Genomic DNA, 127,933 nt, shown 5'->3' with positions numbered 1-127,933 from the left:
ATATTCTTTGAAATAGGTGGTTTCATATTTACCCAAGTGAAGCTCAGAGACTATTCAACTAAAACTGGTATGAGCCTTAGTGGCACAGTGGTTAGAATCAGTACTGCAAGCTGCTTCTGCTGACTGTAGTTCACCAGTTCAAAGGTTGACTCAGCCTTCCACCCTTCCAAGTGGGTAAAATGAGGACCCAGATTGTTGGGGCCAGCAATAGGCTGACTCTGTAAGGTGCTTAGAGAGGGCTGTAAAACACTGTAAAGTCTAAGTGCTATTGCTATTGCTAACTCATGCTGACCTACATTTTTCATGGATGGTGAGTCCCAGGGGTGAAATGCTGCCAATTTGCTCATGCCTGAGGATCATCAGAGAGCAATCATGAAGGTAGCATGAGGCTCCACCCACCTGCCCGGATGCTGCAATTTGGGTTATTTTACCCTCTGCGCATGCACAAAGCATTCTGGGCAGGTGGACGGAGCTAATGTTCCCTTTGTGACCGGCTCTCCAATGACTCACAGACATGAGTGTACCAGGAGCATTTCACATTTCACCCCAGTGGGTCATAACATATTTTTGGTATTCATGGTTCCTTTTTCTTATTTCCCCTGCTTAGTCTCTGCCTCAGTCTAAATGTGTGGAAAGTTGTCATCCTGGATTTGTCAGGAAGGCTCGAGAAGGAGAGCCAGTTTGTTGCTATGACTGTGTTCCTTGTCCAGAAGGGACAATCTCCACTCAGGAAGGTGGGTAACACCAAAGAAAAGGACAGACTTTGTAGAACTGAATTAATCCAGAGCATTTTCATAAAAATCCATAGTTGGAACTTCTGAATTGTTGTTTATCTTTCAAAATGCATAATTTCTTATCTAAAGTGAAGAATAGCAAAAAGACCTTGAAGAGATAGCAGGGTTTGCTAGATAGGGCAAGCTTTACTAATGCCAAAGAAAGTATCCCTGCTGCTTATTAGTCTGGAAATTTCCCATCACTTTTAATTTTCTGGAAATTGAATCAAATTGAATAGAAACTTTATCATTACTTTAAATATATGCTAATCAGCGTTCATTAAAATGAAATTTTGTTGCATTCATCTCTCAAAGGATAACCATGATGCATATACCCACATACCCACATATATTTGACACAGAGAAACAACACAATCTAGTTTGGATATATGCATATACATGGGTGAGGGGAAAAAAAGAATCCTGCAAATTTACAAGACAGGTAGAATACGGAATAAAACTGTTTACAGAATCTAGTAGTCCTGCTATAGTTACTTGGAAACCTTCTCCCAGAGGGGAGCAACAGAAACAGACTATGAAGTGGGTATGTGGGGTCTCTAACAATGGTTCAAGCTCTAAACACAAAATGCTTATAAACAGCATCCTGAATAATGGGAAGCAGGTTTCCTGTAATCTTCTCAGTTGTCCTCACCACTCTCTACAGGATCTTTCTATCTGAGACACTGCTGCCACAATGATGAAGTTTTTTTTAAACGCTCTCAACTGTGCCTCTGTGAAAAGTGGCCAGGACATAAGGAGAAAGATGTGCTTTCCTCATCTGATTCAGGAAATGCAAACACTGCTTTCCACATTTCATTAAAGATAACGTATGAAAAGTTCAAGTCAAATTGTTAGTTATCTGTATCCCTAGATACTTAATACACCTCTTGGGGGTATTATTCTAGAACATTTTATAGGGGCTTCCTCTTAGGATCATTGTGTTCTGAGTCCACAATGAGGCAGTATGGACAGTTAGGAGTGTACCTCATTACACCCATACAACCACAGTTGTCAATAGGCATTCCAGTTTAATTATAGGTCTTGTTTTACAGGCCAGTCAACTAGATTTCACAAGAGGAACATGCTCTCCATGGAGTAAATTAAAAAGTGCTATCTGGCAGGACCTAGGAAGTTAGCCTAGAAAGATTAACTGATTCATTATTTACTTCTAAAAGGATAGGTTACTATGAGGATTCTGTACATAACACAGGAAATTATGCACATCCTAGGACTTCCAGCAGTTTCATAGATTATTATAAATACAGTTATTTGTTTTAGAAAATATTCTTCTTATTTATTTTCTGGGGAAATGTGAAGAAATACATTACCAAAAATGCTCATCTAAAAATCCTTATCATTAAAATAACCACACAACTCAATCATACCGTGCAATAACCATATAAGGGGATACATCAGTTGCCCCATGCCTGGCGACATAGGTGGGTTTTCAGCAACTTACAAAAGGTGAGGAGGGTGGGGGTGGTTCTAATCTTTGGGGGGAGTTGATTCCAGAGGGCTGGGGCCACCACAGAGAAGGCTCTTCCCCTGGGTCCCGCCAGATGACGTTGTTTAGTTGACGGGACCTGGAGAAGGCCAACTCTGTGGGACCTAATCGGCCGTTGGGATGTTAAAGAAACATTACTTTTTGGTTTTTTCAGATACAGAAAAGTGCACCAAGTGTCCAGATGATAAACATCCAAATGAGGTCCGAGTTAAATGTATTCCCAAAATTATAACCTTCCTTTCATATGAAGAACATCTGGGCATCATCCTAATATCTTTTGCTCTACTCTTGTTTCTAACAACAGGCCTTGTTTTAGTCATATTCATTAAATATCTAGAAACTCCCATTGTCAAAGCCAACAACCGGGACCTCTCTTACATTCTCCTGATCTCCCTCCTGCTTTGCTTCCTGTCTCCTTTTCTCTTCATTGGTCAACCAAGGAAAACCACCTGCCTTCTCCGACAAACAGTTTTCAGCATCGTCTTCTCAGTTGCCATTTCTTCTCTCTTGGCCAAAACGATTATGGTGGTTTTGGCTTTCCTGGCTACAAAACCAGGAAACCGAGTAAAGAGATGGTTGAGGAAGAGCTTGGCCAACTCCATCATCCTTTCCTGTTCTGCTGTACAAATTATCATCTGTTCCATCTGGCTTGGAATTTCTTCCCCCTTCCCTGACACTGACCTCCATTCTCAACCTGAAATAATCAATATACAATGCAACGAAGGGTTTGTTGTCATGTTCTACCTCACCCTAAGCTACCTGGGCTTCCTGGCTGCCATCTGCTTCATGGTGGCTTTCCTGGCCAGGAATCTTCCTGGGGCCTTCAATGAAGCTAAGCTGATCACCTTCAGCATGCTGGTCTTCTGTAGTGTCTGGGTGAGTTTTGTGCCCACCTACCTGAGCACAAAAGGGAAATTCATGGTGGCTGTTGAGGTTTTCTCCATCTTGTCTTCCAATGCTGGTCTGCTGGTCTGCATATTCCTCCCTAAGTGCTACATTATCATTCTGAGGCCAGACCTGAATACAAAAGAACATCTTACAACCCAAAGAAATATAAAACTGTGAAACTGAGGAATTTCTACTCTCAATATATCACAACACGTGAAGACAAAGAAAATGTCCAAAGTATTCTCATACATGAGCTGGCCCAATAATTTTGTTGAAATAGTTAAATGTCGGCTGGAAGAGAGTTCAGTGGAATGAACTACTGCTGAACTCTTTGGAGTAGTTCAATTACTATATCTGTCCTAACCTTTTAGCCTATCTGAGATGCCACACTCCAAATATTCGAAATATCACACAACAGTGCAACATGAATCTTGTTGATATGCCATAAATATTTATTTTGAAAAGAGGATCTTTCAGGGTCTGATAATTTTAATTTTATCAAAGTTGATTTGCAAATTTGGTTTTCTGCGCTATTGATCTCAAAATCTCAGCTTGGTTTATTATTTATTAACTTTATTTGCTGCCCATCCCGCAGTTCACTGTGACTCTGAGCTGCTGAACTTCATCACCATAAGGGGAGTAGAAAGACATCTCCCATCCAAATTAAGAGGATGATAATCTGATTCATCCAACTGGTAAACTAAATCATTATATACAGTATAAGTTAAATAAGAGGGGAGCTAAAATGCAATTTCATAAGATTTCTTCAAAAGAATTCCTAAACTATTTTAGGAATTTAGGAATTCTTTTGTAGAATTCCCAAATTTTAGAATGGAATGATTATCCCATGGATCTAGTATGAGGGAAGATGTGGAGATGCATCAATACCCAGTCCTTCTTCTAATGGTTGGCACTCCAGTCCCATGGTGATGACACAGTGGTTAAAATGCAGTATTGAAGGATAGCTCTGCAGACTGCTAGCAGTTCGATCCTTTAAAAAAAATATTTACGATGTTTTCTTTAATACCCATAAGTTTGATCCTGATTCAGGCTTACGGTTGACTCAGCCTTCCATAATACAAAGTTGAAAAATAATAGTATAATAAGCAGCAGGGCAAAATTAGAGAAGTAAAGAAATAAACTGCCTGTCATAATAGTCAGTAGAACAGAGTTATTTCACTCAGGGAAGGGATAAGAAGGAGGAAGAGGAAGTAGGAAGAGACGAGGAAGAGAGTTGGTGGAGAGGAGAGAGAAGGAAGGGGGAGAGAAGCTTTAAGAAATTAAAAGGGAGAAGAGGTAAGAAGGTGGAGAGTGAAGAGATAATGAAAGGACAGACTGGCAGTCAATAATAGTAAGACCATGAAGCCAAAGCAATTAATGTTTGTTTAGTTGTATTATTATGTATTGTGTTGTAAATATGAGATATATGGAGGAAAAATATTTTTAAAATATAATAAAAAAATAAAATGAGGACCCAGATTGTTGGGGACAATATGCTGACTTTGTAAACTGCTTAGAGAGGGTTGTAAAGCACTATGAAGCTATATATAGTATGTCTTAGTACTATTGCTGCCATGTTTATATCATTTGTTTGTGTACCCTATGAAAAAGACTCGCCTAATAATTGCTTCATTCTTTGTCTGAATTATTTGGTGGTCTGTATGTTTGGGTGGACAAAGAAACCCTTTTGCAAAGGTGAAAGTGTCTCAGATTTAAAGATCAATTTTTTATTTCAAATCCTGATTTCAAAGACATTGAAACTCTGGAGAAAATGCAGAAGAGAACAACCAGGATGTTAAGCGGACTGGAAACTGAAACATACAAAGAGCAGTTACAGGAACTAAGCATAGCCAGTCTGGCAAACAGAAGGGCAGGGGTGATATGATAACAGTGTCCCAATACTTGAGGGGCTACCACAAGTTTTCCAAAGCACCAGTAGTCCAGACAAGGAATAATGGACCGAAGCTGACCAAAGAGAGTTTCAACCTGGAAATAAGGAGGAACTTTCCAATGGTGAGAGTGATCAACCAGTGGAACAGCTTGCCTACAGAGATTGTGAGAGCTCCAACACTTGAGACTTTCAAAGGGAGATCTGGACAGCGATCTGTCTAAAATGGTGTAGGGACTCCTGATTGAGTGTGGGGGTTGGACTAGATGATCTACAGGGTCCCTTCCAACTTTAATAATAATAATAATAATCTGACTGTATTAGTTCCAGCTGTACGGATTCAGCTCCAGTGATCTAAAAGCCGATGTCTTAGAAGAACTTGAACGATTAAAGATAAATAAGGCAATGGGTCCAGATGGCATCCACCCCAGAGTTCTTAAAGAACTCAGATCTGTCATTGCTACCCCCCTGACTGATTTGTTTAACCAATCCTTGTTAACAGGAGAAGTTCCTGAGGATTGGAGAATGGCCAGTGTTGTGCCTATCCACAAGAAGGGCAGTAGAGAAGAAGCTGGTAACTACAGGCCAGTTAGCTTGACATCAGTGGTAGTTAAAATGATGGAGACTCTACTCAAAAAGAGGATAAATCAGCACCTAAAAAACAATAACTTATTGGACCCAAATCAGCATGGCTTTCCTGAAGGCAAATCATGTCAGACTAATCTCATTGATTTCTTTGACTATGTCACAAAGGTGTTGGATGAAGGTGGTGCCGTGGATATTGCCTACCTGGACTTCAGCAAAGCCTTTGATACGGTTCCACAAAAAGAGCTGATAGATAAATTAGTGAAGAGTGGACTTAATCCCTGGATAGTTCAGTGGATTTGCAGCTGGCTGAAGCTTAGACATCAGAGAGTTATTGTTAATGGTAAGTATTCTGAGCAGAGACAGGTTACAAGTGGTGTGCCACAAGGGTCTGTTCTGGGTCCTATTCTTTTTAATATGTTTGTGAGTGACATAGGGGAAGGTCTGGTAGGGAAGGTTTGCCTATTTGCCGATGACTCTAAAGTGTGCAATAGGGTTGATATTCCTGGAGGGGTCTGTAATATGGTAAATGATTTAGCTTTACTAGATAAATGGTCAAAGCAATGGAAACTGCAGTTTAATGTTTCCAAATGTAAAATAATGCACTTGGAGAAAAGGAATCCTCAATCTGAGTATTGCATTGGCAGTTCTGTGTTAGCAAAAACTTCAGAAGATAAGGATTTAGGGGTAGTGATTTCTGACAGTCTCAAAATGGGTGAGCAGTGTGGTCCCGCAGTAGGAAAAGCAAGTAGGATGCTTGGCTGCATAGCTAGAGGTATAACAAGCATGAAGAGGGAGATTGTGATCCCCTTATATAGAGCGCTGGTGAGACCACATTTGGACTACTATGTTCAGTTCTGGAGACCTCACCTACAAAAAGATATTGACAAAATTGAACGGGTCCAAAGATGGGCTACAAGAATGGTGGAAGGTCTTAAGTATAAAACGTATCAGGAAAGACTTAATGAACTCAATCTGTATAGTCTGGAGGACAGAAGGAAAAGGGGGGATATGATCGAAACATTTAAATATGTTAAAGGGTTAAATAGGGTTCAGGAGGGAAGTGTTTTTAATAGGAAAGTGAACACAAGAACAAGGGGACACAATCTGAAGTTAGTTGGGGGAGAGATCAAAGGCAACATGAGAAAATATTATTTTACTGAAAGAGTAGTAGATCCTTGGAACAAACTTCAAGCAGACGTGGTTGGTAAATCCACAGTAACCGAATTTAAACATGCCTGGGATAAACATATATCCATTGTAAGATAAAATACAGGAAATAGTATAAGGGCAGACTAGATGGACCATGAGGTCTTTTTCTGCCATCAGTCTTCTATGTTTCTATGTTTCTATGTTTCAATAATACTGACCTTCTGACAAAACCAGGAATAATGTGCAGAAAAGGCTGGGGAAGAGTTTGATCAAAAGGGATAAAGGGATTAGAAGAATCATAGGTTGCCCATTTCTTTCTCTGTATCATAAAGGGGAAAATGGCACTAAAATAATTAAAGGAAATTTTATGAAACGTCAACTCAAGACTGGGATCCCAATGAGCTGTAGTCATCCAGACCTTATTTAGAATGGAATCCTGAAACAGTTTTTGGGAACAGCGGTTTACTCTTCCAAGCTTTTGGACTCATGCTGCACCCATCTTCATGGAATTTCTCTCTCTGACATACTCTGGATTAAGAGTAGTTCCCTGTGGATGGGCCCCATCATGAGATAATTTTAAAAAAATAAACTGTCGATTCCCAAGATTGTCCCAGATTGGATCCTGCAACATTATCCTGGGGCATGAATAATTTGCCTTCATTCATGAACTTCCTGAAAATTGTAAAGTACTACTCCTCTGCTTATGGAACCATGAAATGAGTTCAGGATCCCCAGAGAAGTTGCTTCACACTGTAATTATCACCATCCTGGGCTCTGAGACATTTTCTGCTACTTCTCCAGTGATTACCTTTGAAGTAAACATCAGACTGAAGCAAAAGGGAGGGGAAGAAGAAGATAAATGTCTTCATCAGAAGAAGATAAATGTCTTCATCAGAAGAAGATAAATGTCTTCATCAGAAGAAGATAAATGTCTCCACTCACATTGTGTGGCAAAACCTTTGGGACTCTTGAATGTATCTTTCTCTCCTTTCCAGGTGAATTTAAACTTTTCTATGCCTGAATCAGGACATCTACAGTCCTTTCAATTTCACGAGAGGGCTTTGAATTCTCCTAACTCTTTTTGCTCTTGTTTAGAAATGGAAAGATGATTGATTCAGCCCTATGAATTATGAACATCCTTCTTCTGCTTCTGATGCTATTGGTATTCCAGCCGGTCTCTGGGAAGCTTAGAATGAAGTGCCCACTGATTTTGGAGCACCCAGATGCAAAAAAGCCATGGAGCTTTTACAGGAGAGGAGACTACCTTATTAGTATGGTAATCACTGCAACGAAAATATCACACGCACCGTTGACTTTCAACGTAGCTCCTGATAGTCAGATTCACTTGTAAGTCATTCAATGCGATGGAGTTGCATTCTTTACATTTGCAGTTCTTGTTTCCCTTACACCTATATTGCAGGACCCATCAAATTTATTGAATCCTTTCAATGCCCATATTTTCTCTATCTCTAACACTCAAATGCAAAGATATGACAAAAGCAACTATTATCCATACTGGTATTATTTTCCCCTCCCTATCTAATCCTAAATTCATCTCTTCATTACTGACTTTTTTTTAAAGTAGGGATTTAAATGATATAATTGACTCTGCCCATTACTATTCAATGCCTGATTGTTATAGGAATAGAGAGTGATGGGGGGTTTCTTTCTAGGTAATTTTTCTGATGGTTCCACTTTAATGAATTATTTTGCAACCTGGCTACTTGCCTGCTGATAAAAATTGGTACAAATATCCAGTGGATGACTACCTCAATCCCATCTTCTCAACACTTACAAATATTAAATGGTGATGGATGGATGTGATTTGCCTCTTTCCGGAGGTCAATATTGGCTTAAGACTTGATAAGATTATGCAGAAAGAGCAGATTAAATAGAAAAAAAAGTAATTTCTTACTGCTGTTCTTGACATACTGTATATAGTAATATGAACATTCTTTTACACCAGTTCACCTTTTGATATGTCAAGAATCGTACACTTTATTTTCAATATTCAAGTGGTCAACAAAAATATCTGGCTCCTGCACAACGTGACACTTGGCTACAACATCCATGACAACTATTCAAACACACGTGGCACTTCAGATGCCTTGCTGGACATGCTCTCTACTGGAGAAGCCAATATACCCAACTACAGCTGTGGAAGGAAGGACAACATTCTGGCTCTTCTTGATACAGCTGATAGGGATGTTTCCATCCAGATGTCAACATTAGCAGGCACCTACAAAGTCCCACAGGTTTGTGTCTATGTTTCTCTATCTGGTAAAGTGAGGGGTATGGTAGAGGGTGAGTGATAGATTCAAGAGCTGCTTTTCACTATGGCCATTATAGGTATCATGGGGTGTATGGTATGTTCAGTGAAGGGTAGTACCTCCGGTGTATGGGCATGTCATGTCCTTTTACAGGAGCTCATTTCAGGGCAGGTTTTAGGGTAGCTCATTTACCTTTGATCCCCACCTGTCACTCAGCTCTCACCTGTGGCTCCTAGTAGCTGTAGCATGTGCAGTGGCCACATCCCAGGCAGCAGCTTTGACAGGCTGGCCAAACCCGGTTGAGAGTAGCCATTGGGTCATTGGCCTTCGGTGAGATAGGGACTTGTCTATCCCAAGCACGTGAAGACAGATTCTGGTGGACTGAGTGGATGAAATATACTGCAGTGATGTGGTATACCAAGAGCACGGCAAGACATGAAAGACACCCTGGTCAACCGCTATGCCCAGCCCATCTCCAATTGTCTTGACTCGTTATTATTATTATTTATTAGATTTGTATGCCGCCCCTCTCTGGAGACTCAGAGCGGTTTACAACAACAATACATAGTACAAATTTAATGGTTAAAAAAGAACAGTATAAAATCCTTATAATAAAAAACAATCATGCATCCCAAACAAAACATACATAAAATGGAACGGCCCGGGGGAATCAATTTCCCCATGCCTGATGGCAGAGGTGGGTTTTGAGGAGTTTGCGAAAGGCAAGGAGGGTGGGGCAGTCCTGATCTCCGGAGGGAGTTGGTTCCAGAGGGTCGGGGCTGCCACAGAGAAGGCTCTTCCCCTGGGCCCTGCCAAAGGACATTGTTTCGTCAACAGGACCCGGAGAAGGCCAACTCTGTGGGACCTAATCGGTCGCTGGGATTCGTGCGGCAGAAAGCGGTCCCGGAGATCCTTGTCCTGCTATTGATGGAATCTGGGAAGAGAGAGTGAGGCTGACTATGTGCACCTCTCCCTCACTTTTACCCAATTCAGGCGCAATCTTGACATCCCTAGATGTCAAGATCCTCTTCGAATACGATGGATGAACATCATCAACATAGGTGTCATAGCTGAAGATTGAGATTCACATTGGGGGTTCGGGAGGGAGGATGAAAACAAAAATATCCTCTCACGACACCAGCATTATTGCTTTGTGTTTCTCTACATGAATATGTGAGTGTGCCGGCAGAGGGTGACCAATACAGTATGTCTAACTATATTGCTCTGAGTCCTAGGAGAGGGGCAGCATACAAATCTAATAAATTATTATTATTATTATTATTATTATTATTACTATTATTATTATTAATGGGATTCAAGAGTTGCCAAATGACCATTTAAGGAGTCCTCAGAGAGGGGTGACATATACATCCAATTAATTAATTAATTAAATATAAGCATCCAAATTGGGAAGAAAGCAAGGATCAAAGCAGACAAACCCATTCATGACACCATGTCCATTGTTTTGGGGACTTTTGCAGCATACAGTAAACAGAAATACTATGAAGAAGCCTTTGTTGGAACAAAACAGTTCAGTTGACTTATGTGCATGTAGGTCTGATTATAGAAAATTGTAGGGTAATGGTGGTATGATTTGCATTTTTCTTTTTACTGCAATGGTTTCTTCTATTGAATGCAGAATTTAGCCTACCTGGCAGTAGAGAGACAGGAGGGATGGGGGTATCTTTCTCTGGGGTGACAGAGGGCCAGAATATCCCGGTCCTGCTGGGGAGAGGTAGATATGGCGGGAGTCACGGGGCTAGCCGTTCTGGAGGAAAAAGAGATCGCTGCTTAATAGCGATCCCTTGTTCCGGTTCCATGAGCTCAAACCGGAGCCCTGGTGACGAGTGTAATCCGGGCCCTGGGCTCAAGCTGCTGCTACTCAATGCCAGATCGGTCGTGAATAAAGCTCTCCTCATCCGGGATCTGATCCTGGATGAGGAGGCCGATCTGGCATGTGTTACTGAAACCTGGCTGGGCCCAGAGGGAGGGGTGCCTCTCTCGGAAATATGTCCAGCTGGGTTTCAGATATGGCACCAGCCTCGACCCCAGGGAAGGGGGGGAGGAGTGCCTATTGTAGCCAGGGAGAGCCTCCATCTGCGTAGACTCGTTGCTCCTGAGATCGCGGGTTGTGAGTCACTCCTTGTGAAGTTGGACTTAGGGGTTCAGGTGGGCTTGTTACTCACGTACCTGCCTCCCAGCTGCGTGTCAACAGCCCTGCCTGTGCTGCTCGAAGAGGTGGCCGGGCTGGCGGTGGAGTTCCCCGGACTTATTGTCCTGGGGGACTTCAATCTGCCGTCGCTCGGCGGTTCCTCAGGATTAGCACAGGCGTTCATGGCCACCATGACAGCCATGGACCTGACTCAAGTAGTTCAGGGTCCGACTCACGAGGGTGGACACACACACGACTTGGTATTCCTCTCGGAGCAATTGAATAGTGGTCTGAGACTAAGGGGCTTAGAAGCATTGCCTTTGTCATGGTCAGACCATTTTCTACTGCGGCTCAACTTCCTGGCTCCAATCCTCCCCCGCAGGGAGGCGGAACCGATTAGGAGGTTCCGCCCCAGACGCCTGATGGACCCTGAGGGCTTTCAGAAGGCGCTTGTTGTTTTACCAGATTCGCTCGTCCACAGCTCGGCAGAGTCTCTTGCTGAGGCCTGGAACAAGGCTGCAGTGGAGGCTCTTGACCGAATTGCGCCACTGCGACCTCTCTGTGGCACTAGACCCCATAGAGCTCCATGGTTCAACGAGGAGCTCCGGGAGTTGAAACGCCAGAAGAGACGTCTAGAGAAGCGATGGAGGAAGAGTAAGTCCGAATCCGACCGAACACTTGTAAGAGCTTTTATTAAGACTTACAAAGTGGCGCTCAAGGTGGCAAGATGCGCTTATCATGCCGCCTTGATTGCATCAGCGGAATCCCGCCCGGCTGCCCTGTTTAGGGTAACCCGCTCACTTCTAAATCAGGGGGGAGTTGGGGAACCCTTGCAGGGCAGTGCTGAGGAATTTAACTCGTTTTTCGCTGATAAAGTCGCTCGGATCCGAGCTGAACTCGACTCCAATTGCATAGCAGTATCGGCTGACAATGAGTCAGTCGAGGTGACTGGGGCTAAACGTCTTTGTCCATCTGTCTGGGAGGAGTTTGACTTGGTGACACCTGATGAAGTGGACAAGGCCATTGGAGCTGTGAGTTCTGCCACCTGCTTACTGGATCCGTGTCCCTCTTGGTTGGTTTCGGCCAGCAGGGAGGTGACACGGAGCTGGGCCCAGGAGATTACCAACGCTTCCTTGGGGAGGGGAGTTTTTCCATCACTCTATAAAGAAGCGCTTGTGCGCCCCCTCCTCAAGAAGCCCTCCCTGGACCCAGCCGTACTTAACAACTATCGTCCAGTCTCCAACCTTCCCTTTATGGGGAAGGTTGTCGAGAAGGTGGTGGCACTCCAGCTCCAGCGGTCCTTGGAGGAGCCGATTATCTAGGTCCCCAGCAGTCGGGTTTCAGGCCCGGCTACAGCACAGAAACTGCTTTGGTCGCGTTGATGGATGATCTCTGGCGGGCCTGGGACAGGGGCTTGTCCTCTGTCCTGGTGCTTCTTGACCTCTCAGCGGCTTTCGATACCATCGACCATGGTATCCTTCTGCGCCGACTGGAGGGGTTGGGAGTGGGAGGCACTGTTCTCCAGTGGTTCTCCTCCTACCTCTCCGGTCGGTCGCAGTCGGTGTTAGTGGGGGGTCAGAGGTCGACCTCTAGGTTTCTCCCTTGTGGGGTACCTCAGGGGTCGGTCCTCTCCCCCCTGCTATTTAATATCTACATGAAACCGCTGGGTGAGATCATCCAAGGGCATGGGGTGAGGTATCATCAATATGCGGATGATACCCAGTTGTACATCTCCACCCCATGTCCAGTCAGCGAAGCAGTGGAAGTGATGTGCCGGTGCCTGGAGGCTGTTGGGGCCTGGATGGGTGTCAACAAACTCAAACTCAATCCAGACAAGACGGAGTGGCTGTGGGTGTTGCCTCCCAAGGACAATTCCATCTGTCCGTCCATTACCGTGGGGGGGGAACTACTGACCCCCTCAGAGAGGGTGCGCAACTTGGGCGTCCTCCTCGACCCACAGCTGACATTGGAACATCATCTTTCGGCTGTGGCGAGGAGGGCGTTTGCCCAGGTTCGCCTGGTGCACCAGTTGCGGCCCTATTTGGACAGGGAGTCATTGCTCACAGTCACTCATGCCCTTATCACCTCGAGGTTCGATTACTGCAACGCTCTCAACATGGGGCTACCTTTGAAAAGTGTTCAGAAACTTCAGATCGTGCAGAACGCAGCCGCGAGAGCCATCGTGGGGCTTCCTAGATTCGCCCACGTTTCTACAACACTCCGTGGCTTGCATTGGCTGCCGATCAGTTTCCGGTCACAATTCAAAGTGTTGGTCATGACCTTTAAAGCCCTACATGGCATTGGACCAGAATACCTCCGGAACCGCCTACTACCGCACAAATCCCAGCGGCCGATAAGGTCCCACAGAGTTGGCCTTCTCCGGGTCCCGTCGACTAAACAATGTCGTCTGGCGGGCCCCAGGGGAAGAGCCTTCTCTGTGGCGGCCCCGGCCCTCTGGAATCAACTCCCCCCGAAGATTAGAACTGCTCCCACCCTCCTTGTCTTCCGTAAACTACTTAAGACCCATCTATACCGCCAGGCATGGGGGATTTGAGACACCTTTTCCCCAAGCTTATTATAATTTATGTTTGGTATGTATGTGCTGTTTGGTTTTTAATTGATAGGGTTTTTTAGTTTTTTCTTAATATTAGATTTGTGCCTGTACAATATTGTTTTATCGCTTGTTGTGAGCCGCCCCGAGTCTTCGGAGAGGGGCGACATACAAATCTAATAAATTATTATTATAATTATTATTATTATTCCATTTTTATGTACAGTCATATTAATATTCTGTATTTAATATTTTAAACAATGGCTAATCAACATGTTTATCAAAACAAAATTGGATTTTGTTATATGTTTATCAAAACAAAATTGCATTTATTAAGACCTAATATGTTGGGCTTTATCTGAAACACCCCTCCCCCAAGATATCATAGCATTTTTATTGCTTTTTTCAGATCAGTGATAGAATTGCTTCAGAGACTCTGAGCGATAAAAATCAATTTCCTTTTTTCCATCGGATGGTCCCTAAAGAAGGTTTCCACTATCCAGGAATTATCCAAGTGCTCCTCCATTTCAGATGGACCTTGATTGGCCTCTTTGGTTCAGACACAGAAAATGGAGAAAATTTCATGAGGACTTTTACTCTTTTGCTTGTCAGGAACGGAATTTGTGTGGTTATATCACAACGATTCTCAACAATTATACCTACAGCACTGTTCAGGGATGCCCTCTCCAAGTGGAGACAAGTCAATGTCTTTGTTCACTTTATAGAATATGATTCTCCTTTGGAAAGAAGTCTTCCTTTCCATTTAACATTTATGTCTTTGCCAGGACTCATTGAAGGGAAAATATGGATCACCACAACTCTGGGAATATATTCAATGAAAAAGCACAGACTATTCAAATACACCCATAGTATTTGGAGTTTTGCTTTTCAGGTGAAAAAAAAGCCCAAACATGATGCCTTTCAAACTTACTTCTTTGTACATCGACAGTTTGAAGGTCAGTCTTTTCAGTGTTCTTTATCAAAACATGACTTTTCTATCAAAAGCCGGAGAAGATGCACCCAGAAAGTGCAGCTGGAATCCCAAAAGGGAAGGAATACAATCCAGATCCGAAATTATCAATATATTTACAGTGTCTTTATGACTCTGGCACATGTCTTGAAGGCTGTATATAGCTCCAGATTGAAAAGGAGAAGGAAGGAAGGCAAAAAGAGTTTGGGGGCTCCAAGACTGCATCCATGGCAGGTATGGAGTCCTGACAAAGTTCCATCAAACTTAGTGACTTTTTAGAAGATATCCAAAGGAGAATGAGTACAATCTCAATTATTTGAAATCAAAATTGCAAAACGTTTCGCTAATCTAATTTCTCATGGCATCATGTCCCAAAGAGTGAGCACCATGTCACATGCATAAAAAACTGCTAATTTTAAACAAGGATGTATGCGTTTTAAAAATAATTCTGGTATTTATGGATTTGTGAAGAGTACCATAGCAGTTTATGAAAGAAATCGTGAGATCATGCAGCCTAATATCCAATCTCTGCAGAAATCATAATTAAGAATTTTCTCATTGATGGCTGCTCAGTCTTTCCATTAAAACAATCAGTAAAGGAGACAACGAACTTTTCTGGGTCAGCTCTAAAATTGCTCCTCCTTTTAGGATGTTTTTCCTGTTATCCAGCCAGAATCTCCTTTTATTGTGAATGAATTCATTTTACTATATCCCACACTTTGGAACAAGGGTGAAAAGTTTTAAAGTTTCAGTGTTACATTTTTCAGTTATTGGAAGAGCTCTGTATCTTCCAATTTAAAACACTCTATTATCTGGAAAAGGTTCTCCCAGACTCTTGATTTTCAGCTTTCATTGAGAAACCTACCCCTTATTTAAGTAGGCTCCTAATAGCAAAAAATAATTTGTTAATATTTTGCTGAAATCAAATTATATAATGAGAGCATGATAGCATGGTGGTGCAGTGTTTAGAATATAGTATTGGAGGCTAACTCGGCTAACTGCCAGGAGTTTGATCCTGAAAAGGTTGACTCAGCCTTCCGTCCTTCAAGGTCACTAAAATGAGAAGACCAATTGTTTGGAGGAAATATGTTGACTCTGTGAAGTTGTATATAAGTTTATTTATTTATTGTTAGAGTTGAAAGGGACCATGCAGCTCATCAAGTCCAACCCCCTGCCTGAGCAGGAATCCTAAAGCACAATAGCAAAGTGGCAGTCCAATCTCCTCTTGAAAGTGTCCAGAGTTGTGGAGTTCACAATCTCCGCAGGCAGGTTGTTCCAAGGGTTGATCGCTCTGGCTGTCAGGAAGTTCTTCCTTACTTCTAGGTTGAATCTCTCCTTGGTCAGCTTCCAGCCGTTGTTCCTCATTCGGCCCTCTGGTGCGCTGGAGAATAGAGTGGCCCCCTCCTCTCTTTGGCAACCCCTCATATACCTGTATACAGCTATCATGTCCCCTCTGGCCCTCCTTTTCTCTAGGCTATCCATGCCCAGTTCCCACAATCTCTCTTCGTAAGTCTTGGTTTCAAGTCCCCTAATCATTTTGGTTGCTCTTTTCTGCAACTTCTCCAGAGTTTCAATGTCTCTTTTGAAGTGTGGCGACGAGAACTGGATGCAGTACTCCAGATGTGGTCTGACCAGGGCATAGTAGAGTGGTATTAATACTTCCCTGATCTTGGAGTGCTCTCGCTATTGCTATAATCTACTAAGAAAGTGTAATGGTTTTTTGGGGTAGGGTGGAAAGATATGCTACTTATGAACAATCAATTAAGAAGTGAGTGGATCCCACTTCTTCATATCAGGTGAAAGACACTCAGAAACGTTCTTCCCTAAGTTTTCGATATGAAAAAAGGGTCGGTAGGAGATTTATATTTACAGTTTTGCAAAATTCTCTTAGTAGAGTTCTGGTAAAGTAGAATTAACTCATCTAGTCATATTTCCTGTCTGGTCTTCCTCCTGTGAGAGGGCAAGCTTGGTATCTAGACTGTTCATGTTATTTTATTTATTTATTTATTTATTTATTTATTTATTTTATTTCATCAAGCACATATTAGATTACAGATGTAAGTATAAGCTTGATTATGAATACAAGAAACAGATACGAATAAGGGAATATTAGAACAGGGATGGTAGGCACACTGGTGCGCTTATGCAATTATATAATTAATAATTAATAAAAAATTTAATAATTAAAATAATTTTATAATTATTAATATAATTATAATTATTAATTTATTATTATATATAAATTATCAATATATGGTTGAAGAATTTTGGTTCACTTTTAGAGTGAGTGGTATACCTGCTCTTCTATTTAAGCATATTTGCTAGTTAGAAAACCATAGAAAAAAAATTCTAATGTCAAAAGATCATGTGGGATAAGAAGCTAAGTTTTTAGTTTTTAAAATTCCCAGATCTTTTCCATTCTAGTTCCATCCCTTTCTGGAGAATAATGAGTTTCTCAATATCACCCAGAGGAAACTCTACTTGGAGCCAAATGGAGATATAACAGCAGATCTAGACATTAAGAGCTTGTTGGTTTTCTTCAACAAGGATACCATCAAAGAGCAACTGGGGAGTTTTAAAAGACAAAGACTTATTATCAACCAAGATGCTCTGTCACGGGTAAAGTTGCTCAATAAGGTGGGTGAAATACTACTTTTTCTCAGTTATCCAAAGCCTTAGGAATCATCACCAAAGTGAATGTGAAAGTGAAACTTTAGACTGTTTTAACACATTATTTACTGTTGACAATGTAGAAAAAGCAATCCGTGACCTCAAACCTTCCCTATCTGCTGGACTAGACGGTCTCTGTGCATACTTCCTAAGGAAACTTCCTTCTGCTCTTGCTGAACCCCTAAGCATTATGTTTCAAAAATCCTTCAGGACCAGCACGCTCCCCAAGCTATGGTCAAAAGCAATAGTCATCCCCATTTTCTAAAAAGGAGACTCTTCACTAGTGGACAACTACAGACCAAAGATATTTCACCAGAAGAGCCCTTCACTCCTCCACTCAAAACAGAATATCAAATAGACTAACAATCCTGGGCCTAGAAAGCCTAGAACTACGGCGCCTAAAACACGATTTGAGTATTGCCCACAAAATCATATGCTGCAATGTCCTACTGGTCAATTACTACTTCAGCTTCAACCGCAACAACACAAGAGCACGCAACAGATTCAAACTTAATATGAACCGCTTCAAACTTGACTGTAAAAATATGATTTCAACAATCAAGTTATCGAAGTGTGGAACTCATTACCGGACTCAATTGTGTCAACCCCTAACCCCCAACATTTCTCCCTTAGACTCTCCACGATTGACCTCTCCAGGTTCCTAAGAGGCCAGTAAGGGGCGTACATAAGTGCACTGGTGTGCTTTTCGTCCCCTGTCCAATTGTCTTTCCTTTCTTTCACCTATCTTATATATGCTCTTCCTTTCATATATCCTCTCCTCTAAGTTCACTTTCACCCTCTTTTATATTATCACATGTCTATTTTTCTTCCTATGTATTTGTGTATTGGACAAATGAATAAATAAAAATAAATAAAAATTTGCTCATGCCTGAGGATCACCAGAGGGCCGATCATGAAGGTAGCATGATGCTCCACCCACCTGCCCGGATGCTGCAATTTGGGTTATTTTACCCTCTGCGCATGCACAAAGCATTCTGGGCAGGTGGGCAGAGCCTAATGCTCCCTTTGTGACCGGGTCTCCAATGACTCACAGGCATGAGTGTACCAGGAGCATTTCACATTTCACCCCAGTGGGTCATAACATATTTTTGGTATTCATGGTTCCTTTTTTTTCCCCCTGCTTAGTCTCTGCCTCAGTCCAAATGTGTGGAAAGTTGTCATCCTGGATTTGTCAGGAAAGCTCGAGAAGGAGAGCCAGTTTGTTGCTATGACTGTATTCCTTGTCCAGAAGGCACAATCTCCATTCAGGAAGGTGGGTAACACCAAAGAAAAGGACAGACTTTGTAGAAGTGAATTAATCCAGAGCATTTTCATAAAAATCAATATTTGGAACTTCTGAATTGTTGTTTATCTTTCAAAATGCATAATTTCTTATCTAAAGTGACAAATAGCAAAAAGACCTTGAAGAGATAGCAGGATTTGCTAGATAGGGCAAGCTTTACTAATGCCAAAGAAAGTATCCCTGCTGTTTATTAGTCTGGAAATTTCCCGTCACTTTTAATTTTCTGGAATTTGAATCAAATCGAATAGAAACTTTATCATTACTTTAAATATATGCTAATCAGCATTCATTAAAATGAAATTTTGTTGCATTCATCTCTCAAAAGATAACCATTATGCATATACCCACATACCCACATATATTTGACACAGAGAAACAACACAATCTAGTTTGGATATATGCATATTACATGGGTGAGGAAAAAAAAGAATCCTGCAAATTTACAAGACAGGTAGAATATGGAATAAAACTGTTTACAGAATCTAGTAGTCCTGCTATAGTTGATTGGAAACCTTCTCCCAGAGGGGAGCAACAGAAACAGACTATGAAGTGGGTATGTGGGGTCTCTAACAATGGTTCAAGCTCTAAACACAAAATGCTTATAAACAGCATCCTGAATAATGGGAAGCAGGTTTCCTATCATCTTCTCAGTTGTCCTCACCACTCTCTGTAGGGTCTTTCTATCTGAGACACTGCTGCCGCACTGATGAAGTTTTTTAAAAACGCTCTCAACTGTACCTCTGTGAAAAGTGGCCAGGACAGAAGGAGAAAGATGTACTTTCCTCATCTGACTCAGGAAATGCAAACACTGCTTTCCACATTTCATTAAAGATAACGTATGAAAAGTTCAAGTCAAATTGTTAGTTATCTGTATCCCGAGATACTTATAGGGGCTTCTTCTTAGGATCATTGTATTCTGAGTCCACAATGAGGCAGTCTGGACAGTTAGGAGTGCACCTCATTACACCCATACAACCAGAGTTGCCAATAGGCATTCCAGATTATTTGTAGGTCTTGTTTTACAGGCCAGTCAACTAGATTTCACAAGAGGAGCATACTCTCCATGGAGTAAATTAAAAAGTGATATCTGGCAGGACCTAGGAAGTTAGCCTAGAAAGATTAACTGATTCGTTATTTACTATGAGGATTCTGTACATAACACAGGAAATTATTCACATCCTAGGACTTTCTGCAGTTTCATAGATTATTATAAATACAGTTATTCGTTTTAGAAAATATTATACTTCTTATTTATTTTCTGGGGAAATGTGAAGAAATATATTACCAAAAATGCTCAAGGTAGCAGTTGTCCCAAGAAGGTATATCTTGAAAGGTAAAATGGTAGAATAATTAATAATTAATAATTAATAATTAATAATTAATAATTAATAATTAATAATTAATAATTAATAATTAATAATTAATAATTAATAATTAATAATTAATAATTAATAATTAATAATTAATAATTAATAATTAATAATTAATAATTAATAATTAATAATTAATAATTAATAATTAATAATTAATAATTAATAATTAATAATTAATAATTAATAATTAATAATTAATAATTAATAATTAATAATTAATAATTAATAATTAATAATTAATAATTAATAATTAATAATTATAATTATAATAATATATTAGATTTGTATCCCGCCCATCTTCGAAGACTCGGAGCGGCTCACAACAATAGTGAACAATGTAAACAAATCCAATATTTAAAAACTATCTAAAAATCCTTATCATTAAAATAACCACACCTCAATCATATCGTACAATAACCATATAAGGGGATACATCAGTTGCCCCAGGCCTGGTGACATAGGTGGGTTTTCAGCAACTTATGGAAGGCAAGGAGAGTGGGGGTGGTTCTAATCTCTGGGGGGAGTTGATTCCAGAGGGCCGAGGCCACCACAGAGAAGGCTCTTCCCCTGGGTCCCGCCAGATGACATTGTTTAGTTGACGGGACCCGGAGAAGGCCAACTCTGTGGGACCTAATCGACCACTGGGATGTTAAAGAAACATTACTTTTTGGTTTTTTCAGATACAGAAAAATGCACCAAGTGTCCAGATGATAAACATCCAAATGAGGTCCGAGTTCAATGTATTTCCAAAATTATAACCTTCCTGTCATATGAAGAACATCTGAGCATCATCCTAATCTCTTTTGCTCTACTCTTGTTTCTAACAACAGGCCTTGTTTTAGTCATATTCATTAAATATCTAGAAACTCCCATTGTCAAAGCCAACAACCGGGACCTCTCTTACATTCTCCTGATCTCCCTCCTGCTTTGCTTCCTGTCTCCTTTTCTCTTCATTGGTCAACCAAGGAAAACCACCTGCCTTCTCCGACAAACAGTTTTCAGCATCGTCTTCTCAGTTGCCATTTCTTCTCTCTTGGCCAAAACGATTATGGTGGTTTTGGCTTTCCTGGCTACAAAACCAGGAAACCGAGTAAAGAGATGGTTGAGGAAGAGCTTGGCCAACTCCATCATCCTTTCCTGTTCTTCTGTACAAATTATCATCTGTTCCATCTGGCTTGGAGTTTCTCCCCCCTTCCCTGACACTGACCTCCATTCTCAACCTGAAATAATCAATATACAATGCAACGAAGGGTTTGTTATCATGTTCTACCTCACCCTCAGCTACCTGGGCTTCCTGGCTGCCATCTGCTTCATGGTGGCTTTCCTGGCCAGGAATCTTCCTGGGGCCTTCAATGAAGCTAAGCTGATCACCTTCAGCATGCTGGTCTTCTGTAGTGTCTGGGTGAGTTTTGTGCCCACCTACCTGAGCACAAAAGGGAAATTCATGGTGGCTGTTGAGGGTTTCTCCATCTTGTCTTCCAATGCTGGTCTGCTGGTCTGCATATTCCTCCCTAAGTGCTACATTATCATTCTGAGGCCAGACCTGAATACAAAAGAACATCTTACAACCCAAAGAAATATAAAACTGTGAAACTGAGGAATTTCTACTCTCAATATATCACAACACGTAAGGACAAAGAAAACGTCCAAAGTATTCTTATACATGAGCTGGCCCAATAATTTTGTTGAAATAGTTAAATGTCGGCTGGAAGAGAGTTCAGTGGAATTGAACTACTGCTGAACTCTTCGGAGTTGTTGAATTACTATATCTGTCCTAACCTTTTAGCCTATCTGAGATGCCACACTGCAAATATTCGAAACGTGAATCTTGTTGATATGCCATAAATATTTAGTTTGAAAAGAGGAACTTTCAGGGTCTGATAATTTTAATTTTATCATAGTTGATTTGCAAATTTGGTTCTCTGCACTATTGATCTCAAAATCTCAGCTTGGTTTATTATTTATTAAATTTATTTGCTGCCCATCCCTCGGTTCACTGTGACTCTGAGCTGCTGAACTTCACCACCATAAGGGGAGTAGAAAGACATCTCCTATCCAAATTAAGAGGATGATAATCTGATTCATCCAACTGGTAAACTAAATCATTATATACTGTATGAGGGGAGCTAAAATACAATTTCATAAGATTTCTACAAAAGAATTCCTAAACTCTTTTAGGAATTTAGGAATTCTTTTGTAGAATTCCCAAATTTTAGAATGGAATGATTATCCCATGGATCTAGTATGAGGGAAGATAGGGAGATGCATAAATACCCAGTCCTTCTTCTAATGGTTAACACTCCAGTCCCATGGTGATGACACAATGGTTAGAGAGCAGTATTGCAGGATAGCTCTGCCGACTGCTAGCAGTTCGATCCTTTTTTAAAAAAAATATTTATAAAATATTTTTTTAATACCCATAAGCTTGATCCTGATTCAGGCTTAAGGTTGACTCAGCCTTCCATAATACAAAGTTGAAAAATAATAGTATAATAAGCAGCAGGGCAAAATTAGAGAAGTAAAGAAATAAACTGCCTGTCATAATAGTCAGTAGAACAGAGTTATTTCACTCAGGGAAGGGATAAGAAGGAGGAAGAGGAAGTAGGAAGAGAAGAGGAAGAGAGTTGGTGGAGAGGAGAGAGAAGGAAGGGGGAGAGAAGGTTTAAGAAATTAGAAGGGAGAAGAGGTAAGAAGGTGGAGAGTGAAGAGATAATGAAAGGACAGGCTAGCAGTCAATAATAGTAAGACCATGAAGCCAAAGCAATTAATGTTTGTTTAGATGTTTTATTATGTATTGTCTTGTAAATATGAGATATATGGAGGGAAAATATTTTTAAAATAAAATAAATAAAATAAAATGAGGACCCAGATTGTTGGGGGCAATATGCTGACTTTGTAAACTGCTTAGAGAGGGCTGTAAAGCACTATGAAGCTATATACAGTATGTCTTAGTACTATTGCTGCCATGTATATATCATTTGTTTGTATACCCTATGAAAAAGACTCCCCTAATAATCGCTTTATTGTTTGCCTGAATTATTTGGTGGTCTGTATGTTTGGGTGGACAAAGAAACCCTTTTGCAAAGGTGAAAGTGTCTCAGATTTAAAGATCAAATTTTTTATTTCAAATCCTGATTTCAAAGACTGAACCTCTGGAGAAAACGCAGAAGAGAACAACCAGGATGTTAAGCGGGGGGGGGGGGCTTTGCCCAGGTTCGCCTGGTGCGCCAGTTGGGGCCCTATTTGGACTGGGAGTCATTACTCACAGTCGCTCATGCCCTCATCACCTCGAGGCTCGACTACTGTAATGCTCTCTACATGGGGCTACCTTTGAAAAGTGTTCGGAAACTTCAGATCGTGCAGAATGCAGCTGCGAGAGCAATTATGGGCTTCTCTAAGTATGCCCATATTACTCCAACACTCCGCAGTCTGCATTGGCAAAGGTGAAAGTGTCTCAGATTTAAAGATCAAATTTTTATTTCAAATCCTGATTTCAAAGTCATTGAAACTCTGGAGAAAATGCAGAAAAGAACAACCAGGATGATAAGCGGACTGGAAACTGAAACATACAAAGAGCAGTTACAGGAACTAATCATAGCCAGTCTGGCAAAGAGAAGGGCAGGGGTGATATGATAACAGTGTCCCAATACTTGAGGGGCTACCACAAAGTGTAGGGGATCAGAATGTTTTCCAAAGCACCAGTAGTCCAGACAAGGAATAATGGATCGAAGCTGACCAAAGAGTGTTTCAACCTGGAAATAAGGAGGAACTTTCCAATGGTGAGAGTGATCAACCAATGGAACAGCTTTATTTGTTTGTTTGTTTGTTTGTTTATATATTTTTTATTTATTTTTTATTTATTTATGTATTTATTTATTATTTTTTATTATTCATTTTTTATTTTTTATTTTTTATTTATTTATTTATTATTCATTTATTTTTTATTTATTTATTTATTTATATTTTTATGCCACCCTTCTCCTTAGACTCAGGGCGGCTTACAACCTGTTAGCAATAGCACTTTTTAACAGAGCCAGCCTATTGCCCCCACAATCCGGGTCCTCATTTTACCCACCTCGGAAGGATGGAAGGCTGAGTCAACCTTGAGCCGGTGATGAGATTTGAACCGCTGACCTGTCTGCAGAGATTGTGAGAGCTCCAACAATTGAGACTTTCAAAGGGAGATTGGACGTTGATCTGTCTAAAATGGTATAGGGACTCCTGATTGAGTGGGGGGGGGGTTGGACTAGATGATCTACAGCAGAGGTCCCCAACCTTTTTTGCACCAGGGACCGGCTTTAAGCTAGACCAGTTTTCCATGGCCCGGTGGGGGGGGGGGAGCTAGCTGTCAGCGGCGCCGTAAAAGGGGCGATCAAGAGAGGAATGGGTGAATGAATGGACGGAGGGTGGAAAGGAAGGAAGGAAAGAGGGAAGGGACAGGAACAGAAGAAGGGTGCAAAGGAAGCAAGGAAAGGTGTGAAAGGGGAGAGTAAGAGAGGAAGGAGTGAAAGAAGGGAATGAGGGAGGAAAGAAGGGAGGAAGGAAAAGGAAAGCAAGAAATGGAGGGAGGAAAGGAAGGAAGGAAAGAAAGAAAGAAGGGGGGAAGGGACAGGAACAGAGGAAGGAAGCAAGGAAACTTATGAAAGGGGAGAGTAAGGGAAGAAGGTAGGAAGGAGAAAGAAAAGAAGAAATAGAGGAAGGGAAGGTAAAAGAGAGAAAGAAAAAGAGCAAGAAAGAAAGCAAGAAAGAGAAAGAAAGAAAGAAAGAAAGAAAGGCAACTTCAAAGAAAGGCTCACTGAGCATCTCTCACTCTCTCTCTCTCTTTCTATCCCTCTTTCTTTCTTTCTCTTCCTTTCTCTCTCTCCTCTTCCTTTATCTCCTCTCTCTCTCCCTCTCTCTTTCTCTCCCCCCTCTCTCCCCTTTCCCTCTCTCTTTCTCTCTCTCCCTCTCTTGCTATCTCTCCCCCCTCTCCCTCTCTCTTTCTCCCTCTCCCTCTCTTTCTCTCTCTCTCCCCCTCTTGCTCTCTCTTCTTCTCACTTTCTCTCTCTTGTTTTCTTTCTGTCTCTTTTGCTTTCTCTCTCTCTCACTCTTTCTTGTTTTCTTTCTCACGCTCTTTCTCTCTCTTTTTCTCTCTCTTGCTATCTCTTTCTCCCCCCCTTTCTCTCACTCTCTCTTTCTCACTTTCTCTCTATCTTGCTGTCTGTTGCTCTCACTCACTCTCGTTCTCCGTTCTTCTCAGCGGTGGCGCGCGCACGCCCTGCCCGCCTCACCTTTGCGAGAGCACTTTCGCCCCGGGCTCTCAGCAAGGGGGTTTGCAGGAGAGGTGGGGCCAGCGAAGGTGATATTCAATGTCGGGGGCGCACAGGCGGTTGCACGCGCTCCCTATCTCCCTGCTAGCCCACTCGGAATATTCAAAATAAGAAAAGCCTTCGCCGGCAAAGGTTTTTCTTATTTTGAATACTCCGAGTGGGCTAGCAGGGAGATAGGGAGCGCGTGCAACCGCCCGTGCGCCCCCGACATTGAAGACCTCCGCTGAGAAAAGCCTTTGCCGGCATTTCCTCTCGGCGTCAAGGAGGCGCAGCGGCGGGCGGAGAGAGGGAAGGGGGGGCAGCGGCGTCCCTCCTGGCCTTGGCGGGCCGCCCGACCCTCCCCACCTCATGAAAACGCGGCGGGCAGCGGGGGGAGAGTGAGGAGCCGGTTCCGGCGGGCGCGGGGCTTGGCTGGCTGGCGGGGGGAGCGCCGCTGGTGGTGCGGAAAGGCCGAGGGGGCCCTGGCGCCGCAGACCGGCTGAAAACCCCCAACGGCCCGGTGCCGGTCCGCGGACCGGCGGTTGGGGACCTCTGATCTACAGGGTCCCTTCCAACTTTAATAATAATCTGACTGTACTGTATTAGCTGTGCACCAAATGTCTGTTGCCTGAATTTGGAGAGATCAACTTTCAACTTACTTTTTTTATTTTAGCCCCATTATCTTCCCCTCTTGATTGATGTCTCTATTCAAGTCCAATTTCAAGTTTCAGCCTTACACCTATACAATGCACAATTTCCTGAGAGAACATGAGTTTTATTTTCAGGTATCAGGTAAACAATGTACTCAGGAATCTCTATCATAGAAGGGTGGCATAGAAATTGAATCAAAAATAAATAAGTAAGTAAGTAAACAAACAAACAAATAAACAAACAAATCATTTGAAATTGGTCCAAGGCTTAGAAGGGGGGTCAGGGTTGTCAGCCAGTCCGAGCATTTAAGGTTCAGAATGAAAGTCACCCACAGGGATTACACCAGAGCTGAATATTGTTTACAACAAAGACAAGAGAGGGAATCTAGTCTAGCCTGATGCTCCTTGGGATGTTGATGCAACCAACTGCCACTCATTAGAATGTTTAAGCTGTTGCTGGGGAACTAACCTAACAGAACTTGCCTGCTGAACTCCATTCTACTGGGCAGTGACAATTCAACAACTTCAAGAGCCAAACTAAACTATAAAGGGCACAAAGACAACCTTCTCAGATCCCCTTCTAATATTACAAGTTATGGAGTTGATGGGTACTGAGGGTGACAACGAGATCAGAGAATGACTAACCCACATGCTGGGGAAAGCCAGCAACCCAGAATTATCTGGACAACCAATCAACCATCTAATTATTCTGTGAATGTCTTATTCTGGTACCTGGAGGTTATTGGGAGGGCGGCGGAGGCTTTAGCTAAACCCTGGCAAGATTGAGTGGCTTTTTCAACTTTTTCAAAGTTTTTTTGAGTAATTCACTTTGGCTGCTGTATTTCTTAGAGATTGGAGGGAATGAAAACCCATTCAACAAAAGTCATGAGACTAAATTACTGAGAGAGCAGAAGTGGTTTTTACTTCTAAAATGGAAACAGAGCTTCAGAGGGGTGTGTTTGCTTTCCAGGAAAACCAATATAAGTGATGCCAAGAAAACAGAGCAGGGGTGGGCTGCTGCCCAGAGGGGTGGGGGAATGCAGTGGGGTAGCGAAAATGGAGCTTCACCCCAGAGCACCCAATTTGCACTGAAAGATGTTGAAAGAAAATACAGGATATTCTGCATAAGCCAGGCCCACAGAGTGGTAGTAATATATAGAGTGCTGGTGAGACCACATTTGGAATACTGTTTTCAGTTCTGGAGACCTCACCTACAAAAAGATATTGACAAAATTGAACAGGTCCAAAGATGGGCTACAAGAATGGTGGAAGGTCTTAAGCATAAAACGTATCAGGAAAGACTTTAATGAACTCAATCTGTATAGTCTGGAGGACAGAAGGAAAAGGGGGAACATGATCGAAACATTTAAATATGTTAAAGGGTTAAATAAGGTTCAGGAGGGAAGTGTTTTTAATAGGAATGTGAACACAAAAACAAGGGGGCACAATCTGAGGTTAGTTGGGAAAGATCAAAAGCAACATGAGAAAATATTATTTTACTGAAAGAGTAGTAGATCCTTGGAACAAACTTCAAACAGACATGGTTGGTAAATCCACAGTAACTGAATTTAAACATGCCTGGGATAAACATATATCCATTGTAAGATAAAATACAGGAAATAGTATAAGGGCAGACTAGATGGACCATGTGGTCTTTTTCTGCCGTCAGTCTTTTATGTTTCTATGATTCTATGGTAGCTGTTCACTGGAACAGGGGGATAAAGACTAAGAGCGAATCTGACCAATCACAGATCTCTTATCATATTCCGGCCCATCCATGTCAGGAAGAGAGCTAACCGCTTCCTATATTTCCTCCCGTATTGTACTGCACAGTTATTATCTAGTGGTATTGTTGTTACATATTTTAGGTTATATGTCAGTGATGGAAGAGGAAGAGGAAGGAAGTGAGCAAATAAAAAGAAAGAAAGAAAAATAAGGGGGGGGAGAAAGGCAGGAAGAGGCGCTGAATGTGTTACTCAATGGCTGCGGGAGGCTGAGGGGGCAAAGTGCAAAAAGTTGTGAGACCGCTTGTTTCAAAAAATCGGGATTTTTTAATAATGCCCCAGGACGCGGGACAAATTGCAAAAAATCTTGACTGACCCGCCCAAAGCGGGATGCCTGGTCACTTTAACTGAGCCTGGTTACTTCACCAATGGCTGCATTCACATTTGTAACTTTTAACTATGGTTTGTTTTCTGAAGTCGAATCTGTTGCCTGATGGGTTAGTAAATTATGGGAAATTCATGAATTTAGATGAACAATAGTTTGTAAGTCAAACAACCAGGGTTATTTTTCTTTCTGCAAGGATGCCATTCACACAATAGACTTTTCTAGATCAGGGAAAATAGCCAAACTGAGACAAGAAGCAGGTCAAAGTCCAGACTTCTGAGAGACTATGAAAAAAACCAGAAATGTCAACAGTCACCGTTCCTCCTCTCCACTGGAGAAAAAACTACATATTGGCAAGAGCAAACATCTATCCAAAAAGGGGAATTCCTCCCATCTAGTACCCAGACCCCGAGAGTAGAAGCCATATAGCATTCTCTGGAGAACATCTGCCACAATGGTAGACAGAAGAAGTCAATTCCCTGAGTATTGAAGTACCTTCCCCCAGCATCAGTTTCTGAACATGTCTTGACAGGAAGGATGAGGAGGGTGTTTCCAGGGTTGTATATGCAACATTTCACAAAAATCCTTTCCTCCAGTTCCCCCTCTGTGCATGGAGCCTTGGAAGAAGATAAATTATCATTCACAGTTATTATCACAATCCCAGACTTTGACACATACACTGCTACTTTTCCGGTGACTGCCTTTGATATGATGTGAGACTGAAGGAACATGGAATAGATCTTCCATCAGAAAAAGATATACCGTATATACTCGAGTATAAGTCGCTCCGACTATAAGTCGAGGCGCCTACTTTTGCCACAAAAACTGGGAAAATTTATAAACCCCTGTATAAGTCGAGGGTGGAAATTGCAGCGGCTACTGGTAACTTATAAAAATGAAAACCAATAAAATTACATCAATTGAGGCATCAGTAGATTAAATATTTTAGAATATTTATTTCAAAGAAAGCCAGTAAACTAGCTCTGTAAGTTTAAAAGAGGGTAAACAGGTATATATCCCCCAAGGCAGGTATAGGCAAAAAAAATGCAAGTACCTAGGTACTTACCTCAATCCCCTGCTCCTGCTGGTTTGGGTTAGGGTTAGGATACTTGACCTCTCCTTGCCTCAAAGAGATACAATTTACCTCTATATTTACTATTACTGAACATCCAAAATATACTTAATTCTATGTATATATGCCATATGTGTAAATAAATATTACACACAGGCACACAAAAATATACAGTACATTATCTACTATATAAACTGTATGTGTATATACAGAGAGAGAAAGAGAGAGAGCTCTTGTAAAATTATATATGGTACATTCAACCTCACTTACTGTAATAGGAAAACAAACCCAGACTCCACTTTCTGCCACACAGTTAACCATAACTAGAACATTACACATGTCTTCAGATGTACAGGTACTTCCCTAGCTTGCACATCACTGTTAGAGCTAGGAAATGTCATGGATTGAGTAAAATGTGGTGATTTTCACTTAACAATGCTTTTGCTTAACAACAAATTTTGAGCTCAATTGTGGTCATAGGTCTCTGTCTGTCTGTCTGTCTGTCTGTCTGTCTGTCTGTCTGTCTGTCTGTCTGTCTGTCTGTCTTCCTTTCCTGTCTGTCTGTGCCCCCCTCATGTCCCCTCCCCGGGTAAATTACAGAGTCAATACTGTATTGTTTTTTTATTTAAGGTTACAAAGCAAATGAAGAATCATTTTGAGTATTCTTTAAAATTTCTTCAGTGAGATCCATAGCTAATCTGGCAAAAAAAATTTCACCTGGCAAAACTTTTTATTGTTGACATTAGGCACAGCCAGACAGATGTCTTAAAAGGCAAACAAACTGTCAAAAAAGTATGCTTTTTAAAAATATAATATTTTGGTTGTTGAATTTAATTCTGCCTTGGCGCGTGGCAGCCCCCGCAGATGGGTGGCTGGCGAGGACCACGCATTCCCATCTTTGTGTTCGCTGGGGTTAAAGGAAAGTTTAGGGAACCCCGCCCCTTGGAGAAATGCCTCGTTGGTGACATTCTGAGCGTTTTTACCTCCCCACTCCGAAAACCCCACTTCTCGGCAGCTTGCCGAGGCTGAGAAGAGAGTGATTTTAAAAGGCACTCTCAGCTTGGGGTTTTCTCCCCACTGAAATGTTTCTCTGGCCACTGACAAATTGCTCGCCCGCCGCCCTCAACACCCGCTTTGTCCTCGACCCGGCAGAAGAAAACCGCGTCCTTTCCTGTTGCTCTCTTCCCGAGAGGTGGGGTGAGGGGGTGTTGAGAAGACAGAAGCAAGAATCCACCCCCCCCCACACACACACACACCTCATCGGCTTTTTTCCCCTCTAGCGCGGCATTGGAGTGTTTGGCTGGCTCCTTTTCTTGCGGGGAGAGGGGGAAAAAGCTGGGGGGGTGGATTCTTGCTTCTATCTTCTCGCCGCCCCCCCCCCGCACACCTCACCGGCTTAGGAATGTCGTTGCCTCCCACAGCCACTTCAACACGCGCTGCGGATGTGCCTGCCTTTCCTACAGCGAAGACAGGCGGCACCTTCCCGAAGGGCTCAGCTAAGCGGGTGGGGGAAAGGCTGGCCATTTGCCGCCTCTCTCCGCTGTAGGAGAGGCAGGCGCAAGCAAAGCAATGTTCCAAAGCGGTCTCCGGGAAGCAACCGAGGGAAAGGCAGTCGTCTGCCTTTCCTTCAGCTCAAAAGAGGAGGCAAATGCCCTGCCTTCCCCCAGCCGGTTAACCGAGCGCTTCAAGTTAACCGGCTGGGGGAAGGCGGGGCTTTTGCCTCCTCTTTCGGGCTGAAGGAAAGGCAGACGATTGCTTTTCCCTCGGTCGCTTCCCGGAGACCGCTTTGGGACATCGCTTTGGGAGAGGGGGCAACTGCTCCCGGTTTAAGAAGCAAGAATCCACCCCCCCCAGCCAAATGACTTTTTTCTTGTTTAGCGCGGCGTTCGAGTGGTTGGCAGGTTCCTTTGCTTGCACCCAAGAGCCAACCACTCGAACGCCGCGCTAAACAAGAAAAAAGCCGTTTGGCTAGGGGGTGGATTCTTGCTTCTTAACCAGGAGCAGTTGCCCCCTCTCCCAAAGCTATGTCCCAAAGCGGTCTCCGGGAAGCGACCGAGGAAAAGGCAATCGTCTGCCTTTGCTTCAGCTCCAAAGAAGCTCTGGGAGAGGGGGCAACTGCCCGGTTAAGAAGCAAGAATCCCCCCCCTAGCCAAACGGCTTTTTTCTTGTTTAACGCGGCGGTCGAGTGGTTGGCAGGTTCCTTTGCTTGCACGCAAGAGCCAACCACTCGAACAGATTGTTTCTGTTTGGAAAAGGAAAGCCCCTGGATATTCAATTTTCTGAGAGTGCTTTGAAATAATCTAAGTCTTCTTTGGAAACAGGCTATTGAATCAGCTCCATGAATTATGGAACTCCTGCTTCTGTTTTTGATGCTATGGGTGTCCCAGACAGTCTCTGGGAAACTTGGAAAGAAGTGCCCACTGAATTCGGTGCACCTGGGTAGGGAAAGACCATGGAGCTACTACAGGCTGGGAGACCATCTCATCGGTAAAGTCACCAGTGCAGTAACAGTACACCAGAAAATATATTTTTTCAACCCGCTTCCTTATAGTCAACCTCATTAGTAAGTTATTCAGTTTGATCAAATTGTATTCCTTCCATCTGCAGTTGTAAGACTCTCATTCTTTTCTCCTTCTTCTGGTTAGTCCTATATTTCAGGAACTGATTAATTTTGTTAATTTATCAGATTTCCACAGGTTTCTTCTTTTATCTTATTTAGTGGAAGAGACACAAATTGCAAAGGTGGAACAGTAAAAAAATGCCTGAAAAAAGTCCACATTATTTTCCTCTCCAAGTCCAATCTTGAATTTATGACTTGAATAATGCCTTTTGTTTAAAGTAGTGATTGTTGTAGTTTCTTTCTTTATTTAATTTATTTGTCAAGTACATATTGGTAGTATACAAAGAAATAACACTGTTTATATATGTGGTATTGGTACTAATAAGAGGAAAAGTTAGAACAGGGACAGTAGTCACGCTGGTGCACTTATGCATGCCCCTTACTGATCTCTTAGGAATTGGGGAGGTCAACACTGGATAGTCTAAGAGTAAAATTTTTGTGCATTTGGTGATGAAACAACAGAGTCTGGTAATGAGTTCCATGAATTAACAACTTGGTTGCTGAAGTCATATTTTCTACAGTTGAGTTTGGAGTGGTTTACTTTGAGTTTGTATCTGTTATGTGCTTGTGTATTGTTGAAGTTTGAAGCTAAAGTAGTTGACAGGAAGGACATAGTAGCAGGTGATTTTATGGGCTATGCTTATGTCATGTTTAAGGTGACGAAGCTCTAAGCTTTCTAAGCCTAGGATTTAAAATCTGGTTGCGTGTGGCATTCTGTTGCAAGTAGAGGTGTGGAGGACTCTTCTTGTAAAGTATCTCTGGATGCTTTCTAATGTATTTATATCCAAAATGCAGTTTGGGTTCCATACACATGAGCTGTATTCAAGGATTGGTCTGGCAAAATTTTTCTTCGCTTTGGTTAGTAGAGTGATATGACCAAAGAAAAAGCTACATAGGATTAGGTTAACTACTCTTGAAGCCTTTTTTGCAATCTTGTTGCAGTGGGCTTTGGCATTTGGGTCATTTGATATGAGTATTTAAAGATCTTTTACAGAGTGAGGGTTGTCTGTAATGTCTTGTTTATCCAGTTTTTATTTGATGTTTGGATTCCTTTTGCTAATATAAGGACAGAGCATTTTTTGGTTGAGATTTGGAGTTGCCAGATGTTTGACCATTCTGATACAAAGTCAAGGTCTTTTTGGAGGGTAGCTGTGTTGTTGGTGGTATTGAAGAGATTTATATCATTGGCGAAGAGAACGCAGTTGCTTGTAATGTGGTCACAAAGGTTTATAGAGTATGAAGAGTGTTGGTCCTAGTACGCTGCCTTGGGGTATGCTGCTGCTAACAGGAACAGGATTAGATATGGCGCTCCCTATTTTGACAATTTGTTGTCTGTTTGATAGGAAAGCAGTTATCCAGTTATGTAGGTATCCTGAGACTCCATAGGATTTCAGTTTTATTAGTTTATCATGAATCACTTAGTCAAAGGCGTTACAGAAGTCTATGTAAATTATGTCTATTGATTTGCCCTGATCAAAATATGTTGTCTATATGCTTTTGCAGTGAATGAGTTGCAGGTTACAAGATAATTTTTTTCTTAAATCAAATTGTTTGTCAGAGAGTAGATTGTAAGTTTCTAGATGAGTGGTAATAGATTGGTATATGATTGATTCCATGAATTTGCATGTGACACGGCATAGAGAAATTGGTCTGTAGTTTATAACTAGATGGGGATGTCCTTTTTTGAAGATGGGGATGACCGTAACTTGTGACCATAGTTTTGGTAGTGAACTAGTCCTGAATGATTTTTCAAAGATTATGCTTAGAGGTTCAGTTATGGCTTTGGAGAGCTTTTTTAGGAAGTATGCACATAGACCATCAGGCCTGATTGATAGGAAAGGTTTTAGGTCATGTAGTGCTTTTGTAACATTGTCCTCATTGAAGTCTATTTGTGTTAAGTTGTTGTGAGTGTTTGCAGTGCGATTAGGGAATTTTGGGGTTGAGCCATTGCTGTTTACAAAGACTGAGCCAAATAATGTGTTGAAGAGGTTAGCTTTGATTGATTTGTCATAGCATTCTTTGTTGTTGTGCCCTTTTAGTGGTGGGACAGTTTTTGAGTCCTTGAGTTTGTTATTTACAAAGTTGTACAAGGTGCGGTTGGATCTGGTGCTGTGATAGTTGAAGCATTTTGTCTTTATTTGGTGGCATATTATTTGCTACATATTTGTAGCAGTTTTTGAAGTTGGCTACATAGTCTGTTTTGTTTTTCTGCCAGAGGGATTTTATTTTGGTTTGTAATTTCTTTATTAATATGGGTAGTTTGATTTTTTTGGTTATGGTAGTTATTAGTGGTATGTGTAGACTAATAGTTCTTTGGACTTCAAGTAAGAATGTGTTGTAGAAGTCATTGGTAGTGTTACAGCTAGAGAATAGAGCTGTCCAATCAATATTTGAGAGATTTGGCATCTATGAGTTCATAGTTCGCTTTTTAAAAAAGTTAACCATGATCAGCTCATTTCCATATTTTTATAACTGATATTCAATACCTATTCCTTACAGGAATAGAGGATGACTGTATCATGATCAGCTCATTTCCATATTTTTATAACTGATATTCAATACCTATTCCTTACAGGAATAGAGGATGACTGTATCATGATCAGCTCATTTCCATATTTTTATAACCGTGATCAGCTCATTTCCATATTTTTATAATTGATATTCAATACCTGTTCCTTATAGGAATAGAGGATGACTGTAGAACAGTTTTTCTGAGTCACTTGTGAAATATCCTCTTTCTTTTATGATGGCTGTACTTTTAAAAAATTAATTATTTTGCAGACTGAGTACTGTACTGATGAGAATTACTGCTAGTATAAATAATAGATTATTTGTAATTCATTTTTGGAATAGAATAGAATAGAATAGAATACAATAGAATAGAATTTTATTGGCCAAGTGTGATTGGACACACAAGGAATTTGTCTAGGTGCATATGCTCTCAGCGTACATAAAATAAAATATACATTTTTCAAGAGTCATGTGGTACGACACTTAATGATTGTCATAGGGGTCAAATAAGCAATGAAGCAATATTCTGAGACATGGTTTAAGGATTCTAATAAATGGGAAATATCCATACCAGGATATACACTGTATAGTAAGGATAGAATAGAGAGAAGGGGAGGTGGAGTAGCCATTTATATTAAAGAAAGTCTAAAAACAACACTAATTCAAAATACATGTCAAGATCTAGAGACTCTCTAGATTTGCATGCAAAATAAAGAAGGTTCTGTCATTAGAATTGGGGTGATCTATAGGCCTCCAGGGCAATCCGAGGAATATGACAACAAGATGGTGGATGAAATTACCCAAATGGCAGTAAAGGGAGATATTGTGGTTATGGGTGATTTCAACATGCCTGATGTTGACTGGAATATCCCCAGTGCCCTTACATGCAAAAGTAAGAATATAGTAGAGGCCTTTACAGGAGCAGCTCTGGCACAGCTGGTTAAGACACCAACTAGAGGGGAGAATATTATAGATTTAGTTTTTACGAATGGGAATTGGGTTTCAGATGTCAAGGTGGGAGAAAATTTAGGTTGCAGTGACCATCTATGTTTGTGGTTTGATGTAAAAACTCATTGTGAGCAATCCTATAATGCAACCAAAGTATTGGATTTCAGAAAAACAAATTTTAATGCAATGGGGGAATATTTAGATAATGAATTAAAGGGGAGGGATAAAATGGCAGGAGCGAGCACCCAGTGGACTGTATTAAAAAAGGCCATCTTAAAAGCCACTGGATTGTATGTAAGACAAATAACTAAAGGTAAAAGGAAGAAGAAACCGCTATGGTTTAGCAATGATGTGAGGGCTACAGTCAATGAAAAAAAGGCTGCCTATAGGAGGTATAAAGAGTCTGGAAGTACAGCTGATAGAGAGGTGTATAAAATGAGACAGAAGGAGGCGAAACAGATAATATATGCTGCTAAAGCCTCAAAAGAGGAAGAAATTGCCAAATCTGTAAAGAAGGGGGATAAAACCTTCTTCAAATATATTAGTGATAAGAAGAAGAAAAACTGCGGCATCACGAAGCTTAGTACCGGGAATAATACATGCATTAATGGGAATAAGGAGATCGCTGACCATTTCAATAGCTACTTCTGTTCAGTTTTCTCAAAAGACACCTTACAAAATAATACTATAGAGGGATATAGCATTGCTTCCAGCTGTACGGATTCAGCTCCAGTGATCTTAGAAGCCGATGTATTAGAAGAACTTGAACGATTAAAGATAAATAAGGCAATGGGTCCAGATGGCATCCACTCCAGAGTTCTTAAAGAACTCAGATCTGTCATTACTACCCCCTTGACTGATTTGTTTAACCAATCCTTGTTAACAGGAGATGTTCCTGAGGATTGGAGAATGGCCAGTGTTGTGCCTATTCACAAGAAGGGCAGTAGAGAAGAAGCTGGTAACTACAGGCCAGTTAGCTTGACATCAGTTGTAGTTAAAATGATGGAGACTCTACTCAAAAAGAGGATAAATCAGCACCTAAAAAACAATAACTTATTGGACCCAAATCAGCATGGCTTTACTGAAGGCAAATCACGTCAGACTAATCTCATTGATTTCTTTGACTATGTCACAAAGGTGTTAGATGAAGGTGGTGCTGTGGATATTGCCTACCTGGACTTCAGCAAAGCCTTTGATACGGTTCCACAAAAAGAGCTGATAGATAAATTAGTGAAGAGTGGACTTAATCCCTGGATAGTTCAGTGGATTTGCAGCTGGCTGAAGCTTAGACATCAAAGAGTTATTGTTAATGGCGAGTATTCTGAGCAGAGTCAGGTTACAAGCAGTGTGCCACAAGGGTCTGTTCTGGGTCCTATTCTTTTTAATATGTTTGTGAGTGACATAGGGGAAGGTTTGGTAGGGAAGGTTTGCCTATTTGCCGATGACTCTAAAGTGTGCAATAGGGTTGATATTTCTGGAGGCGTCTGTAATATGGTAAATGATTTAGCTTTACTAGATAAATGGTCAAAGCAATGGAAACTGCAGTTTAATGTTTCCAAATGTAAAATAATGCACTTGGGGAAAAGGAATCCTCAATCTGAGTATTGTATTGGAAGTTCTGTGTTAGCAAATACTTCAAAAGAAAAGGATTTAGGGGTAGTGATTTCTGACAGTCTCAAAATGGGTGAACAGTGCAGTCAGGCAGTAGGGAAAGCAAGTAGGATGCTTGGCTGCATAGCTAGAGGTATAACAAGCAGGAAGAGGGAGATTATGATCCCGCTATATAGAATGCTGGTGAGACCACATTTGGAATACTGTTTTCAGTTCTGGAGACCTCACCTACAAAAAGATATTGACAAAATTGAACGGGTCCAAAGACGGGCTACAAGAATGGTGGAAGGTCTTAAGCATAAAACGTATCAGGAAAGGCTTAATGAACTCAATCTGTATAGTCTGGAGGACAGAAGAAAAAGGGGGGACATGATCGAAACATTTAAATATATTAAAGGGTTAAATAAGGTCCAGGAGGGAAGTGTTTTTAATAGGAAAGTGAACACAAGAACAAGGGGAAACAATCTGAAGTTAGTTGGGGGAAAGATCAAAAGCAACATGAGAAAATATTATTTTACTGAAAGAGTAGTAGATCCTTGGAACAAACTTCCAGCAGACGTGGTAGATAAATCCACAGTAACTGAATTTAAACATGCCTGGGATAAACATATATCCATCCTAAGATAAAATACAGAAAATAGTATAAGGGCAGACTAGATGGACCATGAGGTCTTTTTCTGCCGTCAGACTTCTATGTTTCTATGTTTCTATATTAATAAAAATCTTTGCTTACCATTTTCTCAACATTTACAAATATTAAATGTTGATGGACGGCTATGATCTGTATTGGCTTCAGACTCAAGAGCCATGTGTTCATAAAGAGGATGAAATTGGAAAATAAAAAATATATTTTATTAGTACTGTTGATGATGCTTGTATTAACTACAGCATTTTTTGTTACACTAGCGTATCTTATACTTCCAAAGGAATAGAACGCTTTATTTACACCATTCAAGAGATCAACAAAAATATTCAGTTCCACAGAAATCTCACACTAGGCTACAATATCCATGACAACTATTTGAACACACGTGGCACTTCAGAAGCCTTGCTGGACATGCTCTCTACTGGGAAAGCCAATGTTCCCAACTACAGCTATGGAAGAAAGGATAACATTTTGGCTCTTCTTGATGCAGCTCACAGAGAGATTTCCACCCAAATGTCAACATTAGTAGGGACCTACAAAATCCCACAGGTTTGTTTGCGTGTGTTTCTTTATATAGTAAAGTGAGTGGGGTGTTAGTTGGTGCAGGATAGTTCCATCCAAATCTTCTTTATGGAATTCAAGAGCTGCTTTTATTTTATTTTATTTTATTTTATTTATTTTGTCCAATACATAATACACATTGAAGAGAATAGATATATAGTAATATAAATGAAGAAAAGGAAAGAAGAAAAGATATAAAAGTATAGGAGATCATATATGAAAGGAAGAAAAGATAAATGAGATAAGGAGAGACAATTGGACAGGGGACGGAAGGCACACTGGTGCACTTATGCATGGCCCTTTTCACTATGTCCTACTTGTGAAGGGGAGGAGAGGCTCTGTGTACAATCAAGCAGAGTTGGAAAGCTCACATTTTGTACACAATCGCAGAAAGGTGATGATAGCAATAGCAAAAGTGTTAGTACAGGAGTACATGTGTGTTAGGGTTTGCCATTGTAAACTTGTACTGTCACTTTAAATGTTACAGTTACTACTGTAAAACCAAACTTGTACTTAAAGAGTTAATGTGCACTCAAAGAGTTAACATGTACTTGAAGAGCTAATATGCAAGGCTGTTTTGTCACTTCCTCATTGAAGCTATAAAAGCTCATTATTTTGCTTGGTCATTTCATTTACTTTTTTACTTTTGCCTGAGACGGGGGAGTTGTGTCCAAGCTCCATGCTTGTATAGAAACATAGAAACATAGAAGACTGACGGCAGAAAAAGACCTCATGGTCCATCTAGTCTGCCCTTATACTATTTTCTGTATTTTATCTTAGGATGGATATGTTTAGCCCAGGCATGTTTAAATTCAGTTACTGTGGATTTACCAACCACGTCTGCTGGAAGTTTGTTCCAAGGATCTACTTTCAGTAAAATAATATTTTCTCATGTTGCCTTTGATCTTTCCCCCAACTAACTTCAGATTGTGTCCCCTTGTTCTTGTGTTCACTTTCCTATTAAAAACACTTCCCTCCTGAACCCTATTTAACCCTTTAACATATTTAAATGTTTCGATCATGTCCCCCCTTTTCCTTCTGTCTTCCAGACTATGCAGATTGAGTTCATTAAGTCTTTCCTGATACGTTTTATACTTAAGACCTTCCACCATTCTTGTAGCCCGTCTTTGGACCCGTTCAATTTTGTCAATATCTTTTTGTAGGTGAGGTCTCCAGAACTGAACACAGTACTCCAAATGTGGTCTCACCAGCGCTCTATATAAGGGGATCACAATCTCCCTCTTCCTGCTTGTTATACCTCTAGCTATGCAGCCAAGCATCCTACTTGCTTTTCCTACCTCCCGACCACACTGCTCACCCATTTTGAGACTGTCAGAAATCACTACCCCTAAATCCTTCTCTTCTGAAGTTTTTGCTAACACAGAACTGCCAATGCAATACTCAGATTGAGGATTCCTTTTCCCCAAGTGCATTATTTTACATTTGGAAACATTAAACTGCAGTTTCCATTGCTTTGACCATTTATCTAGTAAAGCTAAATCATTTACCATATTACAGACCCCTCCAGGAATATCAACCCTATTGCACACTTTAGAGTCATCGGCAAATAGGCAAACCTTCCCTACCAGACCTTCCCCTATGTCACTCACAAACATATTAAAAAGAATAGGACCCAGAACAGACCCTTGTGGCACACCGCTTGTATCCTGTCTCTGCTCAGTATAAGCTTTGTGCTTTTATCTATATTGTATTTTAGCTTCGTGCTGTTATCTATATTGTGTTTTGCTTTGTGCTCTAATCTTGTAGTTGCTCAGTGCGTATTATTCTGTATATGCTTCATATTCTGGATTGTTTATATTTTGTTTATATGTAAATAATACTTATTTAACTAAGTCTGTGCCTTGGCTTTATCACACATCCACGCTTTGTTAAAATTCTCTGCTCGGTATTGTTGAAGGTTTCATAGCATAGCTAACCGAGACAAGCCAACAAAAAGCACTTAGACTTATATACTGCTTTACAGTGCTTTACGGCCCTCTCTAAGAGGTAATGCTGAACTAATGCCTTATTTGTGAAGAGAAGATTCACAACCATCAAAGAAAGGGAGCGAGTTACTTGACATTATATTCATGAATTTTCTGGAGAAATGTTTAAACTAAACAATGAGAATAGAGAGTTTATTGATACTAAACACTTTTGTCCCCAGCAATCTAAAACTTATGGGATAATCAATGCTTGGAACGTAGATATTAGTGTGGGTAAGAATATCAACTTTGCTGCCAAGGAAAATGAAGCTTTTGCGTGCTAAACCATGTGCACCAATAAAACGGATGGTAAGGAAGCAGGAGGATTCAAACACAAAACAGGTTATGGAGAAGTTAAATGCAAAGTCAATTAAAAAGGACTCCAATCAGTAGGGGGTTCCTACCGGAATGGATGAGGATGCCGCACTGGTAGTAAAACTGGAGCTGTGCATGCAGCTTCGGGTCTCTGGCCTGCGTGCATGCACGTCCTAGTGAGATTTTGCTTCTGTGCATGCGTACATGTGCAATTTCAGTGATTTTTTTTTCTGTGCATGCGTGGATGCAAAAAAGTCACCAAAATCTCCCTCTCGTGCACATCCCCTCATAAGATATTGCTTCCTGCACATGCGCAGAAGCAAAATCTTACTGTGACACAGGCACACATGTACCAGAGACCTAAAGCTGCATGTGCAGCGCACTGATAGCGACAGTAGTGACAGCCCCTGCTTAACTCCAATGTGTATACCAGCGCTCCCCAAACTACGACCCGCAGGCCACATGCGGCCCACTGAGGCCATTTATCCGGCCCGCCAGTGAGTGACAAGAGCACAGGGAAAAGAGAGAGAAAGAAAGAAAAGGGAAAGAGAGGGAGGGAAGGAGAAGTGGAGAGGAATGAAGGAGGGAAGGAAGGAAAGAAGGAAGGAAGGAAAAATGGAGGGAACAAGGAAGAAAGGAAGGAAGGAAGAATGAAATGAATGGAGGGACAGAGGAAGGAAGGACTGGTTTTGCAGAAGAGACGGAGTAACGACTCGGACACAAGAGCTGGATTTAAACTTGGGTCATTTTATTATAATAAATTTGCATAATTTATTAATTAAATTAGCATGAATTAGCATAAATTTGCATAAATCAACTTACTCAACTATGACCCGGAAACAGTGGACCTGCAGGGTCAAACAAACACTTCCGGGGCGGAAATGACGTAAAAGGTCAACATTCCTGGGCAACTATGGGCGTAATCGATGCTGGTCCAGGTGAGGGACCTCTCCCTCACCTGAGACCCTGCCATACACTCGCATGAGGGGGGTCCCGCCGGCTCACCCCTACCCTGGGACTTCAATAGCGGGACCCAAAGACAGGTTCTCCCCAAGTGCGCAGGTAGCACCCACCATGGGCTTGGAGAGAACCTGTCAATCATCCCCAAAGATGCCCAAGGGAGAACGCGCAGTTGCTGAAACCACCCAGATTTCCGCCCCTAACCTGCCTACCCAATGACCAGAGGTAAGCCAATTAACCTAATTAAATGCAAAACACCCCCTAACCGCACATCCATCTCCCCAGTGTGGAATGGGCGAAAAAACAGCCTGGCCTAATGGGCGAGGCTGCAAAAAATTCCCATTCGGCCCCCGCAGGCGACCCCTAGGCACACTGCAAAATAGGGAAGGGCGGGTGGGTGTCTGCTCAGGCACCAGGTCCGGGCGAAAAGGCTGTCTTCCCGGCCTGCTGCCCCTTAAATAGGGCCAGCAGGCCCCGCCCGGACCCGACGTCATGCCCAGCCACGTGGGCAGGGCATTCTCGGCCGAAATCTCGCCTCGCGAGATTTCGGCCGAAAACAAGATGGCGGCCGCCATCGGAAGGGTCCGAGTCTGTCCGGCCCTTCAGCAACATCGCCGTGGGGCCGGTAAGTCAGCCGGCGTTATTGCAGAAGAGACGGAGTAACGACTCGGACACAAGAGCTGGATTTAAACTTGGGTCATTTTATTATAATAAATTTGCATAATTTATTAATTAAATTAGCATGAATTAGCATAAATTTGCATAAATCAACTTACTCAACTATGACCCGGAAACAGTGGACCTGCAGGGTCAAACAAACACTTCCGGGGCGGAAATGACGTAAAAGGTCAACATTCCTGGGCAACTATGGGCGTAATCGATGCTGGTCCAGGTGAGGGACCTCTCCCTCACCTGAGACCCTGCCATACACTCGCATGAGGGGGGTCCCGCCGGCTCACCCCTACCCTGGGACTTCAATAGCGGGACCCAAAGACAGGTTCCCCCCAAGTGCGCAGGTAGCACCCACCATGGGCTTGGAGAGAACCTGTCAATCATCCCCAAAGATGCCCAAGGGAGAACGCGCAGTTGCTGAAACCACCCAGATTTCCGCCCCTAACCTGCCACGGAGCGGGGGTCAGATCTCTATCTTGGCCCCCCGACTCCCCCCTCTATCTGCGCCAGCTCACGCAGAGACCGCTGCAGGTCCTGTAAGAAAATGGCGTTCCCCTGTTCTGACAGGTGAACGCCATCGGCCCGGTAAAGCCACGGCCGGTCTACAGTGATGAGGGGATGGGCCACTACAACCCCACCTAATTCTTTGACAGTTTTTCCCACGGCCTTATTCACCCTGCGTCTAACCCGGTGGATGGCCCTAAGGGAAATGGCGTCCCTCCAAACGATCCTTGGAAGGATCTCTGACCACACCACTTGCGTGGTGGGCCATACCGTGCGAAGCCGCCGCAGGTCTTCGCGCGCCTGGACGATCAACGGTAGACCGCCAAGCAGGCATAGGTCATTGCCACCGAGGTGCAAGACCAGCCATCTGGGTGCGGCTATGGGCTGCCGACCACCCAGTCCCATCTGGGCGCGACCCTGGGTAGCCGCCCGCCCAGCAGCGCCGGGTACCGCCCTGAGATGCTGAGTACCCAGCAACGTCGGTAGGAGGCCCTCCCACCGCATACCCCTCCGGCCCATCCAAACAACATTGACCCACCGTCCCAACGACAGCTGGGTCCCGATGGCGCTTCTGGCTGCGGAGCGGCCGGCCCAGAAGACCATGCTGTGGCCACACAGCAGCGCCGTCGGTTTCTGCCTGGACTGGGAACCTGGAAGAGGACACACACAGAGAGGTTACCTAGCCTAAACCCTGCCCAGAATCCTCAGCGGGCCTAACATAACCCAAATATGCCGCTGACCGCCAGCGGCCGATCTCCTGAATCCGTTGGGCCGGGAAACCAGAAAGTGCCGCGCTAGTGGCGGCGCCGATACGGAACGAATGCGTTCCATAACCAGCAGGATCCATGCCTACCTGAGACATTGCCTTAGACACTATTGCCCAGAATTGATACCGGGTCAGGGGGGAGCCATCCTGGTGTAGAAAAAGGTACCCACGCCCTGACCCACGCAAAACACAAAATTGCTGCAACGCAGCCACCGGGCAAACAGACTTATCGGTGGCTGCGCTGAGTTCAAGTCTAACCCCTCTGTGTAACTGATCTGTCTTGGAGTGTCTCACCAAAAGAGAGACACCCCCCTGTCTAAAGGTCAGATCAGCGAGCTGGAAAGCGCGGAGCGACACGTCAGACTGCGAGGAGGCCAGTGCCTCGCTGACCCTAAGGGCCCCAAAAAACATAACACAAGTTGCTGCCCTGAACAGCCGAGCCTCGTAAAGAGAGGCACACAGACTGCCAAATGTCTGATTAATCAGAGACAGCTGCTGAACCGTCAGGGCCCGATGAGTGTCAGAAGGGAACCCCTGTCGCTCCCTCACCCAACCTTCCAGCATCCTCCGGATGCGAAAATCACCCGAAAAATCACCAAACCCCCCCGCCTTGGACAGAAAGGCGAGGCCGGCTAACCTAGCCCTGATAGTCCTCACTGAAAGGCCACGCCCCTTCAGCAGGACACAGAATTCAGCTAGGTGCTCAACCGGGGCAGGCCAGCAATGGGGGTAACCCCTACCCTGCCTGAAATCCCCAAACTCCTTACCTGCACGCTGATAAGCCCGCAGGGTGCTAGGAGCTACCGATAAGGCGATCGCCCTGGAGGCCTCGTCTCTCCAGCTCTCGAGAGCCCGCCCAGGCTCCACAGGTGGGCCGGAAACACCTCTGGCGACTCTCGGGCCCACGGGGCCAGGGTCCGAAACCTGGACAACTGACCACGGGACAAGGCGTCAGCCACCCCGTTGTCTAAACCAGGGACGTGCCTAGCCAAAAACAAGGCGTTCAAAGACAAGGACCTGTGCACAAAATGGCGGACAAGCCGCATCACCCTGTCACTCTTAGAGGACAGGGCGTTCACAACATGGACAACCGCTAGATTGTCACACCAAAAATGCACAGTCTTATCCCTGAACTGCTCTCCCCAGAGCTCTAAGGCCACTATCAAGGGGAAAAGCTCCAAAAAAGTTAAGTCCTTAACCAATGAACAGGCACTCCATTCCGGAGGCCATGCCGACCAGCACCACTGGTCACCTAAAACAACCCCAAAACCGCAAGTCCCTGCGGCGTCGGAACACAGCTGCAGCTCCGCTTCCAAAAGAAGCTCCTGCCGCCAGAAAGACAACCCGTTAAAACGTTCCAAAAACTCCCGCCACACGCAGAGGTCAGCCCTGACCCCTGCACATAAGCGGGTACGATGGTGGGGCAAACTGAGCCCCCTCATCGCATCATACAACCGGCGAGAGAAGGCCCTACCAGGCACCACTACCCGACAGGCAAAATTAAGGATCCCAGCCAACTCCTGGAGCTGCCGAAGAGTAACCTTCCTGCAGCCCAAGACCGCCTCAAGCTTGGACCTGATTTTAATCAACTTATCCAGGGGCAATCTGGAAGATTGCTCCACTGAATCCAATTCAATACCAAGGAAGGTAATCCTGGTGGCAGGGCCTTCGGTCTTCTCGGAGGCTAAAGGCACCCCCAATTGAGCACAAAGGGCTTCGAAGTCCCGCATCAAAGCAAAGCATTGCTCCGATTGCGCAGGCCCGGCCATCAAGAAATCATCAAGGTAATGAACGATGGAACCCAGGCCACTACGCCTCCTGAGCACCCACTCCAGGAAGGTACTAAAGCTCTCAAAAAGGGAGCAGGAAACAGAGCAGCCCATAGGCAATGCCCTATCCACGTAAAACCCACCTTCGAAATGGAAGCCCAGCAGCTCGAAGTCGCCTGGGTGAATGGGGAGGAGCCGAAATGCCGACTTAATGTCGCATTTACCCATAAGGGCTCCCACCCCACACTCCCTAACCATGGCCACGGCCGCATCAAAGGATGCGTACCGGACAGAACAAAGCTCGTCAGGAATGAAGTCATTCACTGACTCCCCTTTTGGAAAAGACAAATGGTGAATCAACCTAAATTCACCACTCGCCTTTTTGGGGACCACACCTAAGGGGGACACACGAAGATTCGGAAAGGGAGGCTCCGGGAAGGGCCCGAGGACCCTGCCCTCAGCCACCTCCTTTCGAATCTTCGCCCGTACAATGTCCTCATGTCCGACAACCGACCTGAGGTTGTCGGACATGAAGGCCCTCCTAACACCCACATAAGGGATCCTAAATCCCTCGGAGAAGCCCCTCAAGAGCAACTCGGCTCTCGGGCGAGGGTGGTAGTCGAACAACCAACCCTCGAGCACAGATACATTAATTGGGCTGGGCCCCTTTTCCCCCAGCTGGTGGGGGAGGTTTTCCTGGACCCCCGCCCTTCTTCTCCGCCCCTTTCTTGGGGCGGGGACAGACTGAAGCTGCATGGGACCCCCCACAATTCCCGCAGGCATGCTTGTACTTACAAAAGGGACGAAAACACGCCCCTTTTGCGGCAAACTCATGACAAGCGGGCGAGGCCCCCTTGCCAGCCACACCAGGAGTCGCCTTGGCTGGCGAAGCCGCGCCAGGCTCCTCCTCCATGAAGTGCCCACTATCCGTATGCTCACACCCTTCCTTTCCAGACATATGCGTGGCCCGGAACCACAGGTCCGGGACCACCATATCCCATGGCAAGTTAGGCTCCACCGACATCCTCATACGGAAACCCTTATCATAATGGCGCCATATGGTGCCCTTATATTCGAAGTGGGCCCTGGCAATCAAGTCTATATACTTAAACATGGCAGAGGCCATAGCCGGCTGCCTTTGGATCACCACAGACCCATAGGTAAGAAAAGCATACAGCCAGGAGCTGAAGCATTTCGTTACCTTGGTCTTCTTCGTTTTCTCCCCCGGGACAATCTCTTTCTCCTGCTTGGGAACCTCTCGGTTCAAAAGCGAAAAAAGATCCACGTATTCACCCCGCCAAATAGCCTCCTTGACCGACGGGTGAAGGTGGCATCCTAGAGGGGTAGACGGCAGCCCGCACGGTATGGCCCCCGCTTTAATACAAGCGAACGGGTCCCATACCGAGTTGGCCGCCACACCAAAAACTCCCGCCCCGTGAGGGTAAGGGAAAACCGGGAGCGGGGGCATGACAGGAGGGGCCGGGGGAACCCACCCCCCTGCCCCAGGCACCGCAGGTGTCCCCGCAGGGCCCGTCCCGGACAGCGGAGCAGCGCCGGCCGCCGGCGGCCCCGGAGGAGGAACCGGCGGAGCCCATACCTGCCCGCAGGTGCCCGCGGAGGACCCCAGAAAGCTGGACCCACTCCCGACCCCCGCCGGGGGAAAACCCGGGGCGGGGGGAGGAAGAAAGGACAGTGATGTAGTGTGTGGTGCAGCCTCACCTGCCCCGTACGGGGTTGATGACATCCACGGGGGGCCCAATGTTGCAGGGCCCGGGAAAGACGCCATCGGCCCTGCCGGGGCCTGTCGTCCAAACGGAGCCATCTGCCCAGCCTGGGCCGCCGCCGGATCTCTCCCCAACGCCGCGGGCACTGGATCGCTGGACGCTCCGGGGACCGCACCGCTCCTCCACTGCTCGAGCTCGTCGAGCCTCTCCAACACCCTGGCCCAAGACAGAGCAGGAGAAAGATCAGGTTGAGGGGCAGGAGGCAACGAGACCACCCCCCCTTGTTCAGGGACCACCCCCGCAGCCCCCTCCCTACTGGCCCGAGCCCGGGCAGAAGGCCTAAGGGCCCTCCTGGGGCGCGCCGCTGGCGGAGCCATAGGTGCAGTGGCAGGCCTCTTCTTAGGAGCCATCAAAACTTTTCCCCTAGTATGCAATGAGCCACCAAAACAAACTAGGCCGAAGCCCCCTGACCGAGTGGCAGGCACAAATCCCCCACCGCAGGGCCCTACCTAGGGCCTGGTACCAGAAAAAAGGGGGGGAAGCCTCTGCTACCCCCTAGGCCCCTTTATGGTATGATTTTATTTGATGCCTTTCCTTTCCCCTCAGGGCTATTAACCAGCCTCCCTGCACAGGTAGGCCTTAAAGGCCTGCAATCCGGCCTCCCAAAACGACAACCGCCCAAGACCGGGGGCCCAGACCGAACCCCCCCACCGCGCCCCGAGGGGGATCGCTGAAGACAGCTCCCACGTGGAGAGGTTTAAGGCCTCAACGTCGTCTTGAAAGAACAGCACTTTTCGCCCCCTCGGTAGGCCACAAAATGGCGGCCGCGACACGAGGGGATCCCAAAATGGCGGCCGAGCAGCACCAAACAAGTGTCTGCTCAGGCACCAGGTCCGGGCGAAAAGGCTGTCTTCCCGGCCTGCTGCCCCTTAAATAGGGCCAGCAGGCCCCGCCCGGACCCGACGTCATGCCCAGCCACGTGGGCAGGGCATTCTCGGCCGAAATCTCGCCTCGCGAGATTTCGGCCGAAAACAAGATGGCGGCCGCCATCGGAAGGGTCCGAGTCTGCCCGGCCCTTCAGCAACATCGCCGTGGGGCCGGTAAGTCAGCCGGCGTTATTTTGGGGGGGGAATAATTTTTTTAAATTTCTCTCTCAACATACATTCAAACAACACAGTGTACCATCTAATTTTCCATGCTGTATTTTGTTAGTAACTAATTTCAATCATCAAAAAAGTTGCAAAAGGTTTTTTTTTCTAATTTTGTCATCCAGTTACATTCATTTTCTTTTAATTAAATTCCCTCCTTAATGTTCCTTCAAAAAGTGCAACACCAATTATATTTCTAACTTATTAACCATTATGCCAAAGTGCTTCCTTCTTTCTTTTTACATTTTTCATAAGCCAGGAAAATCTTGTATAGCTAATCAGATGTTAACAAAAGAAAATTAAAAACAAAACATAAACATATATGAATTTCAGATCTTCTACCCCCTCTAAATAGTACGTTCCCATTTTGTTTTTTACTTTAAAACAAGGTATGTGCAGTGTGCATAGGGATTTGTTCATAGCTTTTTTATATAGTCCGGCCCTCCAACACTCTGAGGGACAGTGAACTGGCCCCCTGTGTAAAAAGTTTGGGGACCTCTGGTGTATACACTAACATACAAAGTATAAGCAATAGGGTGAATTAGAAATTCAAGTAAATGAGGGCAGATATGATATTGTTGCCATTATAGAAACTTAGTGGGATGAAACCTAAAAATGGAATACACAGCTAGAGGGATTAAAATTATTAAAATTATTTAAAAGAAACAGACCAAATAAAACAGGGGATGAAGTTGCAATATACATAAGAAATAACTACATTTTTACTGAAACAGAGTACAACGAAGCATTTCTGTCAATATAAAAAAGGGGATAATTGCAAAAATATTGCAATAGATGAATACTATTTTTTATTTATATTTTTAAAATTTATTTGTCAAGTGTATAGTATATGATTACAGGCATACAAATCTAATAAATTATTGTTGTTGTTGTTATTGTTATTGTTATTATTATTGACTGAAAGCATCATAGTTCTAAATTGTCTAAGCCCAAAATTTTAAGTATGGTGGCATAAGGTATCCTGTTGTGAGTAGAAGAGTGGAGGACTCTTCTTGTGAACTATCTCTGGACTTGCTCAATTGCATTATTTCTTTATTATTAATTGGATTTATATGCCACTCCTCTCCGAGAACACATTAATGTCTGGTATGCAGTGCAGATTCCAGACAGGTGAGCTGCATTCAAGAATTGGTCTACCGAATGTTTTGTATGCTCTGTTTAGCCAGATATTTATTATAACATTTGCTAGGTATTTTTAAATTTGTACTGATATTGTGTTATAATTCGGACCAGAATATCTCCGGGACCGCCTTCTGCCGCACGAATCCCAGCAACCGGTTAGGTCCCACAGAGTTGGCCTTCTCCGGGTCCCGTCGACTAAACAATGTCATCTGGCGGGACCCAGGGGAAGAGCCTTCTCTGTGGTGGCTCTGACCCTCTGGAACCAGCTCCCCCCAGAGATTAGGATTGCCCCCACCCTCCTTGCCTTTCGGAAACTCCTTAAAACCCACCTCTGCCGTCAGGCATGGGAGAATTGAAACATCTCCCCCTTGCCCATGTAGTTTCTGTGTATGATTCGACTGTGTGCTTGTTTTTTATATATTGGGGTTTCTTTTGGATTTTTTAACCTAAAACTGTGATTTAGATTGTTAAATATTAGATTTGTTAATATGTATCATTTTTTACCATTGTTGTGAGCCGCCCCGAGTCTACGGAGAGGGGCGGCATATAAATCCAATAAATCTAATCTAATCTAATTAACTTCTTTTATTGATGAGCAATTTGCCATTAGCTAAATTACTAAATATTTCACTTTTTCAACCACCTGCATATCTGTTATTTCTTCCAATTGTTTATTTTGATTTTTGGTGAGATTTTTTGTTATATATTTTTTATTAATTTAAAGTCCAGCTACTTCTCCAAATTTTTCAATCTTTTTGATTAATTTAGGTCCTGATTCAAGTGGTTCTTCTATTATGAATGCTAGGTCATCGGCAAAGTCTTGAATTTTATACTCTTAAATTCTTTTTCTTATTAAAAAGTTTTTTATTCATAAAACATTTAGAAACATAACATATACATCATAGTATGACACAATACAGACGGACAACAAAAAAAGAAAAGGTACTTGTTTATTGTACATTTTTATTGTACCAATATTTATTTACATTGGTTGTTCCCTTCTCCCATCTATTATTTTTCCAATATCTGTTTGAGTTTTAATTAATTTATAATTTCTCCTTCATACTTTCTAGATTTTAATCTTGGTTCTCCTCTCTATCCAATTATATAATTTGTTCTAGGTTTCAAAATAATCTTTATCTAATTTGCCCTTTAACCATAATATCAGCCTATCCATCTCTGCACATGTTAAGATTTTAATAGATTTCTTCTTCTTTAGGAGCATCTTTATTTTACATTTTATATAGTCTTCTTTTCTAATAGTTAATTCTTTAATTTCCTGTTCTCTAATTTTTATGAATAAAGTTTCCAATGTTAATATAAACAGAAGAGGAGATAGTGGCATCCTTGTCTTACACCTTTTTCATATCAAGTAATTCAGTTCATTCCCCATTCACAATAATTCTAGCCTTTTGTTTTGAGTAAATTGTTTCTATCATTTTTGTAAATTTTGCCCCAAATTTCGCTGTATCAAGTTGCTGAAATATAAATTTCCAATTATCGAAAGCTTTCTGGGCATCAAAGAAAACCAGTGCTGCCTGATTTTCGGGATGTTCCACGTAATACTAAACCATATTCATTATTATTCTCAAGTTGTTCTTGATCAGCTGTTTCAGTAAGAAGCCATTTTGGTCTCAGTGTATATCCTCATTAAGAATTTTTTTAGCATTTAAAGAAAATATGTATAAAAGAAATTAGCAAAAATGTTTAAAAGTAAGTTGGAAATGCAGTCAGGTCTTTGGCTCCTTTTAGAAACATAGAAACATAGAAGACTGACTGCAGAAAAAGACCTCATGGTCCATCTAGTCTGCCCTTATACTATTTCTTGTATTTTATCTTACAATGGATCTATGTTTATCCCAGGCATGTTTAAATTCAGTTACTGTGGATTTACCAACCACATCTGCTGGAAGTTTGTTCCAAGGATCTACTACTCTTTCAGTAAAATAATATGTTCTCATGTTGCCTTTGATCTTTCCCCCAACTAACTTCAGATTGTGTCCCCTTGTTCTTGTGTTCACTTTCCTATTAAAAACACTTCCCTTTTACCACATGTGGTGGACTTGTCCGGAGGTTTGGTGGGTTGTTTATTGTTAGTTTATTTGGCAATTCCTTGATTGGGGTATTGATTGCTTCTTGATTGTTGATCTGATGTTAATCAACATCAATTAACCAATGTAATGACAATCAACATCAATTAATATCATTAATTGTTGGTGGAAAATTAAAGTTATGGAAACTATAGATTCCCAAAATTGTGTCTGTTAGAAGAGACAAAATTTCAACTAAAGACCTGTCAGCTTATACAACTGACAAATTATATGTGGAACTACATCCCCCATCTCTTGTACAACTGAAGAAGAAACTAAAAAGATGGCTGCACAAAGAATATGAACTATAGAAACAGAAAATGATGTAGCAATCTTCCAAAATTAAATGGCCCATTATTGGAACAATATACTTCAGTTTACATCTGCACACGGGAGTCTAACTGCATTACATTGTAGTTGTCACACTCTATATTGACAGCCCCTCAGAGACATTTTAGTAATGAAACAGTTAACTATGTGCGCCTTATTGGATCCTCCTCTTATGATGTAATATCCTGCCAACTCACTTCCTTCTTCTTCATTCTTCTCTTCTTGAATCTCCATGATGTAAGACGTATTTGTTTGTTGCCCCTCGAGACAATCTTTTATTTGTTTATTTCTGTTTTTAAAATAAATATATCTTGTTTGAATAAATGACTGAGGCTTCTATCCATCGATCTCCACGGGGTTTAGGGTTAAGGTCCTAACAGATCTTAATAATTTTCCTACTCCCTGCGACAGTAGTGGTGATCAAGAAATATGATTTGCATTTTGATTGTCATTCTTTTTACTTGTTTCTCATCTTCCACTGTTATATAAAGTCTTCTTAATATTCTGTGTTTAATATTTTAAACAATGGCCAATGAACAAACTATTCTAAGATATTTTTCAAAACAAAGTTAGATTTATTAAAGACTCATATTTTGGAGTTCTCTTCTTCATTGCTTTTCCAGATCAGTCATACAGTTGTTTCAGAAACTCTGAGTGATAAAAGTAAATTCCCGTTTTTCCACCGGATGCTCCTCAAAGAAAGGTTTCGGTATTCAGCAATTGTCCGAGTGCTCTTGCACTTCAGATGGACCTTGATTGGCCTCCTTGCTCCAAACACAGAGGAGGGAGAGAATTTCCTCAGGACATTTCCTCCTTTGCTTGTCAGGAATGGAATTTGTGTCGTTATATCACAACAATTCTCACTGAGTGAATATCCAGTAACTTTCAGGGATTCCAGCTTTTCTCAGTGGAAACAAGTCAACGTCTTTGTTCACTTCACAGAACACATTATTGTTTCAAGCACATTTCAAATTTTTCATCTAACACTTGACACTTTGTCAGGACCCATTAGAGAGAAAATCTGGATCACCACAACTTTGGGAAGCTGTGTAATGAATCATTTAGGATATCATAAATACATCCATAGTATTTGGAGCTTTGAATTTATGCAAAACGTAAGTCCAAAATATGCTGCTTTTGAACCCTTTTCCTTTGTAGACTCCCAGTATGAATTTTCAGTGCTCTTTTTCAAAGCATGTTTATTCTGTCAAAGGCCGAAAAAGATGCACCCAAAAATCTCCAGTGGAGACAGAAGATGAACTTAATGGGATATTGGTTGAAAACAGTGACTCTGTTTACATTATCTTTTTGACTCTGGCCCATGTCTTGAAGGCTGCATATTCGTCCAGATCCTGGAGGAGAAGGAAGGATGCCCCAGAGACACTGGAGGCTCCAAGGCTGCAGCCATGGCAGGTATGGGATCCCAATAAGGACCCAACAAACCACATTCCTCTGGAGAAACAATCCATTTGAAAAAGAGAGAAATCATATCAACCTCCTTGTGCTACAAAAGGCCAACAGATTTGGTCAATCTAGTTGCCTGGGGATAATTTACCAAGGATACCAGATATATTTTGATAATAAGCACTTCTAATTTTAAAAGACAATTTTCACTTTTAACATTGTTTCCTTATTGCTTATTTGAATCCTATGACAATCATTAAGTGTTGTACCTCATGATTCTTGACAAATGTATCTTTTTCTTTTATGTACACTGAGAGCATATGCAGCAAAGACAAATTCCTTGTGTGTTCAATCACACTTGGCCAATAAAGAATTCTACCTACCTACCCGTCCATCCATCCATCCATCCATCCATCCATCCATCCATCCATCCATCTATCTATCTATCTATCTATCTATCTATCTATCTATCTCTATTCCTATATGCAGGGCTTGTGATGAGCACTGTAGAAATTTACTTTTATAAATTTGAAGGAGACCCTGAGAGTGACGAATGGTTTGTGTCTCAGTTGGGTGCTATTTTCCCACAGTAGGTAGCTCATGAATCATGCTGAAATGAGGAAGGCAACTTCCAGCTGTTTACTCCAGCAGAAATAGAGCTTCATCCTTGGGACAAAGATCCTTTTAAGTAGTCTGGGTAAATGGTAGCTCATTGTAGCATTTTAATTTTATAATAATGCTTACAACACGTCAACCTGTGCGACTGCTTTCACAAGATCAGCGGTTATGATACATATATTGTATTTAGTACAAGTTAGGGGGGGGGGGAATTCCAATCTTGTGGTTTGTCAGTTTTTCAAGATAGCTGGCAAAGAGGGGCCTATATATAGCCCAGATGATAGTTTACCTTCCCAGGAAAGTCAATGACAACAAAAAAGCTTCTTCCAGCACATAAACAACAAGAGGAAAATCAAGGAAACAGTCACTACAATAAAAAATGAAGATGGCAATGAAATCACAGACAGCAGAGATAAAGCACAGCTACTCAATGCCTACTTTGCATCAGTCTTCACACAAAAAGGAACCACCAACCAACTAACCTGCAACTCAACTGCAATAAACAGCCCTGGAACCGAACTCAACACAGATAAAAACACAATAAGGGACTACTTGTGGAAGCTCAATGAGAACAAATCATCAGGATCAGACGGACTTCACCTCAGAGTCTTAAAAGAAGTGGCAGACACCATAGTGGAACCCCTTCTCATCTACCAAAAATCCTGGACCACTGGAGACCTACCCAAAGACTGGAAACAAGCTGACGTAGTACCCATCCACAAAAAAGTTAAAAAGATTGACCCAGGCAACTTCAGACCTATCAGTCTGACTTCTATACCTGGAAAAATACTGGAGAAAATAATAAAAAAAAACTTTGCCACTACCTAGAAACAAACAAGATAATATCCAACAGCCAACATGGGTTTGTCAGAAACAAATCATGCCAAACCAATCTCATATCATTCTTCAACACCATAACCAAATCAGTAGTGCAATGCAACGTAGTAGACCTCATATAATTGGACTTCAGCAAAGCTTTCAATAAAGTTGACCACAATCTCCTAATCCACAAATTTAAAAAAAACGGGGTAGATTACAACACATGCAGATGGATAAACAGTTGGGTGTCCAACCAAATCCAATGAGTCATACTCAATGGCTCCAAATCTACATGGAAGTAGGTAGGCAGTGGGGTACCACAAGGTTCTGTCCTGTGCCCTGTGCTCTTCAACATTTTTATCAATGACCTAGACAAAGGAATAGAAGGGGAACTAGTCAAATTTGCAGACGACACCAAGCTAGGCTCAAAATACAGAAACACCTACATAGATTATCACTGTGGGCTCATACTAACAAAATGCTGTTCAACGTTGAGAAGAGCAAAGTCCATCACCTAGGTAAAAGAAAACCTAGACACGCATACTGCCTGAGAGAAACCCCACTTAGCAGTAGTCACTGTGAAAGAGATCTCGGAGTCTTGGTGGATAATCAACTAAACATGAGCCAGCAATGTGCTGCAGCAGCTAAAAAAGCCAACATCAACAGGAGAATACACTCCAAGACCAGGGAGGTATTAATACCATTCTACTACGCCCTCGTCAGACCACATCTGGAGTACTGCATTCAGTTCTGGTCACCACACTTCAAAAGAGACATTGAAACTCTGGAGAAGGTGCAGAAAAGAGCAACCAAAATGATCAGGGGACTTGAAACCAAGACTTATGAAGAGAGATTGTGGGAACTGTGCATGGGATAGCCTAGAGAAAAGGAGGGCCAGAGGGGACATGATAGCAGTATACAGGTATTTGAGGGGTTGCCACCGAGAGGAGGGGGTCACTCTATTTTCCAGGGCACCAGCTTGCTGGATGAGGAACAACGTCTGGAAGGTGACCAAGGAGAGATTCAACCTGGAAATAAGAAAGAACTTCCTGATGGTCAGAGCGATCAACCAGTGGAATGGCCTGCCTGCAGAGGTTGTGAACTCCCCAACTCTGCACATTTTCAAGAGGAGATTGGACAGCCATTTGGCTGGGGTGCTCGGGCAGGGGGTTCGACTTGATGACCTGATGTTCCCTTTCAACTCTAATAATAAATATATTAATTAATAAATAAACCCTGCAGCTGCCTAACAGCCAGCAAAAGAAACTCAGAAAGGATCCTCCCAAAATCAGACTGAAAAATGAATTGGTGAGAGATTTGTACTTTTAGCCTTGCAAGAGTCTCTTAATGGCACTCCAATAAAGTTGAATTAGCTCCTGTGGTCATATTTCCTATTTGGTTTATTAGGGAGCAGATTATCTAGGAAGTTTCATCTTGAAAAAATGCATGCTTTTTTGTAATTGACCTTTATTTTCAAGGAGTTTATGAATGATAAATTTTTTGCTGTTATCCAATGTATTTGTTACCTGCTGTAGAATGTTCTCTATAATTGATCAAATGCGTCTATTACATTTTCTCAAAATGTATTTTTTCAATATCTCATTGACAAATTTTGTTGAACTTTCCTCATTCACTTATGAACTTAGTGGTAACACTTGTCCTTCTCTGAGGCTGCCCCAGATCTATGGAACCAACTACTACCCAATGTCCGTACTGTTCCCACCCTGCTGACCTTTCATAAGGCCATGAAGACCTGGTTTTGCCGGCAGGCCTGGGGGCCATAAATTTACATCTTTGATGACCAACTCTATAAATGGTGTGCTATATATATGATTGTGACCCATCCTTTTTAAAATAACTTTTAATGGGGTTTTATATGTTTTAGTCTCTGATAATGTTTGACTTTTTTTATTCTTTTATCTATTTATATTGTATTTTTATTGTTGTTTTAAGCCACCCTGAGTCCTTTGGGATTGGGCGGCATAGAAGCCAAATAAGTAAGTAAGTAAGTAAGTAAGTAAGTAAGTAAGTAAGTAAGTAAGTAAGTAAGTAAGTAAGTGTTGTGATTCCGTCTGAGGCTCCTCAGGGAACGGCTGAACCTCTGCTGGCTCCCTGCTCAGAGGGGGAGGAGGAGGAACAGGAGGAGGAGGAGGAGGCCCAGGCAGAAGGGGAGGAGGAATATCAGGCCGAGGGAGAGGGAGAACAGCCAGAGTCCCCCAGGGTGGAGCTCTCCCCAGCAAGCAGCCTGGAGTCCTTAGATGAAAATGCTCAAGCCATCATCGATCACAGGCAGAGAAGAGCAGAACAATGAAGGGGACAATTAGCCAGGTACTTCCAGTCCTAAATAGGTAACAGCTGGGTTTGGGTGTGGTTCTCCCCAGAAAGGCTGAAAAGGCAGACCCACCCTTCCTGTATTGTGGAGTATTATCTTTGGGAGTCCTGGGACCTGGCTGTGATCTTTGGCGTCTCTGATTCTGACTTGTGGCCTTGAAGGCTGAAACCTTGGGGAAAAGGGCGTGGGGGCTTATTCTCTACAGTGGTGTGTGTGCCAGCAAGAAGTCTGCTGTATTGTCTGGCCGTCAGGACTTTGCTGTGAAGCCTCATAGCCTGCCTGTTGGGAAGAACAGGTTTTTCTCTGTGTTTATTTTTCAAACTATAAAGTGCTTTTGCTTTTACCAGCGTGTCTGGCTGCTTTTTCCAGTTGGTGTTGAAGTCTGGGGGCACCCAGACAGAACAGTAAGTAAGTAAGTAAGTAAGTAAGTAAGTAAGTAAGTAAGTAAGTAAGTAAGTAAGTAAGTAAACTATTATTAATAATAATAATAATAATAATAATAATAATAATAATAATAATAATGCATGAATGTACATTTTAAAAAACTGCAAAGGAAAAATTCATACATCAAAATGCTAGGTTGGATAGCAAACCAAGGTTTCTGCTTTTAAAATTCTTGGGTGTTTCCATTCTAGTTCCATCCCTTTCTGGAGAAGAATGAGTTCTACAATCTTTCCCACTGGAAACTTTACATGGACCATAATGGAGAAATAGCTGCAGATATGGACATTGAGTTCTTGGTGATTTCGCCAGAGGGGGATTTGATGAAAAGGAAACTGGGGAGTATTGAAAGACAGTCAGTTAATATTAATAAAATTGCTCTTTCATGGATAAACCTGCTCAACAAGGTGGGTCAAATATTGCTACCTTTTCTCTCTTTTTTTTGTAAAGATTATGACCCATTTCAAGTGACCATGGTGGATAACCCTCACTGGGAGTTGAATGTACAGAAGAGAAAACTTAACCTTTTGTTAAATTGCATGACGGGACTTCAGCTTTATTCACAAAAGTGTCCTTCGGATGCCATGATAAAGAATATTCTTTTAAACTGATTCAGTCATGTCCAATATTGGATGCTGGGTGATTATTCTTTAAGATGGAGACCATGGATCAAGCTGGTGGGACATATTCAAGTGCCTTTGTGGTTCTAATAGCCTCAAGTTCTTTTAATTAACCAGCATCTGCATTATGGTTTGGACTGAATCAGATGAAATATTGTCATGACTGATTAGAGACCCTGTTGGTCCAGGTGAGAAATAAGCCTCACCTTGTCCAGTTTGAGGAATGTCTCTCTTGAAAGGTCGTTAATGTTCTATAATCTTTTTAAGTCTATGGAGAGGGGCAGCATACAAACAAACAAACAAACAAACAAACAAACAAACACCTCAAACCTGGCCAGAATTACCCATATTGCTCTTTCACCCCACTGAAATAGCCAATAGGCCTTCTGCTCTTCTGAAGAAGCTCTAAAGATGTTTACATTTCACATGAAACCATAAATGCAGTTTTGATGTCAGATAATGCCCATAACCTAAAGTGACCAGATTTTAAGATTGGGAAAGAGGGACACCATTGAACCGGGGTTGGTGGGTGTAAAATAAGTTTAGCCAAAAAAAAATTGGCAAAAAAATTTATCTCTCTCTTTCTTTCTTTCTTTCTTTCTTTCTTTCTTTCTTTCTTTCTTTCTTTCTTTCTCTCTCCCTCTCCCCCCCTCTTTCTTTCTCTCTTCCTCCCTTCCTCCCTTCCTCCCTTCCTCCCTTCCTCTTTCTTATTTCTCTCTTTCTCTCCCTTCCTCATCTCTCTCTTTCTCTCTCCCCTTCTCTTTCTCTCTCTCTCTCTCTCTCTCTCTGTGTCTCCCTCCCTCCCTCTTTCTTTTTTTTACAATAGTCCACATGGCTGTCCAGTTCTCCAGCATGTATAGCATGCTGCTTAGGCTGCCATAGCAAATTCACAACTAATATACCAAATGGGCGGGCAGGAGGTGGGGGGGTCTCTGTTAAACCTTCCCAGGCTGCAAAGGGAGAGAAAGGTTGGAAAGACTCCTGAGGCAGTCAACCACCCTCCCTCAAATCCCTCGTTTGTTTCCCTCTTCTCCCTCTCTCATTCTCTCTCTCTCTCTCTCTCTCTCTCTCTCTCTCTCTCAATCTTTCCCTCATTTCTCTCTCACTCTCCCCCTTTCATTTCTGTTTTTCTCTTCCCTATCCCTCTCTTTTTCCTTCTCTCCTCTCTCTCAGTTGTATCCTCTCTCAGGATAAACATATATCCATCCTAAGATAAAATACAAGAAATAGTATAAGGGCAGACTAGATGGACCGTGAGGTCTTTTTCTGCCTCAATTGTTTATGTTTCTATGTTTGTTCTTCCTCTCCCTCATTCTTTCCCTCCATCAGTTTCTCATTTTTCTCTTTCTCTTTTTCTCTCACATTCCCTCCCCTCCTCCTTCCCCTCCTCTTTCCCTCTGTCTCTGTCTCTCCAGGGACGAGCCAGCAGCCTACCCCACTTCTTCTTAGTTTGTCCTCCAGTTTCACACAGAAACTGCAGCACTTCTGGGTTTTGTAGCCAGCCAAACAGGATCTCCTCTTCTGCACTCTGTGCTGCAATCTCTCTCTGGCCGGGCTCCGTCCCCCAAGATGCGATGAGGGAATGCTCTCTGCAGCTGAGGAATGTTGTGAGGCCACCCGATAGCCCCTGGCAGGAGGCTCAGCCCTGGGGATGCCCCCGAAGGCAGGATAATTGAGAAGGGGCTGATGGAGCCGAGACCCCTCCCCTGTGGACATAAGGTTTTAAAAAAGCGGGACTTTTTAAAAAAACCAGCAGTACGCGGGACAAATAGGCAAAAAATGGGACTGCCCCATGAAATTCGAGACGTCTGGTCACCTTACCATAACCTGAAAAACTGAAGTACCGAAACAAGACTTAGATCTTAAGAAAAGCCCTTCCTCATTTTGGAAACAACAAGAGAAAATTTGAAAGGAAATGCTTCCTATATTTGGGTTTTGGCTTTTAAGAGGGCACTTCGCCTGAAAAATGTAGAATGCATTTGTTTCATCTTTATCTCTAGCTAATTCCTGTGAGCAAAAAGGAGAATCCAAATTTAACTAATAAGAAATGTAGATTTGTCTTTCCATAAAAGTTGGTGTTCCATAATTGTAGTTCTTCAGTAGAAAAATGACCCGGATACACAGCTTGACACAAGTCTCTTACTCTTTTTAAAATATGTTTTCTTTATTTATGCGTGCACACATAAAACAGACATTTTAAAAATGTTGGGCATTTTGTGACCATCCCACACATTCCACATTTCTGTTTATTTTTATCCTTCCAGCCTTATTTTCCATTTTTTTTGTTTTTATTCTCTAACTAGTAATAAAATCTATTCCTAATTCTATCTATCTCATCTTTCTCTTTCATTTCCATTGTTAATCTGTTCATTTCCTACTCTTCTCCCACTCACTGAAGATGAAAAGATGCCTTTTTTGTGGGACAAGTTCTCATGACCCCTCCCGTATCTCATCTCAGTTCTAGAAACTAGGCAGTCAGTTTCAGTCTGGGTTGAGAGCCATGTGAAATGAGGAAAGAAACATACAAATAAAAAAAGCCCTAATTTTTAAGGATTTCTTTTCCTTTACATCTTAATTGGGGGGGGGGGGGTTGAACTCCTTTCAAAGGGAACAGTTTTGCAATGTGTTATATACTCCAGAAGAAGCTTATATAGATTCTACTGGTAAGATGTTTCTTTCTTCATTACAATGTTATTTTTTAAAATAAATCTAGTATAATAAAATATTAATAAATCTTTTACAATAACTTTCCAAAATTTAATTCAAGATCATCAAACTGTACTTTAAAATCATAGTTATGTCAATAATGGATAAATGCAAGTTAACAAGGCTAGGAGAAGGAACCAAGCTGGTTGTCACCTAAGACTGAAATCTTTTCAATTCCATCCTTCCAGGTTTTCTTAAGTAGAATAGAAATGTTATTTCAATGTTAGATGACAAAAGCAAAGGGGAGTGAGTAAATAAACAATCTGCCAGTATTTATCTCTCCTAAATAGGTTTGGAATGAGTCAATGATTTTGCATTTATCTAAGTGAAGGCCAGGAATTTTTTGGCCAATATTAATGTCTACATCCATTTTCATGAATGCTTCTCTTCCAATATATTTTCTTTGACATTTCTTCTTTTTCTGCTTAGTCTCTGCCTTTGTCCCAATGTGTGGAAAGTTGTCATCCTGGATTTGTCAAGCAGAAGCGAGAAGGAGAACCTGTTTGCTGCTACGACTGCATTCCTTGTCCTGAGGGGACCACAACCATCCATGAAGGTGGAGGACACAAAAGAAAAGGACAGGACTTGTGGAAGTAAATTCATCTGAAACACTGTCATACAAATACAAGTTAAAAGACAGATTAAAGCTCAATAGTTGTTTGTTTTTTGCTAATAGCTCACCAGTTCGATTCTCACTGGCTGAAAGTTGACTCACTGCCTTCCATCCTTCCGAGATTGGTAATATGAGGATTATCAGAGCTTGCATTTGCGGAAGCTAGCCTATTTGTGCCCAAGAAGCAAACCAGTCCAGCCAGCCACAGACCAGTAAAAATGGAGTTGAAGTCTTCAATGAAATACAGCAGCAGTAGAACGTTGTAGAAAAATATATTTACTTCTTTATACTAGTGCTACTGTCTGTACTATACATACAATATCCTAGTATCTTACTTGTACCTTGCTACAACTTAGTTAAATAACTCACAGGAACCAACTTTTACAGCATTACAGTTTCTTCACAGTTAACAGCGAACAGACAGAAAACATACAGAGAAAAAGCAGGGAGCTCTTGCCTAGCTAAATACAGATAATTACTAGGTTGCTGCATGCTCAACTGCCTCTGAATGACTCAGCATTCTCAATAGAGGCCTACTTTTTACATTAAGATATTATTTATTTATTTATTTATTTATTTATTTATTTATTTGTTTGTTTGTTTGTTTGTTTGTTTGTTTGTTTATTAGATTTGTATGCCGCCCCTCTCCGAAGACTCGGGGCAGCTAACAACAATAAAGAAAACAATGTAGAAACATAGAAACATAGAAGACTGACGGCAGAAAAAGACCCCATGGTCCATCTAGTCTGCCCTTTTACTATTTCCTGTATTTTATCTTACAATGGATATATGTTTATCCCAGGCATGTTTAAATTCGGTTACTGTGGATTTACCAACCACGTCTGCTGGAAGTTTGTTCCAAGGATCTACTACTCTTTCAGTAAAATAATACTTTCTCATGTTGCCTTTGATCTTTCCCCCAACTAACTTCAGATTGTGTCCCCTTGTTCTTGTGTTCACTTTCCTGTTAAAAACACTTCCCTCCTGAACCCTATTTAACCCTTTAACATATTTAAATGTTTCGATCATGTCCCCCCTTTTCCTTCTGTCTTCCAGACTATACAGATTGAGTTCATTAAGTCTTTCCTGATACGTTTTATACTTCAGACCTTCCACCCTTCTTGTAGCCCGTCTTTGGACCCGTTCAATTTTGTCAATATCTTTTTGTAGGTGAGGTCTCCAGAACTGAACACAGTACTCCAAATGTGGTCTCACCAGCGCTCTATATAAGGGGATCACAATCTCCCTCTTCCTGCTTGTTATACCTCTAGCTATGCAGCCAAGCATCCTACTTGCCTTTCCTAGTTAATGTAACAAATCTAATATTAAAAAAATAGTCTAAAAACCCCAATTTAAAAAACCAATCATACAAACAAGCATACCATGTATAAATTCTATAAGCCTAGGGGGAAGGGGGAAAAAAATTCAATTCCCCCATGCCTGACGACAGAGGTGGGTTTTAAGGAGCTTGCGAAAGGCAAGGAGGGTGGGGGCAACTCTGATATCTGGGGGGGAGCTGGTTCCAGAGGGTCGAGGCCGCCACAGAGAAGGCTTTTATTTATTTATTTATTTATTTGTTGGACTTGTATGCCGCCCCTCTCCGAAGACTCGGGGCGGCTCACAACATGTAAAACAGTCACAACAATCCAATTAATTAAAATTTAACGATTTAAGAAAAGAAACCCCATATGATAACAGACACACACACAAGCATACCATGCATAAATTGACGTGCCCAGGGGAGATGTTTAGTTTCCCCATGCCTGACGACAAAGGTGGGTTTTGAGGAGTTTTCGGAAGGCAGGAAGAGTAGGGGCAGTTCTAATCTCTGGGGGGAGCTGGTTCCAGAGAGCCGGTGCCGCCACAGAGAAGGCTCTTCCCCTGGGACCCGCCAACCGGCATTGTTTGGTTGACGGGACCCGGAGAAGGCCCACTCTGTGGGACCTAATCGGTCGCTGGGATTCGTGCGGCAGGAGGCGGTCTCGGAGATATTCTGGTCCGATGCCATGAAGGGCTTTAAAGGTCATAACCAACACTTTGAATTGTGACCGGAAATTGATCGGCAGCCAATGCAGACTGCGGAGTGTTGGTGAAACATGGGCGTACCTAGGTAAGCCCATGACTGCTCTCGCAGCTGCATTCTGCACGATCTGAAGTTTCCGAACACTTTTCAAAGGTAGCCCCATGTAGAGAGCATTACAGTAGTCGAACCTCGAGGTGATGAGGGCATGAGTGACTGTGAGCAATGAGTCCCGGTCCAGATAGGGCCGCAACTGGTGCACCAGGCGAACCTGGGCAAACGCCCCCCTCGCCACAGCTGAGAGATGGTTTTCTAATGTGAGCTGTGGATCGAGGAGGACGCCCAAGTTGCGGACCCTCTCTGAGGGGGTCAATAATTCCCCCCCCAGGGTGATGGACGGACAGATGGGATTGTCCTTGGGAGGCAGAACCCACAGCCACTCCGTCTTATCCGGGTTGAGTTTGAGTCTGTTGACACCCATCCAGGCCCCGACAGCCTCCAGGCACCGGCACATCACTTCCACCGCTTCGTTGACTTTTTCTCCTGGGTCCCGCCAAATTACATTGTTTAGTCGACGGGATCCGGAGAAGGCCAACTCTGTGGGACCTGACCAGTTGCTGGGATTCGTACGACAGAAGGCGGTCCCGGAGATATTCTGGTCCAATGCCATGAAGGGCTTTATAGGTCATAACCAACACTTTGCATTGGGCCCGGAAATTGATCGGCAAACAATGCAGACTGCGGAGTGTTGGAGTAACATGGGCATGCCTTGGGAAGCCATTGATTGCTCTCGCAGCTGCATTCTGCACGATCTGAAGTTTCCGAACACTTTTCAAAGGTAGCCCCATGTAGAGAGCATTACAGTAGAGAGCATTACATTACCCAGGGATTTTTAATCCCTGACAAAGATTCAGATTATTTGGGGCAATAGACTAACTTTAATTTCCTTAGAGAGGGCTGTAAAGCACCTGAGGTAGTTTATAAGTCTAAGCGTTGTTGCTATTATTTTCAAATTGCATAATTTCTTATCTGAAAGGGAGGAATAGCAGAAAAATCTTGAGGGAAGGCCTAGGATAGGTGGTTTAGCACATTGGACAAACTTCTGTAGTGCCAGAAAAAAAACCTTCTGCTTTTTCATATGAATTCTGGTTATTTGCAGAACTAACTTTTTTTCCCTAACTAATTAGATTTCAAAAAAATAGGCAACCAGAGTCAAGTATATTAAGAAGTGCCATTTATCAGGATTTTATTTTATTTATTTATTTATTCTTTGTCCAATATACAATACATATGGAAGAGAATAGACATTAAGTAATATATATACAGTGAACCCTCGAGTTTCGCGAGGGTTCCGTTCCAGGACCCCTCGCGACAGTCGATTATTCGCGAAGTAGCGGCGCGGAAGTAAAAGCATAATCTGCGCATGCGTGATCTCTCTTTTTTAAAAAAAATAAAAAAAATGGCCGCGCATGCGCAGATGGTGGGGCGACGGCAGTTCGGAGGCTGGCAATGTTTACTTTCCATGCCGGCCACCCCCCCCCAGCGCCTCCGAGCTCCTCGCCGCTACACCCCGCCCGCCCGATTCGCCCCTCTCCCCTATTCGCCCCGTTTTTTTGCCCTGCCCAAGTTGCTAGTCCTCAGTGAGGAAACTTTACTTTTTGATCCCAGACTTCATTTTTAACCTGGTTTCTTGCACTGCCCAACCAAGTTGCTAGTCCTCAGTGAGGAAATTTACTTTTTGATCCCAGACTTCATTTTTAACCTGGTTTTTTGCACTGCCCAACCAAGTTGCTAGTCCTCAGTGAGGAAATTTACTGTTTGATTCCAGACTTCATTTTTAACCTGGTTTTTTGCACTGCCCAACCAAGTTGCTAGTCCTCAGTGAGGAAATTTACTGTTTGATCCCAGACTTCATTTTTAACCTGGTTTCTTGCACTGCCCAACCAAGTTGCTAGTCCTCAGTGAGGAAATTTACTGTTTGATCCCAGACTTCATTTTTAACCTGGTTTCTTGCACTGCCCAACCAAGTTGCTAGTCCTCAGTGAGGAAATTTACTGTTTGATCCCAGACTTCATTTTTAACCTGGTTTTTTGCACTGCCCAACCAAGTTGCTAGTCCTCAGTGAGGAAATTTACTTTTTGATCCCAGACTTCATTTTTAACCTGGTTTCTTGCACTGCCCAACCAAGTTGCTAGTCCTCAGTGAGGAAATTTACTTTTTGATCCCAGACTTCATTTTTAACCTGGTTTCTTGCACTGCCCAACCAAGTTGCTAGTCCTCAGTGAGGAAATTTACTTTTTGATCCCAGACTTCATTTTTAACCTGGTTTTTTGCACTGCCCAACCAAGTTGCTAGTCCTCAGTGAGGAAATTTACTTTTTGATCCCAGACTTCATTTTTAACCTGGTTTCTTGCACTGCCCAACCAAGTTGCTAGTCCTCAGTGAGGAAATTTACTTTTTGATCCCAGACTTCATTTTTAACCTGGTTTTTTGCACTGCCCAACCAAGTTGCTAGTCCTCAGTGAGGAAATTTACTGTTTGATTCCAGACTTCATTTTTAACCTGGTTTTTTGCACTGCCCAACCAAGTTGCTAGTCCTCAGTGAGGAAATTTACTGTTTGATTCCAGACTTCATTTTTAACCTGGTTTTTTGCACTGCCCAACCAAGTTGCTAGTCCTCAGTGAGGAAATTTACTTTTTGATCCCAGACTTCATTTTTAACCTGGTTTTTTGCACTGCCCAACCAAGTTGCTAGAATAAAACCCCCCAGCCCTCACCTGTGTTTGAATTTCATTCACTCACTCAGTCATTCATTCATTCTTCTCTATGCCACTCAGTCCCAACACTGTCAACCCACAAATTACCATTTCCCATCCCCTTAATGTACTGTACTGTACCTCTACCTGTACCTGTACTGTACACATTGAATAACACACTTAGTCATCCTGATAGAAATAACAAAAATATTTATTTACATTTTTACATTTTTGGGGGGGGGGTAGCATAACTAGGATAAATCGGGATCTTCTTCTATCACCATGTCTACAATGGACGCTGCAGGTGATGTTGTGGCAGACCTCTTGGTTCTCGTGACAAACATAGTTATGGGCAGTTGTTGGCGCTTTTTCTTTTCCTTGGCTAACAAGGCTCTGTATGGTGCAATGGTGTTGTCAAGGGAGGCCTTAAATTGAAAATAGCGAGTCATGTGGGGATCCCAAAGTTCCGCCATGCGTTGGAGATTTGCAGCAGCTTTGTTCATTTCTGCAAGCCGCTCCAGCGTTAGGCCAACATCTTCTTGTTCCTCACCTTGTTCAGCTCCCTCTTCCTCCTCTTCTTCACTCGCTGACCTGGTCAGCTCCTCCAGATCTCTGTCTGTCAGCGGTAGGCCATGCTCATCAAGCAAACCATTGACTTCCTCTGGTGTCATGTCAACGAAGCCTTCTCCACCCAGTGCCTGTGCCAGCTTCACAGAGTTCTGGACTGCAGCATCTTGAATTTCTTCGGGAGCAAACCCCCTGTGAGCATGCACCACTTCTGGCCACAATTTCTTCCAGCAGGCATTCATTGTCTGCGACTTCATATCCACTAAGGCACTCTGAATGTTCGTCAGACAAGATGCAATTGTGTACTGACGCCAGTAGGCCTTCAATGTGAAGTTTGCATCAGCATCCATTGCTGCCACGATGCTTGCAAGAGAATTGCGCATGTACAGTGCCTTAAATGCGCGGATAACACCTTGATCCATTGGCTGGATAAGCGATGTGGTGTTTGGTGGCAAGAATTCGACTTGCACCCCATCATGTTCATGTTCCAGGTCATCATGGCCTCCCGCATTGTCCATTAGGAGAAGCACTTTGAAATTGAGTCCTTTGCCAGCCAAATAAACCTGCACCTGTGGGATGAAGCACTGATTAAACCAGTCCCGCGTGAGGGGTTTTGTAATCCATGCTTTAGGATTATGCATCCAGTACACTGGCAATGAATTCTTATTTCTGTTCTTGAGGGCTCTTGGATTTCGTGACCTATAGATTAGCCCTGGCTTCAGCAAAAAGCCTGCTGCATTCCCACACATGATCAAAGTCACCCGATCTTTCATGGCCTTAAAGCCAGGGGCTTTGGCTTCATCTTGCATCAAGAAAGTCCTTGAAGGCATCCTCTTCCAGAACAGGCCTGTTTCGTCCATGTTGAACACCTGTTCTGGAAGGTAGCCCCCTTCTGCAATTAGCTCTTTAAACGTGCCCTGGACAAAGTTTTCGGCTGCACCTGTATCTGCTGAGGCAGCTTCTCCGTGCAATGACACACTCTTCAGGCCATAGCGCCGTTGAAATTTCTCAAACCACCCTTTGCTTGCTGTGAATGTGGCTGGGGCTGAGGCTGAAGAAGCAGATGTTGACGGCTGGGGGTCTCCAGGGTCATCAGCGCCTTCATCTACAGAGAATGACAGGAAAGGGAGAGAGAAGTGACTTGAATGAAAGCATACAGTCCTTCCTTCCCTTCTCTCCTTCCCTCCTTCCTTCCCTCCTCCCTCCCTTCTCTCCTTCCCTCCTTCCTTCCTTCTCTCCTTCCTTCCCTCCTCCCTCCCTTCTCTCCTTCCCTCCCTTCTTCCCTTCTCTCCTTCCCTCCTCCCTCCCTTCTCTCCTTCCCTCCTCCCTCCCTTCTCTCCTTCCCTCCCCTCCTTCCCTCCTTCCTTCCCTCCTCCCTCCCTCCCTCCTTCCCTTCTCTCCTTCCCTCCTTCCTTAAAAAACACTTAAATACACTTATAAAAAACACCATTCCTTACCTCGGTCTACCCCATCTGCATCTGTGTGTTCAAGACGGTTGTACAATTGCTGTGCCTTGGTTCGGATAGTGTTCGTATCCAAAGCAATGCTCTTTTTTCGGCAGTCTTCTAGCCACACAGACAAACCAGCTTCCATCTTCATAAGGCGTTTGTTTCTAGGCGTCACTACTCTTTTGGCAGCCTTGTTGAATGATATCAGAGAAGTTTGCCTTATCTTCTTCTCATCTTTCTTAATGTATCGCACAGTCGATTCGTTGAGCCCATAATGGCGACCAACCTCTACATTAGAATGTCCCGCTTTCAGCATGTCCAACAGTTCAATCTTTTCCTTGATTGTCAACATCTTCCGGGTCTTTTTAGCATCGCCTCCACTCCGCATTGAACGTTTAGGTGCCATCTTCAAAGAAGATCCAAACAGATCCAAGGAACAGATCCCAGTCACAGATGCAAAGCACAGCAACTCCAAGGCAGATGGAAGACACAGATGCAAAGCACAGCAACTCCAAGGCAGATGGAAGACACAGATGCAAAGCACAGCAACTCCAAGGCAGATGGAAGACACAGATGCAAAGCACAGCAACTCCAAGGCAGATGGAAGACACAGATGCAAAGCACAGCAACTCCAAGGCAGATGGAAGACACAGATGCAAAGCACAGCAACTCCAAGGCAGATGGAAGACACAGATGCAAAGCACAGCAACTCCAAGGCAGATGGAAGACACAGATGCAAAGCACAGCAACTCCAAGGCAGATGGAAGACACAGATGCAAAGCACAGCAACTCCAAGGCAGATGGAAGACACAGATGCAAAGCACAGCAACTCCAAGGCACAGATGGAAGACACAGATGCAAAGCACAGCAACTCCAAGGCAGATGGAAGACACAGATGCAAAGCACAGCAACTCCAAGGCAGATGGAAGACACAGATGCAAAGCACAGCAACTCCAAGGCACAGATGGAAGACACAGCTCGAAGGAACGGCTCGAAGGAACTGCTCGAAGGAACTGCTCGAAGAAACGTCTGGAAGGAACGGCTCGAAGGCTCGAAGGAACGGCTGCAAAAACTTTTGCAAAAGTTGCAAAACTGATTGCAATTGCAAAGCTGATTGCAATTGCAAAGCTGATTGGCCGAGATTTCGGCCAATCAGCAATGACGCGTGACGTCATCGGGCGGGAAAAACCAAGCAGGTTTTTTAAAAAAAAAAAAAAAAATTTTCCGGAAAATCGCGATGTAGCGCTCGCGAGAATCGAGATGGTAACAATTGGTTTAAAATAGCGAAATAGCCCTTTCGCGATCTTTGAGGACGCGAAACTCGAGGGTTCACTGTAATGATAGAAAGTAAAAAGAAGAGAAGTAGATGGGAGGGAGAGAATATATATGATATAAGAGATAAGGAGAGAATATATATATATATATATATATATATATATATATATATATATATATATATATATATATATATATATAAAATAGATAGATAGATAGATAGATAGATAGATAGATAGATAGATAGATAGATAAGGAGAGAATATATATGATATATGAGATAAGGAAAGGCAATTGGACAGGGGACGATAGGCACATCAGTGCACTTATATACGCCCCTTACTGGCCTCTTAGGAACCTGGAGAGGTCAATCGTGGAGAGTCTATGGGAGAAGTGTTGGGGGTTGGGAGTTGACACTATTGAGTCCGGTAATGAGTTCCACGCTTCGACAACTCGATTGTTAAAGTCATATTTTTTACAGTCAAGTTTGGAGCAGTTAATATTAAGTCTGAATCTGTTGTGTGCTCTTGTGTTGTTGCAGTTGAAGCTGAAGTAGTCATTGACCGGAAGGACGTTGCAGCATATGATCTTGTAGGCAATACTTAAATCGTGTTTTAGGCGCCGCAGTTCTAAGCTTTCAAGACCCAGGATAGATAGTCTATTTTCATAGGGTATTCTGTTTCGAGTAGAGGAGTGAAGGGCTCTTCTGGTGAAATATCTTTCGACGTTTTCTATAGTCTTGATGTCTAAGATGTGGTGTGGGTTCCAGAAGGATGAGCTGTACTCGAGAATGGGTCTGGCATAGGTTTTGTAGGCTCTAGTCAGTAGTGTGAGATTGCCAGAGCAGAAGCTACGTAGGATCAGGTTAACAACTCTGGAAGCCTTTTTGGCGATATTGTTGCAGTGGGCTTTAGCACTTAGGTCATTTGATATTAGTATTCCAAGGTATTTTACTGAGTGTGGGTTGGCTATGAGAATTTGTTTATTCAGTTTATAAAAGAGGTTTGGATTCTTTTTGCCGATGTGGAGGGTAGAGCATTTGTTGGTTGTTATTTGAAGTTGCCAGGTGTTAGACCAATCTGAAACAAAGTCAAGGTCTTTTTGGAGAGTGAGTGTGTTGTCAGTGGTGTTGAAAAGGTGTTGTGAGTGGTCCATGGCCAGCTCAGTTAGTCAGAGGTTTTGAGGAGAATGAACTGGGTCCGTCTTGATACCCTAGGCCAGTGTTTTTGCCAGCTGAGTCAGAGAGTGAGAGTGAGCGGGAACTGGAACCTGAGACACTTGGGGAACCACCAGAAGCTGTAGAAATACCAATGAGGGTAGTGATTGGCTCAGAGGAGGAAGGAGATATTGAGGACCAAGAGCCCTTGTTAGATGCCTATGTGAGAAGAACTAGAAGCAGGCAAGAACATTTGTATGGGAGACATTCTAGGAGATGAGTCTATGGACTGAAAATCTGGGCTGTATGACTCTAGGGCAGCGGTCCCCAAACTACGGCCCGGGGGGCCAGATGCGGCCTGCTGAGGCAATTTATACGGCCCATGGCAGCACATGAGATTTTACATGGAGCCGGGTGTTGGAGTTGGGGACAGGGCCAGCTAAAGTTTTTCTTTTTTTGAATGGTGAAGGTTTTTCTTATTCTGAATGTTGCGCGTGGGTATGCACTCCCCATCCCCTTGAGGGCTGGCAGGGGGATGGGGTGGAGAGGCCATAGAAACATAGAAACATAGAAGTCTGACAGCAGAAAAAGACCTCCTGGTCCATCTAGTCTGCCCTTATACTATTTTCTGTATTTTATCTTAGGATGGATATATGTTTATCCCAGGCATGTTTAAATTCAGTTACTGTGGATTTATCTACCACGTCTGCTGGAAGTTTGTTCCAAGGATCTACTACTCTTTCAGTAAAATAATATTTTCTCATGTTGCTTTTGATCTTTCCCCCAACTAACTTCAGATTGTGTCCCCTTGTTCTCGTTTTCACTTTCCTTTTAAAAACACTTCCCTCCTGGACCTTATTTAACCCTTTAACATATTTAAATATTTCGATCATGTCCCCCCTTTTCCTTCTGTCCTCCAGACTATACAGATTGAGTTCATTAAGTCTTTCCTGATACGTTTTATGCTTAAGACCTTCCACCATTCTTGTAGCCCATCCTTGGACCCATTCAATTTTGTCAATATCTTTTTGTAGATGAGGTCTCCAGAACCGAACACAGTATTCCAAATGTGGTCTCACCAGCATTCTATATAGCGGGATCATAATCTCCCTCTTCCTGCTTGTTATACCTCTAGCTATGCAGCCAAGCATCCTACTTGCTTTCCCTACCGCCTGACTGCACTGTTCACCCATTTTGAGACTGTCAGAAATCACTACCCCTATATCCTTTTCTTTTGAAGTATTTGCTAACACAGAACTGCCAATACAATACTCAGATTGAGGATTCCTTTTCCCCAAGTGCATTATTTTACATTTGGAAACATTAAACTGCAGTTTCCATTGCTTTGACCATTTATCCAGTAAAGCTAAATCATTTACCATATTACAGACCCCTCCAGGAATATCAACCCTATTGCACACTTTAGAGTCATCGGCAAATAGGCAAACCTTCCCTACCAAACCTTCCCCTATGTCACTCACAAACATATTAAAAAGAATAGGACCCAGAACAGACCCTTGTGGCACACCGCTTGTAACCTGACTCTGCTCAGAATACTCGCCGTTAACAATAACTCTCTGATGTCTATGCATCAGCCAGCTGCAAATCCATTGAACTATCCAGGGATTAAGTCCAATATTCACTAATTTATCTATCAGCTCTTTATGTGGAACCGTATCAAAGGCTTTGCTGAAGTCCAGGTAGGCAATATCCACGGCACCACCTTCATCCAACACCTTTGTGACATAGTCAAAGAAATCAATGAGATTAGTCTGACATGATTTGCCTTCAGTAAAGCCATGCTGATTTGGGTCCAATAAGTTATTGTTTTTTAGGTGCTGATTTATCCTCTTTTTGAGTAGAGTCTCCATCATTTTAACTACCACTGATGTCAAGCTAACTGGCCTGTAGTTACCAGCTTCTTCTCTACTGCCCTTCTTGTGGATAGGCTCAACACTGGCCATTCTCCAATCCTCAGGAACTTCTCCTGTTAACAAGGATTGGTTAAACAAATCAGTCAGGGGGGTAGCAATGACAGATCTGAGTTCTTTAAGAACTCTGGGGTGGATGCCATCTGGACCCATTGCCTTATTTATCTTTAATCGTTCAAGTTCTTCTAAGACATCGGCTTCTAATATCACTGGAGCTGAATCCGTACAGCTGGAAGCAATGCTATATCCCTCTATAGTATTATTTTGCAAGGTGTCTTTTGAGAAAACTGAACAGAAGTAGCTATTGAAATGGTCAGCGATCTCCTTATTCCCATTAATGCATGTATTATTCCCGGTACTAAGCTTCGTGATGCCGCAGTTTTTCTTCTTCTTATCACTAATATATCTGAAGAAGGTTTTATCCCCCTTCTTTACTGATTTGGCAATTTCTTCCTCTTTTGAGGCTTTAGCAGCATATATTATCTGTTTTGCCTCCTTCTGTCTCATTTTATACACCTCCCTATCAGCTATACTTCCAGACTCTTTATACCTCCTATAGGCAGCCTTTTTTTCATTGACTATAGCCCTTACATCATTGCTAAAACATAGCGGTTTCTTCTTCCTTTTACCTTTAGTTATTTGTCTTACATACAGTCCAGTGGCTTTTAAGATGGCCTTTTTTAATACAGTCCACTGGGTGCTCGCTCCTGCCATTTTATCCCTCCCCTTTAATTCATTATCTAAATATTCCCCCATTACATTAAAATTTGTTTTTCTGAAATCCAATACTTTGGTTGCATTATAGGATTGCTCACAATGAGTTTTTACATCAAACCACAAACATAGATGGTCACTGCAACCTAAATTTTCTCCCACCTTGACCTCTGAAACCCAATTCCCATTCGTAAAAACTAAATCTAGAATATTCTCCCCTCTAGTTGGTGTCTTAACCAACTGTGCCAGAACTGCTCCTGTAAAGGCCTCTACTATATTCTTACTTTTGCATGTAAGGGCACTGGGGATATTCCAGTCAACATCAGGCATGTTGAAATCACCCATAACCACAATATCTCCCTTTAGTGCCATTTGGGTAATTTCATCCACCATCTTGTTGTCATATTCCTCAGATTGCCCTGGAGGCCTATAGATCACCCCAATTCTAATGACAGAACCTTCTTTATTTTGCGTGCAAATCCAGAGAGTCTCCAGATCTTGACATGTATTTTGAATTAGTGTTGTTTTTAGACTTTCTTTAACATAAATGGCTACTCCACCTCCCCTTCTCTCTATTCTATCCTTCCTATACAGTGTATATCCTGGTATGGATATTTCCCATTCATTAGAATCCTTAAACCATGTCTCAGTTATGGCAACCAGATCCAAATTATCTCTAGATATTATGGCCATTAACTCACAGAGCTTGTTGCTCAAGCTTCGAGCATTCGTGCACATTACCCGAACAACATTATTTTCATTATTAGTTTGCCCCTTATCATCCACAACTACATCTATTTTATTTTCAGCTCGCTTTTCATAAGCTTCCAAAAACTGATTCATCCTCATTGGTCGGGGACCGAAATCACCCACATCAGTTACATCTCTGTCCCCTTTACCTAGTTTAAATGCCTGTCCAAGAAAGTTCTGAATTCCTCACCGAGCACCTGGGTACCTCTGTATGATGGATGCAAACCATCCCTCTTAAACAACTCCCTATTAGACCACCTACTGACATCATGACTTACATAGCCAAAACCTTCAGCTTTACACCACTGCCTTAACCATACATTAAACTCTCTGATACACGTTGTTTTATCCTCTTGGCCACTAACCGGTAACACCTCTGAGAAAGTCACAACCGAGAGGCTCGGCACCCACCCATTCATGGCAGGTGGGGGCGGCCGCGGCTCCCTTTCCTTCTCCCACCTATATCTACCACCGGTAGCCGTCACTGCAGGTTCCTCGGGCGGGAGCTGCCACTCCCTCTGGGCAGCCCAGCCGGGCAACCATAGAAAGTGCAGAGATTATTGTGAGAGGGACAGAGGGAAAGAAAGAAAGAGAGAGAAAGAGATAGAAAGAGAGAGAAAACAAGAGAAAGAGTGAGAGAGAAAGAAAGCAAGAGAGAGAGGGACAGAGAGAGAGAGAGAGAGAAAGCGAGAGATAGAGAGGGAGAGAGGGAGAGGGAGAGATAGAGTGAGTGAGAGAGAGGAAGAAATCAAGAGAGAGAAAGAGGGACAGAGAAAGAAAGCAAGAGAGAGAGAGAGAGAGAAAGAAAGAGGGAGAGATAGAGAGAGAGATAAAGGAAGAGGGAGAGATAGAAAGAGAATGAGTGAGAGAGAAAGAAAGAGAGAGAGAGAAAGAGGGACAGAGAGAGAGAGAAAGAAAGGAATAGGGAGGGAGAGATGCAAAGAAAGTGAGTGAGAGAGAGAGAAAGAAAGTGAGAGAGTGAGAGAGAAAGAGAGAGAAAAGGAGAGGAAGGAAGAGAGAAAGAAAGAAAAAACTCCTCCCTCAAGGCAGCGGCATTAAGAAAACCGCAGAGGTTTTTTTATAGTCTGGCCCTCCAAGAGTCTGAGGGACAGTGAACTGGCCCCCTGTGTAAAAAGTTTGGGGACCCCTGCTCTAGGGCCTAGTTACCCACTCCCAGTCAGTATTTAAGGGAGGTGTTCTGGTGTTCTGTCCAGGGCTTTTTAGATTGAAACAAACAGCTAAAATCCACGATTTAAGCTTTGAATAACACAGAACAGCAGGAAACATGTCTAGAAAGTTTAATTGATTTATTATTGATTTCTAATGACGTAGGTTCTGCAAATTACACAAGAAATCATTCAGGTTCCACGACTGCTTCCAATTTTAAAAATATCACTGGTTTAACAAAATGTTTTTCTTTCCTTCTTTCTGTAGAGATTTTAAGCAATACTTCTCAGAAAATGCTGCTGGAACAAATGTTATCCCAGGAAACTTTGAATGGTGAAAGTACAGAATTTTTTAAAAAAAATATTGCTATTTTTTTATTTACTCAGATACAGAAAAATGCATCAAGTGTCCAGATGAAAAATATCCAAATGAGGACCGAATCCTGTGTATCCCCAAAGTTATATCATTCCTTTCTTATGAAGAACATTTGGGAATCATTCTGATCTGCTTTGCCCTATTCTTGTTCTTAGCCACAGGCCTTGTTTTAATCATATTCATTAAACATCAGGAAACCCCCATTGTGAAAGCCAACAACCGAGACCTCTCTTACATCCTCCTGGTCTCCCTCCTGCTTTGCTTCTTGTCGCCTTTTCTCTTCATTGGTCAACCAAGGAAAATCACTTGCCTTTTCCGACAAACAGCTTGCAGCATAATCTTCTCAGTTGCCATTTCTTCTCTCTTGGCCAAAACCATCACAGTGGTGCTGGCTTTCCTGGCCACTAAACCAGGAAACCGAGTAAATAGATGGTTGGGGAAGAGCTTGGCCAACTCCATCATCCTTTCTTGTTCTAGTGTCCAAATTATGATTTGCTCCATCTGGTTGGGAATATCTCCTCCCTTCCGTGATTCAGACTTTCACTCCCAGCCTGGGGAGATCATCCTGCAATGCAATGAAGGCTCTGTTTTCATGTTCTACATCACTCTCAGCTATATGGGCTTCCTAGCTGCCATCTGCTTCACAGTGGCTTTTGTGGCCAGGAATCTCCCTGGAGCCTTCAATGAAGCCAAGCTGATCACTTTCAGCATGCTGGTCTTCTGCAGTGTCTGGGTTTCATTCCTACCCACCTACCTGAGCACCAAGGGGAAATACATGGTGGCTGTCCAGGTCTTCTCAATCTTGGCCTCCAGTGCTGGTCTGCTTGTCTGCGTCTTCATTCCCAAGTGCTACATTATAATTCTGAGGCCAGACTTGAATACAAAGGAGCATCTTACAACCAGAAAAATTGTATAACTGTGAGTTATAGGAATTTCCACTCTCTACGCAATGAACTGGGACAACAATTTTGAGCTGAAATAATCCAAAGGCTTCATTTTTTTGATGGTAGAGTTATTTGGAAGAGACTTTATTTATTTTATTTATTTATTTATTACTTATTTATTTATTTATTATTTATTACTTTATTTATTTTATTTATTTATTACTTAGATTTGTATGCCGCCCCTCTCCGAAGACTCGGGGCGGCTTTGGAGGTCTTCTAGTCCAACTGTCAAACTTTTTACTAACTCTGCACTTCTATTTCTACTAGTTTTTTCTCATCATTCCTATCACCCTTTTCCTCCCACTTAGGACTGTATGACTGTAACTTGTTGCTTGTATCCTAAGATTGTTATTAATATTGCTTGTTCTTCATTGCTCATTTGAACCCTATGACAATCATTAAGTGTTGTACCACATGATTCTTGACAAATCTATATTTTCTTTTATGTACACTGAGAGCATATGTACCAAGACAAATTCCTTGTGTGTCCAATCACACTTGGCCAATAAAGAATTATTCTATTCTATTCTATTCAATGTATAGAACATTATATTCTTTACAATGCCATTAATGGTCTAGGACTAGATCAACTACTTACTGACAACACTAGACTTAACAATTGTCTTGACCTCATCTTCTGCAATAGTCTTCAGTCAATTTACAGACTACAAATAAAAGAACCCATTTCTAACAGTGACTAATGCATGATTGACTTTTACCTAAATATTCACCCTCACAAAAACCATTTTAAAGAAAGGATAATCGACTATAACTTCAAAAAGGCCAACTACAACCTCATCGAAGCCTACCTCGCACTTCTTGACTGGCACAAAATTTTCTCTGACTGCATCAATACTGAAGACTACTAAAACATGTTTTTACTTGAAATCCAAAGAGTCATCAAATTATATGTACCATTAATATTCACCAAAACTAAGAAAAACAAATTACCCATAAAAATAAGGAAGCTCCAATCCCCCCCAAAAATTCTTTGGCGCAAAAATAAAGCAGGCTACGTTTCAAACTTTAAAAGCCACTACACAAATGTGTGTCACCAAATAAAGACTGAATGTACCAATTATCTCATCCAAGAAGAAAACCTTCTATGCACAAAGTCTACTCATGCCTTCTACAACTTTGTTAACAATAAACTCAAAGGCTCTAGATCCATCCCACCCCTTAAAGGACCAAACAACATAGACCATAATGATGAATCAGTCAAAGCCAGCCCCTTTAACACCTTCTTCAGCTCAGTCTTTGTTAACAACAATGGCTCATGCCCAACATTTCCTAGCCACACCACAAATAACCTCAATGATCTTATACAAATTGATTTTACAGAAGATAACATTAGAAAGACATTACACAACCTAAAACCATATTTGTCTATTGGACCAGATGGACTATGTGCATACATCTTTAAAAAAGCTCTCCTCCACTTTGGCTGAAACTCTAAGCATAGTTTTTTAATAAATCTTTCAGTACTAGCTCCCTACCCACACTATGGTCACTTGCTACAGTCATCCCTATCTTCAAAAAAGGAGATCCAAGCAACATTGAAAATTACAGACCTATCTCTTTGTGTTGTGTCACCTGCAGAGTCAGGGAATCAATCATAAACCAATCCATTACACTCCATCTTGAAGCTAATAGCCCACTTTCCAATAAACAATTTGGTTTCAGGGGAAAAAAAATCTGTAATCTACAACTCTTAAACTGTAAAAACATTTGGACCACTCAACTTGACCAAGATAATTCAATTGACTTTTGCAAAGCCTTTGACTCAGTTGTTCACGACAAACTTCTTCTGAAACTTAAATCCTATGGCATCTCTAGACTACTACACAATTGGTTAACAGTATTCCTATCTAATAGACAACAAGTGGTCAAAATAGGAAGTGCCACTTCTCTTCCTGCTCCTGTCAACATTGGTGTCCCTCAAGGCAGTGTTTTAGGACCAACACTATTCATACTATACAAAAATGATCTTTGTGATCGCATTACTAGCAATTGCATTCTCTTTGCAGATGATGTTAAACTATTTAATACCACCAACAATACTGCTACCCTTCAAAAAGATCTTGATCACATAGCTGAATAGTCTAAAACTCGGCAGCTTCAAATCTCCACTATTAAATGCTCTGTCTTACACATTGGTAAAAAGAATCAGAATACTAAATATAAACTTGAGAAATGTTGGAGAAAGACAGAACTGAATCTGACCAAACACTTGTAAAAGTTCATATTAAGATTTACAAAGTGGCAATCAGGTTGACAAGATGTGCTTACAATGTCAGCCTGATTGCGTCTGTGGAATCCTACCTGGCCGCCTCCCCCTTCTCAACCAGGAGGCAGTTGGGGAGCCCTTGCAGGGTAGTGCTGAGGCCTTTAACAAGTTTTTTGCAGATAAAATCACTCAGATCCGGACTGATCTTGACTCCAATTGGAGTGCAGAGTCAGCTGACAATGAGTCAGTCGAGGTACCTCGTCAGGGGCTCGTTTCGGTCCACCTGTTTGGAGAGAGTTTGACCTGGTGAAACCTGATGCAGTGGACCATGCCATTGGAGCTGTGAGTTCCGCCACCTGTTTGTTGGACCCGTGCCCCTCCTGGCTGGTTTTGGCCAGCAGGGAAATGACATGGAGCTGGAGCTGGATCCAACTTGTACGCCCCCTCCTCAAGAAGCCTTCCCTGGACCCGACTGAATTTAAAAACTATCGTCCTGTCTCCAACCTTCTCTTTATGGGGAAGGTTGTTGAGAAGGTGGTGTTACTCCAGATCCAGTGGTCCTTGGAAGAAGCTGGTTATCTAGGCCCTCGGGAGTCAGGATTCAGACCTGACTACAGTACAGAAACTGTTTTGGTCGCATTGATGGATGATCTCTGGTGGGCCCGGGACAGGGATTTATCCTCTGTCCTGGTGCTTCTTGACCTCTCAGTGGCTTTCAATACCATCAACTATGGTATCCTACTGTGCCAACTGGAGGGGTTGGGAGGGGGAGGCACCGTTCTATGGTGGTTCTCCTCCTACCTCTCTGGTTGGTCACAGTTGGTGTTAGCAGGGGGTCAGAGCTTGACTCCTAGGTCCCTACCTTGTGGGGTTCCTTAGGGGGTCAGTCCTCTCCCCTCTGCTGTTTAATATCTACATGAAACCATTTGGTGAGATCATCCAAGGACATGGGGTGAGCTACCATCAGTACGCTGAAGACACTCAGCTGTACATCTCCAACCCATGTCCACTCAGCGAAGCAGTGGAAGTTATGTGCTGGTGTCCAGAGACTTTCAGGGTCTGGATGGGTGCCAACAGATTCAGACTCAATCCAGGCAAGACGGAATGGCTGTGAGTACTGCCTCCAAAGGACATGTCCATCTGTCCATCCATTACCCTGGGGGGGAATTATTGACCCCCTCAGAGAGAGTTCACAATTTGGGCATCCTTCTTGATCCACAGCTAGCTTTAGGGCACCATCTTTCGGCTGTGGCAAGGGGGGGCGTTTACCCGGGTCTGCCTGGTGCACCAGTTGCAGCCCTATTTGGACAGGGAGTCTTTGCTCACTGTCACTCATGCCCTTATTACCTCAAGGTTCGACTACTGCAATGCTCTCTAAATGGGGCTACCTTTGAAGAGTGTTCTGAAACTTCAGATCATCCAAGATGCAGCCGTGCGAGCGGTATTCGGCCTTCCAAGACATGCCCATATCTCATCATCACTCCACGGACTGCATTGGCTTCTGATCTGTTTCCAGACACAATTCAAAGTGTTGGTTATGACCTATAAAGCCCTGCATGGCATAGGACCGGACTACCTCTGAGACCGCCTTCTGCCACATGAATCCCAGCAACCGGTGAGGTCCCACAGAGTTGGTCTTCTTAGGGTCCCATTGACCAAGGTTAGCTGGCAGGACCTAGAGGAAGAGACGTCTCTGTGGGGGAGCCGGCCCTTTGGAATCAGCTCTGCCCGGAGATTTGCACTGCTCCCACCCTCCTTGCTGCCAGGCCTGGGAGTTTTAGATCTTCCCCCTGACCATTGAATGTTTCTTAGTATGATTGTCAAATGAATTGTTAATGATAGTTTTTTAAATAAGAATTTTAAGGATTGTTTTTAATGTATTATTAATTGGATTGTTTATTAGTTTTTTGTATATGCTGTGAGCCGCTCCGAGTCCTCGGAGAGGGGTGGCATACAAATCCAATTAAACCTTAAATTAAACCTAAATGTGGACTCAGCACAGAGAGTAAAGGGAGTTTGGGGCCAACAGTTGCTTGAACTAGGGACTTCACATAAGTACCCTACACCATTTATCTCCTGTCTAGTATGTTTGTGTGTGAATGAGATTCCCCCTTTATGCTGTGCACAGATTTTATGAGATGTCAGCTTCAGCTGTGGCCAACTTTTTATCAGGTGCTAACCAATAAATTGTAGGTATTAAGGAAGACTGATATCCCAAATATATTTTTTTTCAAAAGGATGTGTGTGTTTTTGTTTCTTTTCTTTGAAGACATTTCAGTTCTTGTCCAAGAAATGTCCTCAGTTCTGACTGAGTGGGGATGGGGTGCGGTGGGGTGGAGTGGGCAGATTTATATTCTGGCAGCCATTTGGTTGTTAGCATTCTGAAGGTCAATCATTAAAACATAGAAACATAGATTGACAGCAGAAAAAGACCTCATGGTCCATCTAGTGTGCTCTTATACTATTTCCTGTATTTTATCTTGGGATGGATATATGTTTATCCCAGGCATGTTTAAATTCAGTTGCTGTGGATTTACCAACCACATCTTCTGGAAGTTTGTTCCAAACATCTACTACTCTTTCAGTAAAATAATATTTTCTCACATTACTTCTCATCTTTTCCCCAACTAACCTCAGATTGTCTCCCCCCCCCTTGTTCTTGCGCTCACTTTCCTATTAAAAACACTACCTTCCTGAACCTTTAACATATTTAAATGTTTTGATCATGTCCCACATTTCCCTTCTGTCCTCCAGGCTATACAGATTGAGTTCATTAAGTCTTTCCTGATAGGTTTTATGCTTAAGACCTTCCACCATTCTTTTAGCCCGTCTTTGGACCCATTCAATTTTGTCAATAACTTTTGGTAGGTGAGGTCTCCAGAACTGAACACAGTATTTCAAATGTGGTCTCACCAGTGCTCTATACAGCGGGATCACAATCTCCCTCTTCCTGCTTGTTATACTTCTAGCTATGCAGCCAAGCATTCTACTTGCTTTCCCTACCACCTGACTGCACTGTTCACCCATTTTGAGACTGTCAGAAATCACTATCCCTAAATCCTTCTCTTCTGAAATTTTTGCTAACACAGAACTACCAACACAATACTCAGATTCAGGATTCCTTTTCCCCAAGTGCATTATTTTACATTTGGAAAAATTTAATTGCAGTTTCCATTGCTTTGACCATTTATCTAGTAAAGTTAAATCGTTTGCCATATTACAGACGCCACCAGGAATATCAACCCTATTGCACACTTTAGAGTCATCAGCAAATAGGCAAACATTCCCCTATGTCACCCACAAATATATTAAAAGGTTTAGTTCTCTAAGAATTATCTGTTAGTGAGTGTCCCTGATGATTGACATGGACCTTGATCATAATGTTGTCCATTAGGATCAGGACATGGGTGATAGCCATTTTGCATTGGAAATGGTTAGAGCTAATGACATGGCTTGCAGCTCTAACCAATTGAGCGATCACTTGACTTCAGCCTCTGACAAAAGACCCTGAGCAATCTGTCCCTGAGCAATCTGGCCCCTCCCGATGAGCCTGGCATCCATTGTGATGGTAGTTCTAGGAGGTTCCCTAACGAGGAAGCCCCTGGATATGGGCGATGTCTGCCACCAATAGAGGGATCAATGTATTTGCAGTGGAACCAGGAACCATATAGAGTGATGTTTTGTGGCTCAACTTCTGGAAAGGTAAAAGGAACCATTGAAGTTCGCTAAAATGAAGGCATGCCGAAGGTGTGATAGAGATGCATGAAAATCATTTCCCTGAAGAGAGTGGACAAAAGTGACAGAGGGACCCTGCATCCCTGTTGGACTTCATATGCTAGCCCCCTACTCCAATCTTGCCTCTCCTGGGAAAGAAAAACCCTACACTATAGGGAATTAATAATGATTCCCAAATGAACAATGGAGGTATCCAAAGGTGGCTTTTCTCTAGGTTAATTGAGAAGTCATGGTGTTGATAGTTACCTGGAGATATCACCCAGATAACACTGGACATACACACGTAAGGTCTTCAGGTGAGCCGTGAGGGCCTCCAGGTCTTGGTGAATACCCTGGGTGTGGATAATAGCCCAAAGAGTAGGGCCCAATATTGGAAATGCTTACCTGCATAACAAAACTGAAGATATTTCTGATGATGATGGGAAATCGGAATGTGCAGTTAGGCTTCCACCAGATCTAGAGAGGCCATGAAGTCTCCCTGGTGGATACAAGCAGGATTGAAAGTAGGGGATGCATCTTGAACTTTCAATACTTAATGTATGCATTCAGATGCTTTAAATCCGGAGTCGCCCTCCATCCCCCCAAGGTTTTGGGGACCACAACAAGAATAGAATAAAACCTGTCCTTATTAGTCCAGAGTACCTACTGGATGGCTCAAATATCCAGCAGGTACTGTATAGCCTTATCCATGAGAGCTTTTTTGGAAGATGGAACAACAAACAAAAAACCTTGAGGAAACGGAGAGAAATTCTGGAGAGAGACCAAAATCTATGGTTTCCAGGACCCAGGAATCCTGGGTTGCCTCTTCTCAGATTGGGGCAAACTGGGCTAGATGACTCCCAACGGGAGCATCATGACCATTACCGCTTAGCTCACCTGAGGCCACTTGGTGGTTATCTGTGCCCTCAAGCAAAAAGCCAGCACTAACACATTAGTTTCTATATGGTATTGCACACTTCTTTATTACTTTTCGTAACCTCTAGAGAAGAATCAGCCTCTTTTAAGAAAGTATGCTGCAAATTAACAAAAAGTAAAACTGTAATGAACATGCTATTTTAAAGTAACCTATTTGGTTGTGTATAAAATGATTGTGAAATTATAGGAAGACCTCCCTCACCTATGCCATCTTTATTATGTTTTTCCTTGAGTGTCAATGAACTCAGACCCACCAAATAATTTGAGAATACTGACATTCCATCTTTGTCATTTATAAGCAAGATCAAATCTGAATACCTGTGATCAGCAAGATTTAGATTGTAAATCTCATTGCTGGCACCAATTTCTCTAGGAACAAATATAGGAAACACCCACCCACCCAAAAAAAATCCTTATTCACTGCAGATTATTTATTCAGTGTACACTGGAGGAATTTTCTTCCAAGAAAATAGTGGGAGGGAATACAAGAGATGAAAGGATGCATTCATATATCTACATTTCAGGAAAATAATAGTACATGCCCATATTTAACATATGATGTAACAATGATTATTCATAATCCATTTATTGTTACTACCTTTAAGTAATAGTTATTCTCTAAATAAAAAGAAATATCAGTTGCCTATACCACAGCAGTTTTATTAAAGTGTTTTGAGAAACAACTGTGTCATGGTTTCCACTAAATTCCCAACTTGTTAAAATCCACCCACTACTCTAGGAACTTGCATTCCTCACGATTTATTTATTTATTGGATTTATATGCCGCCCCTCTCTGAGGACTTTATCCTATCTTCCAGTTACCCTTTAACACTCAGAAGCAAAACTGTTGGCGTAGTCATCCATGGAGAAGATCTTGGACCATTTTCTGTTGGAACATGTTGAGAATTGACATTCCCATGTCTCACATTTCAACATTTCTTCTAGATGTAAGCTTTTCCTTCATATTCAGATCTGGCCTCAGAAGAATAATGAAGCATTTTGGGAAGAAAACACAGCCCAGGAGACCAGCACTAGAGCACAACATGGAGAAGACTTGAACGACCACCATGTATTTCCCTTTAATGCTGAGATAGGTAGGCACAAAAGTCACCCAGACACTGCAGAAAACCAGCATACTGAAGGTGATCAGTTTGGCTTCATTGAAAGCCCCAGGGAGATTCCTGGCCAGGAAAGCCACCAGAAAGCAAATTGCAGCCAAGGTGCCCATGTAGCTGAGAGTAATGTAGAACATGCCAGAAGCTCCTTCATTGCATTGCAGGATGATCTCTCCAGGCTGAGAGTGGAAGTCAGAGTCAGGGAATGGGGGAGAAATCCCCATCCAGATGGAGCAGATGATAATTTGGACAGTGGAACAAGAAAGGACAATGGAATTGGTCAAGCTCTTCCCCAACCACATCTTCACTCGGTTTCCTGGTTTTGTGGCTTGGAAAGCCAGGAGCACCATGATTGTTTTGGCCAAGAGAGAAGAAATGGCAACTGAGAAGATGATGCTGAACATCACTTGTTGTAGTAGACAGGTGTCTTTCCTTGGTTGACCAATGAACAGAAAAGAAGACAAGAAGCAAAGTAGGAGGGAGACCAGGAGGATGAAAGAGAGGTCCCGGTTGTTGGCTCTGACCATGGGTGTTTCTCGGTATTTAATAAATATGATTAATACAAGCAATGTGGTTAGGAACAAGAGAAGGGCAAATGATAGGAGGAGGACGCCCAAATGTTCTTCATAAGACAAGAATGTTATAACTTTGGGGATACATTGAACTCGATCCTCACTTGGATATTTATCATCTGGACACTTGGTGCATTTTTCTGTATCTGAGAAAACCCAGAAGAAACGTTTCGTTAGTAACCTATCCTTTCAATCTTATGAAATATCTTTTTTTGGGATGACAATTGATACCAGGAGCATTTTCCAGAATAGGCATCTCCAGAAAATGACATAAAAAATATTTTCTAAAAAAAAATAGCAAAATTTCTAATACTCTATATGCAATATGTGGGAAGCTAAATAGTCAATCTTGCTTTGGTGAAATTCACATTTGACAGTTTGGCATACAGTTCATCCACCCTGAATTTCTTCAAGACTGATCGCACCAGTTTCACGTGTTTGTGCATTGTCTCTGAGTAGATGAGAATATCATCCAAATAAATCAAAACCCTCTTGTAAAGGTGCTCATGGAAGACTTTGTTGATCAGTTACATATATATTGCTGGTGCCCTCTGTAGACTGAAGTAGAGCACCCAAAATTGGAGACTACCCAGGAGGCAGTTGAAAGCAATTTTGTGTATTCAGTCCCCAATCTCCTCTCCTGAGTCAGGATTTTCATCCTGGTTCTAGCATTATGTTCAGCCAGGGGCTCATCAAAATGCAGCCAGAATGCAGCCATAAAGCATAATAATTCCTCATCACTGAGGAATCATCATTATGGAGGCCCACCATCCACTCAGCCATGATACCTTCTAGGGCCATGGTAATGCATCACACTTTTGTTGTAGGGAAATCGTCCCTATATTCTTGCATGTGATTCTGCACCTGGGTCAGGAAAAATCCCAAAGCCTTGGGATTCCCATTTGTATTTTACTCCCACTAGAGAAAACATCGGAATTTGACACCTCCCGAGAAGCATCCCCCTTGCAGGGTGGGCCTGGGCAGACACCACTGCTGATGTCTCTGCTGCCCCTGCTGGGCCTAGCTCGGTTCCCAAGGGCACTTCTGTGATAGCTGAGGCCCTTCCTCCTCCCCAAATTCTTCAGCTCCCCTCCCAACTGGCAGTGCATACTTTTCACAACTTCTCTGATCTGGCCTGCTGGTTTTCTCAGTGATGCCATACTTTTTTAAGTACTGTGCATGCACAGGCACACAAAATGCCCATGCCCATGCAGGGTGTCCCTCAGCAAATTGGCAGTAGCAAAATCTGGAACCCACCCCTACTCTAGATGAATCCACTTACATAAACCTGCACTTTTCCTTGGTGTCACTCACCTTCCTGAGTGGAAATGGTCCCCTCTGGACAAGGAACACAATCGTAGCAGCAAATTGGCTCTCCTTCTCGCTTTCGTTTGACAAATCCAGGACGACAATTTTCCACACATTTGGATTGAGGCCAAGCCTAAGAAGACAAATCAGGAATGCCACAAAAATGTTTCTGCACTAAGTATCCATGGAAAATGGAGATAGATATGAAGTAGACTTTGTGGGCTTCACTTGGAGAAATATCAACTCTAACCCTAACCTCTAACTATTCATGATCATATGCAGAGTCATAATCATATGCACAGAAGACCATCAAAGATGATTAGGGATTGGAGATACATGAAGAACATTTGCAGGGACTACATATACCTAGTCTAGTGAAGAGAAGGATCAGATGAGATATGATATCAGTGTTCTAATATCTATGGGGCTGCTGCAAAGAAGATGGAGTTAACCCAGTGTTTCCCAACCTTGGCAACTTGAAGATATCTGGACTTCAACTCCCAGAATACCCCAGCCAGCGAATACTGGGACATGTACACAAGCACATTGGCAATCTGAAGCTGCACGCAGAAGCTCACAAGTAGCAGTGGTAAGTCGCAACCGCTGCCTGCTTGCATCCAGCCAACACATTTCAAAACATTATCACTATACAAGATGTAGATTTGTGTGTTATTATATCAATGGCAAAACTTGCATAAGCATATGCAATTAATACCAGTTCTGACCCCAGTTCCAAATACAGCTAATAATATTGTATGTTTCAAATATGTAAGCATTCGCTTAGGTGCTTGCCAACATAGAAACATAGAAATATAGAAACATAGAAGATTGATAGCAGAAAAAGACCACATGGTCCATCTAGTCTGCCCTTATACTATTTTCTGTATTTTATCTTAGGATGGATCTATGTTTATCCTAGGCAGGTTTAAATTCAGTTACTGTGGATTTACCAACCACATCTGCTGGAAGTTTGTTCTAAGCATCTACTACTCTTTCAGTAAAATAATATTTTCTCACGTTACTTCTAATCTTTCCCCCAACTAACCTCAGATTTTACCCCCTTGTTCTTGTGTTCACTTTCCTATTTAAAACACTTATCTCCTGAACCTTATTTAACCCTTTAACATATTTAAATGTTTTGAACATGTCCCCCCTTTCCCTTCTGTCCTCCAGGCTATACAGATTGAGTTCATTAAGTCTTTCCTGATATGTTTTATGCTTAAGACCTTCCACCATTCTTGTAGCCCATCTTTGGACCCGTTCAATTTTATCAATATCTTTTTGTAGATGAAATCTCCAGAACTGAACACAATATTCCAAATGTGGTCTCACCAGTGCTATATACAACGGGATCACAATCTCCCTCTTCCTGCTTGTTATACCTCTAGCCATGAAGCCAAACATCCTACTTGCTTTCCCTACCGCCTGACTGCACTGTTCACCCATTTTGAGACTGTCAGAAATCACTACCCCTAATTCCTTCTCTTCTGAAGTTTTTTGCTAACACAGAACTGCAAATACATGTTGTAAGCCACCCTTAGTCTAAGGATAAGGGCGGCATAAAAATGAAATAAAGAAATAAAGAAATAAAGAAATAAAGAAATAAAGAAATAAAGAAATAAAGAAATAAAGAAATAAAGAAATAAAGAAATAAAGAAATAAAGAAATAAAGAAATAAAGAAATAAAGAAATAAAGAAATAAAGAAATAAAGAAATAAAGAAATAAAGAAATAAAGAAATAAAGAAATAAAGAAATAAAGAAATAAAGAAATAAAGAAATAAAGAAATAAAGAAATAAAGAAATAAAGAAATAAAGAAATAAAGAAATAAAGAAATAAAGAAATAAAGAAATAAAGAAATAACGAAATAAAGAAATAAAGAAATAAAATGCAATGCAATGCAATACAATACTCAGATTGAATATTCCTTTTGCCCAAGTGCATTATTTTACATTTGAGAACATTAAACTGCAGTTTCTATTGTTTTGGCCACTTATCTATTAAAGCTAAATCATTTGCCATATTACAGATGCCCCCAGGAATATCAACCCTACTGCACACTTTAGAGCAGGGGTCCCCAAACCTTTTACACAGGGGGCCAGTTCACTGTCCCTTAGACTGTTGGAGGGCCGGAGTATTAAAAAAAAACCTATAACAAAGTAAAATACCAATAGAAAAATAATGCATCAATTAATATATTTCCATAAATTATACTTTTCTATAATTTCATTCAATATTTCCAAGCTACATTAATTTTCTGGCACTTAGCATTTACTATTATTAACTTTCATCAATCTTCTACATTTCCAACTATATTTTAAATTCATAATGCAAACTCATAAAATCATACAGTACAAATCATAAACCCCTTGTTTATCATATGTATCTTCCATTAATTTTACCTATGTAATTCTATATGGTTCTAAAATTCTAATCCAATTTTACAAATTAATCCATCCTAATATTAAACAACACCTAAATATATCTTTTACTAATATTCCATAGTCAATCCATATTTAATAATCAATCATCCCTCTTCAATTTTCTACCGCTGTTCTCATTTCTGGGTACCTCTCCTGTCTCTCCCCCTTTTCTCTCTCATTTGTCTCTCATTTCTCCCTCTTCCTCCCTTTTTCTCTCACTCCTTCCCTCTCTCACTTCTCCTCTCTTTTTCCATCCCTGTCTTCTACCCACGTGTGTGTGTGTGTGTGTGTGTGTGTGTGTGTGTGTGTGTGAACCCTTGAACCATTTTCAAAAACAGGTGAGGGCTGGGTGGTTTTTTCTGTTATTATTTGGGTGCTTTTTACCATATGCTTAAATCAAGCATCACTTATCTCTCTTTCTCTTCCTTCCTTCCTTCCCTCCCTCCCTCCCCTCCCTTTCTCTCTCCCTCTTTCTTCCCCCTCTTTCTCTCTCTCTTCCTCCCTCCCTCCCTTTCTCGACACAGCAGAGCCGTTCACTTTCCCTCCTGGCAGGAAGGGTCAAAGACGCGTCTCTCTTGCCTCCGGCTTGCAAGGGGGGCTGCTGTGGCGGTGGCTAAACCACCAGAGGGCTCCCTCCACAGGTGGTGCTGCCTTGGCAGCTCGTTAGCTTTCAAAGGAAACTGAGCATGCACATTCACCTATTGCCCATCTCCACTTCTCTTGCTCCCCAGCCGAAAAGGCACAAAGGGGGGAGAGGAGGAAAGACTTCCCTGGCGTCCGTCCCCTCCCCGCCACCCTTTGCACCGAAACACCCCCTTCCTCCAATCAAGAGGCTGCAGTGGGGTCTGGCCAGGAGCGAGAGGTCAATAGGAGCATCCCTGGGAAGGGGGTCTCACCAGAGGGCAGGCAACTGTGGAAGGGAGGGAGAGGGTCTTTCAAGGAGGGGTGGGGGCTTCCTATTTCCTCCAAGCCGCAATCACAGCCAGCGTGGGAATTTCTTTCCTTTGGGTCTTCTTTCCCACTTGGTGCCAGGAACATTTGGATGCTCTTCGGGAACCACAGGAAGGAACCCCACCTTTAAAAGGGGTCTCCCCAGTGTCACCAAGCAAAGGGTGGGTGGGCCCTGTCTCCCCTCCATCCAACCCAGGATTTCCCTCCAGGAAAGAAGCTGCTGGCGGCATTGCTGGGGGTTCCCTGCAGGGGGCTGGTGGGGGGTGTTTTGGGGCCCCTCCCAGGAGGGAGAGAGATACAAGCCTCCCGCCTCCTGGTTTTTTGTGTGTTTCTCTATCTGGGAATCCCGTGTTTTTAAGATGAAGGCATGGGTGGGATATTGTTGCTGTTGTGGTTGCACGTTGCATGCGGGTGAAGGAGACCAGTGGAGGGGGAGGGGGAGGAAGGGGAGGGACATCCCTGAGTGTGCCAACACCACGACCGAAATCCTTCCCTCTTTTTTTTCTCTTTCTCTGTGTGCATTTGTTGCAGCTGGATAAATGGCCTCAGCTGGCCATATGCGTCCTGTGGGTCATAGTTGGGAAACCACTGCTTTAGAGTCATCAGCAAATAGGCAAACCTTCCTTACCAAACCTTCCCCTATGTCACTCTCAAAGATATTTTTAAAAAAGAGAACCCAGAACAGACCCTTGTGGCACACCGCTTGTAACCTGACTCTGCTCAGAATACTCGCCATTCACAACAACCCTCTGGTGTCTATGCTTCAGCCAGCTGCAAATCCATTGAACTATCCAGGGATTAAGTCCAATCTTCACTAATTTATCTATCAGCTCTTTATGTGGAACCGTATCAAAGGCTTTGCTGAAGTCCAGGTAGGCAATATCCACGGCACCACCTTCATCCAACACCTTTGTGACATAGTCAAAGAAATCAATGAGATTAGTCTGACATGATTTGCCTTCAGTAAAGCCATGCTGATTTGGGTCCAATAAGTTATTGTTTTTTAGGTGCTGATTTATCCTCTTTTTCAGTAGAGTCTCCATCATTTTAACGACAACTGATGTCAAGCTAACTGGCCTGTAGTTACCAGCTTCTTCTCTACTGCCCTTCTTGTGGATAGGCACAACACTTGCCATTCTCCAATCCTCAGGAACATCTCCTGTTAACAAGGATTGGTTAAACAAATCAGTCAGGGGAGTAGCAATGACAGATCTGAGTTCTTTAAGAACTCTGGGGTGGATGCCATCTGGACCCATTGCCTTATTTATCTTTAATCGTTCAAGTTCTTCTAAGACATCGGCTTCTAAGATCACTGGAGCTGAATCCGTACAGTTGGAAGCAATGCTATATCCCTCTATAGTATTATTTTGTAAGGTGTCTTTTGAGAAAACTTAACAGAAGTAGCTATTGAAATGGTCAGCGATCTCCTTATTCCCATTAATGCATGTATTTTTCCCGGTACTAAGCTTCGTGATGCCACAGTTTTTCTTCTTCTTATCACTAATATATCTGAAGAAGGTTTTATCTCCCTTCTTTAGAGATTTGGCAATTTCTTCCTCTTTTGAGGCTTTAGCAGCATATATTATCTGTTTTGCCTCCTTCTGTCTCATTTTATACACCTCCCTATCAGCTATACTTCCAGACTCTTTATACCTCCTATAGGCAGCCTTTTTTTCATTGACTATAGTCCTTACATCATTGCTAAACCATAGCGGTTTCTTCTTCCTTTTACCTTTAGTTATTTGTCTTACATACAGTCCAGTGGCTTTTAAGATGGCCTTTTTAAATACAGTCCACTGGGTGCTCGCTCCTGCCATTTTATCCCTCCCCTTTAATTCATTATCTAAATATTCCCCCATTACATTAAAATTTGTTTTTCTGAAATCCAATACTTTGGTTGCATTATAGGATTGCTCACAATGAGTTTTTACATCAAACCACAAACATAGATGGTCACTGCAACCTAAATTTTCTCCCACCTTGACATCTGAAACCCAATTCCCATTTGTAAAAACTAAATCTAGAATATTCTCCCCTCTAGTTGGTGTCTTAACCAGCTGTGCCAGAGCTGCTCCTGTAAAGGCCTCTACTATATTCTTACTTTTGCATGTAAGGGCACTGGGGATATTCCAGTCAACATCAGGCATGTTGAAATCACCCATAACCACAATATCTCCCTTTACTGCCATTTGGGTAATTTCATCCACCATCTTGTTGTCATATTCCTCAGATTGCCCTGGAGGCCTATAGATCACCCCAATTCTAATGACAGAACCGTCTTTATTTTGCATGCAAATCCAGAGGGTCTCTAGATCTTGACATGTATTTTGTATTAGTGTTGTTTTTAGAGTTTCTTTAACATAAATGGCTACTCCACCTCCCCTTCTCTCTATTCTATCCTTCCTATACAGTGTATATCCTGGTATGGATATTTCCCATTCATTAGAATCCTTAAACCATGTCTCAGTTATGGCAACCAGGTCCAAATTATCTCTAGATATTATGGCCATTAATTCACAGAGCTTGTTGCTCAAGCTTCGAGCATTCGTGCACATTACACGAAGAACATTATTTTCATTATTAGTTTGCCCCTTATCATCAACAACTACATCTATTTTATTTGCAGCTCCCTTTTCATAAGCTTCCAAAAACTGCTTTATCCTCATTGGTCGGGGACAGAAATCACCCACATCAGTTACATCTCTGTCCCCTTTACCTAGTTTAAATGCCTGTCCAAAAAAGTTCTGAATTCCTCACCGAGTACCTGGGTACCTCTGTATGATGGATGCAAACCATCCCTCTTAAACAACTCCCTATTAGACCACCTACTGACATCATGACTTACATAGCCAAAACCTTCAGCTTTACACCACTGTTTAACCACACATTAAACTCTATGATACACGTTGTTTTATCCTCTTGGCCACAAACCGGTAACACCTCTGAGAAAGTCACTGAATCTGCTATTTTACCCAGCTCCACACTTAGACATTGAAAATCTCTTTTTACTACATTGACATTTCTCTGGGACAAATCATTTGTGCCAAGATGCACCACCACATCAATGTTATTACCTTTACTCACAGCCTTGACAATGTTTGTAATCCTCCTCCTGTCCCTGCTGGCAGTGGCCCCTGGGAGACACCTCAGCACCTTCACCACGTCCTTACTGTCCCAAATCAATACCTCTAACAGTCGAATCACCCACAAGAAAATGTGTCCTCTTTATATTTCTACTAACTGCACTTGATGGTTTGGTGACAATTACAACAACTTCCCCTTTGAATATCCCCTCATTCTCTGCCTGAGGGGCCTTGCTAATATCTCCAACATCCTTACTATTTAAATCCGCAAGAACAGTATAGGAATTCGATAAAGAGAGACCAAAATTACTATGTTTTTGCTCAACTGCACGCAATCTTCCTGAACCGACAGTTGTCCACACAGCCCTCCTCCTCGGGGGGCGCTGTGGAAGTGGAGGCTGGACACATGGCTGCATTACAGCACGTGGCTGGGACAATCTTTCCACTTCTGACTGCAAGCTACAAACTAAGGACTGCAATCTAGAGATCTCGCCATCTAACCTAGATGTCCTAATGCAAAGAGGGCAGTACCCCAAGTTCCACAAAGTACTACGGAAGACAACAGCCAAACAAGTGTTACACTGCACCAAGCCAGTCATCTTAACAATGTATTGAAATACATACAATGCAACAAAATCCACAACCCCTATTGCTACCAAACTTTGCTGATTTTGGTTTATAGTTATATGATTCGCGCGCCGTTAGGCGCGCGGGCCACTACCTTCCTCTCCTTCTCTGTGATCTGAAGTGCAAATTAAAATGGCTTTTTCCTGTTTTTATCCTTCCCTTTGTCTGTTACAGCCAGTTAAATCTCCCCCTTCTCCTTGAATTCCAAAAATGCAAAATGCAAAAAGTAAAAAAGGACTACCTTCCTCTCCTTCTCTGTGATCTGAAGTGCAAATTAAAATGGCTTTTTCCTGTTTTTATCCTTCCCTTTGTCTGTTACAGCCAGTTAAATCTCCCCCTTCTCCTTGAATTCCAAAAATGCAAAATGCAAAAAGTAAAAAAGGACTACCTTCCTCTCCTTCTCTGTGATCTGAAGTGCAAATTAAAATGGCTTTTTCCTGTTTTTATCCTTCCCTTTGTCTGTTACAGCCAGTTAAATCTCCCCCTTCTCCTTGAATTCCAAAAATGCAAAATGCAAAAAGTAAAAAAGGACTACCTTCCTCTCCTTCTCTGTGATCTGAAGTGCAAATTAAAATGGCTTTTTCCTGTTTTTATCCTTCCCTTTGTCTGTTACAGCCAGTTAAATCTCCCCCTTTTCCTTGAATTCCAAAAATGCAAAATGCAAAAAGTAAAAAAGGACTACCTTCCTCTCCTTCTCTGTGATCTGAAGTGCAAATTAAAATGGTTTTTTTCCTGTTTTTATCCTTCCCTTTGTCTGTTACAGCCAGTTAAATCTCCCCCTTCTCCTTGAATTCCAAAAATGCAAAATGCAAAAAGTAAAAAAGGACTACCTTCCTCTCCTTCTCTGTGATCTGAAGTGCAAATTAAAATGGCTTTTTCCTGTTTTTATCCTTCCCTTTGTCTGTTACAGCCAGTTAAATCTCCCCCTTCTCCTTGAATTCCAAAAATGCAAAATGCAAAAAGTAAAAAAGGACTACCTTCCTCTCCTTCTCTGTGATCTGAAGTGCAAATTAAAATGGCTTTTTCCTGTTTTTATCCTTCCCTTTGTCTGTTACAGCCAGTTAAATCTCCCCCTTTTCCTTGAATTCCAAAAATGCAAAATGCAAAAAGTAAAAAAGGACTACCTTCCTCTCCTTCTCTGTGATCTGAAGTGCAAATTAAAATGGTTTTTTTCCTGTTTTTATCCTTCCCTTTGTCTGTTACAGCCAGTTAAATCTCCCCCTTCTCCTTGAATTCCAAAAATGCAAAATGCAAAAAGTAAAAAAGGACTACCTTCCTCTCCTTCTCTGTGATCTGAAGTGCAAATTAAAATGGCTTTTTCCTGTTTTTATCCTTCCCTTTGTCTGTTACAGCCAGTTAAATCTCCCCCTTCTCCTTGAATTCCAAAAATGCAAAATGCAAAAAGTAAAAAAGGACTACCTTCCTCTCCTTCTCTGTGATCTGAAGTGCAAATTAAAATGGCTTTTTCCTGTTTTTATCCTTCCCTTTGTCTGTTACAGCCAGTTAAATCTCCCCCTTCTCCTTGAATTCCAAAAATGCAAAATGCAAAAAGTAAAAAAGGACTACCTTCCTCTCCTTCTCTGTGATCTGAAGTGCAAATTAAAATGGCTTTTTCCTGTTTTTATCCTTCCCTTTGTCTGTTACAGCCAGTTAAATCTCCCCCTTCTCCTTGAATTCCAAAAATGCAAAATGCAAAAAGTAAAAAAGGACTACCTTCCTCTCCTTCTCTGTGATCTGAAGTGCAAATTAAAATGGCTTTTTCCTGTTTTTATCCTTCCCTTTGTCTGTTACAGCCAGTTAAATCTCCCCCTTCTCCTTGAATTCCAAAAATGCAAAATGCAAAAAGTAAAAAAAGGACTACCTTCCTCTCCTTCTCTGTGATCTGAAGTGCAAATTAAAATGGTTTTTTTCCTGTTTTTATCCTTCCCTTTGTCTGTTACAGCCAGTTAAATCTCCCCCTTCTCCTTGAATTCCAAAAATGCAAAATGCAAAAAGTAAAAAAGGACTACCTTCCTCTCCTTCTCTGTGATCTGAAGTGCAAATTAAAATGGCTTTTTCCTGTTTTTATCCTTCCCTTTGTCTGTTACAGCCAGTTAAATCTCCCCCTTCTCCTTGAATTCCAAAAATGCAAAATGCAAAAAGTAAAAAAGGACTACCTTCCTCTCCTTCTCTGTGATCTGAAGTGCAAATTAAAATGGCTTTTTCCTGTTTTTATCCTTCCCTTTGTCTGTTACAGCCAGTTAAATCTCCCCCTTCTCCTTGAATTCCAAAAATGCAAAATGCAAAAAGTAAAAAAGGACTACCTTCCTCTCCTTCTCTGTGATCTGAAGTGCAAATTAAAATGGTTTTTTTCCTGTTTTTATCCTTCCCTTTGTCTGTTACAGCCAGTTAAATCTCCCCCTTCTCCTTGAATTCCAAAAATGCAAAATGCAAAAAGTAAAAAAGGACTACCTTCCTCTCCTTCTCTGTGATCTGAAGTGCAAATTAAAATGGCTTTTTCCTGTTTTTATCCTTCCCTTTGTCTGTTACAGCCAGTTAAATCTCCCCCTTCTCCTTGAATTCCAAAAATGCAAAATGCAAAAAGTAAAAAAGGACTACCTTCCTCTCCTTCTCTGTGATCTGAAGTGCAAATTAAAATGGCTTTTTCCTGTTTTTATCCTTCCCTTTGTCTGTTACAGCCAGTTAAATCTCCCCCTTCTCCTTGAATTCCAAAAATGCAAAATGCAAAAAGTAAAAAAGGACTACCTTCCTCTCCTTCTCTGTGATCTGAAGTGCAAATTAAAATGGCTTTTTCCTGTTTTTATCCTTCCCTTTGTCTGTTACAGCCAGTTAAATCTCCCCCTTCTCCTTGAATTCCAAAAATGCAAAATGCAAAAAGTAAAAAAGGACTACCTTCCTCTCCTTCTCTGTGATCTGAAGTGCAAATTAAAATGGCTTTTTCCTGTTTTTATCCTTCCCTTTGTCTGTTACAGCCAGTTAAATCTCCCCCTTCTCCTTGAATTCCAAAAATGCAAAATGCAAAAAGTAAAAAAGGACTACCTTCCTCTCCTTCTCTGTGATCTGAAGTGCAAATTAAAATGGTTTTTTCCTGTTTTTATCCTTCCCTTTGTCTGTTACAGCCAGTTAAATCTCCCCCTTCTCCTTGAATTCCAAAAATGCAAAATGCAAAAAGTAAAAAAGGACTACCTTCCTCTCCTTCTCTGTGATCTGAAGTGCAAATTAAAATGGCTTTTTCCTGTTTTTATCCTTCCCTTTGTCTGTTACAGCCAGTTAAATCTCCCCCTTCTCCTTGAATTCCAAAAATGCAAAATGCAAAAAGTAAAAAAGGACTACCTTCCTCTCCTTCTCTGTGATCTGAAGTGCAAATTAAAATGGCTTTTTCCTGTTTTTATCCTTCCCTTTGTCTGTTACAGCCAGTTAAATCTCCCCCTTCTCCTTGAATTCCAAAAATGCAAAATGCAAAAAGTAAAAAAGGACTACCTTCCTCTCCTTCTCTGTGATCTGAAGTGCAAATTAAAATGGCTTTTTCCTGTTTTTATCCTTCCCTTTGTCTGTTACAGCCAGTTAAATCTCCCCCTTCTCCTTGAATTCCAAAAATGCAAAATGCAAAAAGTAAAAAAGGACTACCTTCCTCTCCTTCTCTGTGATCTGAAGTGCAAATTAAAATGGCTTTTTCCTGTTTTTATCCTTCCCTTTGTCTGTTACAGCCAGTTAAATCTCCCCCTTCTCCTTGAATTCCAAAAATGCAAAATGCAAAAAGTAAAAAAGGACTACCTTCCTCTCCTTCTCTGTGATCTGAAGTGCAAATTAAAATGGCTTTTTCCTGTTTTTATCCTTCCCTTTGTCTGTTACAGCCAGTTAAATCTCCCCCTTCTCCTTGAATTCCAAAAATGCAAAATGCAAAAAGTAAAAAAGGACTACCTTCCTCTCCTTCTCTGTGATCTGAAGTGCAAATTAAAATGGCTTTTTCCTGTTTTTATCCTTCCCTTTGTCTGTTACAGCCAGTTAAATCTCCCCCTTCTCCTTGAATTCCAAAAATGCAAAATGCAAAAAGTAAAAAAGGACTACCTTCCTCTCCTTCTCTGTGATCTGAAGTGCAAATTAAAATGGCTTTTTCCTGTTTTTATCCTTCCCTTTGTCTGTTACAGCCAGTTAAATCTCCCCCTTCTCCTTGAATTCCAAAAATGCAAAATGCAAAAAGTAAAAAAGGACTACCTTCCTCTCCTTCTCTGTGATCTGAAGTGCAAATTAAAATGGCTTTTTCCTGTTTTTATCCTTCCCTTTGTCTGTTACAGCCAGTTAAATCTCCCCCTTCTCCTTGAATTCCAAAAATGCAAAATGCAAAAAGTAAAAAAGGACTACCTTCCTCTCCTTCTCTGTGATCTGAAGTGCAAATTAAAATGGCTTTTTCCTGTTTTTATCCTTCCCTTTTTCTGTTACAGCCAGTTAAATCTCCCCCTTCTCCTTGAATTCCAAAAATGCAAAATGCAAAAAGTAAAAAAGGACTACCTTCCTCTCCTTCTCTGTGATCTGAAGTGCAAATTAAAATGGCTTTTTCCTGTTTTTATCCTTCCCTTTGTCTGTTACAGCCAGTTAAATCTCCCCCTTCTCCTTGAATTCCAAAAATGCAAAATGCAAAAAGTAAAAAAGGACTACCTTCCTCTCCTTCTCTGTGATCTGAAGTGCAAATTAAAATGGCTTTTTCCTGTTTTTATCCTTCCCTTTTTCTGTTACAGCCAGTTAAATCTCCCCCTTCTCCTTGAATTCCAAAAATGCAAAATGCAAAAAGTAAAAAAGGACTACCTTCCTCTCCTTCTCTGTGATCTGAAGTGCAAATTAAAATGGCTTTTTCCTGTTTTTATCCTTCCCTTTGTCTGTTACAGCCAGTTAAATCTCCCCCTTCTCCTTGAATTCCAAAAATGCAAAATGCAAAAAGTAAAAAAGGACTACCTTCCTCTCCTTCTCTGTGATCTGAAGTGCAAATTAAAATGGCTTTTTCCTGTTTTTATCCTTCCCTTTGTCTGTTACAGCCAGTTAAATCTCCCCCTTCTCCTTGAATTCCAAAAATGCAAAATGCAAAAAGTAAAAAAGGACTACCTTCCTCTCCTTCTCTGTGATCTGAAGTGCAAATTAAAATGGCTTTTTCCTGTTTTTATCCTTCCCCTTTTTCTGTTACAGCCAGTTAAATCTCCCCCTTCTCCTTGAATTCCAAAAATGCAAAATGCAAAAAGTAAAAAAGGACTACCTTCCTCTCCTTCTCTGTGATCTGAAGTGCAAATTAAAATGGCTTTTTCCTGTTTTTATCCTTCCCTTTGTCTGTTACAGCCAGTTAAATCTCCCCCTTCTCCTTGAATTCCAAAAATGCAAAATGCAAAAAGTAAAAAAGGACTACCTTCCTCTCCTTCTCTGTGATCTGAAGTGCAAATTAAAATGGCTTTTTCCTGTTTTTATCCTTCCCTTTGTCTGTTACAGCCAGTTAAATCTCCCCCTTCTCCTTGAATTCCAAAAATGCAAAATGCAAAAAGTAAAAAAGGACTACCTTCCTCTCCTTCTCTGTGATCTGAAGTGCAAATTAAAATGGCTTTTTCCTGTTTTTATCCTTCCCTTTTTCTGTTACAGCCAGTTAAATCTCCCCCTTCTCCTTGAATTCCAAAAATGCAAAATGCAAAAAGTAAAAAAGGACTACCTTCCTCTCCTTCTCTGTGATCTGAAGTGCAAATTAAAATGGCTTTTTCCTGTTTTTATCCTTCCCTTTGTCTGTTACAGCCAGTTAAATCTCCCCCTTCTCCTTGAATTCCAAAAATGCAAAATGCAAAAAGTAAAAAAGGACTACCTTCCTCTCCTTCTCTGTGATCTGAAGTGCAAATTAAAATGGCTTTTTCCTGTTTTTATCCTTCCCTTTGTCTGTTACAGCCAGTTAAATCTCCCCCTTCTCCTTGAATTCCAAAAATGCAAAATGCAAAAAGTAAAAAAGGACTACCTTCCTCTCCTTCTCTGTGATCTGAAGTGCAAATTAAAATGGCTTTTTCCTGTTTTTATCCTTCCCTTTGTCTGTTACAGCCAGTTAAATCTCTCCCTTCTCCTTGAATTCCAAAAATGCAAAATGCAAAAAGTAAAAAAGGACTACCTTCCTCTCCTTCTCTGTGATCTGAAGTGCAAATTAAAATGGCTTTTTCCTGTTTTTATCCTTCCCTTTGTCTGTTACAGCCAGTTAAATCTCCCCCTTCTCCTTGAATTCCAAAAATGCAAAATGCAAAAAGTAAAAAAGGACTACCTTCCTCTCCTTCTCTGTGATCTGAAGTGCAAATTAAAATGGCTTTTTCCTGTTTTTATCCTTCCCTTTGTCTGTTACAGCCAGTTAAATCTCCCCCTTCTCCTTGACTTCCAAAAATGCAAAATGCAAAAAGTAAAAAAGGACTACCTTCCTCTCCTTCTCTGTGATCTGAAGTGCAAATTAAAATGGCTTTTTCCTGTTTTTATCCTTCCCTTTTTCTGTTACAGCCAGTTAAATCTCCCCCTTCTCCTTGAATTCCAAAAATGCAAAATGCAAAAAGTAAAAAAGGACTACCTTCCTCTCCTTCTCTGTGATCTGAAGTGCAAATTAAAATGGCTTTTTCCTGTTTATATCCTTCCCTTTTTCTGTTACAGCCAGTTAAATCTCCCCCTTCTCCTTGAATTCCAAAAATGCAAAATGCAAAAAGTAAAAAAGGACTACCTTCCTCTCCTTCTCTGTGATCTGAAGTGCAAATTAAAATGGCTTTTTCCTGTTTTTATCCTTCCCTTTGTCTGTTACAGCCAGTTAAATCTCCCCCTTCTCCTTGAATTCCAAAAATGCAAAATGCAAAAAGTAAAAAAGGACTACCTTCCTCTCCTTCTCTGTGATCTGAAGTGCAAATTAAAATGGCTTTTTCCTGTTTTTATCCTTCCCTTTGTCTGTTACAGCCAGTTAAATCTCCCCCTTCTCCTTGAATTCCAAAAATGCAAAATGCAAAAAGTAAAAAAGGACTACCTTCCTCTCCTTCTCTGTGATCTGAAGTGCAAATTAAAATGGCTTTTTCCTGTTTTTATCCTTCCCTTTTTCTGTTACAGCCAGTTAAATCTCCCCCTTCTCCTTGAATTCCAAAAATGCAAAATGCAAAAAGTAAAAAAGGACTACCTTCCTCTCCTTCTCTGTGATCTGAAGTGCAAATTAAAATGGCTTTTTCCTGTTTTTATCCTTCCCTTTGTCTGTTACAGCCAGTTAAATCTCCCCCTTCTCCTTGAATTCCAAAAATGCAAAATGCAAAAAGTAAAAAAGGACTACCTTCCTCTCCTTCTCTGTGATCTGAAGTGCAAATTAAAATGGCTTTTTCCTGTTTTTATCCTTCCCTTTTTCTGTTACAGCCAGTTAAATCTCCCCCTTCTCCTTGAATTCCAAAAATGCAAAATGCAAAAAGAAAAAAGGACTACCTTCCTCTCCTTCTCTGTGATCTGAAGTGCAAATTAAAATGGCTTTTTCCTGTTTTTATCCTTCCCTTTGTCTGTTACAGCCAGTTAAATCTCCCCCTTCTCCTTGAATTCCAAAAATGCAAAATGCAAAAAGTAAAAAAGGACTACCTTCCTCTCCTTCTCTGTGATCTGAAGTGCAAATTAAAATGGCTTTTTCCTGTTTTTATCCTTCCCTTTTTCTGTTACAGCCAGTTAAATCTCCCCCTTCTCCTTGAATTCCAAAAATGCAAAATGCAAAAAGTAAAAAAGGACTACCTTCCTCTCCTTCTCTGTGATCTGAAGTGCAAATTAAAATGGCTTTTTCCTGTTTTTATCCTTCCCTTTGTCTGTTACAGCCAGTTAAATCTCCCCCTTCTCCTTGAATTCCAAAAATGCAAAATGCAAAAAGTAAAAAAGGACTACCTTCCTCTCCTTCTCTGTGATCTGAAGTGCAAATTAAAATGGCTTTTTCCTGTTTTTATCCTTCCCTTTGTCTGTTACAGCCAGTTAAATCTCCCCCTTCTCCTTGAATTCCAAAAATGCAAAATGCAAAAAGTAAAAAAGGACTACCTTCCTCTCCTTCTCTGTGATCTGAAGTGCAAATTAAAATGGCTTTTTCCTGTTTTTATCCTTCCTTTTTCTGTTACAGCCAGTTAAATCTCTCCCTTCTCCTTGAATTCCAAAAATGCAAAATGCAAAAAGTAAAAAAGGACTACCTTCCTCTCCTTCTCTGTGATCTGAAGTGCAAATTAAAATGGCTTTTTCCTGTTTTTATCCTTCCCTTTGTCTGGTACAGCCAGTTATAGCCCACCAGTTACTTAGAATGTTAGAAATATTGTTTGTTTTTCAGTATATACTTGAGGGAACATTAATGATGAGAGGTAATACATGATAATTGTGATTGCTGGATGACAAGATTAGATTTAAAAAAAATTGAAATAAGGGATAAAAGATTTATATAGAAATTAATAATTTTGTATTATGATTTTTTTCTGGGATTATACAAGAGTTACTAACAAAATACTGCATTTCATTGTACTGGAAATAGAAGATATTTGACATTGTACTAAAGTGTACGAAGGAAAAAAACAATAACAAATTTATACCACCACTCCCCCCAAAAGAAAAACTGAATATTCACACTATAACATGTCTCACTGGCAATATCTCGCTGGGCCCAAACCTAAGTTAGAGGTGTGTACAGAGCAACCCTTGAATTAACAAGGACATGCACATAGAAACTGAATAATTATTTATATCTACTGCAATATCCCATTTTTAGGTACATGTCCTTTATAACTCAAGGGTTGCTCTGCATATACAGCCTACCCTTAAAAAAAGATGACAAGTGGGGCTTCCGGTTTGGTGGAGATCGCGGCGGACCTGTTTGGCAGGGCTCTGCCAGGCGATCCCTTCTACCCCCTCCGAAGGTCGCATCTGCGATCGGATCGGGCCCGGATGGCCCGATCCATGAACAGGGGGCTCTCCTCTGCCTGAGGACCCATCGCCAGGACTCCGGAGGCAGCGGTTCGCCCCGCAGCTTCGGAGACGGGAGAACCGCTCCTCTTTGCCTAAGAGGACCGGCCAGCGCTTTCTCCCCTCACTCAGCGGGAAGAATAAAAATCTAAGAAGTGAAAGTACAAATATCTACATTGAAAAAGAATATAGCAGAGAAAGGACCTAAGGTAAAAATTTCCATTGTGTTTCGTGTTTAAAACCAGAAGATCGTGAAAGTTCTAAGTAAAAGTCTTTTTTTCTTCAGGGCGAAAGTGAAAGTTTTTCCCTGTTTAAACTCATCCGCAAATAACAGCCGGACCTAATTTTTTTTTTACTTTTACTTTTCCATCTTGAACGTGAACTTTGGAACCTATAAAATAATTTTCTGACTTTATGGTTTAACAAAATAGCCTAAATTTGACATGACTATCTAGAAAATTTTAACTGCTAAAGGAAATTCCTAGTGATGATCAGAATTTGTTGTTGATGGACTCTTAAAACCATAATGTTCTGGGCTTAATTTTTGAAGCGGAGGAACACAGTCTTGCTGCCTTTTTTTCTTTCCTGTTGCTCTTTTTCACAACATGAAATAACTTAATAACTATGAACTGAATGGAATCTAGAAGAGATTGAAATCACTTCTTTTTTGGATTACTTATTGTTGGATTAACCTATTTGGATTATTTGCTGAGCCTTTTGGATTATCTGCTGACACCTTTTGGATTATTTGCTGAGAATTCTTTTGTTTAACATCTGCCTGCTGCACGGAAATTAACTTGACTCCATCTTGGGATCTGTTTCTTTGTTCCTGTCTTGAATTTGGAAAATAAACTGACTTCATTTTGAATACAAGCAAGCCTTGGATTTGTCTTACTCCTTGAATCTTGAATTGAAATCAAATATAACTTCACCCTTTGAGACTTGGATCTCCATCTCTACTTTCTAGCAAAATTACAGGATTTATAAGAAGAACTTAAGTATATAATACTGTTATTGTGTCTTTGAATAATTATCTGTTTTCTTTCTGATTTTCCTTTGACTTTCTTTCCTACTCTTGGGTATTTTTATTATTAGAAGAAGTTTAGTTTGAACTATATGCATTGCTAATAACCCTTGGGCTCCTGCTCTATTTTAAATAGTTGAATTAAAATATTACCCTCCTTCTTTTCCCTTTTGAATAACTCTTTTCACTTTATTTTTTTTTCCCCTTCTCCCTTTCCTTCCCTCCTCCCAAAGCTTCCCCTCCAATCCTTTTCCTTTTGTTTTCTACATATAGTTGATATTCCTTCTCATCCGTTATCTCTTGCCTTTCTTTTACTTGAAAAGGTTAATACCTGTTCTTTTTTCCTGTGGCATTAAATAATAATATTTTTTTTCTTCTTCTTTTTTGAATTTTGTTATTAATTGAATTGATATTGAATTGGTATAGTTATATTATAAGGGAATTTCTCTTTTTAACAAAATACACTGAACAGATTTGGAATTTATAGTAATTTTTTTCTTTTTCACTATATATAAAATTGAAACTAATTTTAAAATTTGAAATAGTGGATTCTAATTTGATAATGTCCCATACCTCAACCCTTGTTAAAACAGCAAAAAAACAAACTACACCAACTACCCTCTCTCCACAAGTGTCACCGCATTCTTCTCCCTCGCATCAGGTGTTAACCATGTCTACCAAAGATAAAGACAAAGACAAAACAATGCAGTCCAACCTTGCAACTATACACGAGACTTTGAATACTTTGAAGGACTTCATGGTTAAATCACAAGAAGACGCCACTCAACAAAGAGAGGCCATAAAGGAGGAGGCAACACAACAAAGAGAAGCCATAAAGGAGGAGGCAACACAACAAAGAGAAGCCATAAAAGCTGACTTGGCAGAATTTAAAGTGGAGATGGCCCAAATGAAAGCTGATATGGGCGAGATGAAAGACCAGATAAAGCAGATCCAACAAACACTCCAAGAAAGTGATGACCGAGTTAAAAAAGTTGAAGAGCAATCTGATAAAAATGAGAAAAGAATGGATTATCTTGAAGGGAGAGCTGATGAGAGATACAGAAGATATGATGAATCTATCATCCAGCTGGAGATGCAACGAGCTTCGTACGGACTTCGATTTCAGAATATAAAAGAGGAAAAAGATGAAGACTTAAAAATGACTATGGCGGAAATTATTGGAGCTATACTTCAAGAGGACCCTATAGCCTTACAGAAAGAAATCGATGAAGTATACAGAATCTCGAATAGCTATATCCGTCGACACAACCTCCCAAGAGAGATACATATTAAGTTTACAAGAAAGGCGTTGCGAGATGAGATACTTCATTATTCAAGAAACTCCCCGCCCCAACGACAGGGAGTAGAAATAAAGATACTAAAACAAGTTCCAAGAATTGTCAGAGAAAACAGAAGAGATTATCACTTTCTAACTAAAATTTTGATCAAAGAAAATATCTCTTACCGTTGGCTTATTCCACAAGGACTTTCTCTGACATGGCGTTCTACAAGGTACAAATTGGAAAACGTAGAACAAGCCATGTACTTTCTCGAAAAGAGTGGCATTGGCCACTCCGATTACGCAAGTAAGCAACAAGTGGTCCAACTACAACCAGCTCAACAGCAACCAGGGGAAAAATTACCAACTCAGCAAGAAGAAGATCTGGGGGCTACTGCTCAAGTAATAGAGCAGGACCAAGGTCCTAGAAGAGTTCAACCTCAGCGAGAAACCAAAAAACCCATCAAATGACAACAAATAAAGACTTAAAAATCTTTTCCGTAAATGTCAATGGACTTAACGAACCAAGAAAAAGGAAGCAAATTTTTTCTAAAATTAGAAATCAAAATGTTCAGATTGCAATACTACAAGAAGTTCATATTAAAAAAGATAACCAAAAATTACTGTTGAATCCCAAAATTGGAAAAATGTACGCTGCATTAGCAGACCAAAAAAAAAGAGGTGTAGTGATGTATGTTAAGAATTCTATAAATTCCAAACAAATATATAAGGATAAAGAGGGTAGGATACTGATTGTACAAGTTGATATTGAACCTAGACCTCTAGTGGTTGTTTCTATTTATGCTCCCAATGAAGACCAAATGACATTTTATAAAAATTTACACCAAATAATAATAGATTTAGCTATTGACAATGTATTGATAATAGGTGACTTCAATGCTATCGCGAATAGACAATTAGACCATTCAGGAGGGGGAGGTAATAAAAAAAGGGGAAAAGGTAAAAAAACAAGAAGGAATTTGCTACCTAGCACTTTTCAAAAAATGAAAGCGGAATTATTACTAAGCGACATTTGGAGGGAAAGACACCCTCACAAAAGGCAATTTACCTTCTACTCCAACCCTCACAAAATTTGGACGAGAATTGACATGTTATGGGCACCAAAAACGGTGGCAGAACAAATAAGAGAGGTCGAGATAGACGTTAATACATGGGCTGATCACAACCCAATAGTGGTCTATATGACGATGAATAATAAACAGAACAACTGGCGGATGAATAGGTATATATTAAATGATAAGAAATACAAGGATTGGATTGAAAAGGAATTAAAAATATTTTTTGAAATTAATAAAACATCAGACACTACTCCACAGAATTTATGGGACACAGTTAAAGCGTATCTAAGAGGTTTAACAATATCCTATACAGCAAAACATAATAAGGAAAAGAAATTAGAGTACTTACAATTAACAAATGAATTAAAACAATTAGAATTCTTATCGCAGCAACACATTAAGAACAGAGATCTAAAGACAGAAATAAATGTAATTAAACATAAAATTAGAGTTATAGAACAAAACCAATTAACTGAAAAGATCAAAAGAGCAAAGCAACAATATTTTGAACACGCAAATAAACCCGGCAGATGGCTAGCGTATAAACTTAGAAAACAGAGTCAATCAAAATTAATCCAAAAATTAGAAGATAAAGACAGTATAATAAAATATGATGCAGAAGGTAAGGCAGACATTGTGTATAATTTTTATAAAGAGTTATATGCTAAAGATCATGTTACTGAAGATGAAGTTTTTAACTATCTAAAGGCTTCAAATTTACCACAAATAACAGAAGACCAACAGGCCACCATGGATGGACCAATAACAATGGAGGAACTCCTAACAACAATTAAAAAACAGAAAAGTAATAAGGCCACAGGCCCAGATGCCATACCTGCAGAATGGTACAAGATAGACAATGAAATAATAAGAAACCATATGTTAGAAACTTTTAATTTATGTAGACTTGAGGGAAAAATCCCTAAATCTTGGTCAGAATCACTGACAACCTTAATACATAAACAGGGTACAGAACCAGAAAAAATTAAAAACTATAGGCCTATATCATTATTAAATGTAGACTATAAGATTTTCATTGCCATTTATGCAGAGAGACTCAAAAGAGTTATAAATGGAATAATACACCAAGACCAAAATGGGTTTCTTCCAGGGAGACAAATTAAAAATAATATTAGAACTGTAATAAATATACTAGAGTACTATGAACAACACCCAGACAAGACGGCATCTCTAATGTTTCTAGATGCCCAAAAGGCCTTCGACAACGTTAATTGGATATTTATAAAAATGCAATTAAATAAAATGAGATTTGGTCCAAAATTTGTTAACCTAATAGATACCATATATTCAAAACAAACAACGAATATAATACTGAATAACAATCAATTACCAACACTTGACATAAACAAGGGAGTTCGCCAAGGATGTCCCATATCACCATTGTTATTTATTATGACCCTTGAAACTTTATTAATTAAAATAAGAGCGGACCCTAAAATAAAAGGTTTAACCGTAGGAGATGAAACCTATAAACTCCAGGCCTTTGCAGATGATTTAATGTTTATAATTGAAGAACCGACTACAACAGTTCCTACTTTACTACAAACCATTGAACAATATGGAAACGTAGCAGGTCTAAAGATAAATAAAAGCAAAACACATTACTTGACCAAAAATATGAATAAAACACTAGAAACTAAATTAGAAAGTATTTCTGGAATAAAGACTGCAAAAAAGGTAAAATATTTAGGAATAAATTTAACAGCGAAAACAATAACATTAAAAAATGATAATTATATGAAATTACTAGCAGAAATTAAAAAAGACTTAGCAATGTGGAATAATTTGAAAATATCTTTTTTAGGAAGAATTGCAACAATTAAGATGAACATTTTACCCAAGGTTTTATTTCTTTTTCAGGTAATACCAATAAACCCAGGGGGAATCTTTTTAAAAACTTTAACAAACTTAGTTAAAAAATTTATATGGCAAGGCAAAAAAGCAAGGATAAAAATGAATTGTTTAGAAGATATTAAAGAAAGAGGAGGATTTGGCCTTCCAAATTGGAAACTATATTATCAGGCCGCTGCATTAACATGGCTTAGAGATTGGATAATTTTAGATAATAAAAGAACACTTGACCTAGAAGGACATGATTTAATGCTTGGATGGCACGCATTTTTATGGTATGATAAGGACAAAAACCATTCATATTTTAAAAGGCATACATTAAGGAAATACTTATTAGAAGTATGGAAAGATATAAAGAAAAATCATTTTTTAAGTATCCCAGATTGGCTAGCTCCTTTAGAAGCAATAACACATCCAAAGTCTATAAAGGACAAGAAAATAACTTATAGATATAAAGAACTATTAAATGATCAGATGAAGCTTAAATCTAGAATTGAACTACAAGAAGGAGGGATAATAATAGATTGGTGGCACTACGCCCAGATCCGATCTAGATATCAGAAGGATAAAACTCTTTACATTTTTAATAAAAGTAAGAATCCTTTAACTACTTTAATTACCACTAATTCAACAAAAATGATAGGGAAAATATATAAATTACTTATCGCTCATAAAAATATAGAGTTGACTTTAAAAGATACTATGATAAGATGGTGTAGAAATATTGGCAAGGAAATAGATATAGACACATGGGAGAAAGTGTGGATTAATAATTGGAAAATGACTAAATCAGTTTCCCTAAAAGAAAATCAAATCAAAATGTTTTATAGATGGCATCTCCCACCAAATAGGATAGCAAAAATGTTTCCCAAAACATCCCCAATATGCTGGAAATGTAAGAAGGATATAGGAACTTATTATCATCAATGGTGGACATGTGGTAAAGCAAAAATATATTGGAAGATGATTGAAAAAATATTAAAAGAAATAATAAAGCAAGATATAGATAATACCCCGGAATTTTACTTACTAGGTGTCACAAATCAGACCTACAAGAAAGAAATTTTTTATTTAATTATACACATATTAACTGCGGCTAGAATAATATATGCGCAAAATTGGAAAGGGGAGGAAATCCCCAAGGAAGAAGAGGTCATAGCTAAAATATTAGATTGCGCTGAAATGGATATGATGACAAGAAGATTAAACGATCAAGAGGATACTAAATTTTATGAAACATGGAACAATGTTTATAAATGGATAGATAAGAAAAAATAAGATATATCTTTAGTTGTTTTTTTTTGTATTAGTTTTTACCTAGGTGATAATAATATTAATATTAGTTTAAAAGGACTTTTTGATGATTATGATATAGTAGTGTATGTATAAGTATAAGCAACATACCAAGATCTTCGATGTATAATAGCTGAATTTAGTTTTACTGTTTGGATTGAAGGTTTGACACTATTTTACTATAGTAATTAGGATTATATTAAAGGTATTTTTTGGTAATTATGTTATACTAACCCTACCTAACACTCACATTAAGATTTGTAAAACTTTAACTCAAATTTATTAACTTTTTTTACTATAATAGTTAACATATATTTAATTATGTATTCTTTTTCTATATTTGAATGTATACTTTCATAAGAAGCGGGGGAAATACACCCCCACTTTATGTTTATTGTTTGTATGTATTTGTTTCTTTTTATGAAAAATAATAAAAAAATTGGAAAAAAAAAAAGATGACAAGTAGTGTCAGAAAACAGTAATCTGCCATCATGACTAAAATTAATCTGCTTTAAATGGCTCATAAGGAGAAAACACAGCAATATTTTACCCACCTGGTGGGGCAACTTTACCAATGAAAGAGCACTTTGGTTAATAACAAGTCCCTGTCTTTCAAAACTCCCCACTTTTCTTCTATTGAAGCCCCTTGAAGCCAACAAGCACACAATGTCCATGTCTGCAGTTACTTCTCCATTTTGGTCCATGTAGAGTTTCCAATGAGAAAGATTATAGAACTCATTCTTCTCCAGAAAGGGATGGAACTAGAATGGAAACACCCAAGAATTTTAAAAGCAGAAAACATTGTTTCTTATCCTACCTCTTATTTTCATGTTACATTTTTCCTTTAAATTTTATTTTATTTTATTTGAAACATTAAAATATAAACTTTAAAAAAGTTTTTAAAAAGTAATACAAAAAAGATCTAAAGAATAGTGTTGGGCAAACTTCATGAAGTTCGGGTTCGGTGAACTCATCCGAACTTTACCGTGAAGGTCAGGTGAGTTCACCGAATCCAAACTTTAGCCGAACCCAAACAGCAGCAGCGCCACTACAGCGTTCCTTTCTGTAAAAATAAACAAGGAGGTGGGGAATTCCCCACCTCCTTTTGCTTCCTTTTATTTTTTACAGAAAAGAATGCCGCAGCGATGCTGCAAACAAAAGGAGGTGGGAAATCCCACAAAGGAATTCCAGGGGCGGGGCTTTGACATCACGGAGACTCCTTCCTCCCCATTTCGGCCAGCCAGGAAGTAGTCTCCATGACTTCAAAGCCCCACCCCAGAATCCCTTTATGGGATTTCCCACCTCCTTTTGCTTGTGGAGTCTGCAGAGTCTGCGGAGAGGGGCGGCATATAAATCCAATAAATCTAATCTAATCTAATCTTTGCAGTGCTGCAAGCAAAAGGAGGTGGGAAATCCCACGATGGGATTCCCGACTCTATTCCCGGGCGGTGGCGTTTTCACGGTGTTTGGCCGAACCCAAACCCGAACTTCAGATGAACTTTTTTAAAAGTTTGGGTTTGGGTTCGGCATGCAGAACACTCCAAAGTTCGGCACAAACCCGAACTTTGCAAGTTTGGTTCGCCCAACACTACTAGAGAAGGCTACACAAAAATGTGCAATTAATTAAATTAACAATTTGACTTTATAAACTGCCATCTGTGCTGGTTTCTTTTTGAAACTGAAAAGCAAATTATAGACATACAGCAGAAATTCCAGACAACGATAGGCTTACGAGGATTTCACTCTGTTGTCCTCAATGTAACAAATACAATCTTGTACCAAAAAGGATAAATATAAATAATAAAGTGTGAAAGACATCATATAATTGACTGTAAATAAAAAAATAAAAAAATGTAGTTCTATAAATATCTGAGCCATCTTTTACTCCGGAGCCCTTCATTGAGTCCTCTGCCCAAAGAATGAGGCTCTTTATTTCTGCAGGAATAAACATCTGAATGATTTCTTCCTTATTTCAACATGATTTATTGGCCACTTGCTCTGTGAAAATAGAATCCAGCTCAGGCCATCAGATGTTCCCAGAGTCTTCGTCAAATTTATAAGAGTGAACTTCTACAATGTTAATCATAAATCAGGAATAGCTTTAAAAATGCAGATATAATTTAAAATTAACAATGTTTAATATCAAAATATATCTGATTCCAATTCCTTGGTAAACTATCATTTGACCCACGAAATCTGTTGGTTTTTTGTAGCACAAGGAAGTTGAGATGGGTCTCCTCCTTTTCCTATGGATTTCTTCTCCAAAAGAGTTTAATTTGTTGGATCCTTGTTGGGATCCCATACCTGCCATGGCTGGAGTCTTGGAGCTTCCAATGTCTCTTGGACCTTCTTCCTTCTCCAAGATCTGGATGAATATGCAGCCTTCAGGATGTGGGCCAGAGTAATAAGCATAATGTAAATAGAGTCACTATTTTCAATCTTAATCGTGCCCTTTTTTATTGAAACATTTTGGATGCATCTTCTTCGACCTTTGACAGAAAAGGCATATTTTGAAGAAGAACAGTTAAAAGATTGTTGTACAAACTGCCGATCTAGAAAGAAATAGGGTTCAAAATCACCATACTTTGGCCTTAATTTTTGCATAAAATCAAAGCTCCAAATACTATGGATGTATTTGAGATACCCATGATGACATATTAAATATTTTCCCAAAGTTGTAGTGATCCAGACTTTCCCTTCAATGGGTCCTGGCAAATCTTTAAGTGTTAATTGGAAAATATGAAATGCGCTCGAAACAATAACATATTCTGTGAGGTGAACAAAGACATTGACTTGTTTCCACATAGAGCTGCATCCCCCAAGGGGTTCTTGATAAATAGTCATTGGAATTTGGTGAGATATAACAACACAAATCCCATTCCTGACAAGCAAAGAAGGAAAACTCCTCAGGAAATGCGCTCCCTTTTCTGTTTCTGGAGCAAGGAGACCAATCAAGGTCCATCTGAAGTGGAGGAGCAGCTGGACAATTGCTGGGTAGTGAAACCCTTCTTTGGGAAGCATCCGGTGGAAAAAGGGGAAATCACTTTTATCACTCAGAATCTCTGAAGCAATTTTATCCCTCATCTGAAAAAGTAATGAAAAATGACGAGGTTTGTTTTGATAAATATATTTGAATGGTTTATTGATTAGTCATTTTTTAAAATATTTAACACATAAACACATAAACACATAATATTAATAAGACTGTATATAAAAACAGATACAAGAAATAAAATAAATTAGAATAACACCTCTACAACTAACCACAATTAGATTAAAATATGGAGTTAAGTAAAGTAAGGTAAAGATAAAGGTTCCCCTCGTACATATGTTCTAGTAATTCTTGACTCTATGGGGCAGTTCTCATCTCCATTTCAAAGCGGAAGAGCCAGCGCTGTCCGAAGACATCTCTATGGTCATGTTGCCAGCATTACTAAATACCGAAGGTGCACAAAAAGCTATTACCTTCCCATTAAGGTGGTCCCTATTTTTCTACTTGCGTTTTTACATGCTTTCAAACTGCTAGGTTGACAGAAACTGGGACAATAATGGGAGTTCACTCCATTATGGGGATTAGGGATTCGAACCACCAAACTGCCAACCTTTCTAATCAACAAGCTCAGCATCTTAGCCACTAAGCCACCATGTACATTTACCCTGTTCATCTACCCACTATCAACTCTTCTCAAGAGATTCTAGCATTTATCTTAACCACAATATCCACTTGAACAATGAGGCAATAATAACTAGGGTGCTTTTTATATCCTTTTTAAAAATAGAAAACATTATTGCCTCTGGAATCAACTTCCCCTGGAGATTCAAACTGCCCCCACCCTCCTTGCCTTTCCCAAGACTTTGAAAACCTACCTATGTCACCAGGCATGCGGTAATTGACATATCCCTTGGCTAGTAAGATTTATGTATGGTTGTGATTGAGTAGTATTGTCTGTTTTTTAATTATAGGGGTTTTAGCCATAGTTTTAATTATTGGATTTGTTGTACATTGTTTACTGTTGCTGTGAGCTGCCCTGAGTTTTCAGAGAGGGGCGGCATACAAATCTAATAAATTATTACTATTTTTAATTATTTTTATTTTTATTTTTATTTTTATTTTTATTTTTATTTTTATTTTTATTTTTATTTTTATTTTTATTTTTATTTTATTTTTATTTTTATTTTTATTTTTATTTTTATTTTTATTTTTTTTTATTTTTATTTTTATTTTGCTCACAACTATAGCAGGTATAACTTTTATTTTTTGAATAATCCAGCTGATAGAAAGTCCTTTCCAGGGGCTCTATTGTTCTTCAAGCCTTTTATGATTCATTTGATTATGAATACAATAAGGTTAAAAGTTGTTGACATGTTGGCTCATATATTTGTAGCTTTTTATATAACGTGGTTAATTACTGCCATTGATAACTATGAGCCTATCAGAAATATACTGTATTTTTTGGAATATAAGACACACTGGAGTATAAGACGCGCATCAGTTTTGGGGGAGGAAAATAGGGAACAGAATCTGCTTACCAGATATTCATCTGGCTAGCATCCTTAGTCTGGTCAGCTTCAGCACATTATTTTATCCCCTGGCTGGGGCTTTTAAAAAAATCCTTATTTGGAGAGCGTAACAATGAAAGAGCTTTCAAGAGAGTAAGAGCTGGGAACATTGTTAGAAACTGGTTAAAATTCTAGGCAAGTAGAGCAATGAAAAAAACCTGCAAAGGCTTAGGGCTTGGAAAACATTCTTTGCAGAGAATAACAATGAAAGACTTTGCAAGCCGGTAAGAGCTGGGAACATTGTTAGCACCTGGTTAGTGCTGGAAAGAAACATTTGGAGCTAGTTAGATCAATGAAAAAACCCCTGCAAAGACTTAGAGCTTGGAAAACATTCTTCAAAGACAGTAACAATGAAAGAACCTGCAAGATAAGAGCTGGGAAGATCGTTAGCATTAGGACTGGGGGGAAAAGCTTTGAAAAAAGATGCATTCAGAATATAAGATGCACCTGAATTTTCAGCTTCTTTTAGGGAGTAAAAAGGTGCGTCTTATACTCCGAAAAATATGGTATTTTTTTTTAACAATAGGTAAGATGGAGATTTTTTTTCATGAATATGGGATTCGTTCAGCATTCAAAAATATTTTTTTTCTAAGATTATGTACAAAAATGTGAACTTTCCATCAGGGCTGCATCTTCCTATTGTACTGAATTAGTTTTTAATTCAGCAGCCTTTCCTCACCTTTACAACTGTGCAACAGAAACATACACACACCTGTGGGACTTTGTAGGTGCCTACTAAAGTTGACATCTGGATGGATATTTCCCTGTCAGCTGCATCAACCAAAGCCAAAATATTGTCTTTCCTTCCACAGCTGTAGTTGGGAACATTGGCTTTTCCAGTTGAGAGCATGTCCAGCAAGGCATTTGAAGTGCCAAGTGCGAGCAAATAGTTCTCATGGATGTTGTACCCAAGTGTGAGATTATTCATTAGCTGAATATTCTTGTTAATCACTTGGATGGTGAAAATAAAGCGTTCTTTGTCATAGTTATCATAAGCTACTCTATTGTTAAAAAAAAACCAGTTATAGTTAATATCAGCATAATCAAGAGTAATCATCAAATAACTTTTTTTTTAAAATTTCAACCCCTTTGTCAATATATGACTATTGAGTCTGAAGCAAATACTCATCCAAACCCATAGGCAAATAATCCATCAACATTAAATATTTGTAAATATTGAGAAATTGGAAAGGAGATAGTCCTCTACTCCATAAGGTTAAGAATCACAAATAGTCCATTATTTGCAGCACTGTAATAAAGAAGTGGATATTTCAAAAGTGATTGAAAAAAATGCCATTTTAATTCAAGTCACCCTCCAATCCTACACAAATTAGGCACTGAACTGAATATCAATGACTGGTTATAAAAATATAGAAATGAGCTGGTCAAAGGAAACTATGACTTCCTTAAGTCATTAATTCTATAATTTGTGGCAGAGAGGAAAATAATGTAGACTTCTTTCAGGTATTTTTTACATCCTATCATTACATTTGTGTCTCTTAATAATAATAAGTGCTATTGCTAACATGTTGTAAGCCACCCTAAGTCTAAGGAGAAGGGCGGCATAAACATTGAATAAATAAATAAACAAACAAACAAACAAACAAATAAATAAATAAATAATTTATTAGATTTGTATGGTGCCCCTCTCCTAGGACTTGGAGTGGTTCTTCCATGCAGTGTTGTGAAATGTTGTGGACATAATTTTCTTGGACTTCAGTAAGCATTTGATAAAGAAAACCACAATCTATTACTTGATAAGATAGAAAAAAATTGGATTAGACAGCATGATCATCAGATGGATTCATAACTGGCTGACCAACCATACTCAAGATTTAGCCCTTAACTGAACTGCATCTACTTGAAAGGAAATATGCAGTGAGGTATCCCAAGGCTCTGTCGTAGGCTTAGTACACTTTAATAACTTCACAAATGTTTTAGATGAGGACATAGAATGAGGACTAATGTAATTTTCAGATGACACCAAGCTGGCAGGTATAGACAACACTCCAGAAGATAGAATCAAAATACAGAATGATCTCGACAGACTTGAACACTGGGTCTTAAGTAACAAAATGAAATTCAGTGGTGAGAAAAGTAAGGTTCTACCTTTGGGGTTTGGTATCAAATGCACCAGTGTACAATAGATTGTATTATTCAATAGCAGTGTTCCCTCTAATTTTTTTTGGGGTGGGCAGAAAAGTATAGTGTCTGAGCGGCAGTCCCTTCGGGACTGGGCGGCACTCTTTCCGTCTCACTCTTTCCCTCTCTGCTTCTGGGCAGGTTTGAAAAACTCTTCAGTTGATGATGATTTTTAAGTGAGCCATTGCTCACTGCTCAGCTTAGAGGGAACTATGTTCAATAGTAATAACTGTGAAAGGGATCTTGGACAATCATTTAAATATGATCCAGCAGTGTGCTGCAGCTGCCAAAAAAGCCATCACAATCTTAGTCTACATTAGCAGAAGGATAGGATCAAGACCATGTGAAGCATTAGTACCACATTAAAATGCCTTGATAAGAGCACACATGCAATATTTTGTCAAGTTTTAGTCAACACAATAAAAAGGAGGTTGATATTCTAATAAGAATGCAAAGAAGAATAACAAAAATGATTAGGTTGCTGGAAACAAAAACATATGACAACAGTTGCAAGAACATAGTATTTCTAGTACAATGCAGAGAAGCATTGGAAGTGATATAATAGCAGTGTTCCAATATCTAAAATAAGAGATGAACAATCTATTCATTAAAACACCTGAAGTCAGAACAAGAAACCATGGATGGAAACTAATCAAGGAGAGAAATTTCCTAACAGTTTGAAGAATTCATCAGTGGAATGGCTTGCATTCACAAGTTGTGGCTGCTCTATCACTGGCTGATTTTAAGAAGAGATGGGATAGCCATTTGTCTGAAACGGTATAAAGTCTCCTGCTTGGACAGGGACATCTCCAGGTTTACCTTCCAAGTCACTTATTCTGCTATATTTCTGTCATATTCAAAAAAAATGAGAAGAGAGAGAGAGCCTATCAAAATCAGAACAATTTATTTATTTGTTTCTTTTGTCAAGTACGTATTGGTGGTAGACAAAGATATAATAATATTGATATACATGATACCAGTAAAAAAGAAGCCTTAGGACAGGGGACGGAAGGCACGCTGGTGTACTTATGCAACCCCTTTCCGACCTCTTAGGAATTGGGAGAGGTGAATCCCAGAGATTAGTCAATTACTGCAATATAGGAGTAAGTGGAATAAAAATAAAAGAATGAAGGTGTTAGTAATGCAGATGGAGAGAATACAACTCCATCACAGTGAAAGACTTACAAGTAAGATTTACTTAGAGGAAACACGTTGAAACTCAATATATCCTCTGCCATAGTAAATGCACTGGTGATTATACTAATGAGATGGTCTCCTGGTCTATAGTAACTCCATGGTCTATTTTCACCTAGATGCTCCAAGTTCAGTGAACACTTCATTCTACGCTTCCCAGAGACTTGCTGGGATACCAGCAGTGGCAGAAGCAGAAGCAGGGGGTCCATAATTAATGAGGCTGAATCAATCCTCTGTTTCCAAAGAAGAGTTACGTGAATTCAAAACACTTTCACGAAATGAAATATCCAGTGGCTTTTCCCTTTTGAACAGAGACAAACCGAGTTTCGCATAGAAAAGGAAGACAGTGCATTCAGCAAAACAGCCCCTAAATCTTGTGCAAATCATTCAGCACAAGTAGAGGGCTTTCCCCCCCTTTTTTCTGATGCATTCACTGTTGCTTTAGCCTAATGTTATATCACAGGCAGTCACTGGGAAAATTGCAGCATATGTCTCACAGTCCAGGATATTTACTGTGAGTGATCATTTGTCCCCTGGGACTTCTGAACCTCTTCCATGTACAAAGAAAAAAAAAGATGTTTGTGAAATCTCACAGATACATCCCTGGGGACACTCTTCTACAGTCCTGTCAGGACATGTCCAGAAAGTCATGCTGGAGAAAGATACTTTAATACCTAGGGAATTGTCTCATTGTGAAGTCCTCCATTAGGGTACACTGTCTCCACAAACTGCTGGGGAAGATCACCCAGAGCTATGGAGTTTTGTTCCAGTGTAGATTTCTGTCATTTAATTCTAGAGCTCCCTGTCTTCTTAACACCAAGGAATCATCCCTGAACACTTATCTGGGAGGAAAGGGCTAATTTTCAAGGCCAGGAGATTAAGAGCAAAACATCTCCTAGAAAACAGCCAGAGATTTCCATAAGAAGTGCATATCACTTTACAGAGGCAAAGAAACTTAGTAAAATTTTATACATTTGATTTTAAAAAATGTTTTCAAATATTCTTTTTCGATTTTTATTTTTCAAATTTAATTTTTCAAATTTTTTCAAATTATATTTTTCAAAAATTTAATTTTTTTTCAATTATTTAAAATTGGTTTTACAATTTTCAACTTATTTTTCAATTTTAAATATGCTATTTTTTCAATTTATTTTACAATTTTAAAAAATGGAAAAAAGTTTATTTTAATTCTTTAGAAATTTTTAAATTCTTAAAAATGTAGGAGGAAAAAAAAGATTGACACTTCAAACCAGGGAAGATAGTGATGAATTTGCAAGGCAGAGAATAAAGGACCAAGAACTTTTATAAGCTATTGTATACTGACTCTTCACAACAGGGAACATACTGCAAAATATCCATTCCCACCCCACTTCAGGAGAAGGATACTGCAAAATTTCCATTTCCTCCCCACTCGTTGGAGAAGGATATTGCAAAATCTCCATTCCAAGCCCTCTCTGGTGTAAGCCAGCCAGAGATGGTATTTGCCTTTTCTCTGAACTATTCAAAATTTCTGTTGCGGGTTCTTTGAACTACTCAAAATATCTGCTACAGTTCTCCAGAACTTGTCAGAACCTGCTAGATTTCACCCCTGCTCTCTTCCCTAGTCTACTCCAAAGAAAATCTTCTGGAGCTGAAGAATCATTTTCATAGTTTGCCCCTCCTCAGAAGAATTACTGTCCCTTTCTTCACCTACACATGGGGATGAATGACACAACAATGAATCTGAAAACAATAACAAGAGATTACGAAAAGCTGGGGAAGAAAGTTAAATTCTGTCTTTTAGAATGGACAAAATTTGAATTAAAGATTTGTTGAATTGTACAACCAACAAATTATATATTTTTAATAGTTTTATTTACACCACTTTCTCCCCCCCCCCCCCCCACGACAGCTGTAAAATTCATCTTATGTATGTATATAATCAGGTATATTTTTATGGTAAAAGTTTGGGAATAGTTTGTGTTCGAATAAAGTTTGTGTTCAATAAAATTATTTTTTGCACAGATGTTTTCTGAGAGCCTAAATGCATGTTCCTTCCAAGGTGTGTCACCTTTTGAAAATCTGAGATATCCAGGTATATTTTCATTGGAACATTTGAGTGTGTCCTGAGTTGAAATCCAGTCAATGGCTGTAATGTGCACCTGGCCAGGAAAAAATATTATCTTTGGGAAAAATGGTTCCAGGGAGCCTAAATGCATGTTCCCTCCCAGAATGGATGACTTTTGAAAATCTGAGATATCCAGGTATATATTCATGGGAGAATTTTTTTTTTATGTTAAAGGCCGCCGCAGCAGCACTGCAAGCTAAAGGAGGTGGGGAATCCCATGATGGGATTTCGGGGGCGGGCTTTGACATCATGGAGACTCTTTCCTGGCATGTGGCTTTATTTCAAGAAGTGTTCAAATTCGGGTTCGGGTTTGGCGAACACGGTTCAGGTTCTCTCTCCACCAGTTGCAGTTTGTCAGTGTGCCATTCTTGTCCTTTGTGCAAAGCCAGCCAGCCAGGGCACCAGAACAAGCATTGGTTGCCGATCAATTTCCGGTCACAATTCAAAGTGTTGGTTATGACCTATAAAGCCCATCATGGCACCGGACCAGAATATCTGCTTCTGCTGCACTCAAACTCAACCCTGATAACATGGAGTGGCTGTGGGTTCTGCCTCCCAAGGATAATTCTATCTGTCCGTCCATCACCCTGACGGGAAGTCATTGACCCCCTCAGAGAGAGTCCGCAACTTGGGCGTCCTCCTCAATCCACAGCTCACATTAGAGAAATATCTTTCAGCTTTGGCAAGGGGGGCGTTTGCCCAGGTTTGCCTGATGCACCAGTTGCGGCCCTATTTGGACCAGGAGTCGCTGCTCACAGTCACTCATGCCCTCATAACCTCGAGGATCGACTACTGTAATGCTCTCTACATGGGGCTACCTTTGAAAAGTGTACAGAAACTTCAGATCATGCAGAATGCAGCTGGGAGAGCAGTCATGGGCTGCCCCAAATATGCCCATGTTACCGCAACACTCCGCAGTCTGCATTGGTTGCCGATCAGTTTCCGGTCACAATTCAAAGTGTTGGTTATGACATATAAAGCCCTAAATGGCACCGGACCAGATTATCTCAGGGACTGCCTTCTGCCGCATGAATCAGAGCGACCGGTTAAGTCCCACAGAGTTGGCATTCTCCGGGTCCCATTGACTAAACAATGTTGTTTGGCAGGAGCCAGGAGAAGAGCCTTCTCTGTGGCGGCCTGGACCCTCTGGAACCATCTCCCCCAGATATGAGATTTGCCCCTACTCTCCTTGCCTTTCGCAACCTCCTTAAAACCCACATCTGTCGTCAGGCATTCATACATGGTATGCTTGTATGTATGACTGGTTCTTTAAATTGGGGTTTTTTACATTATTTTTAATATTAGATTTGTTTACATTGTCTTTTTTATTGTTGTTAGCTGCCCCGAGTCTTCGGAGAGGGGCGCCATACAAATCTAATATATAAATAAATAAAATAAATAAAGCAGACTTTGGTGAGCGGGCTGCCAATTCCTCTCTCTTCCAGTTCCAGTTCTAAACTGTGCCAATTTAATTCTGTGTGCAAAGCCATAAAGAGCCCTCATCATCACCCACCTCCAAAGCAGCAAGGCCGTCTCAGCCAAAAGCAGTGGAGTCTTTAATGATCTTCGTTGACGCTTGTAACTGGGATGCCATGGTCCGTCCACCTGCCCCATCCCCAGTTGCAGAACTTTGGCTTCCAGATACCTCATAGCTTCTGCTGGAGAAAGAGGAGGTGTCCAGGGCATAATCGGGGAAGGATGATGAGACCCAGATCCCTGCTCCTGCAGCTTACTGCAATGTTGAGGCTGAGAGGGAGGCTAGCGGGGAGGAAGAAGTGGAAGAAGATGCCAGGAGGGATGACGAGGTGCTAGATCCCACGTGGACCGAAGGCCAGCAGAGTTCAGAGGAGGAAGAGGCTGTGGTGGTCCCACAGCCCCAGTCAGCCAGCAGAAGAGGGAGAAGGCTGCAAACCCTCAGCGTTTAGTCTGCTGTTAATACTGGCCACAGTGGCCAGAGACTGAGCACGCCACACAGCTCATGCCCTTCCATCACACAGGATTGCTGGAGAAAAGCAGCTGCTTGCTGTTGCCTCCTCCTTCTGCTCTACTTCCCCCTCTTCACCCTCTTGCAAATCTAAATTTGGGTCAATTACAGTGCCACTTTCTTTCTCTGCATTTCCTTTTTCTATGTAATCTAATGCCTCTAGTGCTCTCTCTAAATTTAATGACTCTTCTGGCTTTCCTTTTCCTTAATCTATAAGCTAACCATGTCCCAGCTTTATTAGCATATTCAAAATAATTTTGCTTCATTGTTTTTATATTTAAATCTAATTCTACTTGATTAATTTAATTTACTTTATGGGTTATTAAATCTTTTTCTGGTTGTAACTTTTCGCTTTCAGAATTTTCCCTATATTGATTTTCCATATCTTGCAATTCTCTTTGCAAGTTAAGTATTTTCTCTTTGCGTTTTTTATTTTTTCTTATTTGATAAGTAATAGATATGCCTCTAAAATATGCTTTCATCATGTCCCATACATTATAAATTGATGTATCTACATTTAAATTTTCTTTAAAGAAAATACTTAATTCTTTTTCCATTTTAACTAAGAATTCTTTTTCCTGTAGTATATTCGAATTTAAAGTCCACCTATTTTTACCTCGCACTGGATTCCTGAATTTTAATAAGATTGAAGAGTGGTCTGACCATTTCTAATCCTGTATCTCCATATTCGTAATCTGTGAAAACAAAGTTAAATTGGTCCACACCATATCAATACATAATTCATGTGGATGTGTATATTGCCTACTATTAAGGTTCAATTTTCTCAGGCCTCATACAAATCCAGTTCTTTAATCATGGTCATACCCGAGCTTAGAAGTCTTCTTTAATATGGTTTTTGCTTCTCCCTCTATAGTCCAAAGTAAAATCCATAATTACATTAAAATCGCCCAATATACAAACTTTTTGCCAATTAAACTCATTTAGTTTTTTTGTGTAATTTGGAATTTTAAAAAAATTGTTTTTGATTCGGGGCATAGATTCCTACTAACAATGTTTTGCCATTATCTGTACAGATTTCCACCATTAATATTCTCCCTTCGGTGTTTTTATAGATTAAATTAGGATTTAAATATTCTTGGATGTACATAACTATACCTTTTTTCCTTACTTGTGCAGAAGTACAAAACATTTCCCCCAATTTTGGACATTCCAACAATTTATTATATTTTTCTTTTATATGCGTTTCCTGCATACAAATGATATCTAAATTTGATTTACCCATATCTAAAAAACACGTTTCCTTTTTATTAACGAGTTTAAGCCATTGATATTTACTGATAGAATTTTTATTTCACCTTCTCTAATATCTTTATTGACTATTCGATTTAAGGACGCCCTTTGATCTTGTCTCAATCAGCGTCCTAGCCCTAGCACCTTCTTCTTCATTTCTGCCAAACCCTCTGTATCCCTCCCCTCCCTTTCCTCGATTCTAAAAACATATCTAAAAATCCAATTAATATCGCTAAAATAACTTTAAAAACTCTAATAACGTTTAAAATAATTCATTCCCATTCACACAACAAAACATAATACACTTGTCGGTCAGGGAGCCAGGGTCTAATGGCCCCAAGCCTGGCAGCACAGATAGGTCTTTAAACTTTTACAGAAGGCAAGGAGGGTGGGGGCAGCGTGAATGTCTGGGGGGAGCTGTTTCTAGAGGGCTGGGCCCCCCACAGAGAAAGCTAGCCACAAAAAATTCTTTCCAAAGATTCAACGACATCCTTTGTTCAGCACCAACAGGAGGTACATGGATGTTGAGAGAACCAAAGTGGTCCATATGATGAACTTCTGGGTGTGACGACAAGGTATGAACTTTATTTTATATATGGCCATATAGCCATATATATATATATATATATATATATATATATATATATATATATATATATTATTTTTATTTGTTTTTTAACATAGATAAGTAAAGCAAATAACAAGTAGGCAAGGAACCCAACAACAACAACAAAAAAAAGGGAAACAATACAATAAGTATCACATATAGTAATAAAAAATAATAAAAAACAAAACAAAACATAAATACAACATTTGGGAAACAAAAGTTTCCCCACTTCTTTTTTGAATGTTCGATCAGAGAATTTTTCCTTGTCATTGAATATTCTTTTATTTGATGAGTTGCTTTGCTTGAATTTTAATTATTTCTCCACTCTTCTTTTCTTTAACCAATCGTAAAATTTCCCCATATCTTATAGTAATCAGAGTCTTCTTTTCCCTCTAATTTTTTTGACATCCTCTTCATCTCTGCACAGTCTAGCATTTTTTTGATTATTTTGCTTTCTTCTGGTGTTTTATTTGTTTTCCAATGCTGGGCATAAACTATCCTAGCTGCTGTTAGTATGAGAATGGCTAAGTATCTTACTTCTTTTTTCATTTTTTTAATTGAAAATACCTAAAAGCGACAGAGGGATCCTGCTTCCCTGTTGGAGTTTATATGCTAGTCCCCTACTACAATCTTGCCTCTCCTGGGAAAGAAAAACCCTACACTATAGGGAATTAATAATGATTCCAAAATGAACAATGGAGGTATCCAAAGGTGGCTTTTCTCTAGGTTAATTGACAAGTCATGATGTTGATAGTTACCTGGAGATGATGAAGCACAATGGTGCATGCACCAGGATATCACCAAGGTAACACTGGACATGCATGCATAAGTTCTTCAGGTGAGCCAATGTCTTGCGGACCACAGCAAGAATAGAATAAAACCTGCCCTTATTGTTCGAGAGTACCTACTGGATGGCTCAAATATCCAGCAGGTACTGTACAGCCTTATCCATGAGAGCTTTTTTGGACGATGGAGCAACAAACAAAAAACCTTGAGGAAACGGAGAGAAATTCTAGAGAGAGACCAAAATCGATGGTTGCCTCTTCTCAGATTGGGGCAAACTGGGCTAGATGACTCCCAATGGGTGCATCATGACCATCAGCACTTAGCTCACCTGAGGTCACTTGGGGGTTGTCTGTGCCCTCAAACAAACAGCCAGCACTAACACATTAGTTTCTATATGGTATTGCACACTTCTTTATTACTTTTCGTAACCTCTAGAGAAGAATCAGCCTCTTTTAAGAAAGTATGCTGCAAATTAACAAAAAGTAAAACTGTAATGAACATGCTATTTTAAAGTAACCTATTTGGTTGTGTATAAAATATTCTGGTTACACAGTCCCACACACACAAACAAAATGATTGTGAAATTATAGGAATACCTCTCTCACCTATGCCATCTTTATTATGTTTTTCCTTGAGTGTCAATGAACTCAGACCCACCAAATAATTTGAGAATACTGACATTCCATCCTTGTCATTTGTAAGCAAGATCAAATCTGAATATCTGTGATCACTACGGTTTAGATTGTAAATCTCATTGCTGGCACCAATTTCTCTAGGAACAAATATAGGAAACACCCACCCACCCACCCACCCAAAAAAAATCCTTATTCACTGCAGATTATTTATTCAGTGTACACTGCAGGAATTTTCTTCCAAGAAAATAGTGGGAGGGAATACAAGAGATGAAAGGATGCACTCATATATCTACATTTCAGGAAAATAATAGTACATGCCCATATCTAACATATGATGTAAGAATGATTATTCATAATCCATTTATTGTTACTACCCTTAAGTAATAGTTATTGTCTAAATAAAAAGAAATATCAGTTGCCTATACCCACTACTCTAGGAACTTGCATTCCTCACGATTTATTTATTTATTTATTTATTGGATTTATATGCTGCCCCTCTCCGAGGACTTTATCCTATCTTCCAGTTACCCTTTAACACTCTGAAGCAAAACTGTTGGCGTAGTCATCCATGGAGAAGATCTTGGACCATTTTCTGTTGGAACATGTTGAGAATTGACATTCCCATGTCTCACATTTCAACATTTCTTCTAGATGTAAGCTTTTCCTTCATATTCAGATCTGGCCTCAGAAGAATAATGAAGCATTTTGGGAAGAAAATACAGCCCAGGAGACCAGCACTAGAGCACAACATGGAGAAGACTTGAACGACCACCATGTATTTCCCTTTGATGCTGAGATAGGTAGGCACAAAAGTCACCCAGACACTGCAGAAAACCAGCATACTGAAGGTGATCAGTTTGGCTTCATTGAAAGCCCCAGGGAGATTCCTGGCCAGGAAAGCCACCACAAAGCAAATTGCAGCCAAGATGCCCATGTAGCTGAGAGTAATGTAGAACATGCCAAAAGGTCCTTCATTGCATTGCAGGATGATCTCTCCAGGCTGAGAGTGGAGGTCAGAGTCAGGGAATGGGGGAGAAATCCCCATCCAGATGGAGCAGATTATAATTTGGACAGTGGAACAAGAAAGGATAATGGAATTGGTCAAGCTCTTCCCCAACCACATCTTCACTCGGTTTCCTGGTTTTGTGGCTTGGAAAGCCAGCACCACCATGATTGTTTTGGCCAAGAGAGAAGAAATGGCAACTGAGAAGATGATGCTGAACATCACTTGTTGTAGTAGACAGGTGTCTTTCCTTGGTTGACCAATGAACAGAAAAGAAGACAAGAAGCAAAGCAGGAGGGAGACCAGGAGGATGAAAGAGAGGTCTCGGTTGTTGGCTCTGACCATGGGTGTTTCTCGGTATTTAATAAATATGATTAATACAAGCAATGTGGTTAGAAACAAGAGAAGGGCAAATGATAGGAGGAGGATGCCCAATTGTTCTTCATAAGACAAGAATGTTATAACTTTGGGGATACATTGAACTTGATCCTCATTTGGATATTTATCATCTGGACACTTGGTGCATTTTTCTGTATCTGAGAAAACCCAGAAGAAACGTTTCGTTAGTAACCTATCCTTTCAATCTTATGAAATATCTTTTTGGGGGATGACAATTGATACCAGGAGCATTTTCCAGAATAGGCATCTCCAGAAAATGAGATAAAAAGTATTTTCTAAAAAAAAATAGGAAAATTTCTAATACTCTATATGCAATATGTGAGAAGCTAAATAGTCAATCTTGCTTTGGTGAAATTCACATTTGACAGTTTGGAATACAGTTCATCCACCCTGAGTTTCTTCACGACTGATCGCACCAGTTTCACGTGTTTGTGCTTTGTTTCTGAGTAGATGAGAATATCATCCAAGGGGAGAGAGACAGCTCTTTCTTTGGGAAGGAATGAAGACATCTAGGGGCAATAATTCAGCCCCCTCCCCCATATGGCACCAGTGGGTGAGAGCTGCTGGGGGCCAGGGGGAGATTAAAAAAACTAAGAACTGAGGAACTGAGGATTATTTCTCCAACTTTCCCCCCCCCTTCCCCTCTTAACCTTGATTCATGATTCGTGTGTATTTCTGTGTATCATCGCTGAGAAACTATGCCCCCTTGTGGATTGTGGATGGATTGAAGAACTATGTGGATTGTGGATGGATTGAAGAACTATGCCCCCTTGTGGTCTGATTTTAAAAGACAACCAGAAAGAGAGGAGGTTTAACATCAAGACTCTTTGAACTGAACTAGATTAAGACCTTAGACCATGGAGACCGAGGAACACCGCACCTGGACTGACTGTTTGATTACTGATGATTATAAAATGTTTTAAGATCTGATTTTATACCATCAAAAGAAAATCAATTTTTACTAATTTATAATTTTTATCCTATATTTATATAAGTATAAATTTAATGTTATTGTGTTTTAAATTTTTATCAATTGCTATTTTATACTGTTATTAATCTAATTGTTTTTTAATATAATTGGGGTGTTAAGTAATGGATGACTGGGATAAGTATACTTGTGGGTATGAATGGAATGATTGGTATAACTGGGTTGGTGGGGGTGGGTGGGGTTATGGTATGGATGAGTTGATTGATAATAGTATGAATGGGAGTTTTGGCCCACCTGACGCTCGGCAGACAGGAGAGGAGGGGGCACTGATCTCTGGGGTGGCAGAGGGTCGGAATATTCCAGTGTTGCTGGGGAGAGGCAGATATGGCGGGGGCCACAGAATTAGCCGTTCCAGGGGAACGAGGGATCGTTGCTTAATAACGGTCCCTTGTTCTGGTTCCGTGATCCCAATCTTGGGTACTGGTGATGAGTGTAACTCTGGCCCTGGGCTCAGGTTGCTGCTGCTTAATGCCAGGTAGGTGGTAAATAAAGCTCTCCTCATCCGGGATTTGATCCTGGATGAGGAGGCCAACCTGGCATGTATTATTGAAACCTGGCTGGGCCCGGAGGGAGGTGTTCCTCTCTCTGAAATCTGCCCAGCTGGGTTTCAGATATGGCATCAACCTCGACCCCAGGGAAGGGGGGGAGGAGTGGCTATTATAGCCAGGGAGAGCCTTTGCCTGCGTGGACTCATTGCTCCGGAAATTGCGGGTTGCGAGTCTCTCTTGCTGAAGTTGGACTTAGGGGTTCAGGTGGGCTTATTTCTCACGTACCTGCCTCCCAGCTGTGTGTCAAAAGCCCTGCCTGTGCTACTCGAGGAGGTAGCCGGGTTGGCAGTGGAGTTCCCCGGACTTATTGTCCTGGGGGACTTCAACCTGCCGTCACTCGGCGAAACCTCTGGGTTGGCACAGGAGTTCATGGCCACCATGACAGCCATGGACCTGACTCAAGTAGTACAGGGTCCGACTCACGAGGGAGGGCACACACCTGACATGGTATTCCTTTCCGAGCAACTGAGTAATGGTCTGAGACTAAGGGGCTTAGATGCGTTGCCTTTGTCATGGTCAGACCATTTCCTACTACGGCTTGACTTCCTGGCTCCAATCCTTCCCCGCAGGGAGGCGGAACCAATTAAGATGTTCTGCCCCAGACGCCTGATCGACCCAGAGGGCTTTCAGACGGCGCTTGGGATTATACCAGAGGCACTTGTCCACAGTTCGGCAGAGTCTCTTGCGGAAGCCTGGAACAAGGCCGCAGCGGAGGCTCTTGACCGGATTGCGCCTTTGCAACCTCTCCGAGGCGCTAGACCCCGTAGAGCTCCATGGTTCAACGAGGAGCTCCGGGAGTTGAAACGCCAGAAGAGACGTCTAGAGAAGCGATGGAGGAAGAGTAGGTCTGAATCCGACCGAACACTTGTAAGAGCTTTTATTAAGACTTACAAAGTGGCGCTCAAGGCGGCAAGATGCACGTACCATGCCGCCTTGATTGCATCAGCGGAATCCCGCCCGGCCGCTCTGTTTAGGGTGACCCGCTCCCTTCTTAACCAGGGGGGAGTTGGGGAGCCCTTGCAGAGTAGTGCCGAGGATTTTAACACGTTTTTCGCTGATAAAGTCGCTAGGATCTGGGCCGACCTCGACTCCAATTGTGAAACAGAGTCGACTGACAACGAGTCAGT

The 127,933-nt window shown here is 41.1% G+C and overlaps 4 protein-coding genes across 4 annotated transcripts in view; 2 read left to right on the top strand and 2 right to left on the bottom strand.

Annotated features, from left to right (window-relative positions):
- LOC139159153 (vomeronasal type-2 receptor 26-like) overlaps positions 1-3,342 on the top strand; it is a 6,068-nt gene extending 2,726 nt beyond the window's left edge. Inside the window, exons 4-6 of the mRNA XM_070736505.1 lie at positions 17-90; positions 608-734; positions 2,432-3,342. Coding sequence (XP_070592606.1) covers positions 17-90; positions 608-734; positions 2,432-3,342 — 1,112 coding nt within the window. The remainder of the gene's footprint in view (positions 1-16; positions 91-607; positions 735-2,431) is intronic.
- A 4,577-nt stretch (positions 3,343-7,919) lies between these two features.
- LOC139159152 (uncharacterized) lies at positions 7,920-76,129 on the top strand. The gene is made up of 15 exons (XM_070736504.1): positions 7,920-8,137; positions 8,373-8,386; positions 8,762-9,045; positions 14,173-14,967; positions 17,158-17,370; positions 18,550-18,676; positions 20,760-21,666; positions 37,795-38,083; positions 52,125-52,550; positions 52,696-52,914; positions 57,310-57,522; positions 60,871-61,034; positions 70,337-70,519; positions 73,146-73,213; positions 75,225-76,129. The coding sequence occupies exons 1-15, from the start codon at positions 7,920-7,922 to the stop codon at positions 76,127-76,129; spliced, it is 5,025 nt and encodes a 1,674-aa protein (XP_070592605.1).
- Positions 76,130-83,956: 7,827 nt separating this feature from the next.
- LOC139159151 (vomeronasal type-2 receptor 26-like) lies at positions 83,957-120,291 on the bottom strand. Its single transcript, XM_070736503.1, has 6 exons — positions 120,119-120,291; positions 113,875-114,163; positions 110,907-111,686; positions 109,175-109,363; positions 86,036-86,162; positions 83,957-84,867 (listed from the first exon to the last, which is right to left on the bottom strand). Exons 1-6 carry the CDS (start codon positions 120,289-120,291, stop codon positions 83,957-83,959), a joined length of 2,469 nt encoding a protein of 822 aa, XP_070592604.1.
- Positions 120,292-124,496: 4,205 nt separating this feature from the next.
- Positions 124,497-127,933, bottom strand: part of LOC139159150 (vomeronasal type-2 receptor 26-like) — a 24,316-nt gene continuing 20,879 nt past the window's right edge. Inside the window, exon 6 of the mRNA XM_070736502.1 lies at positions 124,497-125,407. Coding sequence (XP_070592603.1) covers positions 124,497-125,407 — 911 coding nt within the window. The remainder of the gene's footprint in view (positions 125,408-127,933) is intronic.

The sequence above is a fragment of the Erythrolamprus reginae genome, chromosome 2 (assembly GCF_031021105.1).
Source record: "Erythrolamprus reginae isolate rEryReg1 chromosome 2, rEryReg1.hap1, whole genome shotgun sequence".
Taxonomy (NCBI): domain Eukaryota; kingdom Metazoa; phylum Chordata; class Lepidosauria; order Squamata; family Dipsadidae; genus Erythrolamprus; species Erythrolamprus reginae.
This window is presented reverse-complemented; position numbering and strand designations above follow the sequence as displayed.

What these genes read in the sequence shown, in the direction of transcription:
- LOC139159152 (XM_070736504.1), top strand. Translation starts at nt 7,920, where the DNA reads ATGAACATCCTTCTTCTGCTTCTGATGCTATTGGTATTCCAGCCGGTC. An exon ending in ACCCAAAGAAATATAAAACT is followed by an intron (nt 21,667 to 37,794) that starts GTGAAACTGAGG and finishes TTGTTACACTAG; the next exon opens with CGTATCTTATACTTCCAAAG. An exon ending in CAAGGCTGCAGCCATGGCAG is followed by an intron (nt 52,915 to 57,309) that starts GTATGGGATCCC and finishes TTTCCATTCTAG; the next exon opens with TTCCATCCCTTTCTGGAGAA.
- LOC139159151 (XM_070736503.1), bottom strand. Translation starts at nt 120,291, where the DNA reads ATGCCCTGGACACCTCCTCTTTCTCCAGCAGAAGCTATGAGGTATCTG. An exon ending in ACGGCCTTGCTGCTTTGGAG is followed by an intron (nt 114,164 to 120,118) that starts GTGGGTGATGAT and finishes TTTTAACAATAG; the next exon opens with AGTAGCTTATGATAACTATG. An exon ending in GCACCTACAAAGTCCCACAG is followed by an intron (nt 111,687 to 113,874) that starts GTGTGTGTATGT and finishes TTACTTTTTCAG; the next exon opens with ATGAGGGATAAAATTGCTTC.